At 38.2% G+C, this 131,439-nt stretch overlaps 2 protein-coding genes, 1 long non-coding RNA gene and 4 pseudogenes across 8 annotated transcripts; 4 read left to right on the top strand and 3 right to left on the bottom strand.

Moving 5' to 3' along the window:
* The first annotated feature begins 9,961 nt into the window (after positions 1-9,961).
* Positions 9,962-10,079, top strand: LOC120584167 (uncharacterized; annotated as a pseudogene).
* Positions 10,080-25,718: 15,639 nt separating this feature from the next.
* Positions 25,719-52,074, bottom strand: MTPAP (mitochondrial poly(A) polymerase). Of its 2 annotated transcripts, XM_039839708.1 has the most exons (9): positions 51,874-52,074; positions 46,458-46,627; positions 45,576-45,809; positions 44,315-44,539; positions 34,539-34,750; positions 32,461-32,687; positions 28,237-28,329; positions 28,077-28,150; positions 25,719-26,444 (listed from the first exon to the last, which is right to left on the bottom strand). In XM_039839708.1, exons 1-9 carry the CDS (start codon positions 52,025-52,027, stop codon positions 26,091-26,093), a joined length of 1,743 nt encoding a protein of 580 aa, XP_039695642.1. In that variant the 5' UTR covers positions 52,028-52,074; the 3' UTR covers positions 25,719-26,090. The 2 variants fall into 2 exon arrangements, with proteins under 2 accessions (XP_039695642.1, XP_039695643.1); XM_039839709.1 differs by lacking the exon at positions 45,576-45,809 and having other exon boundaries at positions 51,874-52,072.
* LOC120584161 (uncharacterized) lies at positions 45,974-46,092 on the top strand (annotated as a pseudogene).
* A 13-nt stretch (positions 52,075-52,087) lies between the features above and the next one.
* On the top strand, positions 52,088-62,280 carry LOC120584102 (uncharacterized). The gene is made up of 3 exons (XR_005647961.1): positions 52,088-52,124; positions 52,220-52,341; positions 59,205-62,280. It is a non-coding gene; the product is annotated as an uncharacterized LOC120584102 (long non-coding RNA).
* LOC120584169 (uncharacterized) lies at positions 53,973-54,090 on the bottom strand (annotated as a pseudogene).
* A 7,478-nt stretch (positions 62,281-69,758) lies between the features above and the next one.
* On the top strand, positions 69,759-91,783 carry MAP3K8 (mitogen-activated protein kinase kinase kinase 8). 5 transcript variants are annotated; one of them, XM_039839704.1, is made up of 9 exons: positions 69,760-70,291; positions 72,558-72,782; positions 74,212-74,570; positions 80,815-80,982; positions 83,183-83,444; positions 84,882-84,988; positions 88,578-88,730; positions 89,443-89,689; positions 90,639-91,783. In XM_039839704.1, exons 3-9 carry the CDS (start codon positions 74,235-74,237, stop codon positions 90,767-90,769), a joined length of 1,404 nt encoding a protein of 467 aa, XP_039695638.1. In that variant the 5' UTR covers positions 69,760-70,291; positions 72,558-72,782; positions 74,212-74,234; the 3' UTR covers positions 90,770-91,783. The 5 variants fall into 5 exon arrangements, with proteins under 5 accessions (XP_039695641.1, XP_039695638.1, XP_039695637.1 ...); XM_039839706.1 differs by lacking the exon at positions 69,760-70,291 and adding an exon at positions 70,583-70,676; XM_039839707.1 differs by lacking the exon at positions 72,558-72,782 and having other exon boundaries at positions 69,759-70,291.
* A 17,672-nt stretch (positions 91,784-109,455) lies between these two features.
* Positions 109,456-110,405, bottom strand: LOC120584084 (tubulin beta chain-like; annotated as a pseudogene).
* Positions 110,406-131,439: the final 21,034 nt, after the last annotated feature.

Genomic DNA, 131,439 nt, shown 5'->3' with positions numbered 1-131,439 from the left:
AAAATAGGATTACTAATTAAAAAACCAAAATCAGAGCTGCAAGCCATTACTTCCAGCCCCAACAGACATAGTTCTCCCTCAAGTACTCAAGCTTTTTCATGGGGCGGGGGGGGAAGAAAACTGGTAAAGCAAGATACAGAATTACATGGTATTTTCCTTTCTTTTACCTATAAATTTAAGTCAGCTCCTTGATAGTCTGCATCATTCTCACCAGTAAAATGGGAGTGGGTTAGATCACATCTTGAGATTCCTTTAAGTTCTAACTAAAAAAGAAATAAATATGTAATAGTAATATTATATTTTGTTATCAAAGCATATATTAAAGAGTGGATGGCTTCTATCTATAAGCTAAAGCAGGGAGTATAATAAAATAAAACCTGGGGTTAAGTTTCACATCTGCCACTTGTCAGAAGGAGTGTCACTTCTCTTAGGGTCACTTTACTCATTGGTAAAAATGGGAATACGAAAAAGTCAGAAGATGTCATGAAAGAAAAGTCCTCATTTTCCTAACAGCAATAAAAAGGGTAAACTATCTGGGAACACACTTAACAAAAAAATGGGCATCACTTAATGAAGAAAATGTTAAACACACTACTGAGGAAAGAGAATCTAAATAAACAAAAGGATATACCATGTTCTTAGATACGCTGACTTAAGATTACATAGTTAATGCTTCCTCAATTAACCTAATAATTAATACAATCTCAGTTTAAAAAAAAACCAAAACAGATTTTGTTGGAATTTGCCAAGCTGATTCCAAAGTTCATATAAAAAAGTAAGTAAACTAATTTAGCTAGAAAGGTTCTGAAAAATAAGTAATGAGAGAAAAATAAGCCCTTTCAGATATTAAAACAAATTATAAAGCTATAATGTTAAAGCAGAGTAGTATCAGCATGTGAATAGACAAAACAATAGAATAATACAGCAAGTCAGAAATATACCATAATTAAAATTGGAATTTATTGTATAATAAAGGTGAGATATAAAATCTATAAGTGAAAGATTTATTACTTAATAAATGGTGTTGAGAAAACTGGGTAGCTATCTAGAAAAAAACAATACATATTTCATATATCATACCAGGGTAAATACTACATACATTAAAAATTTAAATAAAAGCAACAAAAATTTAAAAGTATTAAAAGAAATAAGACAGTGTTTAAAATAATTCTGAAATGGAGAAGGCTTTCTTAAGTCTAAACAAAAAATTGCTATACTTTATCACATAAAAATAATGTATCTCTACATGGTGAAACCAACAATAGCAAAGTCAAAAGATGAATGGCCGACGAGAGAAGAACACAACCACTTCATGGTCAAAGAGCTAATCTCCCTATAAATTAGAGTTTTTATAAAATAATAAAAAAGGCAATCAACTTTTTTATAATGGAAATAGTTTACAGAATAAGAAATTCACATGAGTTCAAAATGTTAAAAGACACTCAATCTAACTCATAATAAAATAAATGCAAAGTAGAACAATGATACCATTTTTGACAGATATTAGCAAAGATAAACAAATTGATACACTCTTGCTGAAGGTATAAAGTAATAGGCATTTCTGTACACTGTTAGGACAGCTGTTTGGAAGTACTCTCTAAATTACAAATGTACAAACCCTTTGACACAGGAAATCTACTTCTAAGAATTTATCCTACAGATACATTAATACATAAGACAAATGACAATAATACAAAGATATTATTTGCATTATTGTTTGTAATTGCAAAAGACAGGAAATGTATATCTAACAGTAGAAGGCTGGTAAATTATAACATCTATTCAACGGAAATTTATGCAGCTATAAATAAAAATAGATGAGGAAACACAATATCTGATATGCAATAATTACTAAGAGATAATGGCAAACAAAAGTGGGGAAGGCAAAAAAGCAGAAAAAAAAATACAAATGTTTTTGCCTAAGCATAAAAGATGTCAAGGAAGATACATAAGAAATGTATAAAATTGAGTGCCAGAGGCAAGAAATCCTGAGTTACATGGGACAGGGTAAGAGGCAAGCTTTTTACTGTTTTCACAGTATAGTTAAGTCCTCACTTAAACTTGTCAATAGGTTCTGCAACTTTAAGACAAATGATGTATAATGAAACCAATTTTGCCATAGGCTAATTGTTATAAACAAGAGTTAAGTTCTACATCCTCTCATCAATGTATAACAACATGATCTTGAATAAAACGTTATTCGAGGACCTGCTATATATCTTTCTGTAGATACTGAATTTTGAACTACGTGAAAGTTTACCAAAAAAGAAATTATATTAAAAGGGGTATATCTTCAAGCTCATTTCATGGGAAGGATTAAGGGTGATAATCTACGTAAAGTACATAGCACGTAGTAGGAACTCAACAAGCGGTTGTTGAAGAATAGTAAGCACTGCCATCTGGGATGGGGGCTCTGTCTTTTGTCACAGCAGCTGGTCCCAATGCCACTGCTGTATTCTCTTTCTAGAAAAGTTCCTTTAAGCACTTAATGAGGCCTCTGACTGGCCTTCCTCACTATTCTTTCGGTATGTTTGAATCCTTCGTTAAACATAACTTTGGCTCAAACTCTTATCTATTTAAAGACAGAAAATAGAAACTCTCATGGAGTTCATGACAAAAATATTGAGAGGGGTAACTGCCTTTAAGAGACTTTCTCTAAGGCTTAAAAACAAAAACTAGAATAACCCAGACTCTGAGAGATGCTGGAGACCATGCAAACAGAATTTGTGGTGTGCACACCCCGATTTGTTGGCTGGTATATTTTCACCTAGTGAATGACTGTCAAGTTCCACTAGGCCTGTGGTGTCCAGCATGGCAGCCACTAACCAGATGTGGCTGTTGAGCACTTAAAACGCAGCTAGTCTAAATTGGGACGTGCTATAAGGGTAAAGTACGCACTGAATTTCAAATCTTACTACAAAAAATTACATAAATCTCAAACTAATAATAATTAAATGTTGAAATGATAATATTTTAGGTAAAACAAAATACATCATTAAAATTACTTTGATGTTTCTTTTTACTTTTTTAATGTGAGTACTAGAAAATTTAAAATACATATGTGGCTTTCATTTGTGATTCATGTCATATTTCTATCGGACGGTGCTGAGTGTTGCTCTAGAGTTTTCTCTTCCTGCTACCTTTGAATCAGTTTTGTGGCGTCCAATCTCACCACAACATGTTCAGTGCAAACATCAACTCTTCAGTGAAGTCTTTCGTGAACCATGAAGGAGCTCCCAACACATCCTCCCTTTCAACTGTGCTCCTATAGTGCTGAGTTCAGGCTCTCATTTATATGTGTATTTATGTATACACGTACATATAAATAAATAAATAAAAATTATATATATATCATATTAGAAAGTGAGCTCCTCAAGAGTACATTCATGGTCACTGTAACCCTAACACTTAGCCTTGTCATAGGTGCTCAATAAATGTTGAGTAAATAGATAAGTAAATAATGTTAGCCTCAGCTAGCGAGATAGCTCCTTACTTCTCTTTATATTGGACTTGGAGACTTGAGAGTCAAATGATAATTTTCATTTCTAGGCAAGAGAAATGGATTTAAAATCTCCATGCGGATGCCATTACTTAACAGGTCAATTAAAAATGTATCATTCATTCAACATTAGAGTACTCTTCTAGACATTGGGAAAAGAGTGATAAATAAGTCAGAAATCATCTCTTCGTTTAAGGCACTAATATTCCATAGGAGAGTGAGATAAAGAAAATAAAACAAATAAACAAATGAATAAATGATGAAAAAGAAATTAAATATTAAGTAATGTGCAGAGAATGTAAATGAGGTGCATCGTAAAAATGAAAACAATGAGTGGATACCTTAGATTTGGTGATTATGGAGGGCCTCTCTGTGGAGGTGATATTTAAGCTGAAAAATGACCAAAAAAAAAAAGTCTTCAAAAATGTAAAGGAATATATTAGGCAGAGGAAACAGTGAGTGCAGGAGTCTTCAATAGAAACAGTTCTGTTTGTTAAAGAAAATGGCAGCAATTAAGTTGAAAGAGGAACTCAAAGAGTTATTTTGTTTTTTTGTTTGTTTTTGCAATAAGACAGGATGGAGAATCTGAGAGTCCCTCTCAAATGAAACAACAAAAGTCTCAATAAAATATTTTGAGAACCAATTTAAATGAATTGCTAAACTGGCATGGATGAAAGTAAACTCCAGAAGTCAAAATTATCATGAAACAGGCTTTTATTCTGAATGTTTCTGCTGCGACTTAGAGACCCGAACTTCTGCTTCAATGACCACATAAGCTTAGGCCACAAGAGGTATGAAGGTTAATTTTATGTGTCAGCTTGGCTCAGCCACATTGCTATTTGGTCTAACATTGTTCTGGATGTTTCTGTTAGGGTGTTTTGGGGGGTGAAATTTACATCAGTGAGTTTTGAGTAAAACAGATTGCCCTCCGCCACGTGGCTGGGCTTCATCTAACCAGATGAAGATCCTAAATAGAAAAGGCTGACCTCCTCTGAGCAAGAGGGAATTCTGCCAGCAGATGGCCTTCCATCTTCATCTACAGTATCAGCTCTTCCTGGTTCTCCAGCAGATTGGCCTTTAGACTTGAACTGCGACTCTTTCCTGAGTCTTCAGTCTGCTGGCTTCCCCATCAGATTTTGGATTTGCCAAGCTTCCAAAATCTTATGAGCCATTTCCTTAAAATTAACCATGTGTACATACAAATTTCACATATGATTTCTAGTAGAACTTCATATATGCTTTCTTCTAGAAGTTTTATACTTTTATATTTTACATTTAGGTTGATGATCTGAGTTAATTTTTGCATGAGGTATAAATTATGGTCTAAAGCTCATTTCTTTTTTTGATATGGACATCCAATTTTTCAAGCTCTATTTGTTGAAAAGACTATCCTTTCTCAATTTAATTGCCTTTGCATATCATCTAAGTGGAATCATACAATATTTGAATTTTTCTGTCTGGTTTACATCACTTAACATAATGCTTTCAAGGTTTACGTCATAGCATGAGTCAGAACTTCCTTTTTAAGGTTGAATTTCATTATATGTATATACCATGTTTCATTTGTCCATTCAACTGTTTATGGACAACTGGTTGTTTCCACTTTGGGGCTATTGTGAATACCATTGAGTCTTTGCTTTCAATTCTTTTGAGTATATGCCAAGAAATAAACTTGCTTATGATATGGTAAGATATTCTATGTTTACTTTTTGAGGAACCACTAAACTGTTTTCCACAGTCCTGCTCCATTTTATATTCCCACCAGCATTGTACCAGGGTTCCAATGTCTCCACATCCTTGCCAATCTGTGTTATTTTCCATTTTAGAAATTATGATAGCCACCCCAATGGGTTCAAAGTAGTATCTCATTGTGGTTTGATTTGCATTTCCCTAATGACTAGTGATGTTGAGCATCTTTTCATGTGCCTATTGGCTGTTTATATCTTCTATGCATAAATGTCTACTCAAACCCTTTTCCCATTTTTTAACTGGGTTGTGCTTTTGTTGTTGTTGAGTTGTAGGAGTTCTTTATATATTCTGTTTATTAATTCTTTATCGGATATATGGTTTTCAATTTTTTTCCCATTCTGTGGGTTGCCTTTTCATTCTATTGATACTGTTCTAAGATACATAAAAGATTTTTTTTAATTTTGATGAAGTCCAATTTAACTATCTTTTCCCTTTTTACCTATGATTTTATTGTCATTTCTAAGAAATCATTCTCAAATCCAATGTCATGAAGCTTTTGTCCTATGTTTTCTTCTCAGTTTTATAATTTTAGTCTTACATTTAGGTCTTTTATTCATTTTGAGTTAATGTTTGTACATGGTGTAAAGTAAGGGTGCAACTTCGTTTTTTTTGGATGTGGATATACAGTTTTCCCAACATTTGTTAAAAAGGCTCTCCTTTCCCCCATGGCATTCTTGTCAAAAATAAATTGGCCATATATGTAAGGGTTTATTTTCAGACTCTCTTCTATTCCATTACTGTCAATGTCTGTGTTTATGCCACTGTTTTGATTACTGTAGCTTTGTAATAACTTTTGAAATCAGGACACGCGAGTCCTCCAATTTTGTTCTTTTTCGAGATATTTTAGATATTCAGGGTCACTTGAGATTCCCTATGAAGTTTGCGATAAATCTTTCATTTTCTGCAAAAAAAAACACTATTGGAATTTTGCTAGGGACTGAATTAAAGCTGTAGATTGCTTTGGGTGGTATTAACATCTTAACAATATTAAGTATTCCAACACATGAACACAGAATGTTTTTCTATCTATTTGTATTTTTATTTCAGCAACATTTTATAGTTTTCAGTATACAAGTCTTTCACCTTGTTTAGTGTTTTTCCAAAGTATTTTATTCTTTTTGATGCTATTACGAATAGAATTCTTTTCTTAATTTCCTTTTCATATTGTTCATTTTTACTGTATAGAAATGCAACTGATTATTGAGACATCTATCTGTTATATTCCTACTTCTGCTTTAAGTCTCCAACTATGATGCTGTGTAACTTGGCAAATCAGGGTGTTGTTGATAAAAATTCTTCTCAAATTTGGGCAGCTTATCATGACTCTACTTCTTTAACTAGTTTTCCCTCGTGATTTTCAAACTTCTATTTTCTTGCTTAATTACACTGGATAAGCATTTCAGGGTAATGGTGTATGAGAGTGTTAATAGTATACATTCTTGCTGTACTCTATATTTTGGAAGAAAACATTCAATATTTCACTATTAAGTATGATGTTAGCTGTAATTTGTTATGTCTATTGACATGATCATACATTTTTTTCGTCCTTACTCTGATTTTAAATTGTAAAACCAACTTTGTATTTCTGTTATAAATATAACTTAGTCATAATATATTTTACTTTTTATTATTGAATTCAATTTGCCTATATTTGTTTATGTTTTTATATGGGAAATTTTTATGCACAGAAATGGCTTACTTTATGTCTACCTGAACTCCACTGGCCAGAACTCAGTCCAAAACTAACAGCAAGGAAAACTGGGGAATGTGAACTAATGGCTAGTTCTGCCACAGAAATTAAGAGATATGGAAGATAAAAAAGATAATATCTATTGTATATCTAATCAATTTCAAAGTAAGGAGGGACATACAAGGATATCAAGAAGCGAGATTTTGGCTATTAGTTGTTGAAACTTTCTTAGAATTGATAAAAATACATGAATCAACAGATTCAAGAAACACAATACGTTCTAAGACGGGTAAGTTTAAGAAAAATACATGCATAAATCTGTTCTAACGGACTACAAAATTCTAAAATAAATGAAAAGAGAGAGGAGCTAGAGGGAAAAACATCACTCAGAAGGACTGGCAATATGACTAACAATAAATTGTTCAATACCAACATCAGATACTAGAATTCAATGCAAGATTTTTAAAATGCTGAGAATACAACCATAGCCTTCCAGGAGTAAACAAAATGATCCTTCTAGAATTAAAGTAAAAGAGAGATACTTTCATATGGTCAAAAACTGATAGAATTCTAGCAAGAGATCTACACTCTGAAAGATGGAAAATTATAGCATTTCTGAAATGCAAGAAGGAATACAGAACAAATAAAATAGTAAACGTGTTTAATATATAAATACCATCTATATAGAATAAGGTTTAATTTGTAGAATTAAACAAGAATCAGAATTAAAATATTGGGTAATGAGAATATACAAGCTGCAGGAGAATAAACAAAGTTAAAGTGTTTTATGTGGTTTGGGATAGTTTACTTTGATAAATTAAATATATGTGGCAAAACTATAAGGTTAACCACTAAAAGAATAGAAATACTGTATAAATATGAGTGGATAAAAGTAAATTAAATTTAAAAAATAAAGAACAAATATTTGATTTTAAAAAAAGAAATACAAAACAAAGAATAGAAACAAGTTCAAACATAATCACAATCAACATCCACAGACTAAACTCATAAGTTAATAAACAGAAATGAGATTACAAAAACTACAGCTGTTTATAGATAACATACTTAAAACACAGAGACACAGCAATATTGAAAATATTGAATACTGAAATTTTTTAAATGGAAAAGGAGATACCAGTAAAACACTACACAAATGAAATCTGAGGTTAACATCAGACAAAATACAGTAGAACAAGAAGTATTATTAAGGATAAAAGAAAATCACTAGATAAAGATAAATTTTGTATAATAATTCTAAGTTTAAGCAAATTTAAAAAAAAAATAGCATCAAATTACATAAACAGCTTCTATTTTCTAGTCTGGCATATTAGAAGCTTGGAAGTCATCTCTCAGATCCAATTACAAGTAAAAAGCTGAACAAACTGAAAATCAACTGTTCTTACATTTGTCAGAGAATTGAGGTCACATACAAACTGCTCCCCGCAGCCCGACTCCCCAAATTGGAGAGAAAGACAGGTAAATACAGAGAATTACAACTTACTGGAGCAGAAACATCCATGGTACTGACCAGAACAGAAAAATTCTAAACTGTAATTGATGAAATGCTAGAGGTCCAGTATGGACAAGTCTGAGAGTTACAAATTCTATGAGGAGGACTTTTGTGATTTTAACCTCCAAAAGAGAAAAATCCCCTGCTGTTTCTGGAGGGAGAGGGGAAAAGTCAACATTTTGAGGGAGAGGGGAAAAGTCAACATTTTGAAATATGCCAAAGCATTCTGTCCTTCCTAACAAGGCCTGCCCTCAAGAGAAACTAGTTTACCAAAGCTTAACCTATTGGGAGTTTTACCTAAGCCTGACTAAGCTGGGGGAAGGGAAATAACCAACTCTATCCAGCTCCAGCCATGCATGGAAGAAAAGGGAAATATCCAGAGCTAGCCCCCTCCAGCCTTCCATGTAGGGAAAGGGGAAAACACGACTCCAGCTATCTCTAGCCATCCTGTCCCACCTGAGTGGGGCAGAGTTTGTTGAGGAGGGGTATATGAGGATCATTATGAAGTTCAAAGCTTACTAAATAAGACAGAGATCTAATCATAGGACTATAGGACACTCTCCATTCTCCCATTTTTTACCACTATACCATTAAAACCCTATTTACCAGAGTTCCTTTTATCCAGCACATCAAGTCTGGCTTTCAACAAAAAGCACAAGGCATATTAACATGCAAAAAGAGTTTTGGTAACTTCATATCTATTATTAATAAAAATTCTTAGCAAAGTAGGAAAACAATAGAACTTCCTTAAACTGATGGGGCATTCATAAAACACTTAAAGCAAATGCAATAGTGAAATACATTCATGTTAAGATCACAAACAAGACCAGGATGCCCTCTAGCACCACATCTATTCAATGGAGTACTGACTGACGGGTTTGGCCAGTGCAGTAAGACCAGAAACAGAAACTGATAGTATTAACACTGGGTAGAGAGAAACAAAAACTGTCCTTATTTGCAGATGCTATTAATCTTTATACAGGAAAGACAAATGAATCTACACATAAGATGAGAAAATTTAACAAGGTCACTGAATATCAAATCAATATGTTAAAGTTAAGATTCAATTAGAAATGGAATTTCTAATAACAATTTTATAAAGGTGACCAGAAATGTAACATAGCTATTACTAAACTTTACAAAAAGATTGGAGAAAATTATTTTTATTGAAAGATTTAAAAAATGTAAATAGATAGATACACACTGTTCTTGGAAACAACTCAATAGTCAGAAAGACCCTATATCCTAAAGATGTCAGAGATTCTCCTAACCCACAGTCAATGCAATTCTGATATAAACCCTTACAGGGATTTTTATAAAACTTGATATGCTGATCCTCAAATTAAATGGAAGAGCAACAGGCTAAAGAGTCAAGACCGTGTGAAGAACATGTCTGAGTGTATTAAGAAGTCTGACTCCATTTTTGACATTTTTGATTGCAGAGAACATCTAAGCCTCACTCCTCCCTCTTTACCTGGTGCTCACATCTGGACAAGCTGATAAGAAAAGCTGGATCTACGGCCATGCCACTCTAATATGCCCGATCTCGTCTAATCTTGGAAGCTAAGCAGGGTTGGGCCTGGTTAGTACTTGGATGGGAGACCACCTAGGAGTACTAGCTGCTGTAGGCGAAGAAAAAAAAAAGGATTAATAAAATTAAAAAAAAAAAAAAAGAAAGAAAAGAAAAGCTGAGTACTCCCTCCTTTGATGCTGGTAGGAGAGTCAAACCAGGCAAGGTCCTGTCATAGCCGCTCCAGCCCCACTCAACCACCAGACTCAGGCCAGTCCCCTTTCCTTGCTCTCTCAAGCCATTTAAGGCCTGCTTGGGAGGCCTCCTTTGCTCTCCTCGAAGACCACAAATAAGTGAGTAATACACCTTGTCATACCCTCTTGGAGTGTTTGAGTGACATCATCAGTCTGGACATTCGAACCAAATATTGGGTGAGGAGGGTCCGTCAGCCTCTGCAGATGAGCAAACATAGAACTTTCCTGACAGTGTATCAAGACTTATTGAAAGTGGTACAGATGAAGGTCTGCTTATAAATGATTCTTTTAGATGGAAACCATGACTCCTGGAGTCGTGCGACATGGCCCTGAGAACGATGGGTACTCCTGATTACATACAGCTTTGTAAGTCAAGCTAAAGAATTTGGATTTCATGTTCAGGGTGATGGAAAGCAATTGGGGAGTTTGAAACAAGGAAATAAACATGATCTGATTTTAACTTTTTAAAGATCCATCTAATTGTTATGGACTGAATTGTATCCCCCTCAAATTCATATATTGAAACCCTAACCCTCAAGGTGACTGTCTTTGGAGATAGAGCCTTTCGGAAGGTAATGAAGGTTAAATGAGGTTAATAGGATGGGGCCCTAATCTAATAGGAATGCTGTCCTTATAAGAGGAGGAGGAAACAACAGAGATGTCTCTCTCTCCCCAGTGTGAGGACACAGTGAGAGGACAGCCATTTACAAGCCAGAAAGAGAGCTCTCACCAGAAACCAACCCCGATGGCATCTTGCTCCTGGACTTTAGAACTGTATGAAAATATATTTCTGTTGTCTAAGCTGCCTGGTCTATGGTTCTTTATTATCGCAGCCCTGGCAGACCAACATACTAACTATTCTGTGTAAATGTAAAGAGAGAAATTAGTATTGGAAATGAAGAGAACAGTAAGGAGATGATGGAAGCAGACACATTTGGGCTATGTTCTGGAGAGCAGTCCACACAACATGCAGATGGATTGGAGGTGGAAAATGAGGGAAATAAAGGAATCGAATTCTAGATGTATAGGTAAGGAAATAAATCGGGCCAACTTTCCATTTTTAGTTTAGACTTTAAGAAAAATCACTTGGCTAAAACACAGAAATAAGCTTGAAGAGGAATCAGAAGATATTTCAGACAGAAAGAACAAAGAAGTTGTATAAGTACTAATTATCATTTGATAGCATTTTGTATTTTTTACAATGTAGCAGGATCCTAAAATCTCAGAGTAAATTGAAGTAACAGCATCTGAAAGAGACATAAGCCACTTCCCCTCATCTCGCAAAATAAGGCCTCATCTATGTTTCATCCACACAGTAAATACTACTATTAAATTAGCAAATATTACTATTAAATTAATTTCTAAATTTTCTTATCCAAGATTAATTGCATAAATTGTTTTCTTAATTACAACTATGAACTCTTTATAAATGAATATTTATGCCAGGAAATACACATCAAAATGAATATTATGTCAAAAATGTATTACGGTTTATTGATGCATTTCAAAACCAAGTATTATTACTTTATGTTTGAAGCATTTTTTTTCTGGTGTCACTTTTATCCTAACTGCAACCTATACTGGCAAAATTAAAACAATATCCACCATTAAATAAGCAGAGTGTTCTCCACTATATATGAACCTTGAAGACATTATGCTAAGTGAGATGTCAGACAAAGACAAATATTGTATATTTTTTTATACATGGAATACAAAAAAATTGAACTCAAAATCAGAGAGTGTAATGGTGTTTACCAGGGGCTGGGGAAGGGGTATGGGAGAGATGTTGGTTAAGGGTACAAACTTACAACTAATAAATAAATAAGTCTTGGAGATCTAATATACACTACAGTGACTATAAACAACAAAAGTATATTATAATAAACTTGCTAAGAGACTAGATATTAATTATTCCCACCATAGAAGAAACAATTATACAACATGAGAGAAGTTAGCTAATGCTACAATGGCAATCATATTATAATATAAATGTACCAAATCAATATACCTAAACTTATACAATATTGTCAATTATACCTCAAAAAAAAGTAAAGAACCTGACAGATTTGTGGAACCCGATCAAGCTTGCTGATGTATACAGAATGAAAATCTAAGGAGAGAAGAAAGAAAAAGGGAGAAGAATGTTTGAAGAACTAACGGCTAAAAATTCCCCGAATTTGGTAAAAGATATGAATCTATACATCCAAGAAGCTCAACAAACTCCAGATAGGAAAACTCAAAGATTCACACCAAGACATGTTGTAATTAAGCCATCAAAGCCAAAGAGAAAGTCTCAGAAGCTCCAAGAAAAAGTAATTTATTGTGTATAAGGGATCCTCAATAGGATTAACAGATAATTTATCAGGAACCATGAAAGCCAAAAGTAGCTGATATATTTGAAGTGCTGAAAGAAAAAAAAAAACCTATAAAACCAGAATACTGTATCTGGCAAAACTATCCTTCAAAGAAAGAAACAATAGGAGAGGAAAAAAAACAATGGCGTAGATGATAGAGGTTCTGTTCATCCCTCAGGCGACCAAATCAAAGTTGTGATGGAAACAAGGAGCAGCAGCAAGGAAAGGAAAAATCACCTGGGATCTAGAGGAAAAAGCCATTCAACTAGGGAGAAGTCCAAGAAAACACCCTGCAATGGCAGAAGATAGGACGGGGCAAGGATGCGGGGCTGCCTGTCCTGAGCGGCTGAGTGAGGCGGAGGTGGCGGCAGCAGCAGATGCCTCTTAAAAGGGCTGCATCCACGAGCAGATTTTCGCGGCGATGGACCTGCTCACTCTGAGCACCAGTGCCAATTCAGCTGCGTGCAGGGGGCACCAGGGACTTACAGGGAGACATTGTCCGAGTGAGGACCGAGGAGAGACTCGCTCTGTACAGAAGCTTCGGCAGTATCCATAGTTCCCTGTTGAGCCCTCCGCCAGTACCAGTGCGCAGGACACGGCAGTGCCATAGTCATGAGGTCATCAAACTGGATAACAGAAGTCATTCTGCCCAGAGGATTCCCTGAAACCCCGCCTTCCCTAACTCGCGGCCCCGCCCAAGCCACATTCAGGTGTATCCTCAGCGAGTCAGGTGCTCCTTGCTGAGCAGTGCCTAGACTCACACTGGAGGCAGCCGGCCTCAGTTTCTGGTATGGCCTTTGGAGGCAACTATAAGCACAGCATCTGTGGATTCCTTGCTGAATCTTAACAGGTGGCCTTGGAGGGGTAGAAGCTTGGGCTAAATTTGGCCTGCAGCTGAACCCCTTTCAGGACTGTGCCACTAGACACCTACTTCACAAATCCACACTAATAAGACCGGGAGACTTAGGAGCTTTGCTTAGTACATAGAAACAGACATGGAAAGGCAGTTAAAATGGGAAAGGCAGTTAAAAGCAGCAGAAACTATATGACAGAACAGAACAGAGATCCAGATATAATGGAGTCAAGCAATCTAACAGATGCAGAGTTCAAAACACTGGTTATAAAGATGCTCAATGAACTTTTGGGAAGTGTAGAGAACTTCAACAAAGAGAAAAAAAAACATAAAAATGGAACTGGAAATTCTAAAAGGGAACCAGTCTGAAATGAAGAATACATTATCTGAGATGAGATGTCTATTAAATGGAATAAACAAAGAAATAAACAAAGTGAATAAAGAGGATCAAAGGCCTTATCTAGAGGATGGGAAAGCCAATCAGGACACTCAATCGGAATGGCAAGAAAAAGATGCCAAGACTATAAAAATAATTTAAGGAGGATATAGGACACTAATAAGGCTCCAAATATTTGTCTGATCAGCGTAACTGAAGAAAATCAAGATGTTGAACAGCTGTTTGAAGAAATAATGATGGAGAACTTCCCTAACCTGGTGAAGGAAATGGACATAAAATCCCAGGAAGCTCAGAGAATTCCAAAAATCAGGGATCCAGAGACCCACACCAAGACACATCATGATTAAAATGCCAAAGGTTAAATACAAAGAAAGAATATCAAAAGCAGCAAGAGAAAAACAGATAGTTACATACAAAGGAAAACCCATAAGAATGGCAGCTGATTTCTCAAAAGAAACAAGTCAGAAGGGTTTGGCAAAAAATATTCGACAGGATGAAGACCCAGGATATACAACTAAGAAGAATTTATCCAGCAAAGCTATCATTTAGAGTTGAAGGACAGATAAAGAGCTTCCCAGACAAAAATAAGCTAAAGGAATTTATCACCACTAAGCCAGTATTACAGGAAATGTTGGAGGGACTTCTTTAAGAAGAAAAAACATGTATCAAAAACAAGAATAAAGAATGGTAACAACTACATTCCTATCAATAATAAATACCTTATATGGAAAAGAATTAAGTGCTCCAACCAAAAGACAGAGTGGCTGAAAGGATAAGAAAACAACACCTCTACTTCATATGAAAAGGATGAGAATGAAAAAAGATATTGCTTTGATGGACCTAGAAGGTATTTAAGTCAGACAAAGATAAACACTATATGATTTCACTTATATGCAGAATCTAAGGAATAAAACAAACAAACTAATCAAAAACAGACTCACAAATATAGTGAACAATTTTGAGTCGAACAGAGGGTAGGAGACTGGGGGGCTGGGAAATGGGGTGAAGGGCTAAAGAAGTACAAATTAGTAGCTGATGGATGGTCACAGGGGTGGGGAGCATGGCATAGAGAATGCAGTTAGCATTAATACGCTGGCTAGGTGGAGGGTCAGGGGAAGGAGGGAGCAATTGGGGGGATTGTTCTATGAACTACATAGATGTCTAACCAATGTACTGTATGCCTGAAACTAAATTAAAAAAATAAAAAAAAAAAAAAAAGAGCAATAGTACTTTCCTAGGTAAACGAAAGTTTGTATAGTTAGTCACCTGTAGACCTACTTACCCTACAAGAAATGCTAAAGGGAACCTTTGGGCTTAAATGAAAGGACACTAGACATAACTCAAAACCACATGAAGAAATAAAGAATATCAATAAAGATAACTACATGGGTAAGCAAAAAAGCCCGTATTATTATATTTTGTAATTCTTATTTTATTTTATATGATTTATGAGATAAATGCATAAAGTAGTAATGGGCACACAATATATAAAGATGTAATTTGTGACAATTTTAACATAAAAGGGGGATTTTGTACACTATTGAAGCTCAATAGGTATTTCAAACTAGATTGTTATAAATTTAAGATGGAAATTTCAGTCCCCAGGATAACCACTAAGAATATAAGTTTAAAACATATAGAAAAATATATGAGAATCAGACTAGTATCCTAGAACAAAGAAACACTAAAGAAGGCAGTGATGGAGGAAGTGAGGAACAAAAAGTTAAGACATATTAAAAAAAAATAGCAAATGGCAGAAGTACTTTATCAGTAATTTTTAAAAATGAAAATAGATTAAGCTCTCCAATTAAAAGACAAAGATGGCAGAATTAATTAGAAATAAAATCCAACTATATGCTATCTGTATACTTCCCTCTTATCAAGTTTTCTGCATTGCAAATCACAGAGCCTTGGTCTCCATCTTCTTGATTCAGGAAGTCCTCTTGTTTCTTCCCAGAGCTGCAACTAGAAAGCTCTCAAGGCAGTAAGCTGGGAAAAACAGGGCTTGCTTCATTTCCTTCCTATCTCTCAAAGCTCACTTCTTTTTTCCTTCATGTCTAACATCATGAAAGCATGAAAAAAAAATTTTTTTTCAGTTTGTCTGATATTTTAGTTAAGTGGGAGAGTAAGTCCAATCCTTATTACTCTATCTAGACTGGAAGCAGAGTCATTTTTTATTAAAATGTTCTCATCTATAAGTCATATAAAGGCTTAGCATTATAATTTTTTAACCTATTCAATTTGGATTTTATTAGAAAAATTTGCTTTTTGCCAATTATTATTCTATAAACTAAACTATGAATAACTTTATAATTGTCCAAGAAAAAAGTATTTATTTGGCCTTTAAAAAAACCATTTTAATGATGACAAATGTTAACTGAAAAGGCATTCTAGTTTTTCTAGCATACTGTAAAAGAGCTTTTATACTGATCTTAATGAAAAAAGTCATCTTTCACCTTTTCTCTCCCTATAAGAGAAAAAAATTACTTTTGAATGTGATGACAAGTATCCACTGCCAGTAAGCTATTTTTCATGTGTCGAGAAAACACCTACTGTGTGCACTACGTCTTTGTAGATTTAATTACAGCAGTTATGGTAGTAAGGAAAAAAAACATAGGCATTCTAATTAACTGATCTAGAAACAGAACAACTGGAAATGTGGTTCTAAGTTTTCTTTAAAAAAATAAAACCTTTTGATCTAAAAACATTAGATAGCAGAAAAATGAATGTGGACATGTATATTTTTTAGGTTTAATGAAAATAATTGTGTGTGTCTATGTCTATGCTTGGTCTCTTCCTCTGAAAGCTGCTTTGGATTAGAACACCAAACAGGGAAACCACAGCTGAGAATGCAAAAATATTGTAATTGATTGCAGTTGGTTGAATCTACAGGCAAAACCCACAGATACAAAGGGCCAAATATCTTTTGAAAAAAATCCACATATAAGTGTATCTGTGCAGTTCAAACCCATGTTCTTCAAGGGTCAGCTGTATTATCTCACAGTTTTCTTTTGGCTGGAATTGACGTCCCTGATTTCCTGCTGGCTGCTGTCAACGGTTGCTCTCATCTCTTAGAAGTCACCCTCAGGCCCTAGCCACGTGGTCCTCCAAAACATGGCAGCTTATTGCTTCAAAGCCAACAGGAATTTCTCTCTCCAGTCTGCTAAGGGGTCTTAGCTTGTTAACATAATCAGAGGAATGATTCAACCACCATCTTTGCCGTTTAATACAACCCAATCAAGGGGAGTGACAATTCCATGACATTCACAGATCTGATCACGTTCAAGGGCAGAGGATTATACACGATGTGTTCTCAAGAGGGCAGGACTGTTGGGGGCCATCGCAGAAATCTACCTATAACATTATACATTAATTTTCATCTTTCTTTTTAGGAAAAAAAAAAAAGATTTAAATGAAAGTTGAGCTCTTAAAGTTTCTTGGGACTATTTTTATTTCTCAATACCTTTAAAATCATGTGCTAAAAATGTGGGAGAAGGGAAGGGGTAAGGAAAAGAAAGTAATGTTTATCAATTATCAAATATGTGCCAGGCACTGTGTTAGGTTCTTTATAGTTTTTTCCATATCAGAGAAAAGAACTGCATTTGAACCAAGGAGGTACTATAAGAAACATGTAGCCAAATCAAATATTAGAGTGCGCTTCAGGCTTTTAAGTATTGATAAGAAAATTAGATGAAAACTGTCATTAAACTGAAAGGCTAAACTGGTATTTCAAAATTCTCCTTAATGTGTAATTGGGCATGCTTTTGGAAAACAGGCACTCTACATTTCCCAGTGTGATGAATTTTTTTTTAAGGTAAAATAGATTTTAATTGCACAGAATTTAAAAGACTGTAACTTATATAACTAAATTTAATGCCCTAAAATATTTTTTCCTAAATCATGCTGCATATACTTTATTAATCTATGAATAAAATTTATTCCAGGATGGTACTGTACATACTGATATGTACATGATCATAGTGAAATTTTTCTTCATCTAGATCAAATATAGCTAATAATTGCTTAGAAAATGGGAACTACACAGGGCTTTAGAATAAAGAAACTTAAAGAATTTGAACCCTATTTAGATTCAAATATTACTTAACACAACTTTCATCCTGAAATATCAGACGTTTGAAGTATTTTGTTCAGAGTAATTAAGATAAAAACATCAAATAATTTTGGTTTTCAGAAATGATTTTATTAAATATTTAAAGATGAATTAAAGTCTCTTTTGCAATATACTAATGCTAGAATATATGTAGCAAATTATAAATACAAGTTGAAAACTGAAAATAATGACAGCTATTCTCTCTTACCTAAAATATAGGCTGATAACATAGTAGAAAAACAAATATGAAATAGTGAAACATTAGAGAAATAACTGACTCATAAGAGGGAAACACCTAAATTATTTCACTGATGTAAAAATGCACTAAAATTTTGTTCATGAATGTATCCTGATAACATAGGCTTAAAGTTCAAAAGAGAATTTCTACATCCTTTCCTTTTTTATTTTTTTTTAACCCCTACAGCACCTGGTCTTCCTAGGTGGTCTCCTATCCAAGTACTAACCAGGCCCGACTCTGCTTAGCTTCCAAGATCACACGGAAGCATGTTCAGGGTGGCATGGCCGTAGACCTACACCCTTTCTTATAAATCATAAAATATTCGAGAAGCATTTTGGCCCAAAATGCTTCTTTCTTGGTCTCAGCCCAGATAAATATTTTGGAAAATTGCATTTCATAGTTATTTGAGGTGTCTCAGTATGGTTAAAAAAAGAAAATATTTTCTCTATTCTTATTTGGGAATCTTGCACTCATTCACACATGGCATAAATACAAACTTTGAATTGGCATGTACAAAATCGTCTATGAGAAAATCACAGAACAGAAATAAAAGCTGGTAATTCTGATATCTGAAGCAGAGTACAAAACAACATTTGCAGTACCCCGTTTCCTTAGTGTTGAACTAGGCATTCGTTCCAGCCACGTATTTGCACTGTTACCCAAAGCCCAAGTCAACACATATTTGGCAAGTGAGACAGCATTTGAAAGTTCTCTACAAGAAAGCAAACTAAATGAACGGTATACATCATTCCTATCACACACACACACACACACACGATCAGAAGCAGAATCACAAAGATCTCAGTGATTTCCTGTAATGGCAGACTAGGTAATATAATCAACTCTCTCACTGAAAACAACTAGAAAAGCTGGGCAAAACAAAAAGCCAAATGTTAACAAGGCAGCAGTAAAAACTTACAGGACTGTGGACAAGTAAACTTACACAGGTGAGCCTAGCATTTGGGGCTGTCTTTCCCACAGTCCATTTGCTGATGAGGCAATTCAGAAATTCAGAGCTGAGCAGAGCTTTCAAGACTCACAGGGAAAGGAGACCAAAAACTGGAGTTTAGGGCCTATCAAGAAGGGGTCCTGGTAAACACTCCTGGCTTTGGACTGGGCTGCACTCTGAGTAAAGATGAACTAGAATCTGGAATTGAATCCAACTTTAAAATCTCAAGCCCACTCTCAATTAGGGTGATCCAGGGTCATAAGCACCCCTACTGCCTTTCCGAAGCAAAATTAATCGACTGAAGGAAGATTAATATCACCTTCCCTGAAATAATCTCTATTTCTCGCATACTATGTCAACATACAAAACAACAACAACTAGGTATAGGTAGGAGAGAAATCATGAAAAATAGAAAGGGTAGAAAATACATAAAAGAATATGGTCAGAAGTTTTCTAAAACTGATAAAAAATATTTTTAAGTCATTAAGTAATGCCAAACAATCCTAAGGCACATAATCGTATGTGCTGACATAATCAACACAATCCATGATATGTGAAATTCCTTAAGACAATTGTGGAACTTTTAAGAATTGATACCAGAATTTTCCTTAAGATAATTCCATTATCTTCAATAAATTGCAAGGGAAAAGACTAATGAAGCAGAAATCTCAAGATTTAAGAGACTTCAGAAACATCAAAAAATCACAATATAGATAGGAACTGGATCCTGATTCCAACAACTGTACTTGGGGAAAAAATAATTGTGATATCAATAAGACACCTGGAAACTTGAACACTAACTAAATATTATATTAAAGAATTATTGTTGTTTGTTCCATTTAGTTTTGATAATGATTTGTGATTATGTTAGAAAAAAGTCTATCTTTGGAGATAGTGACATATTTACAGATGAAATAGTATGACTGGAATTTGCTTAAAATACTATAGAAGGGGTAAGGAAATAGGGTTATAATTAAAGACAATTTGTCAGTAGTTGTTGAAAGAAAATTATACAAATTCATTGTAATTTTCGGCTAACTTGTTCCTATGTTTAAAATTTTCCACAATAAAGTTTATATATTATTAGTAAGCTTGGCGATCTTTACTGTTTTCTTGTCCATTTTAATTGCTTCAATGATCTATCTTTGCCTTTGTTTTTGCCTATTATAGATTTGTAGAGCTCATTATTTATTTGAAAAATTAGCTCTTTTTCATCAGTATGAGAAAAAAAAATTTTTTGTGGCATACCTTTTCATTTCAAAGTGGTCAAATTTATCAATATGCAGTTGACCCTTGAACAACACTGGGGTAGGGGCTCCGACCCACATTGTCAAAACTCCATGTCTGCCCTTCACATTCACATATTCCCAACTCCCAATGGCACTGACCTTTGAACAATACTGTTTGAACTGCACCAGTCAATTGAAAAATAAATCCACGTATAAGTAGATCCATGAAGTTCAAAACCATGTTGTTCAAGGGCCAACTGTATTCTTTTATAAGTGCATGTAATACTTTAAAGTACGTGCTTCCCTGCTCCAAGTTTATAATACTTATCTATGATTTCATTTACGATTTCACTTTTTCCCCTCCACATTTAAATACCGACCTACTTGGAATTTATTTAGGTGTAAGAATGACAATGAGATCAAACTACATTTTTCCAATAGCTACCAGTTGTTCAAACACAACTTACTGAATAATCCATCTTCCTATTGATTTAAAATGCTGCCCTTTAGCATATTACCAAATTTCCACATATATCCTGAGCATATTTCTGGACATTTCATTGACTGGTCTACCTTACACCAAGCCTAAAATTCTGTTTTAATTACTTTTGTCTTACGCAGAACTGTTACCCTTACACCTTTCTATTTAAGAATAAAAATCAGTTTTCCAGCAATTCGAACCTTTCCTATCTCTTAGTAAGTCGTGTGTCTTGATTAATGTGTCTGGTGCATATAGTAAGCATGGGTATAAGTTTACTGAATGAATGACTCCACTGCAACAATATTTTTGGATTAAATATCATATTAGAGAAGTTTAAAAATGTTAAGAAGTCAGTAGAGTTATAAACAGAATACCTTTTGGAAGTTACAAAAAAAATCCTGTGCTTTTCAACTAATTAAAACCTTTAATCGGTATCTATTTTGTATGCCTGCACAAAAATGTTTTGATATTTAGAATGACCTTAAGGCTCTTGACAGTTCCAAGGTATCTTAAGAATTACAATAAACAAACAATTTAATATTAAAACCTACTTTTAATATTTAAAATCTACTTTCTTGAGTCTTATTCCTTAGAAAATTGTTGGTTTAAATGGGTACATAGAGGAGAGAAACCATGAGGCTGGGAAACGAGCTAATATATTAGTATTGTGTTTAATAAGGAAAGAAATAATAGACATGAACTAAGCTAATGGCGATGGAAACAGAAAAAGATTTATTAAATGAAGGGGAAAAGGGAGTCTAAAAGGACCCCAGAATTTGAGCAGAAAACAATGCAATATGCAAATTATGAGGTTGGCCAATTTTAGGAAAGAAAATAAATTTAACATGGTTGAATTGGGGATAAAGAATGCTAGTTAAATCACAAAGTCCAGTGCACAATAAGGATGCAGTTCTAGAGGATGAGACTAAGATAATGATTTATAGTCGTGTGCCCAAAGGTGATGACAAAACTATGGAGTCAATGTTATCTGAAAAATGTGTTTATTTGAATTCATCTTACCACTCTACAACATATAAATGAAGTGCAACTGCCATTACTTTTAGTTACTTCTTTAAAAAAAAAAAAAAAGGTAAATCAAATATAAAAATATGCAAAAGGTGTTATGGTTCTTTTTTAAAAAACTCAATTATATAAAGCTGAAAGAAACCACTCAATACTAACTGAAATGTATAACCAGTAATGCCAAAAAATCAAGCACAGAGACTCCAAACATGCTTACTGTAGGTTCAATTAGAGAATGGTGGGTTCTAAATCACCAAATGGTCCTAAATACCAAAATTAATTGCCAAAGAAGAAAAAGAAAGTGAAGTTTGTACTAGTTTTCTATTGATGTGTATATTTATAGAATTACAAAACGCATTTTAGATGGAGTAAAAAAAAAAAGCTTTGATTTCAAATTCCAGTGCAAGACATCAGCCAGCTTCATAATCCACCTTTTACTATTTTTGAGACAGTTTTTAAGGAGAGAACATGCCAATATGCTATTCTACACCACTGTCCAAGCCCATGTGTTAACTTAGCAAATATTAATTAAAAACCTAATTATTAAGCTGCATTAATTTAAGCCAAGTACCAGTAACTGTTAATAGAAAAATCTTCAAAAATGTAACACTTACTGTACCTAACAAGTTTAACATGTTAAAGAATTTTGATAATGCAGAATGCAATAGACATAATCTATAATCTTTTCATTAATTTGCTGTTTTGACAACATCCATTATAGTAAGTTTTCAATGTGCCATATTTTGCAATAAACCCAGAAAAAAAATAATGTTCTATAATTTATATTTTTCACTTAGATTTATCCTGTTCCAAATTAGGTATTACTAATTACTAATAGTATTACAAGTTAGGTAATACTATGTATTCTTCATAGTGTAACATTTATTTCCTCAAGTTCTCTTTCTAATGCTCTCTTTAAAACATCTCAGCACCACATTCTAAGAGGTTAGAAACTGTGCCCTGAAAAAAATGTTTAAAAGTATTCATCTAAGAATAGACAGAAAAAGTGAATAGTGCCTTTCATCTAGCTTTTTACTCCACTGAGTTCTAAAGGTGGGTGGATATACGTACACACAGATAACAGAGAAATCACATTTAAAATACGAATAGTATATTTTTTAATAACTTGCAATTTTATATGTTCAGTATTATAGATACTTCAGATTAAAGATTCTATCTAAAATAGACATTTTCTGGGAGTTGCTCCATGGAAACTCCAGAAGAACGCAGTAATGTTTGTATTTTTTGGAATATGTATCCACAAGTAATTGAACTCAGCATGGAAACCAAAATAAGCCTTTCATGTATAAATTTCCCAACATTATCCCAAGGTGAAAAGTGATTTCTGGTTATGTTTTCATTCCTCTTCAAATATGTATTACACAGAATTTCTCATTAATAACATTTTACATAAAATTATGTCAAATTTCCTGATGATAGCTTTAAACTACTTAAACTTTACTTCCTTATTAAATATTAAGATTCTTCTGGGGTATATGAGAGTCAGCTTCTGGACCTTTATGGAAAATTTAACAGCCAAATTTTATCTAATTTGATGAGCCCTATGTACTCAATTCTGGGGAAAAAAAAGAGCAGTGGTCTATCACTGCTTGGTATCAGTAGGTTAATCATCTGAAAGCACTGTTTGTCACTATTCTCTTACACAAACACCTTCAACAGTTCACCACTGAAAATATTCTCAACCTCACTAACTTGCCACTGGCAGTTCTTCACCATCTTGTCCCAGTCCTTCACAACCCTGCCTCGAGCATCACAGTAAAAATTGTGTCCTGGCCTGTCTAAACTGCCAGTTCTCTAGACTCATAGAAAAACTGTCCTCTTTTCCCAGACGATAATCCCTGTGCCTCGCCCTCTGTCCACCTACCATCCCTTCCAAGACCTACTCTACTCTATTCAATGAAGCCTTTTCTGATCATCTCAGGGAGAAATGCTTTCTTCATTTCTACAGTATTTTGAATGTGCCACACCTACAATATTTCCTGAAGGAACTGAATAGAAACACAATGACAGGTATTCACCAACTGAATTCCGAACTCTGGAAAGTGGAGAGTTGCTACCTTGACCAGCTGCCATGGCTTGATTGCTCTTTCTGCTGGGTTTGCTGTAGATGTTCACTGGGTTGGCTTAAATTATACATGCAAATGTAGCTATTCCCTATTATGGAACCAGTAGGCTGTAAGAAACTAAGTAAAACTAATTTTAAAGCCAAGGAATTTCTAAGAACACGAAATCATTGAATTCTGTTCTCATCTATAGTCCCAGAGCAAAAGGAAAAGGCAAGTAGGAAATGGCAGCAGGAAGAAAGTCTTATTTCAACTGTCTTTATTCTCTCTTCCCCTCTATGATCATTAAAGGTTTGTGAATGAGACGGATTATACACTGGCCAATTCCTAAAGATAGGTAATAACTCCAGGAATTATAACTGTGGGTATAAAATCTAGAATGATATGTAACTGAAATCAACCTAACCTAGGTAGGTTCATATCAAAATTACTTTAACACACTGAATAAAACTCATTGTAGGTGAAAGCTAATGGAAATCTATTAATAGCTAGAAAAGAAAAACTTTGAAAATTTTTCCTTATCTTACTGTTGCTATTAGTTTAAGAAATGGCAATGACAAGAAATTAGTGATTATCCCTAAGATGTAATAAAAACTATCTTTTAAAATTTTGGAATATGATAAAATAAACTTATGAGAAAACATTAGTTTGTAGTCCATATTCAGTTAACTAAAATTAAAACTTTGTATTAAAAGACCGTTGTAGATTAAAATTTATCACAATTAAATCTCATTCTGAAAAGTGAAACAGACCTATGGTGTCAAAGTTGCCTTGTAAATTACAAAAAAGAAAAAATGCTAACACATATACTACTTTATGTACTTATATGACCATTTTAGACTTAATACCTCTAAAAGAGAAAATGTCCAAATAATAAACAGAAAAAAATCATCCCATTTAGAAACTCTTAAATATTTATACTTTTTAAAACTTTTTCTTTAAACAGGTATCTAGCCCAACAGAATCCAAATTAAACAACAAATGAGAAATGGCCGTTAAATTAAAACACTGTATAAAAGAATACTGCTACCTTTTCTGCTGGTTTCAGATGTTGGTTGTGCACAGAACTTACTTGCTTTACAATTCTATTGGTGAGCTTCCCAAAATATCTGAAGCAGAGCTCATTCCAGTTTCTGCCCTAAAATTTATATGGGAAACTATTTTGAAAACCATTACATACTCTAAATCAGAATTTTGAGCAACAAGAATAATAATCATATACCATATACACAAAAAAGTTAATAGCTAAAGAGAAGTAACATGCATCATGTGTCAGGCTCTTGATGTAGCACTCACCTGTTTATCTCAATTTTCACAACAACCTGTGAAACAGGCATTACAGGTGAAACAACTGGGGCCCAGAGAGACTGAGTAATTTGCCATGAAGCCAGTCTGGCTCAAGTCTGTGTTTTCAAACACTAAGCTTTTTGCCTCTTTAACTGGAAGTTACCCCACAGGGAATTTAATGAAATTATATTTCAATACGTATCTATTTCCTACAGGGAGAAAGGAGTTCTTGAAAGAGGAGTGAAGGACTACTGTAAATAACACATATTAACAGAAATAGGGTTTTATTTTTTTAAAATAGTAAAGTTAACTAAATAATATTTAAAATAATATTTAAAATGTACCGTATGGTTTAGAATACCTAGAATGTAGTGACTGAAGTATCTGCATTCACATCTTTTAAAAACACAAAGATTCATTGAAATCATTACCAACCTGTTTTAATTTATATGTAAATACGAGCACTTTGCTTAAAGAATACAAAAATACACACTAAAGAGTACTACCAAAATTTGAAGCTTTATTGTATTCATTGACATATCCAGGAACTAACATGGATATCGACAATGGTGTGATTTTAAAACTGATTTTTACCATTCACTTTGTAGAGTTTATCTATTTAAAGTATAGTCCAATCTTCTTTCACCTGTTCCTTGTGGCTGCTGTTTTAACAAGATGTCACTGGGTAGCAGACTGATCAGCCTGAAGACGTCCCAGAACTTCAAACCAGGTAAAGGGCCCAGTGAGAAGACCGAAGATCGTGAAAAGAGACATCAGATCAAAGCTGAGATGTGTGAAAGTCCCACATCAGTTCTTCCAGGTCGTCCAAAGATCATTTTATAGGATAAAATCAGTTCTTAAAGCAAAGTACATTACGCCTGAGTACTAACTGTTCTTTTCCCAACGGTGTTTTTGGAATTTTCTGTACTGCTACTTCTTATGGATTCCAACAAGTTTTTAATTCTTTCACTTGCAGGCTTCTTTTTCTTCTTGGTATGAGACATACTCTTTGCTACAGAAGGTAGCAGCAGGGTTGCCAGTCCCCACAGCTGATTACTTGAAGGGTGATCTTTATCTTCCTGTTCTAAAATCCAGGCACTTTCTCTGGCCAGATCTACAAATTTTTGCAGTTGGCTCTGACTTACATTTTTGCTGATGTTGAGTGAAGTTTCAAAAGGATTCTGAATGTGCAGTGGAGAAGATTCAGGTTTGTTTTGTTCCTTTCCCTACAGATCATCACATGGAAGAAAAAAATACATACATATATGAAGGGCTCAGATATAAAAAGTCTGGTTTAATAGAATGTAAAAAACACATAAAATAGTAGCATTAACTTTACAGAGTAAAGAATTTCTTTCCTAAGGGGATTAGGTATGTATGCATATTATGTATTTGTGTGTGTACTTCTGATTTTTTTCCTACTGTAAAGAGTATTCTTTAGAGAAAAATATGTTGGGTTTATGAGCAATGGATGATGATGATGAGAGCTATTTGGAATAAGTGAAACAATAAAAGTATTTTTAAAATAATAACTTTTACCTAACAGGATAGAGCTAGGAAGGAAAAAAAATGAAAAAGAAAAATGGCAGAAAATAAGATAAAGATACACTTATTTTTGAGACTTGCTAAAAACATATCTGTTACAACGGGAACAGAAGCACACAAAATTAGAATCCTTAAATAGAGCAAGTAATGCTGCCCACGTATAAAGTCAGAAAGGCAGAGAAGGAACAAAGAATTATTCATTATTCATTTCAAAACAGTAAACGTTTCCTATTTCAATATTCCTAAAGATCCAACTTAAATAAGGCTTTGCCAGCTAAGACATCTCGTGGAAACAAAAAGAAAAGCTAAAGCCATGACTCATGAATTGCAGTGATCCCTCAGCCTATATAATCTTTTCCTCTTTCAAACAATATCACATATATTACTTAAAAATTACAAAAACAAACGCTCAAGATTCTCCAGTGTGAGCAAGCACCTGTTATTTCCTAACTTCTCTCAAGCCACGGCCCAGCAGGGCTCCTGCCTGCCCATCATCTCTGAGCCCTAGGGGTAAGAGTACTAAAAGAATAAAGAATTTCATATGTTTGGTGACCTTTTTCTAGTCTGGAATCTAATTACAAATCAGATTGCATTCCAGAGCTTTGTGTCTCTGCCCTCTCTCTTCTTCCTACTTTTTTTTTTTTTAAACAAAATTTCTATTAGCAAGGATAAGAGTTAGGGAAGAATGAACAAATGAGAACTGAAGAAACAACACACAAAGAAACGAGGCATGTGTTTCATAAAGCCAATCTTATAAGGGTTATAACCAAGTGTCCAAATGATAAATCCAAACAGCTATCTCAAGTATTCCCCACTTACAACAAATTTTGCCTAAGGTTCTGTTCTGTTTTCTTTTTCGGAAAAATATCTATCATTCCAGCTACTCAGATGAACCAAAATCATAAATTCATTTACTTAAATAAATTAAATCTTAGAGGCTCAAATTGAGGGAATCACTAGAATCAATCTTTGGGACCAAGATTCCAATTTCTTCCATAGGAACATAAATCCAGTTTAAAAAGAACTGTACATAAAATTATGCTTTCCAGACAACTTTTCAGAGTATATTCAACATTTTGAAGGATATAGTATTAGATGTTGAAAGAGCTGGATTTTGCTCTTCCATATAACTAGGTGACTGATCTTGGTCAAGTTATACCGTTCCTCTAGGCATCGATTTCCTTATCAGTATCTATTACTATAGAGATGAAATGCAATAACATCTGTTAGAGTGCTTTGAAAACTAAACTAATTAAATATTAGCACAGTAGGAGACCAGATACCTAATTACCAAATATTAAAATATTATTTACCTGTCGAATATTTATGGAATTTTTATTGAAAGAGAAATTTCCAAAAAATTCAAAAAATTCTTTCAGTAGTAATTCTGCAAGAAAAGGAAACAAGAAAAGTAAGAGAAAAGTTTGTTTCAATTCAAAAGGGAACAACAACAACAAAAAAGAAAACACCTACCTAGTGTTTCTGCATTTTCTGAAGGTTTAATTCTATTCAAGTCGCAAATAAATGTACAGTTGTGGCCTTCTATTATACATTTATCTTCCGCATCTTATATAAACAGAAATGAAAATTATTTCACATTATATTTCAAAGATATTCCCTACTTCAGAAAAGAAATCTGTAATTAAATAAATCGGTTATAGATTAATGTTTCCTATTATTAGTCAGTGTTATATGTATTTATTGTTAATAGGGTTTAAAACTCCATTTAAAAAGATTTAGACTAATTATACCACAGTGAAATTAACATTACATTTACTTTAGCCTACTAGAATTATCCATCAACAACCAACTGATTCTTAATCTATTTTTTGAGGTAATCAGTTTTTAATTATAAATGAAAATGTAGACAGTTCTTATCTTTCAGTAACTCAGATCTTGGCACTACCTTTGATCAATAATATTTCACTGAGAACGCCATTTCCATTCTTATCACCTTTTTATGCATTTATTTTCAACGATTCATCTATGAAACAAACAAATGCTCTAAGAATTTTCAAAAACTTCAGGTAGTTTCTAAAATGCGGTACTCTAGAGAGAATGGAATTTGGTACAAGTTTAACAGCACACTAGAGTTAAGCATTCCCCTTTTCTAATAGTATCTATATCTTGTGAGGTAATCATTTCCCTAATTATTGATAAATATACAACCACCATAAAATCCCTCACCTATTCTAAGCTACCTTCCACTGTACAATATTGCAGGCAAACTCCCATTCCTCAAAAACCAAATCAACAGCCGCATCATCTGAAAGGATGTCCTAAGTCCAAGTTGGTGTTCTATCATTTTTGTCCCGTTAGCACTTATCTGACTGCATTTTGATTGTATGAATGCTGCCTGGGACCACAAAGGCCACTGCCCTATTTGTTATTGCCTCTCCCTCCTAGTATAGTTCACAATAAGTGTCTAGCATATAGCAGGCACATAATCAATTATCTCAATAATCATTAATGTTTGATTTTGAATGCTTATCTATAATTGGCAGAAAGAAATTAGAAAGGGATTATATAATAAACTGACAAGGTAAAGACCTACCTGCTCCTCCCACCATGCCATATGCTCCAACTAACACAGCCTCTCTGGGAGGCAGTGTACAGACTGGTTAAGAGGTTAAGAGCACAGGCTAAAGATGGTGGAATGAACACAAGCATCTGTCTTCACCCCCTCCTAAAACATCACAGAAATGACAGTAAAATAATATAAAAATGTAAAGATGGAAAACATTAGAGATAAGTGTAATCAAAAATGTTTAAGTTGTAGGACAGGTAGACAAACAGCAATGATTTAGGAGAACTGAAAACACAGAATCCTAAAACAGCAGCAAAGAAAGCCAAGAAGAAACCAGATACACAAGACGGAGCTCCTGACAGCTCGTGGATTGGAAGCACCAGGTCTGAATGAGAGAATGGACGCTTGATGGTAACTCTCCCAGGTCTCTTCTTCCCTGACAGAAAACTTTAGCTTTACTTTGAAGATGGTAAAAGAAAGGATCTCTGGGCTGGGAGATACAAGACAAACTGAGGGTGGGAACAATGTTCTAAAGAGACATACAGGGCAAAGTAGTGGAGATTTAAGAAAACACAAAGAAACAGACATTGAAAAGTAATCAAAATATGAAAGTTGCCATCATGTTCAGTACAAACAGCCTTCAGCTTTAAAATGTTCATCCATTCATCTGACACCTATTTGCTGAACTTCTGCTATGGACCCAATACTATGACGGGAACAGTAGATGCAAAGAAGAGACAAAGACAGCCTGCACTAGAAAAGCCTGCAGACAGAGGAACTATAACAACCTAACAGTTGTTACAACACAGGTGTGTACCAGGTGCTTGGAAGCCAATAGAGCACTATCTCCTGGGATAGTGAAAAGACCTAACAAATGAGATGTTGGGCTGGGTTTGTCCTCTCTCTCTCCTGAATTAATCTTAAAGAGGGTCTCTGTGTAAAAAGAGGTAGGGAGAACACCATTTCATGCAAAGGCACACAGACGTGAAAAAGGACAAACATCTGAGGATCAGCGAGGAGTCGGGAGTGCTGAAACTCCTGATTTGCACACAGGAATGGATGTAAGAGAAGAGGGAAAGGAAGATCACAAGGAGCCCTACATAGAACACTATAAAGTTTGGACTTCAACTTACTCTAGGTTCCAATAGTCCTAGAAATGCTGGAAGGTGTTCCAGAAATTCATGCTGCCTTCTATTAAAAAGAAAGCAAGCAAAATATATTTTTTCTTTTTTAAAAAATAGGCAAAATTCTTTTATAGCAAATGTAAGACATCTCTAAAACTTCAAAAACCAAAGATACAAAATCCAAAAGCAATAATTATATCAAATCATCTTTGCATTTATTAGCAATTCGCACCTACACTGTGCTATGTCCAGAGAAGAAATTGCAAAAAACAGTCTGAAATTTTCTTACCATGTTTAAAAACATGAAAAATACCAATTTGGTATTTTGAAGTAGAAAATTAAAGAATCCCAAAATGGTTTCATCTGTATTGATGTCATAAAACATGAATAAATTTAAATTTATTTTAAAATTGATTTGGAATAAAAATTTATGTCACTTTAAATTTGTCCACAAATCCCATTCTTTCTCTAAAATAATTACCAGAACTTTAAAAAAAAAGATACTAGGAAGTTACTGAAGGATTTTGAGGGAGAGAATTATACGATTAGATATCAATTTTTGAAAATCACTCTGTTAGTTAAGAACAGATTGGTAAGATGCAAATAAAGGTAAGGGAAAAAAGGCAGTATAAACTTTTCTAGGCAGGGGATGCCAAGGACTTGACTCTGGCAGAAAATACTTGTAAGAATGGGAGACAGCAATGAAGATTTTAGTAGTAGCCTGTCCTTAACATAAATCTGCCTCAATCCATCCTTTTTACTGCTTCTACTCTTAGCTTCGGAACGCCAAGAGTTCCATGATTTCTCCCCAAAATGGTCTCTATGAGAGTAACACTAAGCATCAGTGCACACAGCAGGGGTTGAACAGGAAGTACTATTTACAGGTTGCTTACTGGTGAAGATCTACCCATATTTTCTGTTTAGGTACATCTTACCTTTGAACTAGATTATGAGTCACCTGAGAACATCGTCCATATTCCCAAAAATTACACCTGACGCATAGTAAGTAACCAATAAAAATTTAGTAAATGAATGACACCAAATGATGAGATGAGCATACACATGGATGTTGTCCTTTATTTCAACCTCAAAAGTGAGAAAGATACATGATCACCACTCTATCCCTGAAAATTTCCTACTTTCTATTAACCTATCACACACTGAGCTTTTTTAGAGCTCAATTTCAAGCTGTACCAACACTTACCATGTTCACAGGAAATAAATGCTTACTTATAATTTGGATAATACGGAAAGTGGCATAGAAGAGAGAATTTACAGAACCAGGCAGAAAAACAAATAGTGTGAACAAAGGAGCTAAGATAAAATGTTATGAGAATAATCAGTTATCGGCAGGAATATGGAACACATGAAGAGGAATGGGGGGTAAGAGTCTGGAAAACTGGGTTGTGGCTACATAGGCAAAGATAATAATAGATAAATAATCCCTGAATTATCTTCCTTTTAGAATTTAAAATTGTAATACTTTAGTACCTCCAGCAGTCTTATCAAAATTTCAAATTTTTTATAATATAAACAGTATACTAATTTTAAAATAATTTGTTTAAGGTTGCTTATAGACTTTAGACTAAAAAAAAATTAGGATCTTAAAACATTATCAAATAATTTTAGCATCTCTAATAGAAATCTGGAAAAAGTTCAAATTTAGAAAGCCGTCTCTGAAGCTGTATCCAATCAAAAGCTGTATCTGGGATGTTTTGCTTCTCCCCCCCGCCCCAAGATTATTCCAAGTTTGGTCAACCAAAGAAGAGGCACCAATTGTCTCATGATAGTTGTAAAGAACCTTGCCAACTAACACAAATAAGACAGAACTCTCAAAAAATTCCAAAGACCTCAGCTTTGCAAATCGTCTGTTCTCATGGTGGGCATTAAAAAAATAAAACATTTAAATTTTAGATTCACAAGGCTTTAAAAATCCAGAAGACAAATTATATGACTAAAAAACAAACACATGTGACTTTGATAACACAGATAATGATATTTATTCAAAACGTCAGAAAGAGGAAATAGACTGCTTCTAAGTCTTACCTGCTAGGGTTTTTAGATAATCTAGTGTTGGAAGAATAGGGGGTGATCTCCTCTGGAGAAAAAAGATGACCATCATTGTAAGGGAGAAATTTGTAATCCAAGCACCAGGAATACTACTCGTTAACGAATGTGCTCGAGCCCAACACCGGATAGTGAATACCAGAGCTCTCACTCGCGGGTCCACGGCACCATATATGTAAAGGAGTTCAGAACTTTTCAAGGCAATTCTTCAAATGAGAAAAATAAAAAAAGAAAAATAATAAAAAAAAAAAAAGAAAAAGAATTTTCAACACCCCAAATTATGATCCCAGAGTAGGACAAAACACACACCTAGGACATATCCTAATATCTTCCTATATCTGAATGTATTCAGAACACCACAATCAGATAATCAAAAGTATTATATATTTGTAATATAAAATTTAATGTTAATGGCTGAACATCAAATACACTCATTACCATTAAAATATTCTTAAATGTTGACAATCATGATGTAGTCCTAAAATTTAAAATTTTTAAATCAAAGTTCCTAATTATGATTTAAATAAGTGAAACACAATATAAGTGCTCTTTAATAACTAGCAATAAAGACAGATGCATTTGTAAATGAGAGGCTTTGCACCTGTTCCACACCTTCGTTAATCTAGTTCTTTAGTAGACAAGTTAGCCTGAAAGTGGAAGAAAACATTTTATTTATTTTATCAAGAAAGCATAAATGTCCAAAAAATAAGCCAAAATTAGTTAAGTCTAATACTTACAAAAACCAAAGCCCAGAAAGATAGTCTTTTAAGAAATCAAACTTCAGAACCTATTTTCAATAAGTTTCTTAGTCATAATGTTATAATGCAAAGAATTATTAATCAGAAATATTTTAAATTAAGCTCCTGCAGATCAAACTATGTCTTGTAATTTCTCAAAGAATCAACAAAGGGTACAAAATCACTTAAGGGTATCAACTTCGAACTGTCTACAAAAGTACCACCAGGGTATTTACTTCCTGAGTTTAAAAGTGAATAGAATAAATGGCAAATTAGAAATTCAGTGATTAAATGTTTTACCTATGTAAATGAAGCTAAACCAAGCTGAAAAATAAATATCAAATAGTGTGAGGTATCTGATTTAAAGAAAATGCAAGAGGATAAAAACCTGAAGCATATCAAAACAAATTTTTAAAAACTTGTCCTAAGAATACAATGAAAATAATGCTATTACAAAGATAAATGTTATTTTGTTCTCTTTTACATACTATAAAGAAAATATAATAACGATAGAAAGCATAGTATATGTTTTTACTTATTTTTACTCCATGGACTGAGAGAAACTCAGAAGTACTCAGCAACGTCTTACTAGTGAACACCTGAGTTTAATCAAACTGTTCTAGAGTAGCTTTTCTCAATCCATTTTTAGTTAAAATTATTTATGTAGTGAAATCAAATGCATGCAATGAGAATATCTGAGTTAAAAGATAAACTCAATTAAGACATTTCCCTTATTGAGAACCAAAAAAAAAAAGTAATCAGAGTTATGACAGAACTTGTCATTCTTGCTCCATTTCTTTTTAAGCAAATAGATTGTTAGGATAATAAAATGAAAATGAAAATATGCTAAAGAAAAACTCAGCAGTCTTAAGGTGCTCAGGCAACTTTCTGATTAAGCAAACATTTGTTTAGGATACAAAGGTGGACTACATCTAGAAGTAATTCAGAGGTCAAACTCAGTTGCTACTTTATTTTCTAAGTATATTTAACAACTACAGAGAAATAAGTATATTAAACAACTATCAGTACTTTCATGTTGTCATTAGGCTATATAAGAAGAATGAAATACAGTTCTTCCAGATGATGTTAGGTAGGACAACATTTAAACACAATATCCTAACATTTTATTTAAAAATGCCACAAAACTAATACATATAAGAGAAAGTATTTCCTACTTTTCAATCTAAGTGTTCAAATCTTTAAAAAATTATTATTAAAGCATGTGTAAGAGTCCAAAGCCACTGACTGTTCTATACAAGAAAAACTATGCTAATACCCTACAATATTCACATTTAAGATGACAAACTTAAGAGACCATACCTATTGTTAGTAGTCAAATCACACTGAAATCCAGATGCCTGGTGTGAGAACCTCACAAGTGGACACCGAGCATTTAATATTTTTTGTACACCCACACAACCAGGGCCAAAGTGGTCAAGGCATTCTCCTATCACAGACAGTATCTTCTGAGTTGCAATTCTTTCTGAAGCAACATTTTTCACTTGAAATTCCATCAGAAAATTTCCTGAGGTCTGAATAATAAAAACATTTGTAAGTATGAACTTTTATAAACAAAAATTTCTTACAAAAACTTTCCCAAAAGAAAACTCTAAATCATTTCTGCCTCCCCACCCCCCAAAAAAACTGAAAAAATTAAACACACCCACGCACAAACACAAATTATTCCTGCAATCAGTCAAAATCAATTTTAAAAAAATCTTTCACTTGTCTTTTGTTTCTCTAGAGTATAAAGTGCTAACCTGAAAAATCATTGACCTTTTATAGTTAACTTATGTACCATAATATATTACATAGAGTAATATACGTAGAACCACTGACTCTATAAATCCAGTGAGCATACATCTGCCATTTCCAAATTGGCTAACTACATTTTAATAGATGCTGTAAATCCACAGTAGTTATAAGAGAATACGTGCACAAGAACACCAGATCAACAGAAGAAAATAGACAGTATAAAGACTTAACTATACATAGTAACTTAATATTTAATAAGTGCTACAAATTGCTGGGGGAAAATTACTATTCAACAAATGAGTCAACTGACCATTAAAAACAAAAACAAAAAACAAAAACACTAGATCCCTCCTTTGATCCAAAAACCAAAGTATATTCAACATGAATCAAAGACTTAACTGTAAAAAGTTTTATCACTGAAGTATAGAAGTCAATGGGTGAATATTTTTACAATCTTAGAATAGTGAAAGATTCTCTAAGCATGACACAAAATTCCAGAACACACAAAAGAAATATGATTGCATAAAAATTAAAATCATTTTAACACAAAGCATAGATTCACTACTAGATAAAAGATAAAGTATGTCACATACAGGGCTAATTTCCATAATTTATGAAGGGTTTACACAAATGTAAGGGAAGAAAACCCATCAATTCTAAAAATGGGCAAAAAAGACTTGAATAAGAAATTAAAATGGCTAAGAAACATAGTAAAGATGTACTTGAGATTTTTCATTTGTCTGTCAAATACAAAAAAGATGACAGCGGTGGTGGGTGTAGGGAAACATGTATATCATCAATGGGAGTGTAAACTGGGACATACTTTTTGGACGACTTCAATAGCTATTGAAACCTTAAATGTATAAAATTTGACTAGCTATTAGAACTCTAGGAAATTATCCCAAATGAATACTCACATAAATGAACTAATTTACAAAGAGGTCACTCACCTCAGAATTATTTGCGTGGGAGGCACCTTTTAGGAGTTCTATGCAGCTTAATAAGACTCCCTACTCTCAACCATCCCCTCTTCTAGAACTCATTCCTACTAAAAGGATGCAGGCTCCAACAATGTTTATCATGGAAATCTACCCCCTTACTCCCAACTGAGTGGACCAGGCATGGACAGCTGATCTTAGCACTGCAAGGGTGTACCATTCATTCATCCAGGGATCTCTACCAGGAATTAGAACTGAGGTTCAGAGACTACCATGTGGCTGAAATGTGTAGCGCAGATGCATTCTATACCACGAGGATGAAAATGTAAACTGGGGGGAGTAAAAGAGGGGAGTGAAGGAAAGAAAGATAGATAAAGCAAATTTGTGGGGAGAGAGCGAGAACACTTCATAGGTTCTGATAGTTTATACTTCCCATTTCCAGTCATTTCCTAAGACTCTTAACCCTGGGTTCTATGATGCTTCCTCTACTTCCTTTTTTCCTTTGTTTAAGCTAGTTTGAGTTAATTTGTTATATGCTACCAAAAAATATGACCTAATATAGTTGGCAATAAAGGTGAGAAAAAAGATACCACCCTAATTGTCTAACAAATAAAGCGCTGTCAAAAAGGAGAGTAGTATCAGAAAAGGGTAGAGGAGTAAAGCTGAATTTCGATGCGCAGGAAGGAGTAGACACACTCAGAATAGAGGAGAGATAATGAGATTTTTAAAAAGTTAACTATAAACGAGAGAATAAAATCACTGAAATTAACACAAATGAAAATGACACCAGAGAAAAATAGATCTGACTAATGGAATTAAGAGCCAGAAAATTGGAGAAACTGAACTATGAGTGGGAATGTGACCGTTATTAAAGCTATTCACCAAATACTCTGTATACCTTTCTAACTTTTAGGATACCACACATTCCTACCCCCCTAAGGTTAAGCACAGTCACATGACTTGTTTTTGCCAATGAAATATGAGCAAAGGCTTCTTGCCTCACTTCCAACTAGAAGCTTTTAAAGAACCAGGGCTCATCCTCTACTTTGCCTTGCCATTGCTCAGTGACGGTATAAACACAGGCGATGAAACCTTGGTCAACCTAGGTGCTTAAAAGATACAATATCTAAAGTGGCCCTGCTGACCTACTTTGGCCACACAGCCCAAGCAAGAGAGAACCAGAGATGTGTTAAGCCACTGAGACTTGGCAGTTGTTTATTGCCACAGCATGACCTAGTCTAATCTGAATGACGTAAGGAGCAAGAGATGGAGAATCACATGAGTTAATGAGATAAATAGATTCTGAATAGAAATAAAACACTGCAGTTATGAAGTATAGATAATAAAACACATCTATTACAAGCAAAAGCAAGATCTCAAAAATTACTCTCCTCTATCACCTAAATAAAAATTGGAAAAATTCTTCATAGGCAGCTAAGTCAATAAATATTTATTAATTTTGCTATTCCTGATAGCACTACTTAGTTTCAGATGAAATTTAAAATATTATTACATGTTCTTCCTAAGCATTCTAATATTATGCCAATATCTAATAAAGACAAAACAGACGTTTAAACACCCTGACCACAGCAATAATTTAGAGCAGTGGTCCCCAACCTGTTTGGCACCAGGGACTGGTGCTCCTATGAGAATATAATGCCTGATGATCTGAGGTGGAGCTGAGGTGGTGATGCTAGCGCTGGGGAGCAGCTGCAAATACAGATGAAGCTTTGCTTGCTCACCTGCCACTCACCTTCTGCTGTGCGGCCTGGTTCCTAACAGGCCATGACTGATACTGGTCCACGGCCCAGGGGTTGGAGACCCTTAATTTGTATGACAGAAAATAGGGTTTAGCCGCCAGTGTTTATCTCTGTTACTTATATTAAGATATAATATCAGAAAAAGAAAAACTGAAGGAGAGAGCAAAGGCAGATTTTAGCTTAGGAATTTGTGCTTAAATGATCTTTGTGACAAGTGATACACTTCACACGTAAGCATCTTTCGCAGATTAAAAAAATTATGAAAATTTATAATTTTAGTTGGTAAATAACTTTCATCTATTCGATTACATCTATTCAATTAGCAAAGCATCTGTTTAGTACCTGTCCTGCACAAGATGTTCTACAAAGTGCTATAAGACAAACAAGAGTCTAACACATTCTTCCTAACTGCCCTCAACGTGGGCTAAAGAATAAAACAAGCACACACAGGTTTATAAACAAAAATGGAGCGCCAGAAGAAACCCACAAAGTATCAAGAAGGATAAGGAGAGTTCACAACTACAATAAGTAGCCAAAGAAGCTGCTTTATGAATCTGATGCTTCCCTTTTTCATTATATTTCATTTTTAATGTTTTATTACCAAAGCTATTATAATACTAAGCAAATATTTCAAAGTACATAACAACACTGCATAATTAAACCTACAGACAAAATAATGTCAAATTATATCATTGCTTGAGACTAGAACACTATCTTTTAAAATATATTTTTCTAAATACTACCTCTGTATTTCAGAAATCTAAGACCCAACTAAAAGCTTCCAACTCCTTCTCTCTGTTAAAAAAATTTTGTGGTTCCTATTTGCATAATAAAATAATATTGCTGCTGATTGTGGTCAACATTTGAACACTTATTAAGTGCTAAGCACTGTCCTAAGTGTTTCACACATATTAGTACAATCAATCCTGACAAGCACTCTATGAGATAGGTGCCATAGCACTATTCCAATTTTACAGCTAAGACATTTAAGGCACAGAGAAGGTAAATAACTTACCAAGATCACACAGATAGTACTATTACTATTCTGCAGTTTGACTCTAGAACATAGGCTTTTAGTCATTACAACACATTACTATGCTACTTATTTATCCAGTGAAGACATTTATTTCAGGAGTCCCCAACTACCAGGCCGCACAGCAGGAGGTAAGTAGTGAGCCAGCAAGCGAAGCTCCCTCTGTATTTGCAGCCACTCCCCAGCGCTAGCATCACCGCCTCTGCTCCACCTCAGAACATCAGGCATTAGATTCTCATAGGAGCACCTGTCCCTGATGCCAAAAAGGTTGGGGACTGCTGATTTATTTAACATAGCCTAATACAGTTTAAGTGTCTTTGTAAGAAATTTTTAATATAATTTCAAGTATATGTCGGTATAAGACTGAGCCATTTCATTTTGATGAAATGGTTGTTTTGCGTTCCTTGGCCAGTTTCAATTCAGTAAGTATATACAGAGTACATTAAGTATTCCAGGCACTACTTAGGATAAGAAAATGAACAGACATGGTTCCTGTCCTGCCCAAGCTTATGATATAATGAGAGACACATATCAACCACTAACTAAAATAACATAGGGTTTGCAAACAGATAGAAATATGAGCAAGAAACTACAAAAAAAAAATGATTTTTACTGCACTGGAGAAGAAAATCAAGGATGGTTTCAGTAGAGTCAGGGGCTTCCAATCAAGATGGCAGAGTAGGAAAACAATGTGCTTGCCTCCTCACAATCTCATCAAAATTACAACTAAACTACAGAACAGTTATCTTTGGGAGTTCCTTGAATTCTAGCTGAACAGAAGTCCTACAACTGGGAACACACAGAAGAGGGCACCTCGAGACTGGTAGGAAAAGCCTTGAAGACTCGGAGTGGGCTGGTTCCACACCCATATGTGGAGGTTAAGAAAAGGGAGAGATATCTCGGCTGAGGACATTCCCTCTGGAGTAGCAAGGGGCCCCAGCCCCACACTGGGCTCCCCAGCCCAGGATTTAAGTGCCAGGAAGAGAAGTCCCCACAACTTCTGGCTGTGAAAATCAGCGAAGATTATGGCTGAGATAGAGGGTGGCTTGAGTCACAGACATTCCTCTTAAGAGGCCCACACAGACTTACTCACTGATGGACTCACTGGCTCTGAGCTCTAGCACTGGAGCAGCCACACAAAAGGTACAGGAGATAAAAAGGGAGGAAATGGCTTCAAGGTGAGGGCTAGAGTGGCGGCTTTCTCCCAGACATAAGTACTAGCAGAAACCATTATTCTTTTGTTGTCCCCCCCCACCCCAACCCGGCATGCAGACACAGGTGGCCATCGTACCTGAGTCTCTACCAACGTGGTCTTGGTGATTCCCAAGACCCAGCCTCACCCAACTTGCAGGCCCACTCAAGCCATTTCCAATGGCTTTTCCATACAAATAGCCTGTCTTGGCTCATGCCGTGGACTTTCCCCAAAACTCAAATGTTGCAAAACCCAAACAAGCATCATCTAGCCTCCACATGCCCTGTACCTCTTGTTAGGCAGCCCTAAGCCCAGCACTAGTGGCAGCAATCTTGGTTCGCAGCCTGGCCTCTTAAAGCACCTTCAAGCGCAGTGAGGGCAGCAGCCATCTGCAGATTGCTTGGTGATGTTTGCCAGGTGACCCTGGGGAAGGGCACGGGCTAAGGCTAAACTTGGTCTGCAGCAGGACCCGCTGCAGGAAACGCCAGGGCTAGCCCACCTAGTGGCTGGCTTTGCAATGACCTGGAGAACCATTCAAGGCTGCATCTAAAAATGATACACCCAAAGGGCAGACTGGGCAGGAACCAGAGCCCTGCTAAAGCGAATCCTACTTGGAGGAATCAACCCCTCACTGGCCAGCCCTCACAACCTTACAGCCTGAGGGTCAGTCCCTCCCACTGAAGTACAAACAGCAACCAAGACTCAACTACAACAGGAGCGCATGCACAACTCATACAATGGTCACACGTGGAGCACGCAGTTCAGGTGACTAGAAAAGACCGTGCCAGTGGTCCCCACAGGACATCTACTACATAAGGCCACTCTACTGAGACCATGAGACATAAGAGCCCTATCTAATACACAGAAACAAACACAGAGAGGCGGCCAAAACAGGAAGACAAATAAACATGTCCCAAATGAAAGGACAGGACAAAGCTCCATAAAAAGAACAAAACAAAATGAAGACAAGGAATCTACCAGATGCAGAGTTCAAAACACTGGTTATAAGGATGCTCAATGAACTCAGGGGAAGAGTAGCTGAACTCAGTGAAAACTTTAACAAGGAGACAGAAAACATAAAAACAGAAACTTAGAAAACATAAAAAAATAACTAGTCAGAAATAAAGAATACAACAACTAAAATAAAGACTACATTAGAGGGAATCAACCGCAGATTAGATGAAGCAGAGGATCAAATCAGTGATTTAGAAGATTAGGTAGCAGAAAACAATCAGAATAGCAACAAGAAAAAATACAAAAATATGAAGATAGTTTAAGAGGCCTCTGGGACAACATCAAGCGTACCAACATTCACGTCATGGGGGCACCAGAAAGAGAAGAGAGACAGAAAGGGACTGAAAACCTATTTGAAGAAATATGACAGCAAACTTCCCTACCTGAAGGAAATAGATATATAAGCCCACTAAGCACAGAGAACCCCAAACAAGATGAATCTAAAGAGGCCCACACCAAGACACATCATAATTAAAATGCCAAAGATTAAAGATAAAGAAAGAATCTTAAAAGCAGTTAGTTACCTAAAAGGAAGCTCCCATAAAACTGATTTCTCAATAGAAACTTTGTAGGCCAAAAAGGGATTGGCACGAAATATGCAAAGTAAATGACAAGCAAAGACCTACAAACAAGATCACTCTACCCAGCAAAGCTATCATTTAAACTCAAAGGACAGATAAAGAGCTTTCCAGGGAAGAAAAAAACTAAAGGAGTGCCTCGACACCACACCAGTATTATAAGAAATGTCAGAGGGACTTCTTTAAGAATAAAAAAGATGAAAAAGATGAATAATAAAATAGTAATAACTGCATATCTAAGAATGATTGCTTTACATGTAAATAGACTAAATGCTCCAATCAAAAGATAGGGTAGTTGAATGGATAAGAAAACAAGATCTTCATATATGCTGCCTATAAGAGACTCACTTAAGATTGAAAGACACACACAGGCTGAAAGGGATGGAAAAGGATATTTTATGAAAATGGAAAAAAAAAATGTTATAGTAGCAGTACTTATCCCAGACAAAACGGACTTTAAAACAAAGGCTATAACAAGTGACAAAGAAGGACCCAGTTATCCCACTTCTGAGCATTTATCCAAACAAACGCAAAACACTACTTTGAAGGGATAGTGCATCTGTATGATCATTGAAGCATTATTTACAATAGCCAAGACATAGAGGCACCATGGGTGTCTATCAATAGATGAATGGATAAAGAGGTGGTCTATATATACAATGGAGTATCACGTAGCCATTAAAAAAAAAAAAAAAAATGAAATCTTGCCATCTTCAACAACTTGGATGGTCCTAGAGGGTATTGTGCTAGTGGAATAAGTCAGGCAGAGAAAGACAAATAGTGTATGATTTCACTTACATGTGAAATCTAAAGAACACAATAAACAAGAAACAAACTCATAGATACAGAGAACATTTTGATGGTGGTCAGACAAGAGGGTGGGTGAAAAGGGGGAAGAGATTAAGAAGTACAAATTGGTAGTTACAAAACAGTCCTGGGGATGTAAAGCACAGCATAAGGAATATAGTCAGTGATATTGTAATAAGTATGTAATGATGTCAGATGGGTACTAGATTTATCAGGGTGCTCACTTTGTAAGTTATATAAACATCTAATCATCATGCCGTACACTGAAACTAATACTGTATGCTAACTGTCATTGAAAAATAAAATATATTAAAAAAAGGAAGGTACTCTCAAAAATGGTCCTTGAAAGCTACAAGAAATGACTGTCAAGGAATAGAGGAAACAAGCATTCCTCACTAGAGGGACAGAAGAGTGTTTGGTTATTAGTCACATTCTGCAAGTCCAGAAATGATAATTAAATGATATAACTGGAAACTAGGTGTGTGCAAACATGTAATGACAAATAATTACTAAAATTAATTGTCAGGTCATTTCAATATTATGCAGAAGAGACAAACCATTCTAAGTTTGTGCAAAGATCCAACCTGTGTTTTAAGATAACTCTAGCACAGAACAAAGGCTGGATTAGCAAAGTATGACACAAGAAATCAGAGGTAGACAGCAAAAATGTTGGTATAATAACCTAAGTGAGGGTTTATAAGGGACTCTGTGATATAGCTTTGAGGACATAAATGAAGGGGTAGACACAAAAGGTAAATTAGAAACAGAATTAAAGGAGATAGCAAATGTCAGAAAAGCTAAAATACCACTAATATAAAAACGTATAAAGAGTATTTGTAAGGAGATAAAAATAAGATTTGTTTTCAAAATGCTAAGTTTGAAGTGTCAACTGGACATCCACACAGAGAGATGATTACTAGTTTGAAATGCATAAAGACAGTCAAAAAAAACCTAATATTTTATAAAAACACAGACACTGTTTCAAATTTGTAATTAAATTAAAACATCCCTTAGATTGTTTGGGAGGATGGCAGAGATACTGTTTAACCTTACTTTGTTACACGTTAATAAAACACAAATGGAACATACAAATTCTAAACTGTAAGAGGAAAAGGGGGGCAGGAATAAAAGAAGCACTAATCCAATAGGAGGAGGAAAGGAAAGTAATGAAAAAGCACAGGAAATGAAAATTAGAAGTCAATCCAAATAATATAAGAATATACATAAAGGCTACAAATAAAGATATGGAAGAAGATACGTGAGGCAAATAGCAAGTGGCCATGTAAACAAGCAAAAAGGATTTAAGAAAAAAGCATTTATAAAGGACGTAATACAATGATAAATGAACCCAATAAGGAGATATGATAATCATATACCTATATACCTGTATGTACTTAACATTAGCCTTTAAATAAAACAAAAATCAAAAGAGTTTGAAGGAGAAAGTAAAGCTCATGAGATTTAAAAATACTTTAATAACTAGATGACATAGATAAAAAATTAGTTAAGATATAGATAATTTGAATAGCACAATAACCAAAAAATTGGCCTAACCGAAAAATTTCTGAACTCCTATAAAGAATAGCTCTTTTATTTCATATGTAGAATATGTAGAATACTCACCAAAAAATGATCACATATTAGACAAACACAAAGAAAGACTTTACAATTCCAAAGAATCAATATCGAACAGACCACAATGTTTACTAAGGTTAGAAATCAAGTTATAATTTTATTTAAAGATTTTCTTTACTTTTCTAATACCTTAATTTTAGTGATCTAAAGAAATATAATTACCTTGTGAGCCACGATGTTTACTAAGGTTAGAAATCAAGTTATAATTTTATTCAAAGATTTTCTTTACTTTTCTAATACCTTAATTTTAGTGATCTAAAGAAATATAATTGCCTTGTGAGCCACAATGTTTACTAAGGTTAGAAATCAAGTTATAATTTTATTCAAAGATTTTCTTTACTTTTCTAATACCTTAATTTTAGTGATCTAAAGAAATATAATTACCTTGTGAGCATCAGATTTTCCAATTTCATCCAGATCCAAAAACATGTCTAAATCACACCCTAATTTCCCAAAACCGTTCACCGAAGAACCAAAGGGTCTGACTGCACAGTCCGGAAAATAGGCAGCTGCTACGTCTTCAATAAGAGAACAGGTGAGATATCGGAGCCTGGTGTTCTCTTCTGTTAGCTGGAATTCCTTCAACAGAATGTTCAGCTGATCATCTATCTAGCTGGCCAAAGCAAAAACAACAAAATATAGAAAATGTACAGGTCATATAAAATAACTGTCATTTTACTTCCAGAGATTTAATGGTTGTGGAGACCTACCTTAAAAATATGCAATCTTTTTTTCTTCAGCCTTAAAAGTAGATTTTTTAAAAATACCTTTTAAAAAGCACTGAGGGATGATGACAATAGCAAAATAAAAGTTGGCCGGAAATAAAACTACGAATTTTCTTAGGCAATGAGTATCAAGTATTGTTGTAGGAAAATGAATATAGTAAAATTCTCAAGAAAAGGAGGGCAAAATAATCATTTTTAAAGAAGTTGGGGGACATTAAAGACTAATGTTAAAGAAACACTAGAAATAAGCAATGCTTCAAGTAATGAAGGCCCAAGATCTGTTCCTTAGAATAACAATCCAAATATTATATATACTTAGAAGACTGATGCTCAAATGATCACGTTTTGAAGATGTACACTTGAGTTAAATATTTAAAATATAAATCATAGCCTTAAATGCCCAGGTTTGAAAATAATACTGAAAATAACTGAACTAAGCATTCAACCCAAGAAAAAGAAAAAGAAAATAAAAAGTGAGAAGTAAAATTTAAAAATTAGAAAATCAAACCAAAAAATAGTATTTTGATAAATAAAATCATGAATTGATTCTTTGAAAGGACAACTAAACTAGCTAAACCTTTGACAAGTCTAAGTAAGAAAAACACAAAATATAAACATTAGAGTAGGAAAAAAAGAGATAAAACCAGAAATAAGGTATTTTAAAATTTGAGAACAATGCCATATACAAATTATGTCATTATGTTGACAAAAGCAAGCCTGACTAGTTTAAAAGCCCAAAACTTTGGAAAAATGTGGTTACTTCTGAGGAGTCCGAATGGAGTGTGAGGGCAGGGAGTGGGGAAGGATTACTTTCACATTTCAATATATTCTGTAGTCTGAATATTTAGTAAGAACATATAAAAATTCTGTCAAACACATACATATTTTTAAAAGTTGGGGTAGTATACCTATAAACTTACACTTTCTGCATCACAAAGTAATTTAAAAAGCTTCTTGTTTGGAGGTGGCGAGTGATTACTAAATGGTATATGTGATTGTTCAGAAATCTGGTTTGATGGATTCTTCAACTTTAAACTGAAGAAACGTGATCTGAATGGAATTGCAGCCTCTGTTCCCATGCTCGGAGTACGAGTTACATTCTGCAGTGAAGCTACACTTTCCTTCTGACAAAATTCTACAACGGCATAAAGACCCTACACCAAAAACAAAAAAACACATTTCAAAATGATATATTTAACATTGTTCATATTTCAAAGCAATTATCATAACATGAAACTATTAATTTTTAAAATGTACAAATGATATGCTTCTTACACAAGCATTGGTTTTAATCATTATAAGCAAATTAAGAAAAAGAATCTATGGCCATGCTACCCTGAACATGCCCGATCCCATCTGATCTAAGAAGCTAAGCAGAGTCGGGCCTGGTTAGTACTTGGATGAGACACCACCTAGGAAGATCAGGTGCTGTAGGCGTAAAAAAAAAAAAAAAAAAAAAGAAAAAGAACATTATAAAGGGATAATAGTTAAGAGAAGCTGAAAAGAATGTTGAAACAGAATATAAAAGGGCAAAACAAAGATCCCGTCCCTCTGGCCTTTATCTTTAAGATAATGGGACTATCTGAAGTGTTCAAATTATGGAATCCTTCAGTTACAAATAACTTATAATTCTGTAATAGTCCTGTAAAGATTTTTAGTCTCATATCCAAAAAACAAACCTCATTAAAGAAATTTCTATAAAGAAAGATGTAGGATAGCAAAAGAGAATCTAATATTACCATTTGTAGAGGCAAGAAATGACAATAAAAAAGAATAAATTATACTATTTTTCAAATACTTACAATGCTTTCATAGAAGAAATGATTACTAATAGGTCCATGTTGGGATAAATATTTGAGAAACTTTTTTTCACTGATTTTATTTGGGCAATGTATTAAAACAGTCCGCTGTGCCTGTTCTCGTCTTTCTTTTTGCACCTCAGAGAATCTCTTGAGAGTCCTGTCTTCAGAGCCTATGAATGAGACAAAATCATTTCAAGCTTGCGTGCACGCACACACACGCATAAAATTTAAAGCATATTTTGATAAGGTATATAAGAATTTTATATCTAACTAAAACAAACTTTATCCTAATCTCCTCTTCTTTTATAAGGGTGAAGCTATACTACTTCCAATTTTCATTTTACCATTCCTTTGCAACTATCATTAAAACTGTCCACTTTCTCTTTGATTTGGTACATTCAATGCATAGTGCTAAAAAGAGAGAGTCCCACAAAATTTTAAAACCAAAACCAGACAGGCCACTAATTTGACATTTCCACAGATACACAAATACAAACTGAGTAAGTTGTAATATTCCAAAGCCTAAAAGAAATTATTGTAAGCCTGAATATAATGAGACAATGAGTTTAGAAGTTTAATTTAGTAGAATAAGTTGTTATAGTTTTTCTTTGTCCAGGATCTTGATCAGGCTCAAATAATTAACAATGATTTATCAACAATCATGTGCTCTGTATCACAAGGAAATTAAAGAATTTAAAACCTAGTTGTTGCTTACAAAGAACTCATGATAATTTTACTAATGAAGTAAAGGGTAATTTTGATCTTTCCACAAAGGAAAAATAAACAAGTGAACCAAGTATATGGACAAAAGAAAATCATTCAAGTTCTAAGAGCATATTAAAGCCAAACACTAAGTCTTAGGAACTCATTTTTTTCCCCCAAGATATTAAACTTCTAGTTGGGTAGCTTAAAAGTGCTTCTCCTAAAAGTCTGGAATAGTAGATTCTAGAGATTATACACCATCACATCTGGTATCAAAACTGTCAACAAAATTCCAAAGAGATTAAATAGAAAATTAACTAATGCATGGAAATCAACAGAAGTTTTTACCCCCATTTTTTTTAAAAGGTTATAAAACTGATAGATAAATGAAACAGCACAAACACACAATACCTTGATTTCAGCAAACTCCAAGACATCCTTATACACAAGACAGAGGGTTAATGACATATGAGCTGGTTGAACCCTAACCTCTGCTCACTAGCATCAACCTAGGGACAAGTCTCTAATGGCATACCAAAGACTTTGGGCACTGACTTACTAACAACTAATCAAACACATAGTATTGAGTATCTTTCCTACACTCACTGTACTAGATGCTAAAAATGCATCTCTTAAATGTGTCCTCATCTCCATTCTGGATGCCAATTCTTTAACATCAACCTCTCATTTCAGGCATCCCTCTAATAATACCCAACCATTAAGTTTGGAACTTATCTTTCCAGGCATTTTCCAGGCATTTATAAACATATACATTTGTATCTCTCCATATAAACATTTTTTTACACAATTGAAATGAGTAAAATTATACTCTACATTCTATTATGTAATATACTTTGAAAAATTTAATACATTGAAGTTATCTTTCCACATCAGTAGATATTTAACTTTTTAAAATAACTGTAAGTATTCTTGTATATTTAAGATAGTTTACCAATCCTCTACTAAAAAATATTTAAGTGCTTTACCTTTTTTCTCTCTTATAAACAATACTGCAATGTCGTCTGTATATAATGTCTTTGCACTTTTATGTGAGTATATCTCTACAGCTGGATTACTAGGAAGAGCAAGGACTGAATATGAGACTGAGATAGAGAAGTTTGATAAAAGATGGAGCAATGTGCTGGAGAAAATGGGATAGGCAGAATCAAAAGCATTAATGGCTCTGGCCTTGAACATTAAGAAAGAATGATGCAGACGTGACAAAGTTGTGAAGGAGGGGTCAAAATGTTCACGTAGTTTATCATCTCACATAAGGCTTATTAAATTTAGAAATGATAAAGTTGCGAGGAAAAACTAATAGGTGCTAATATATTATGACAGATTGAAATTTGCAAGTCTTGATAATATAATCTGGTAAGCACAAAATAACACACAAAAAATAAGACTAAATAATATTTTGCATTTAGAATTAAAAACAACATAAAAAACACAAGCACATAATGGGGAAAAAATTTAACCTAAAAGTAGTTGTATAAAAGAAGCCCAAAAGTCTGATTGATAAAGCTCAAAAGTCAAAGGAATGTCTTAACTTCTGAGGTGAAGATAGGGAGAATAAATATAAATATATATTATATATATATATACATAAAATTTCAACTTTATTAAAACAAATGTTTTTAAAAAGCCAAATTCAAGGGGTAACAGCACTTCTTTACTATTTAGTAGTCGGGCTACATATGGAGTATATGTTCTGCTCTAGCCATAATGGATGTGAAGGATATTAATGAACCACAGAGCATCCAGATTGAAGTACTAAAATGTCTAGAAACTCTGATAGAGAATTACTGTACATAAACTGGGGATTTACAGCCTGGGAAAAAACTAATGAGAACCTGAACGCTGTCCTCAAATAAAGTAGAGACTCTTCTACTTGTGCAGCACCTAACAGGTTTCCATGCACCTTCACATATACACTGTCTTCTGAATCTCCAATAATCCTTTGAGATAGACAGAGCAAGTGTCACTACCAGTGGAAAAAAACTGCACATCTCATAAGCTAGGTGGCCTCTTGCAGAATTTAGCTGTTGTTTAGCTGCCTAGCACCCGTCCTCCCTTGTTCCGTAACAGCACATCTCTGCTTATAGAAAACCATGTGTACTTGTGGTGTGAATAACACATTAATACAGTTATCCCACCCAGTGCATGTACCCTTACCTCATCAGAGAGGCCAGGATTATCACACATTTTGGAAAGCTCTTCATAGCCCAAAGGGTGTATGTGTGATCAGTCAAGAGCTATTTCTTAGAATTTTTCAAATTCAGGTAAAATGTATTTTTATACTTTCATTTGGAGAAAGCTACAAGCACGTGAACATGGAGCTGCTGGTGGCCATGCCCCCACCATCAACAACCCCATATAGAAGAATCTGAGAGAATGAGGCCATCAAGTAACAGCTGAGGAAAACAATACTGACCACATCCATCTAGTCAACCTTAAAGCAGCTATGTCTCTTTCTGAAGTTTGGTTACATGGATTGTTACATGGATTGTAAGCCTCCCTTTCCTATTATGCTAATTTGAGTTAGTTTCTGTCACCTGTACCCAGAAGGGTCCTGAATAATACACTATGTATTCTTATTCTTAAATCAGGGTTCTTTCCACTACTCCCATGAAAGCTATGTCAAAACTAAGATTAACAGGGAAATGAGAAATCGGTAGATTTTAGCTCATCATAATCATTTTTCTACCATTATCAGAGCTCCCCACCCCCCACCCCCAGCTTGGTGGTTTCTAGAGGCCATCTTCCCCATTAACACTCCTGCTACAAAGGTCTGGAAAAGATCCTCAAACATTAGGAAGTACAGGTCCTGAACGGTGTGTTTGAGCCTGAAGAAGGAAGAGGGCAAGGAAGGGGGCCACCTCTTTCTTTGTAGAATGGGCCCCCCCCCACTGAAGGGGCAGTAGCTTCACAGACCACAGACACTTTCATCACTGTACGCAATGTATAGAAAGAAGTCTTCTTCATGGTGTTCCTGGTAGAGCTGATCCATCGTGGCACTGGTGGGTGGAATGACATTGTTGACAAAGAAAAACAGGGCATCTTCAGATCGAAGATGAATTCGCTTCTGGATCAAGAAGAAGAACTGACCAACTGTGAGATCAGTTTCATAAATTGGGCTGATTTATGAAAGTGTGTTCCTTGTTACTAGAAAATGTTACTAGGAATGTTTTGGCAATGAGTTCTCACACTGAGTGAAAAACTAAATTGAGTATTTCTCAAGTTTCTTTCAATTATAAAATTATATGCTTCTAAATGAGTATAAGATGTTGTTACCCTTTTTAAAAATGGAAAAGCAATGCAAACGAGGATTTTGTCATTTGTTATGACCCACAAGAGTCCCTGAATACTTAGCCATTATATTACCCTAATGATACAAATTGAAGCACATTTCCTAAGAAAAACAACAAAGCTGTAATAAGTGAAAAGTATAGCCTTGGAATCAGAAGGTTTTATTCCTATTTTAGCTATTGACTAGCTAGGTAAGTTTGAACTTAGCCATTTGGACTACCTGTTTCCTAATGTATAAAATGCAAAAGCAATAATTCCTTCCAAACCAAATTTACAGAGTTTTATTTCTCAGAGCATAAAAAAATACTCTCAAATTTAAACAACTATACAGATGTTAAATTACAATAGCTTCTTTGGCAGAATCCTTATTCAATTTTCAGTTAACTATTTTTAACAGAAGAAGCTTTTACTAAATATAATGCAATCAGTATTTCAATGAAATGTCTTATTAAGTAACACTTCTCACTGTCAATATGTCTTTCACACAGTCTGATGAAGAGAGCAATCCTGTTGTTTAAGGGAAAATATTTAACATGTTTAGCCTACTTTAGAACTGTTCCCAGAAATAATTTCACGTCTTAAAATTATAGCTCCAAAAATTGTAGAAATCAACACATTTTAACAGGTCCACTCGACTAATTTCAGTTATGAGACCTTGCACAAGTCATTTAGCTCTTTGAGCCTCTTTTGACATCTGTGAAATGGAGACAGTGACACATTTCTTGCTAGATTGTTTTAAGAATTTTAAGTTAGGTATGCACAGCTCTTGGGTCAGTCACAAAAGGGGTTCGATAATAGTGAGCTTCTCAATACACAAGCAATAGAAAGTCTGTAGGACAACGGCCTGTTCCAGTGGATGTTATCTGTTACCAGGTTGATTTTGCTCAAGACGGTTAAAAGAATAAAATCGACAGCAGTAAATTTCCTAGGTAGAGCCCTACATTTGGGAGACAGGAATCCTGGTTATTCATCAAGACTTTATTATACCTGCCTTCCATCAGAAACTTGTAAGTATCAAAATCAGATACATTTGTGAATGATGAAGTAACTGACTGATGTGTGGCATCATTGTTATTACTGGGAACATTATTTCACCAAGTTGTAAAATACTAGCAAACTGTGTTCTTGACCTGAACTTGAGAGAGGTTTAAACAATTTCATTACTGTGGACAGGAGTGCGCGAAGACAGTAACGTCGCACACCCCAGCAACACTTGAGCAACTGGGCGGCCTTACGTTCCCCTAGTGAGACCTGAGGAGCATGGGACACAGGCTCACCCTATTGCCAAAGGTTCCACGGCCGTTTCCACCTGCCACGCGTGTGCCCACGATCTCAGTCTCTTCCCCTTTCCCTCGCCTGCGGTGGATCGGAGCTATAAAGCAAACCCAGGACACGGCACCATCACCTGTCTCCGCGCTTCCGAAGGACTGCTCTTCTCTCCTGACATCTGTGGCCACAGTTCCTGGGCAAGTGAGAAGCCTGTGGATAGGATGCAGGACGCGACTTCTCTGAGCACATAGGGGTAAACGGGTCAGCAGCCCCACACCGCGAGTCGCCATTGTCAGAGTAGCAGAAGCACTTAGACGAAAGGGCACGCGGCTTCTGCGCATGCGCGCTGAGGGCGAAGAGAATGGCATCCCAAGAGGGTCAAAATAGGTAAAAGACGTTCGCTTATAAAAGAAGAAATTGAGTTAAGCGTGTAATAAAGACTCATGAGCTTTTAAAAATGCTTTATTTACACTCTTCCACAGTACTGTAAGAGAATACGCCCAATAGATTGAGCACGCGCCCTACTCTTTCAAATAGTTTTGTGAAAAGGGAAACAGAAAGCAAGGTCAAGAAGAAGCAGTACTGACTTGGGAATCTATAGAGTGTAAGTGACAATATTTTCTCTTTACCAGATGTTGTTCTAAGTGCTTGAAGTATATTGACTCTTAATCCTTATAACAACTCCATTTATCTAATGGGTAGACTAAGGCATACACAAATTAAATAACATTCCAAAAGTTACACCACCAGTGGAGAGCATGGAGTTAAACTTAGGTTGTCGGGTACAGGGTTTATTTTTCCTTTTTCTTATAACAAGTTTATTGAGATTTCATTCATATACTAAACATTTCACCCCTTTAGATGTACCATTCAATGGTTTTTAGTATAGTCGCAGCAATCACCGCAATCATTTCGAGAACATTTCATCACCTCCAAAAGAAACTTTGTGCGCATTAGTTATAGCCCCCCATCGCTAACTTCCCCCAGCCCTTAATAATTACTTATCTACTTTCTGCCTCTATGGAATTGCCTCTTCTAGACATTTCATATAAATGGAGTCTTGCAATAATATGTTGGGGTTTTTTTGTGACTAGCTTCTTTTACTTGGTATACTAATTTCAAGATTCACCCGTGTGGTAGCATCCTTCAGTACTTCATTCCTTTCTGTGGCCAAATAATATTCTATTGTATGGCTTTGAAAGATAAACTGAAGCATATTAAAATTTGTAAGAGTTTATTTGAGCAAAAATTAATTGGAATCAGAAAGCATCAGTCTAGGAGACAGAAAGGAGCTGGTAGGAGCTGTACAAAATGAAAGACTTCTGCAAGCAAAAGGGAGCAGGAACAAGGAAGTTATATTAGGCAAAAAAGTGGGTTGGTTATTGCAAAGAAGATGGCAGGTGTCTATCATGAAGATTACCTAACTAGTGTTGATCAGGCATTGACTGGTTCGATTCCATTTCTGGGGGAGCCAAAACTATAATTAAGTCGAGGTTTGGTGAAGTGAGGCTCAGCATAAGAGACTCCATTTTGGGCTTGTTGCCTTGTTTTTAACAATGAATATGCCATATATCATTATCCATTTGTAACTGACAGATATTTGTCATCCATTTAACTTGTTTACATCTTCGCTATTATAAATAATGCTGCTATGAACATTCATGTATAAGTTTTCGTATGGACATATGTTTTCACTTCTGCTGGGTATATACCTAGTTGTGGAAGTGCTGGGTTATATGAGAACTCTGTGTTTAATCTTTTGAGGAACTGCAAGGCTATTTTCCAAAGGAGCTGCACCATTTTCATTCCCGCTGGTAGTGTACGAGAGTTTCAATTTCTGCACATTCTTACTAATACTTTTTATTTTGTTTTGTTTTTGATTTTGTTTTTTCAACAGTAATCACCCTAATGGATATGAAATGGTATCTCACTTTTGATTTGCATTTCTCTAGTGAATGTTGAGCTCTCTTCATGTGATTATTGGCTAGTTGTGTATTTTCTTCAGAAATATGTTTATTCAGATCAGATATTTTTAAACTGGATTATTTGTCTTTTCATTATTGTTTTAAGAGTGCTTTATATATTCTTGACATAAGTCTCTTATATCCATTCTGGACATGTCTCTTATATCCATTCTGGATATAAGTCCCTTACAGATATATGATCTGTAAATACTTTATCCCATTCTGTGGGTTAAATTTCACTTTCTTTCTTTTCTTTTTCTTTTTTTTTTTATGCCTACAGCACCTGGTCTTCCTAGGTAGTCTCCCATCCAAGTACTAACCAGGCCGACCCTGCTTAGCTTCTGAGATCAGATGAGATGGCACACGTTCAGGGTGGCATGGCTGTAGTGAATTTCACTTTCTTGATGGTGTCCTTTGAAACATAAAAGTTAATTTTGATGAAATCCAACTTCTCTATTTTTTATTTTATTGATTGTCCTTTTACTGTCATATTTAGGAAACATCGCCTAACTCAAGATTGTGAAGATTTACCCTTCAAAGATTTTTGTATTTTTAGCTCTTACATTTAGGTCTTTGATCCATTTTGAGTTAATTTTGGTATATGTTTTGAGGTAAAGGTCCAACTTCATTTTTTTTTTTTTTGATGTGGCTTTCCAATTGTCCCAGTACTATTTGTCAGAAAGACTCTTCTTTCTCCCATTAAATGGTACTGGTATTTATTAAATGGTACTTATTGATGTCAGTTGATCATACACTGGATTTATACTGAATTTTCCATTCTATTTCACTGACTTGTATGTCTTGATTATTGTAGCTTTGTAGTAAATTTTAAAATTGAGATGTGAGTCCTCCAACTTTGTTCTCCTTTTTCAAGACTCTTTTGGCTATTAAGGGTCTCTGCATTGTCACATGACTTTTAAGATGAGCTTGTTAATTACTGCCTGAAAGGGATTTTGATAGGGATTGTGTTGAATCTGTGGATCAATTTCAGGAGTATTGTCATCTTGACAACATCAAATCTTCTAAAACATGAACATGAGAGAACATTCCATTTATTTAGGTCATCTTTAGTTTCTTTAGTCATACTTAGTTTCAACAATGTTTTCCAGTTTTCAGTGTATAAGCCTTACTTACACTTTTATTAAATTTTATTAAGTTTATTTAAGTACTTCATTCTTTCTAATGCTATTATAAACAATTGTTTTTATATTGTTCATTGCAAGTGTGTAGAACTACAATTGACATTTATATACTGACATTATATCCTATAACCTTGCTGACTCATTTATTAGTTCTAACAGTTCTTTTGGGGTTGTAGCTGCCTTAGATTTTTGCTATATACAAACTCATGTCATCTGCAATGAGAGACAGTTTTATTTTTTCTTTTACAATCTGAAAGCTCTTTTTCTTTCTTTTTTTGTTTTTCGTTTTTTGTTTTGTTTTGTTTTTTTTGCCTCATTACCCTAGCTAGAACCTCCAATACAATGTTGAAGTGGTGAAGATGAACATCCTTATATTGTTCCTGTTCTTAGCGGAAAAGCATGCATTTTCACCATAATGTATGACGTTAGCTGTGGGTCTTTTGCAGATGCCCTTTAACAGGTTGGAGAAGTTCCCCTTGCCTTTTCTTTGTTAAGCATTTTTATCATGAAAGGGTACTAAATTTTGTCAAAACATTTCCCCCCCCTATCTATCAAGATGGGGTTTTTTTATTCCTTTAATATAGTATATTATATTAATTGACCTTTAGGTGTTAAATCAACCTTGCGTTCCTGCAACAGTCTCATTGGGTCACGGTATATTACCCTTTACACATGTTGCTGCATTCATTCTCAGCCCACTGGCTAGAATGTTGTGATCATGCCATTCTTTTTTTCAAAACTTTCCAGGGTCTTCCTTCCCACTCCATTAATTATTAAACCAGGATTTGTAATAAAATTAAAATGTAAAACATGTCTGAGTTTCTTTGAATTACTTGAAGAACAACCTTTTAAAAATGTCTTTCAGATAGTTTAGCAATACTTGTCAGAATTACAAATGCATATAGGCTTTAATCAAACAATTCCATTTCTCTAAATTTATTGTATGAATATACTTGCTCAAATTTACAGCTGATTTCTTATAGCATGGGATAAGAAATAACCTAAGTGAATGAATTATCTTCAGGATACATTGTTAAAATTGCTGAGTAAAACAAGCAAGGAGTAGGGCACTGTACACACACACACACACACACACACACACACACACACTTACTTGTGTGTGTACAGACAATCTCTGGTAGCCTTGGTTGATTTTGGAAATGAAACTGAAAGGCTGGAAGACAGTATGCAAAGAGGATTATTTATACCTTTGATTTTTTTTAAGATTTTCAATATGTTATAATTATAAATTTTATTTTAAAGATTTAAAATACTTCATTAAAAATGTAAAATGACTTCAGATCTGCAGTTTGCTTCAGAGGAGATGAATTGAATATCTAATGATGAATGGAGGCAGGGAGACTCACTTTTCACTGTCAACCTTCTTTGTACCCTTTTAATTTTATACCATGTACATACAGGGGGGGAAAGGAAGTACCTTCAAACATTTTAGGTCTCATATAATTTTGTTAATGAAATTATTATATAAATTCTTAAATATGGTCAAATTACCTTAAAATCATATAAAGCTTTATAATTATGTATCTAAATTTATTATAATTCAGCTGACCATTCACATCCATATCTTTGGGTTTATATGGTTTTACTCCCAATGGAAATTTTCTTGCAGCTCTATAGTTCTAAGCATCCATAGACTTAAGAAAGTAAAAGATTATTTAAAAATTATACTTCTTTTATTTAATCCCTATGAGTAGATTGTAGAAATCATGGAATTAAGATTGACATGAAGTTTTCTGAAAAAAAATTTATGAAATATGTAAATTCGTCATCTGACATGCCAGTTGTTTAATATATTCGAAGTACTCATTATATAAACACTTCTGGTTGTATTTATAAACACTAGGCCTCCCAACGCCTCCAGAACTTCAGGCCAGGAGGCCTTTCATGGATTACAGCTTGGGTAACAGCATGCCAATCCCACCCATTCACTAAAATTCAGTCTTAGAGCTTGCTGGGATTTATAAGGTACAAATAAAATTTCCAAAGTGGTTTCTCATGGTTATATTATACGGAGAGATAAACTGTTCCTATGCTGCTTCTGTAAAAATGATAGTGAACTCTTTAACCAGTTCATATATATGTATGAGATTTGCATAGATCATCTTTCAATATTTACAGCAATCACTCAGACTCTCATATTCAGATTGACAGCATTCATTATCCCTTTCTTGAGTCTTTCTGTCTCAGATGGTTCAAGAATCTGAGGCACAGGCTTCTGTGGTCCAAATGGACAGTCCTGTCAACAAACAAATATCAGAGGAAAGAATTGATGAATCTGATCATTTCTGACAGCACATGCCTATTTTCTGCTGCTGCTGTTTCTGTTATGACCACATGGGGTCACTGCTGAAAACTGGCGGTTTAACAATGCGAAATACATTCTCATCCAAAGCCAGCATGGAGCCATGCAATGCCGGTAGTGTCTCAGTGTCCTCATAAAATAGTTTACGTTGATTTTGAACAGTACGTTGATTTTGAACTTACTGTTCAAAATCATATTTGAATCGTATTTGTCTGGCCAGTATCGTATTTGTCTAATACTGGCCAGTATAGTATTTGTCTAATTGTATCAAAAATTGAGATGTAGACAGGTTAAGTACAATGACCAAGATCACAGGGTAAGTAGTGATTCTAACCCAGGTTTGACGTTTTAGTTACTGTGATTATAAATCCATCTCTTCAATATGGCCATGCTTTTTGTCTTAGTAATTCCACTTTTTGGGAATTTATCCTAATTAGAAATGCACATCAAGATTTACATACAAGGATAGTCAATGTAGTATATAACGGTAGAATATTGGAGATAATCTAAAAATCCAACAAGGAGGGACTAGTTAATTTATAATCCATCCATAAATAAGAATACTAATAGATTATATTTATTAAGTGATTAATATTGAACAGTCACAGGTCTAAGCATTTTGTCTCTTAGTTAACCCTGTAGGATCCAGGTATTATTATCACATTTCATCTAGTCTAAAACATCATCATAAGACATTCCATTATTTTATGCACCACTGAAAAAATGCTACCAATTAATCTAGGACACAATGTTATTTCATTGTCAATGGCGAGGTGTAGTCTGATTTCATTGATATTAAAATATGGGGACAATGTTCATCTTAGAATTGAAAAATAAGCGATTATCGTCCTTAATTTTATGAATGAAGAAACTGAGGCACAGAGAGATTAAATAACTTGCCCAATGTACAAAAAAACAAAACAAGGCTGTAAGTAAAGGTAGAATAGTAATTAAGCAGTTCCAGCTTTCTCTTTCTCTCTTTCTCTCTCTCTCTCAAAATATTTTAACAATATTTTTTCAAAAACAAAACTACAAAACACCATTACAGAAAGAGTAATTCAGTCACCTCAGAACACAGAGGGCTTTTGGATAGGCCTTAAATCGTAGGACTCATTCATATTAGGATCACAAGAATCTCTTCTATTCAATGGATTAAACTAAGCTCTGAGCTACAGAGTTGCCTTTATTAAAGGAGTTTTGTATCTTCTTCACTACCCTCTCAGATGCTCTAAGTAAATGAGTAGCACTGACAACTTTTCTATTTCCCTGATTTTTTTTCTAAGCAAATGCTGCTATTTTAGGAACATAAGGTGACAGATGTAAAGGCATATACACATGCTTATAAGCCAATGTTTTAAAGTATGAACATTGGCTTTAGGAATTATGACACCATGTTCTTGCAGTTTGACTTTGTATATTTCACACTAAGTTCTCTTTCTTTTGGGGGAGGGGAGGCTAGGGTTTCCAAAATTGGTCCAGGGCCCTATTCTTGCATTAGAAGCATTTAGAGAACTGACTAAAATATGCAAAGTTCTGGGTCGTACCCCCAGACTTATTTAATGAGACTGTCGAGGGATGGGATTCAGGAATCTGCATTTTTTACGAGCTGTTCGGTATGCTAACCTTTGAGAACCACTGCTGGAGACCATCATATGTGTGTGTAATCCCATGGAATTCCACATTTTTCTGAAGAGCTTGTCCTACCACAGTAAGAATACCTCACCTAACCTAGTTAGTGTAAGAGTCAAGCCCCTTTCTCCATAGGGAACAAGTTAATGCTTTTTTTGCTGTATTTGTTATAATAATATTTGCTTTGTTTGCTAAAATTGTTTATACTAAATTTTACTTAGATTATAAAAGTTTTATTTATTCACTTACACGTGATTTTTAATTGTTCTATGCTGCTTTAATGAGTTCTGTGAGCTGAGACCCCAACAAGCCTATGAACTCAGACACACAGCCACCAGCACAGAAATACTCATTTCTATGCTTGCTACATTCAATACTAACTCATATCATCTTCTTTTCTTTTAAAAAGGAAGAAAAAAAAAGGAGGAAGAAAAGATCCTTTGAAAAGGCAAGAGGGAAGCGAGATTGCTTTACCATGTTTCTTTCCTGTGCAGGTTGTTGTCCCATCTCAGAGCCATCTGTCACTGTCTCCCTTGCCCGCCCCTCTGGAAATACTGCTGCAGCCAAGCTACAGTGCGACTGTCCTCTTGTGGGCAGAAATGCCTGCCAGGGGTTGCAAGAGGAAACCAGCCTCTAGTTGGATGGGAACCAGAAGGCTCTGGGAACGGTATGATCTCATTCCTTGGGATGGAGCCCACATTTTCTCACCGGGGTCAAGCCACTTCTGCTTGGTCTGTGGCAACCCAGCTGGATTAGAAAAAGAAAAGCTTGCCTGAGGAACCTCATAGCTAAAGGCCCAAAGACATTAAAAATTAGGCCTATTCCTGTCTGTTCCAGCGTTCTAAAAAATGAGCACTCCATGCAGGTCCCTGAGACATGAAAATAGGCCTTTAAATTGACCTTTCTAGAGAGACGGTTTGGATCTCCCTAAAACTTCAGCAAACTCTGCAGAACATTCAACACTTTCTTAGTCGGGTATTTCCTTTAAAATGTCCTGTTTCTTATCAATTTCAGATATTTTTCCAAGAACCCCAGGGAGATTTGCAGTGGAATAATTTAGTTCACATGGTAAAAATGAAACCACCACTGCACAGCTTATGATGCAATAAATAAAGTAAGTGTAATAAAAGAGTCACTAAAGAAAACCCGAAAGTTTGGTATCTTAAAAAGAAAAACCACAGCAATGTGGCTTTGACCCGCTTAACTGGGTACCTGAGTTTCTCCACGCAGAGACCCAGGGTTTCTGTTACTAACTAGAGTTCTAGTCAGTTGCATAAAAAAACCCAACCAACAACCGACTCTAGTTCCCCTGCATTGAAGACATTAAATTTTATCACTCTACATATGCCATTTTTTTTTTCCTATAAATTCTCACTATTTTCTCCATTTAAACATTGGAATAATAATCATCTTTACTAAGCATTCTGGTTTCATAAATAAGGAAACTAAAGCTCAGAAGGCTGAAGTAGTTTTTCCAGATCACACAGCTAGTAAAAGACAGAAAATTTTTTAAAAAAATTATAAGATAAAAAGGCATCTGGATGTTAAGTCGCACTTTAAACCCCATGTTTTTTCTTTCACCCCAGACTTTATGTCGGGAAAAAAAGATACAAATACTATGTAATTGATTATATTGGATTACAGTTTATTTATGGGAACTATACTGAGCAACATTTCTAATATTAACCTTCTCTAAAAGGAACTGCATGTTACAGGAATGACAGATGAGATTTGTAGGTCAAAAAGCTAGCCTCTGGCCATTGTTCTGTTATTTGATAGCAAGGTGACTCTGGCTAAGTTTTCCCCTTGACCACATTTTCATCATTTATAAAGTGAAAGTGTTGAATTAAATCACTTCTAAGATCTTTGCTTACTTCAAGAATCTACCCATGTTAACTAAATAACAAAATTGAAACATGGATTTGAGTGACAAACAGCTACTGCTACATAGTGACTTTGACCTATACCAGGTTGCTACAGTCCACATCATCTTTATGTCATGAGCACGTTCCCAGAAAGGTCCTCTCTGACCTAAGGAAGGTCCAGCCCATAGCATCTCTCACATTCCTTTACCTTTTCCACCTTGTTCATTTCCTTCATGACATGTGTCACAAGTTGTATTCTCATATGTATTTGCTTGTCCATTTTCTCTCTCCCCATGCTGCAGGCTTCCTTAAAGTCATTGAGCTTGTCCCTTCCAGTTTTCCAGCACTTAGAACTGTGACTGGCATATAATACATACTCAAATATATGTTGAATGAACAAATGAGTGAGAAAATTGCCTTTAAACTGCTATCATGGATATTCTTTGTTTCTCACTTATAAAGTTAATTTTAGAAGCAGTTACTAGAGATAAAGGCAACAAAATCTTAATTTCCATGCATTACAAAGAAAATCGGAATGATATTCACTAAAATGTTGGCAGTAGTTTTCTCTGATCTGAGTGTTAAGACAGGGGGTAAATTTCATTATCTATTTTCCAGAATGTCTTTATCGAACATGAATTGTTTTGCAATCAGACTTCCATTTTTAAAAAGTACAGAGTCTTGACGTGCTCTCCAACTTGTTCTTCTGGGGTTAAAGCTATAACCTGTGCATTCAAGATGGGGGAATTATGGGAACCTTGTAGTACATCTGGAGTTCCCCATCTTTAATTAAATGGAGATAAGATACACCTCTTTAATCCAGCCTCCCGCCTTGGAGTTCTGGGCCCCAGACCATGCTCGTGAATCTAGGATCTGATAGGTGCAGCCTGGGGAGCTGGCTAGGCTGCAGTTCACTTAGGTAGAACCACCCGTAGCAGCAGGTTTTGAGCAAGCAAGGAGGTGTAGACTCTGAGAGCAGGGCTGCAAGTGGAAGTGGCGGGAGAGGAGGCTGGTCAGTGGCTTCACAGACAGTAAATAGCAGCAGATGGACAATTTGGCTTGAGTCTCTGGAGCCTATTGACCCCCGCATCAGTGTCTCTTGAATGAGTGACTTAGCACATGATAAGTCCAAGAATATAATCTAATGGCTACATCATTTTGAAAGCAACACATGTGGGTTAGGATTTGGGCTCTATATATTATCTAAGTGATGTAAGACAAGTTACTTGTCTCTAAATTTAAGATTCTTCAAAAGTAAAATAGAGCTCATTTCAGCAAATTTCAGGGTTATTGTGTTAGGTATAATAACTAACAAGAAAATGGAAGTATTGTTTTTCAAAAGTATTTTATTATTGTGTAAACACATGTAATAATTGATTTCCCTTTTCTCCTAATGCCAAAGGTTAACAGCTTTTGATATTACGAAAAGCAAAATAAAAATGAAGTAGCTTTAATTTTTCCCCTTCTATAAGTAAAAAACCCAAGGCTCTATGAATTTAAGTGATTTGTCCAAGGTCACATGAACAGAAAGTATCAAAGCAGAGGTTTGAATCCCAAAAGTGCTGTTAATTTCTACAGTATTTCCCAGGAACATTCCCCTCAAGCTTTCTGAAATTCAGGTCTCAGGGGCCCCAGGCCCATCAATGGAATGAGAATTCCCCAGGTGATTCCTATGGGGCAAACAGGAAACACTAATCTTATGCCCAGCTAGCATCAGCTTGGGAGTTCAGATACTTGGTGACAGTGTCCCCCTTACCCCCAGCCTGTCTCTCAGAAGGGACTGGCGACAACCTCCCCTCTCCATGGCTCTGCTGTTAGAATAGGGCTGAAGCTAGAAGAAGGCCTCGACTCACAGAGGTGCAGGACCATGGTCACCCTTCATTCTCAGAGATTTTCCTACTTGGATAGAAATAAGAGATACAGAGATGTATTATTGAAAATTTAAAAAGGTAGGGTAGAGAGCAAACAGAAAATAAATAACCTAAAATGTGTCACAAATACCTGAAAACATAAATTTTACCTGTATGCAGTAGTGTGCTGATAAATATTTAGCAACCAGCTCTCTGAAAATTCTGCTCTGACTTGTGGCATTTGCTGATTTCTGTGGTGTAAATAGTCCCATCATGGCCCACATTGAGCTACCAGTGTGAGGGCCCCAAATGCAGAGTTGGGAAGCCATGCACAGGAGCATGTTATAGTGTAGTATTTCCATCATGCAGATATAAGAAATGCAAGTAACCCCAAGACCTTGAGAAACAATAAAATGTGATAAAATAATCAGAAAGTGGTAAGTAGTTAGCATTTATGACCTTTATCTTTAGTATGTATTTTATTTACTTATAATTTTATATCATTTCATTTTTAACAATGTGAATGTTTAACAAACAGCTCTCACAGATCCTGGATGTTGAACACTGGCTCCGTGAGCACGTAACAATGCCACAGCCTATGGGTGTCTGGGCAGACGAATCCTGTTGTAGGGAGAGCATTGGCCTGGACTGCCCATCTGTGCTACACAAGTTGGGGAAAATGCCCACCCACCCTTGGCATTCTTAAGAACATCTTCGGAACAGGCCTTAAGCCCCAGCAGTGCCTCCACACACCCATCGTCCCACCCAGTGTCAGGGCGAGAGGAAGCAGGTGGTTGCTCTGGGTGTCTGCAGACCCCAAGAAGAATTAAAGCTTGTTTACCTTAAGGATAAGCAAAATTAGTGGTCCATTTCTGAGGTTTCCTAGGCTCAACCCTCCCTCTATTTCTACCCCTGGGAGATAGCTAAAATTCCTTCAGAGCCTCTCTTCTCTGAGTTAGAAATAAAATATTAAAACTATAAAGACCATAATACACTCTAAGACCATTAATGTCATTGCAAATGGTAAGATTTCATTTTTTATGGCTGAGTAATATTCCTTTGTATATATGTACCACAGCTTCTTTATCCACTTGTCTATTGATGGGTATTTAAGTTGCTTTCATGTCTTGGCTATTATAAATAGCACTGCAGTGAATATAGGGGTGCATATATCTTTTCAAATTAGTGTTTCAGTTTTCTCCAGGTAAATACCTGGGACCTAGAGTGTGTTATGCTAAGTGAAATAAGTCAGACAGAGAAAGAGAAATACCAGAACAAAATAAATAAAGAAAACAGAAACAGACTCATGGAGACAGAGAACAAACTGGTGATTGCCAGATAGGAGAGGAATTGGGGAGCTGGGTGAAAAAGGTGATAAGATTAAGAAGTAAAAATTGGTAGTTACACAATAGTCGCGGGGATGTGAAGTACGGCATAGGGAATATAGTCAAAAACGTAATAACTATGTATGGTGCCAGGTGGGTACTAGACTAATTTGGGGGATCACTTCGTAAATTATATCCATGTCTAACCACTATGCTGTCCACCTGAAACTAATATAAAATAATATTGAATGTCAACTCTACCTGAAAAATAAAAAATTTAAAATGTATGTACAAAGACTAGGTTGAGGAATATCTGAAATTTATTCATGTTCTGAAGAAGCGGGGCAGAGGCTAGAGCTTGAAAAGGAAAGTCAGCCTCCTCTCCAGGGTGGGCTGGGATGGGAAACTTATCCAAGGCATTTCACAAGTAGCCTATGGGTCAGTCCTGTTTTCCTCCAACTGTGCACGGAGGTGCACAGGAAGTTGTTAATTTGGGTTTGGGTTCAGACAGACCTGGATTAGAATCCAGTGTCCTTGGACACATTATAGTAGTTCCCCGCTGTGGGAGAAACATTCCAAGATCCCCAGTGGATGCCTGAAACCGTGGATAGTACTGAACTCTAGACATATGATATGTTTTCCTATACTTACATACCTGTGATAAAGTGTAATTTAGAAATTTGGCATAATAAGAGATTAACAACAATAACTAATAATAAAATAGTTATAACAATGTACTGCAACAAAAGTGATGTGGACGTGGTCTCTCTCTCTCAAAATATCATATTGTATGGTACCACATGATGATGATGTGAGATGATACAACACCTACATGATGAGATGGAGTGAGGCGAAGATGTAGGCATTGTGAAATACTATTAGACTACTGCAAAGGTTACTTGATCACAAGCACAGCAATACCACAACAGTTGATCTGATAGCAGAGAGGCTACTAAGTGACTAACAGGTGGGGATGCTGGACAAAAGGAGGATTCGGGTCCTGGCAAAGATGGAGCGGAACGGAGGGGAGATTTTACATAGCTACTGAGAACGGTGTGCAATTTAAAACATGAATTTTTTATTTCTAGAATTTTCCATTTAATATTTTTGGACCACAGTTGACTGTGGGTAACTGAAACCGTGGGTAACGGAAACCTCAGAAAGCAAAACCCGTGGATGGGGGCAGGAGCGGGGCTTACTCTCTTTAAACTCGAGCAAATCCCACATGCAAATGTAGAGGTGAGTGCCCACCTCAGGACTGTTGCAAGATGATCTAGCTAAAGGGTTTAGCAGAGTGCCTGGGACGGTCGTAGTAAGTGCTCACTACAATAGCTATTACTGTTATTTTTAGTACGGTCAATGTGTGTATTGATGATGCGTTATTATGAAATCCATCAACTGAAGCATCTTGATACTAAGAAAAGAAGTTCCGATGAACATGAATCCATGGCTTTAATAAAGAGAGGAAAGAGGTCTCATCCATCCACACAAAAAAGAGTGACTCTGTTGGCAATTGTGTTTTGTTCTGTAATGTAACTGCAAGGGCAGAAAACAAAACGCTTAAAACAAATCACATGAAGATAAGCATGCCATACCTTTTTTAGGCCGTTGAAAAAAAATCTGGCCAATTTCTTAATGTGTTGCATGTGAAGAATACTATTTCAAAGGAGGTTAGTAAATCATTGCTTTTGGAAGGTAGGCTATTCTAGCATTTTTTTCTCTATGCATTTACATTTGTAGTTACCAAGTGGGGATGAGACATTTACTTTTTAAAACCAATCCCCGCTCCCACTCAAACGATATGTTGCCAACACTTCCCTCAGATCATGGGCAGGGCCTTGCCTATGCAGCATTTATAAGTGGTGCCGAGTGTTGGGGCGGGGAGGTGGGGGGTGGTACTGAGGTTTATAAGGAGTGACGGGAGATACCTAAGGTTGCACATGGATCCCCTCATCCACCTGGGACTGCTCCAGGACCAGGACCATTGGGCCCTAGGCAGTTTAAGGGACTGCCACTGCTCACTCTCTCCCCTATCCCCACACACACATTTTCAAATGTGAAAAATGAAAGCTCTTGCATAGGCCCGAGCACAGAGTCTTGCACAGTTCCTGAGCCATGTGGTCATTTTGGAAGCCCAAAATTAAGAAATGCTGTACCAGGAGTTTCCATTTGAGAGGTGGAAGAAAGAAGCACAGAGCAGTGGTTTCTGTTTTTAAAGTGTGGTTCAAGGATCTCAAATTTGGGGAAGTCATAACACAAAGCAATTAATAAAAACATACTACGTATCATACAGAATAGTGCAGCTGAGACACTTTGAGAGACCTAAGTTGCAGCTTTCTGCACATGAAAACAAAAGTTTTCTGATTCACAGATGGGCCCAATTTACACACAGCCTTCAGAGATAAACAAAGGCCACAGCTGAAAGTATCAAGGAACTTCCCTTCCCCTCCCACAGCTACTGGGGGATTTCTTTTCCCTTCACGATGTGAGAACTACATCTCTGCCCCGGCCTCATTTCCCTCATTCAGTTGCTGTTCCCACTTTGCCCAGTGATGGCAAAAGTTGTTGAGTACAGTAATGTCCTTGTCTGCACTCCTGCCCAAAGGGGCGAAGGCTGAGGCAGCTGAGAGCACTGCCTTGCACACTGATGTGCCACTAGTGCATCATAGATGCTCATTCTTTTATTCCTTAAGGTAGCCAGGTGGGGCTGGAGGCTACAGGGCTTGTTGCCTCTGCAATCTCATCTGGGACGCCAAGGGTGCTGCTGGGGCAGAGCAGAATTTAATGAACCATGTGGTCTCCACAGGTCTAAGAGCCATCCACCTCGAGATGCTGAGTGGGGTGAGCAGGTGCATCAGCCAGCTAGCAGCTGAAGGGGACCCAGGCCCTTCTGGAGGAAGGGCTTTGTGTTTCAGGTGCCAGAGGAGCATGGCCAAAGCCCAAGGAACAGTCAGCGGTGGTGGGGCATGAGGTGAGGCTGGTATTTCCCCAGGCTGGAAGAGGCAGCCCTGAATCTCCTCTTCTCCTGGGCATTTTATCTTTGGGCTGACTTACTGTCTTTATAGAGGTGTCCAAGCTAACTGCTCAAAGCAGACTAAATCTCTGTCATTTTGAAAGATTTAATATGAAAAAGGTCAATTATAATTATAATCTAATATATCATAAAAAAGCCAAAGAAAAAGAAGAGCTACTGGATTTTTAAAATACAATTTCAACTGTTTAAAAAATTTAAAGATCATAATAATGATTTTAAATTTATTATCCACCTGTCTATACAGTTTTTCATCTGAAAGTTATTGGAAGTTCAAAGAGATTGTTATTCAGATATCTGAATTGGCAAATATGTGTAGTTGGGACAATAAAACCATATGGAAAAAAGTTATGTTTATGAAATCAGTCTTAAGTTCCTCTTTAAAAATATCTTATTTGAAGCTTTATTGAAATTCAGTATTTCATTACCTTCGTCGAATATTTTACATTTTACTGTTATAGTTTAATAAAACATATTTTTCACCAAGCCACATATTGCTATCCCCCAATTTATTCCAGTTCATCCCAGTATCCTCTAAAAATATCGTACTTTACAAACATATTTGACTAGAAAGCATGTCCTATGTTACATTAGTATAGAGCCCCATTTGGTGTCCCATTGGCCAATGCACTACCCATCCTTAATCATTTTCTTTCCCATGGGTAAATGAGTTCTGATTTCCAATCTATAGATTACAAACCCATTCATTATTTTCCCAGCCTGTGACTGGAGAAAGCTTCTTTAAACTGTATCTGGTTGCAACTCATTTTTAAAGTGCATTTTGTTGGCTGCAAACAGCTTCAAAAGAGAGCTGTTTTGTGATGTACTTTATAATGACTTCTTGAATAACTCCACTACACCTGTGCACACTCTAGCTCAGGTGACTTCTCATTGGCCAATTTAACACTCACTTTGTTAGCAACTCCTAAAAGAGCAGGGGTGCTTTTGTAAGCAAGCCCATGTAACACAGTCCTGACCAAGAAAAATGCAAAGAGTCTGCAAACTTTTTCTTCTTAGTTGTTCTCTCGCTTCAGTTTCTTCCAGGTCAAACCAGATCCAGTCTTTGTTAGAGTTTAAAAATATTTTGAGTAACATCTCCTCTTAATTCACCCTGCCAGTTGAAATCTGCTAATGCATAAGTCTTTAACGGCCAGCGAGAACCCTTCTGGAGCAACCATTTCAGCAGCCCACTAATATGCAGCTACGTTTGGGAGACCTCTATATAGGAAGTTAGGGTAATATTTCGTTCCCAGAAGATTAGGTGTGGTTTTAATGAGCTCATTCAAAGGGGTGGGGGCGAGAGTAGTTCCGTGTTTCTATTTTTAAAATGTTTACAGAGATCACCCTTTGTTGCTCAGACACCAGATGATGGAGAGATGGCTCTCACGGTACTGTTAGAGGTAACAACCTGGCCAAACTGGTTTCCAGAGAAAAAGCTAAAGGAGTTTAAACTCCATATTCAGCCAAGACTGGGCTAATCTGCTCTTGCACCAGGGCCAAATTCCACAGAGCCAGTCAGTGTCCAGGCCTGCTGGGCATCTCCTCCCGCCCTGGGGCATGCTGCCCCTGCCCAGAGCCGAGGGTTGGTCCAAGAAGCACTGCCTTCCTCCGAAACTAGAAAGACCCATTCCCCAAGAAGGGCTTCTCCAGGCACCTGGAACCCGCCCACCACCTGAGACCACCTGAGACCACCTGGAGAATGCAAGGGGATGGTACACATCGTGTCATTCATGTCACAGTACTCTGGTATGTAAAATAATTGAGTGTGTGTGTGGGGGGGGAGTGATTTAGTACCCGATCATTCATTCAGTTCTTGTCATTTTATTAGCTAACTGGGCTCACTTTTACTGAAGAGCTTAGGTGACTGTCAATCACTTTGCCATCATCCTCATCCGTGCCTAAAGGAAGCATAAGGAATCCATGGGAGTTAAAGACCTACAAGAAGAGCCTTGCTTCTCACCTCTGCTAGCTAGCTCGGGTCAGAATAACACTTCACTTTCCACAGGAGAAACGTGGAGAGCTCTAGAGCCGTTCCGATGCAGTTTTGAAGAGCTTGGGTTCTGGAAAGGGCAGGGTGTGGGATCAGAGTGGTGGGGCGTTCGAATCTGGGCTCTGCCTGGCACACCCAGTATCCGAGTGGGAAAGACAGAGAGAACGTCTGTCTAACATTATTCCTCCTTCCCTGGGCAGTCTTGCAAAATGTCTGATTCACAGTAGGTGCTTGATACTAAGGCAGTACTGAGGGGCATAGAGGTTGAGGGGCAGGGGAGCCTGCATCTCAGTAGGTACTGGGAAAGTCCCGCCAAGTGGATTTCGGGGAAGAGAGGTGCTATTTCCGGCTTCACCTGGAGTAGAGTCTTTCCACTCAAGAAGGAAGAACATTATAAACGAACTTTGATCTTTCCAAGCAGGACAGAGAAACTCCGCAGCTGGGGTTAGGAGATCAGTTGACACACCTCGTAATGGGGCAGTGTCACAAAATAACCAGGTTAAACAAAGAACAAAACCAGGTTTTGCTGGCGGAGTATACCACCCCCCCGCCCCGCCCCTTTAAGGTGATCGTCCCCCAGGTTCCCGCCCAGCCTGTGGCAGCCTCTCCCAAACCTTTAAACCTGTGTGCGTGCTTGCAGACCACGAGTAGTGGCACTCGGTGTGTGTCGACCTAAATCGGAATCTGGACCCGATTCCAGGAGGCCAGACCCTCATTGCGCGTCCTGCAGGGCGCGACCTGGGCGGCTCAGCCGGGCCTGGGACACGGGAGCAGCACCTAGGGCAAGAGCTCAATAGGAAATACGATCTTCCTCTGGTACAGGGAAAGAGGTGCGTTGACTCTGACGACCTTTCCGACTTTTCCGCCATTGGGGCGCCCTCTACCACCAGGTCTTCCAGTCCCCAGGTCCAAAGGAAAACTCATGGGTGTCCCGAGACCTCAACTACTGTCCCAGGCCCGCAGGTGGCGTGGCAATCCCGATTTCGGAGCTGGGTCCGCGCCCCTCCCGGAGCGGCGCTCGCTCCTCCCTCATCTGGCCTTCGGCTCCGCCCGAGCGCCCCGAGGGCAAACGGGGGGAGGACGGAATTTCCCAGTGCGGGGGCTCCGGCTTCCCCGCAATTCTTTCTGTTTACGGAGAGAAAGGGGAAATGGAAAAGGCGGGGAGGCGGCGGCTGGCGTCCGCTGCGCCGCCCCTGGGCCGGCTCAGACGCCGTGAGTCAGGGGCCGACGAAGGTGGCCTGGGCTCGCTCGTCCGCTCCAGTCCGGAAGAAGCGCCACGCTCTGGGGCCGGTCGCCCTGGCTCCAACCTCTACCACCTCCGGACCTCGAGGCCCAGGCGCGCCCGCCTCGGGAGAGCCCGCCACTCGTTGCGCACCGGGCCGTCGGGGCACTGAAGCTGGAGCGCTTGGCCTGCGGGGGCGCGCGGAGGGCGCAGGTAACGCACAGTTCGGTGGCTCAGAGGTGTCTTTCTGGTCTCAGCCCTCCTGGGTGCTCCGACATTTCCACCCTAAAAGAGAGGGTGCCCCGGGCAGGGAGTAGATTCCAAGGCCCGGGAAAGTCCGGGCGTGCGGGGGGTCCGCGCAGCTGCGATTCAGTCTTTCGCGTGGGTACCGGCTGCAGCCGGCGCTGCTGGAAAGCACCTTGCGCAAGGCACTCACGCGGTGTGGACTGGCGACTCCGCCCCCTTCCTCCTCCTTCCCGGATCCCTAGCGTACGCGCAGTGCGGGGCTGGGCAGTGCGCGGGGAAGCCGGGTCCAGTGTCACCGCGCCGTCCGTCGCGTACGCCGCCGAGACGGCTGCGCTCCCTCTGCCGAGACCCGGTGAGTGCGCCTCGTGGGCTGGGGGCTCCCGCTGCCGCCCGCCCAAATGATGGGCGCTTTTGTAATTTACAAACCCTTTAAAAACTCCCTTGACCGTGAGGAACAGGAGAGAAGGAATGGGGTGGGAGGTGAGGGGTGGCGGAGCGGAGAGCCTTTTTAATAGCTGAAGCTTAATTTCATGTTTATAACCCGGACGCTGTTCTGTGACTTAAGGGTGGTTACAGCAGAACACGAATTGCTGAGTTTTTGGCCTAAGAATGTTAGCGGGGAAAAAAAGTTATTTCACAGATGTTTCCCGGTGGTCATGCGATATCAAGACTCTGAAATTCTTCTAATTCTAGGCAGAGAATAACGCTTAGAAGGCAGCACTGCGTGCACAAAGCTTATCCCAAAAGTATTCAGGGAAGGCCACGAGCTGTCTTTAAGTGAAACGTCGCAATGTCTATTTCACTTTTGGAAAGACATATTTTGGTTCAGAGTAAATGATTATTCCTGATAAGAACAGGGAAAGAAACACTAATACAGCTGCATTAAACATCTCAGTCTCATGTATTTGCCAAGTAGAATATAATCTGATTCCAGCAGACACCCCCAACTCTCACTGAGTTTGTGTGCGGTACTTCCGGCAGATGGTCCTATAAGGAAAATTGGATGGTCTTAGCATCTAGAGGTTTTGGAGCAGCGTGCTTCTCTACCGCTGGACTGCATCATTCTGGGGCTTTTTGAAAACAATATAATAAGAGCTGTTCCTTGAGGGGCAACGTACTATTCTGGCAGAAAAGTCGTTTAAATGGGAAGTAACACAGGAATGATCATCCTTTGACAGAAACTGATTCCTGTAATCTTGGCCATTTTCATTCACACTTACTAGGAAACTCTCAAATTTCATTTATGTAGATGGATCTAGCTGAGAGTATGGCATTAATGTTTAGGGATAGGATTTCCTTTTGGTTTTATTCTGGTTTCTGAAATAATTTGAAGCAAGTAATTTTGACCGTTTTTGCCCATCTCTCCATTTCTAAAATGGGCATAGTCATCTACTTTGTTAAGTAGGAATTTTATGATGATTTTTACTGTAGCCGTGTGAGGGAAGGTCTTTTTTGCTGAAGTAGAATACCTTCACGATCCACACTTTTTCTACGTGGGTACCGATGGTGAATAACTCGGAAATCATTAGCATATTGTCTGCTTAATTTAGGCTTGAAAGCGCTGAGGCTCTTTGCAGGAGTATTTCGTGAGCGGACTGGTCATCAGGGTTGCTTGGGGATCACTGCCTTGTGTGAGGGGAGCCCTATGTTGCCTGCTCTTAGTCTCAGTCATAAGCATCTCTACCTCCCCTCCTTCCTGACCTTCCTTTTCCCCTCCTGCCCCGCCCCACCTCAGAGCTGAGGGGGTATTTAACCTCTTTCTTAGGTTTTAGATATAAACACCTGAGACCTTCTGCAGGATTTTAAAAACTAACCTGTCTTTCCTCTCTAGATCAGCTGACTAGTAAACTGTGTGGGCTTTTCCCTCTCTTGAGTCACATTACTACTGGGAACTATTTTCTCTGAAGTCAGCTATTCGATAAGTAAATCCAACAACCTTGGAACTTTCCAGTCAGTGGAGTCTTAAATCAGGCTATTTTTGTTTTAACTTCTGTTTTTCAGTAAATTCTTTAAGTAGAAACTGCAACGAAATGGCTCAATGAAACCCATCAGTGTACCTCCTTTACCCCCGAGGAATCCCTTTTAAAACTCAGTAAATTCCAAGAGCCTGAATCTCAGTCTCTCTTAAAAGTGCCCAAGATCTCTCAGAGAGACCTGCCTTCGCTAACTGGTGATAACAGCCAGCAAAGCATTTCATAGGTTTCTGCCTTTTTTTCTTTGTCTCTTGTTTTAGATACAGTCTTTAAAACCCTACTGTGAAGAAGCCGAGGGAATAGGTAGCCACATCCCTTTTGCAGATAAGGAGGCCTAATTCAATATCTGCAAAGCCAGGCATCTGACTCAGTCTTTGTCTCTTATGCACGTACTACAAATGACACAGCTTATTTACCATGCACCAGACATTGCATTGAGCACCTTCATATATGACCTCCTTTAATCCTCACAACCATCCTATGAGGTAGGTGCTGTTATGATTCCTTTTAACAATGGGGGAAGTTGAGGTGCAGAGAGGCTAAGGTATTTATCCAAGGTCGTGTAGACAGTAAAAGGGGTCAAGATTTGATCCCAAGCAGTGTGAGTCTAGATATAATATCAGACTGCAGGTTGCCAGATGGCTTTTCTGCGACACAATTTATACATCAGTAAACGAATGTCAAGTAAGTTAATGATGACATTAAATCACGTAGTTCTTTTCTCAAATGAAATTCACTCAGAAGCCAGTGGCTGCATGATGAATTGCTGGCGGTCCCAGGTGGAACATTTTCTGGAGCCTCCTACTGGATCTCCAGGTTGATCAAAGCCTATGGCTTTTAGCACAGAGTGTTGAATAGGTTAAAGGTTTGTGCTTTTAAGGACCTGAAATATCTTTCAAAGAGAATCTGTGCTTTCAGGAGCACAATAGTTTAAATAGACATGCATGCCTCCAAATGCTCTTATGTCTCTTATGTGTTTTTTTCTCTTTAATTCTTTGCAATAGAGTTGTTCTAAAACCCTAAGCATCATATTTTACCATTGGTTCGCTTTCTTTTTCTCATTTACAAGTCTTCAGGCATAGCACCTGATTTGTATACAAGAACCGGCTAATATAGCAAGTTGATCTTGTTTATGATAAATTTGGCTTTCTTGGCCTCTTTGAAAGACCACAGCTTCTAGAGGGTTTTTGACCTAGATGTTAAATTAACCTTCTGGGAACCTTGAGATGTATGCTTTGTATTATTAAAAAAAAAAAAAAAAAAATTCTGATCTTAAGAGAGGACAGCTGATTCACAGGTTAAATGAATCTTCCCCGTTCTCATACTCATCGCTGCCAAAAGGAGGATTTGCGACTTCTCCCCTGTCTAAATGAGCTATTTAACTCATTTACATCAGAATTATTCCTGAAACTTAATCAGTTTGCTTAAATTCAAATCTAGTTTACATGCTTCTGGCTTCAGAGCCTGAATTTTAGTTGCCAGGTTAGCTTATGAATTTGGTAAAGCAGTTCTTTTGTTTTAAAGTCACCCACGCCACAGAGACTCATGCAAAGACGATTGACCCTTGAGGTAGCAGCAAAATTGGAAGCTGTAAAGAGCCAAAAGCTGCTCTTATTCACGTTTACGTTTAGTGAAAGTTTGTTTTCGACGGCTATGGCTGATGCCACCAACTCAGGGAGTAAAGAGTAAGCTGTCTGGATCTCAGGTTTCCCCTCTGCAAAGTGACCGGGATGGACTAAAGGTTATCTAAGGTTTCTGTCTTCATTGTCTGTCAACTCGAATTCACACACCCTATAGACACATAGCTCTTATGTTGTAAACAGAGGCATTTAGAAGCTCAGTCGTTTTATGTCAGTTTTCCATTCCTTTCAATTACAAAGATAGTAAACATAGTATTTGTGTTTTCTTTTGCAGACTCTCTAGAAAGCACATCAGTAATGGAGTACATGAGCACTGGAAGTGACAATAAAGAAGAAATCGATTTATTAATTAAACATTTGAACGTGTCTGATGTAATAGACATTATGGAAAATCTTTACGCAAGTGAAGAGCCAGTGGTTTACGAACCCAGTCTAATGACCGTGTGTCAGGACAGTAATCAAAACGAGGAGCGTTCGGACTCTCTGCTGCTCAGTGGCCAAGAAGATCCTCGGTTGTCAACGGTCAGATACGGGACCGTGGAGGATTTGCTCGCTTTTGCAAACCATATATCCAATACCGCAAAGCATTTTTATGGACACCGACGACAAGAATCTGGAATTTTATTAAATATGGTATGTTTTTTTCCTGATCAGTTGAGTGCTCTGTGTTCGACTTTACCCCTGCAGCTTCATTTAATGCAGAGTGACATTTGAACTTGGTTTAGACTGGCTGCCAGGTATGATTTTTTTTAATGTAGTATTTGTAAGAATCACCTCCATGTTAAAGATGTAAATAGAGTCTTCATTAAAAGTTACCTTCAAAGAATTTTTGTAGTACTACAAATAGGGAATGGCTAAGAATATTTTAATTTAATGATTCATTAAAAAACTAATTCATCAATTAGGCAGAAAAGTAAGGCTTAATGAGAATCCTTCATCTGAGAAAGGAAGACTTTGTCTTTAATATTTTTGAAGGCTGAATTCTTTGTTCCTTTCTTGTCACGTCTGGAAATGTCACAATATCAATACTGGCTAACTTCAGTTTTCTCAGAAATGTAGTCTGTAGACAGTAAATAACAATCTACAAATTCACTCTCTTTAATTGGCAAAGTATGAATGACAAATGACATATTTGCTTAGTCATCCCAAGTATGCAAATAATCCACAATATTGTGACAACACTTTGTTGCAACAATAGTAGATCAGGTGATGTGTGTAGGTGTGCTTGGGATTCTCAGTCTCTTATTATGTCAAAGGTGAATGTAAGTGCTGGCTAAAGATGACCTAATTTTTTTTGAAAAAGAACAATTTACAAAGGAGTAGGTGGTAAGTTGCAAAACATGCTTAGCGATGAAAGTGACTCCCTCTGTGCATCTAAATGGCAAAATGGCTCATGTAGGGAGAAGATCAGTGCTGAACAGCAAGAAGTCTAGACATAGTACTTAATTATTTTGTTTTTTCGCATACCACATTCATTCAGTTAAAAACAACACAGTAATTTAGGTCAGCTATGTAGTGAATTGTTTTGTTAGAAGCCAGTTGTGTTCAGCTATAGCTCAGTTTGGAGCTGGATTACATTTTGCATGGTTGCACAACTCGCTTTGGTCTTAATATACAAATCTGTATTTAATAGTTGACAAAATACTTTACCTTAAGACTATTCTGCTTATACATGGGAAGTAATCATTTGAACTAAAAACGATACCTGATTTTCTTAGCTAAAATACAGCCGAAGGACTCTGGTTCAAAACAATATATGTGTCTATAATGACAAACATAATTGTTAATTTCTCTTTTTTTTTTACGTATTTGTTAAAATGGGCATTTTAAAGGAAAGCATGCAGAATAAACAAATTACTCTTGCTTACAAATATGTAGACTTATGTATTTTTCCCCTGGTCCATCAGACAGATGAGAGATGGGAATGTACAGAAGGGAATTCAGGGAAATTATAAGGAGTACAAAGAAAAGGCTTTTTGAAGATTTTGGAGTTAAAAAAAAAAAAGCTAACGCAGAGAAGGAGAGAAACTAAGACGTTAAAGGGAAGTGCAAATTTTATATCAGCAAAGACTAAAAGTAAAATGTCATCAGTTCCTGCCATGGAGCCCGTGCTTTATAAATGAGCAAATGCACAGTTAAGAGAAAATTGAAGACTAGGACATATCATAAGGTAGGGATTTTGAAAACTTTAAAAAAAATCTTTATTTTAAAAATGATCAAGAATATAAAACATAAGGTAAGACTTAAAAACAGCACAGGATAAAAGGAGAACCTTAAACCCACAGGAATGTAGAGAGTGCCGCGGAAGCGATTGATGGCTCTGGGGGCCATGGCTGATTTTCCTGTCACTGACCTTAAGGATCAGATACATCCCTGTGACTGCTAGTAACCTATCACAGCTCTGTGTTTTGTAAATAATGGCATAAAAATCATGACTTTATATCCCTGATCACAGCTAGTCTGAGACAGTATGATACAGGAGGCAAGGTTTGCTTTTAGCTCCCTTTCATCCTCACATCATGGTCTCCTTGGAACCATCCTACAGGTCCACATGGTCCACATCCTAGTGCCCTATCGAAATTTTTTTCTCCTGGGCTTTATTTGCTGCTCTCTATCTCTCTGCTTTACAAAACAACATCTAATTATCTACCAAATCGATTGGTTCCATGATAAAATCTCTCTGTAAAATACATATCTGCGTATGGACCAAACGCTTTCATTCAAGTATTCATCTGTTCATTTGCTATACATAGCTCGAACATCCACAGTGTATCAGGTGATTTTCCAGGTGCTGGAGAATTTTTCTGCCTGGTGAATGCAGGAGGCAAGTAAACAGGCAATTAAAATGCAGTGTGGTAATTCTCAATACAACGAAGCTATGGTCTCTGTGGTAACAGTCACGTAGGGTAGCTTACACAGCCATGAGGGTGGTAGAGGGTCAGGAAATGATCAGAAAGGCTTCCAAGGGGAGTTGATGCCTAAGTGATTGAGAGAGTCAGCCAGATGAAGCGGGTGGGGAGCAGACGGTGTTTCGAATGAAGCGAGGAGCATATGCAAAGGCCTGGAGGCATAGAGACATGGCGTGTTCTAGGCAACCAACCACCATGCACCTATAGAGTTAATTAATTAATCAATTACAAAATATGTACTTAATTACAAAATGTAATTAATTACAAAAATGTATTTAACAAGCGTGGGCTTGTTAAATAGTGGTTTGCATGTGCGTGCAAGCATGTGCTATTTTCCTAAAAGTAATGTTTCATGAAGATTCCACCAACGTGTGGCAGGACCGGGGAAGAAACTTTAGGAGACTAAGGTGGTAGGAGTTACTTTGTGTAAGAGTACCAGCAGTTGTTTATAATCTAAACCAGTTCATAACCTGATCTGGGGATGGATAACCTAAAATGGGTTCAAAACACTCAACTTTTTGGTGATTACATGGGGAGCTGAAGGGCTAGAGGGCTCCATCACAGATATGGGCATGAGATGCTGAATGTTGTTCCTCAGGGATTATTCATGGAGTCCCAGCTTCTCAGGGTTGAAAAATCCTTAAAGATACTGAGCTAAGCCCTCTGTTTGGTGCTTGAATCACACTATTCATCATCTCCAATAATCGGTGGAGCATTTTGATCTGTGCTTGAAAATCTCCTATGATGAAGAGCTCATCACATGGTAGGGCATTCAATTTTATATTTGGCCACTTCTGATTGTAAGACAGTCCTCCTTTATATAAAACTAAAACCCGTTTCCAACTCCTCTTAGTCCTATTTCTACTCTTTAGCCATCAAAAGGTATATACAGTGAGTCATGGTAAAGGCTGCAGGCCCATGACTTAAAATGCCTAGGTCTGTATCTCAGCTCTGAAATGGATTAGCTGTGTGACCTTGGGCTAGTTATCACACCCCTCCATGCCTCAGTATACTCATCTGGAAAATGGATAACATGATAGCACTCCATAGGGTTGTTGTTTAGAGCAAATAATGAAAGCATGTGACCTGTTTACACATAGTGAGTGTCGAAAGAATCAAGCCATTTCAGTAGTTGTTGTTTTGTATTAATTGTTACTCTCCTTCCTTATGACAGTCCTGCCAACGTTTTTAAAGTTGCATGTTCCCCACATCTTCTCTTTCCCAAACACTGTTGTGTCTGCTACTTCTCGTGTATTGTAGTGTTGATTTTTGTCCTCTCTGGGTGGCGCCATCTGAACTCAAGCCTGTCTTATAGCCAGACTGTGAACGTGGTGGTCTATTTGTTGTGTGGCTCGCAGAGTAAGTCAGGGCCAGCTTTGCCTCTCTTCTAGGTAATAGTCTCTTTTAATGTAGCCCAAGGTCACACATCCGTTTTGTAGCAGCCACATCACACAGGTCCCTTATGGAATTTATTTTTACTAAAATACGTAAGGATTTTTCTGAAGTGCTTTTCTGAGGCCCAGTATTGTTCAGTATCTATGACGGTGATGTGGATGAGGAAATCGAAAGCATGCTTATAGTGTCTACACTTGAAGATGGCCTTGATAAGTGGAAGAACCGGCAGAGATAAGCAGCACGGAGATCCACGAGATTATTTGGTAGGACCCCTAGGAAGAAGAAGCAGCAAGGCAGAAAAACATCTCAAACCCAATCAGGGATAGTCTAGGGCGAGGGGGAGGACGAGGGACCGTGTGAACTGCAGCCTGGTCAGTGGTTGCATATCACACTGTACGCTCAGGGCCTGTCATCGAAGGTAGCCATGGAGAACTTGTGGGCCTTCCAAGGGGGGTCCCCTGAATGTGGGAAATTGGAAAAGGGGAATGAAGGCACTTGCAGGATTTGATCCAAAGAGGAGAAGGCTAAGGTATGCTCGGTGACATGTAAATGTAGTCTTTTAATAACTGGGTTTTGACCATGGCTCATCTTTAATTATGGTCTTCTGGATGTTAAAAGGCTCTTATCCAGAGAATAGGAGTGGTGACTTTGGGGTTAGACACCCCGGAGTTTGAATCCTGACTCTGTCACAAACTAGTGAGTTGCTTAACTTCTCGAAGCCAGTTTCTGCATCTGTAAAATGGAGATAAAAATAGCACTTACCGCGTGGGATTGTCATGAGACTTTGATGAAATAATGTGTTAAAAAGTACTGAGCACAGTGCCTGGCCCATAATTAGCATTCAGTATATGGCTGCTATTTTCATTTTTGGTCCCTTTGGATAAAATAAGAGGACACTGGGTCAAACTGTATTGTAACAAATTTTGGTTAAACAAAAGTAAAACTTCCACGAAGGTGAGCTAAACATGGAAGTGGATAACTGAGAGGCTGTGGTGAAATTGGGTCTGTAAAAACTTAATAACAAGAAAGAGGCACTATTCAGGAATAGTTGAATCCAGTGAGCATGGTTCTGTCTCCATGTGGAAAGGGACTAAGTTCATCACATTCTTAGCATGCTGTAAAAAGAGGCATCCAGTAACTTGAGGTGACATACTTCTTGAAAGGAGGTCGTATTTCAAACTAGGCAAGCCTGTGGTCTGGACTTACTCATTTTCCCTCTAGGGCTTTGTCTGCCCAGGATCCCACTCAGAGAGAGCGCTCAGTAAATATTTAATTTTTAAATGTAGTGACTTCACATTTCTAAGTATTAGAGTTGTTCTCTATTTCATTCCCTGACTAATAGCACATCTGTTTGCGGGATGTGTAGCTAAGATTAGCAGTAATAGGGACTGAATGAATAACGCTTACGGTTACCAAAACCTTTCCCGTAGCAGCCGCCTGCGAGGGGCCCCCTTTTTCTGCAGATGAATCAGGTGTCCATTCTTTTCCCATGTGGTCCAAGGTCCCCTTCTGCTTGGTCTGTGCTTGAAATAACTTGATGTCTCTTCGATAGTTTCATAATTCCCGAATTCATAATCTGAAGTCATATTATTACTAATTACATTTAGAAAAAACTTGCATTTTTGACTCTTTATCCCTTGAAATAGCACTTTAAACATTTGGGGGAGGGGGCATATGCTCCAAGTCGTATCTCCTGTGGATTGCCATATTAATTTGTTTAAATTTTAATTGTTTTCTCTTTTTAATTTATTATTCTTTAAAAATGGAAGTAGATCTTACATGCAGTAAAATACACAGATCTTAAATGTGCAGTTTGCTAAGTTTTGCAAATGCACACACCCTTGTAACCCACACTACTATCAAGATACATCTCTTAAGTTTTGAGTCCACTGGTTTTGAAATCTCTTGATCTGAGTGCTTGCTCAAAAACTCTTGGAGGTCAGGGGTCATTTACCTCTTGTTCATAAATGCCTGCCCAGGACCAGACACAGTGCCCGGCACATATGCACTCAATAAATATTAAATGAGTAAGTAGATGAGAAATAATTCTGCCCTTACTTTATTTAGGTAGCACTGTCAACTCATAGCTCTGGCATAACACATTGTTTTCCAGAATCCTTCATGATCATCAGTTTATTTCCACACTCTCCCTGTATGTATCATGCGTGAGTAATAGCTATGCGGACTAACAGGTTAGCACATTTCAATTGGAAACAAGTCAACTTGCAGGCACAGTTTATGCTTATGCAATCTTTATTTTCAGCCTCTTGGTCACAGTAGTCATGCTCCCTTAGATAAATCATTTTTAAAGTTCTATTTGGCAATTAATGACTCCGGAGTAGATGGAAATCTGATCAGGTCTGACCAGGGATGGACATGTTTCTGTTACATGCTTTCCCTGCCTTGCTGAAACTCTAAATATAGTCTCTACACACTGTTAGGATTACACATAGTGCCACTAATTTCAAACATTGCATGTAGGAATGCAGTCTAAAGTAACCAGTTTTTAAAGGGTGAGTCTTAGAAAAGGATTTTGCTGGAATTCTAACACTCCCAAATTTTTATTGTTTTAGGTAATCACTCCCCAGAACGGACGCTATCAAATAGACTCCGATGTTCTCCTCATCCCGTGGAAGCTGACTTACAGGAATATTGGCTCTGATTTCATTCCTCGGGGGGCCTTTGGAAAAGTGTACTTAGCACAAGATATAAAGACTAAGAAAAGAATGGCATGTAAACTGGTATGTACTTTGTAACCAGACAACATTCACTGCGTGTTTGTCATCATGGCATGCGTTTGTTTATTTACATTACTCGAAACGTATTAGCCTTCCACTGGATCTTGTCTAAAGGTGCTCTGTCCAAAAGTGTCTGTGTTTTATGGATTTCCTTGCTACCTGGGGCCCTTCAGCTCCTAAATCTCCTTAAGTGCATAGTTTATTTTAATCTAGTTTGTACTGATAAAAAAGAAGGAAGAAGTTTTCGGCTTGGATGTCATCCCTCTTGCGGGGTGGGGAGGGGTTCTGCACCTTTAATCCCACCCACCGGGAAGGAGGCCAGGCAGGGAAACAGAAGCTGGGAAAGCTGCAAGTCTTCCCAGGACTGCAGATTAAAGGACCAGATTTAAATAGATCCATGATTGAGAAGACCCCATCTCTTCTTATTAAAGTCATTGTCAAGGTGCCCCCACTTTGGGAAACTGTTTGGTATTATCTACCTAAGCTGAACACGTGACCCAGCAATTCCACTCCTATAGGTGCATACCCAGCAGGTGTGTGCACGCGGTCGCCGAAAGCTGCATACTAGAATGTTCATAGCAGCAGTCTTTGTAATAGTCCCAAACTGGAAAGTTTCCAGATGCTAAAATGTGATATATTGACACATGGAATACTGAACAGCCAAGAAAATAAATGGTTTACAATGATAGTAGTTCGGATGAATCGCATAATCATTAAGTTGAGCCAAAACAGCCAGATACAAAATAAAATCGACAGTATGAGATTCTACTTATATAAATGCCCCAAACAGGTTTAACCCACAATCCATGCTGTTGGAAGTCACTGTGACTGGAAGGTGGTTCTAGGAGGTTTCTAGGTTCTGGTGGAGTTCTGTTTCTTAATCTAGATGGTGATTATGTGGGTGTGTGCAGCTGATAATTCATTGAGTTTGACACTTAACCAGTTTTATACTTTTATGTCTGTCCTACTTTAAAGATTTTTTTAAGTGCAGTAAAATAAACTCACTTTTGATTTAACAAAAATAAAAAATAATTGCTGAATATTACCTCAATCTCTGTTATCATAATTAAAAGATCAACAACGTATTGGCTTAATTTGTTCTTTCATGAAGATTTGCCAGAGTATCTGGTATTAAAAGGAAAAAAAAGTGTCGTAATCAGCCATTTGAAGCTTGCATTTAGAGGCGACATATTCAAGTTCTTTTTAAAAATTCCGTTAACATTTTATAAAGATCTTAGAACCAAAGTGTCCTGTGTTTCTGTTTCTTCTAAAAAGGCATGGGAAGAAAGCTTTGTGGGTTTGTTTTTCTTGTCGTATTTAATTTTCAAGCTATATTTTTTTCTTTAAAATAAATGATTAACAACCCCAAACAGATTCAAAAGAGTGTAGGCTGAAGAATGAGATCCCTTTACTTGAATGAACTACTGTTAATAGGTTCCTTTATATCTCTCCAGAAAATCTCTATGGACATGTGTATGTATAGTTTAAAATTCTTTTCCAAGTGGGAACATAATATATGTACTTCTGCATCTGCTCTTTTTAATTGAACACTGTATTTTAGAGACATTCCATATCCATCTGCACCAAAAGATTTACTTTCTTTATTAATTACTTGATTTTTCTATAGAATGGATGGCTGGTGCTTATTTTAAATGCATTGTTAGAGCATGGGCTGTAAGTCCAAAGATGTTATATTATTTCATGACAAGAAATATTGAAAATGTAACCTAGATGCCATAGAAATTACATGTATAATAGATAAGAAATTATCTCTCTTCATCCAATCATGAATAATTCTTCGATTGAATTTCTACACTCTAAATGAAAATAATAATTTCCACATTACTGTGTTTCTTTTGTTTTCTTGTATTGAATTGTTTACTGAAGCTGACATAATATTAAGGCAGATCTGATGTCGACATTATTTTAACTCGGCAGTACAATTTCATACAGACCAGAGTATCCCTGAGAGCATTTATTTGCCTTATGGTTTGTGAGTTGACCTAAATTACAGTTGTCTCTTGGTATTTGACTGGAATTGGTTCTAGGAACCCCTGAAGATACCCAGATCCTCAGATGCTCAAGTCCTTCAGTTGGCTCCCATATCTGGATGCAGAACCTGTAGATATGGAGGGCTGACTGTAAATATTTTCTTTATTATCCTGGGATTGTTTTTAATCTTACTGGCATTTTTGTGTTCTAGATCCCAGTAGACCAGTTTAAGCCATCTGATGTGGAAATCCAGGCTTGCTTCCGGCATGAGAACATCGCCGAGTTATATGGTGCGGTCCTGTGGGGTGAAACTGTCCATCTCTTTATGGAAGCAGGCGAGGGAGGGTCTGTTCTGGAGAAACTGGAGAGCTGTGGACCAATGAGAGAATTTGAAATTATTTGGGTGACAAAGCATGTTCTCAAGGGACTTGATTTTCTACACTCAAAGAAAGTGATTCACCATGATATTAAACGTGAGTTATCTTTGGATATGTACCTTTTTGGCTTAAAGATCCTGTTTAGGCAAGAGGCAGATGGGCTCTTTCCCTCAGTCTGAAGGTCTTCAGTGGCATGGAGCTTAGCTCCCTCGGAGCACTTTATACCTTCCTCCGCCATGCTCCTCATACACCTTTTAAAATCAAGTGGGATCACTAGAGCTCTCAAACTCATAAGGAAGGGTGATTGTCCACTTGTGGAGAAGATTAGAGCTACGCATCTATTAAGTACTGCCTATGCCCTTTTTAATAAGGCTTTAAAAATGCTAATTAAACACACGTACATACAGCCACATATTTCTGAGAAGTATAGCTTTTAAATTGTGAATATCAATTTGGCACTAGTTCATTCAACAAGCCTTCACTGACTGCTTTCTAGGAGTAAGAGACAATGAGGAAATATGCAAGAGAGATCCACTATGAACCCTTAATATCTAACGATAAATTGGACTAGCAGATACTTAATGATAAAGTGGACTAGCAAAAGCTTACAAAAAAAATGGGGATTTTACTTTTTTGTTTTAGAAAGTGGCTTGATAATACTATGCTTAGATCTTAGAATTTGAAACTCAAGCTTTTGAGCATTATTATATTTTTTCTAGCTTTATTGAGTTATAATTAACATATAGCATCATATAAGTGGAAGGTGTACAATGTAATGCTTTGATATATGTATATATTGCAAAATGATTACAATAAGGTTAGTTAACACATCTATCACTCCTCACATAGTTATGATATTTTTAGTGGTATGAACTTTTAAAATTTACTGTTTTAGCAACTTTTTAATATATGATATAACTGTTAACTATAGTCGCCATGCTGTGTGTTACAGTCTCAGTACTTATTCACCTCATAGCTGAAGTTTTTACTCTTTGACCACTTCTCCCCCACCCCCACTGGCTCTGGGGACCTGCCAATCTGTTCTTCATTTCTGTGAGTTTGTTTTTTCAGATTTCACATGTAAGTGAGATCATGCCATATTTGTCTTTCTCTGTAAGACTTATTTCATTTAGTGCAATGCCCTCGAGATCCATCTGAGTTGGCAGAATTTTCTTTTTTATGCTGAATAATATTCCATCGTACACACATACATTCACATACACGTATATCACATTTTCTTTATCCATCAACGAGTTCTTAGGTCGTTTCCATATCTTGGCTATTTTATCTTGAGCATCATTAGTGGCTATAATCATTTATATCCACATTGGTTGAGTTCCTAACACATCTTAAGTGATTTTCACCTAAATCCTCACCCAGATTCATCTTCCTCTTTCGAATATATTTTACCTATCTCAGTAGGGAAAGCATTCTAATCTATTCTGATTTGGGATTTGTTGTTTTAGACAACGTTTTCATTTTATTTATAGGTATATAGATAATTTTATACTGAAAATTTTCCTCTTTTTGTAGCTAGCAACATTGTTTTCATGTCCACAAAAGCCGTTTTGGTGGATTTTGGCCTAAGTGTTCAAATGACTGAAGATATCTATTTTCCTAAGGACCTCCGTGGAACAGAGGTAATCCTATTCCTACATGAATAGTCAATATCTTATTAACGGTAAAAATAGGAAATGTTCTAGCATTGCTGCAAAAAGGGCAAAGAAGGGAAGAAAAGCCATCGCGTTAAGTTATCACTGGAACATATGCGACAAGCACTGGCTCTGTGCCAAGTGCTCATTTTAGTGCTTTAAATGAATTATTTTATTTAATCCTTACAACAACCCTATTATTGGTAAAGACTGTTATTATAGGCAAATACTATTATGATTCCCATTTTACAATAAGGAAATAAGATCAAAAAGGTTAAAATAACGTGCCCAAAGCTAGTTATAATTTGGGACTTGAATCCAGTTTTTCTGTGTAATATATAGTTATATATAAACATGTATTTATTTATGTATAAATACATGTTTATATATAAATTATTAGTATAACTAAATATTAATGTTTACTAATATTAATGTTTACTAATATAAATTATTAGCATAACTAAATATTAATGTTTTGGTTCAATTACAGACATAATTTTCATGGTCAATAATATTTATTCAGAACTGACAACATTTTAGGCCTATCTTTAATCCTAGAGATCTTATAATAAACTTCAAGTTTATTATAACATATATAAACCTTGCTGAAGATATAAACTATAATATTTGTAAAATTTAACTCATTTGTGAAGCAGAAAAACAAAACCAAAACAAAACTTTTGTGAAACTAAATGAAATTCAAAGACATATAATCATGGGCTTTCAAATAATATATTTAAGTTAATAGTCATGTTAGTAGGCTAACTAGTTTATTCATGTCGCGAGTATCTATTGAGCATCTGCTATGTGGCAAGCTGTTGTGGGTACCAGGGACGGAAGACCAGACAAGACCAACAAGGATCATGCCCTCAGTGGTAGTTCAGCAGTCCTCATTCTTTGGGAAAAGACCTGTGTTAAATTTACCTGAATTATTAAAACACCAACGGTGTAGTTCACCGTTGGTTATGATGGGCAATGGGGTTGGATGCAACTGGGAAAATAAATGGGTGTAGAAGCTACCTCCCATGGTGGGTGCTTAACTATCAGCCTCCCAGCCCTATGCCCATGTCTCTACTGGAAGGGCCCTTAGAAAATGGAGAGAGGACAGTTGGCCACAAGATTTCTACATCAGTCTTGGTGTTCAACCAAATAACAGCCCTTACGCTCACTAGTAGATGTGTTGCACTGAACTCAATTGAGGTGCCAAAAACAAATATCTTTATTTTAAACCAAGATTCTGTAAGCCTTCTCTTAACTCTCTCAAAGCAAAGACTCTCCTGGGCAGCAGAATAAATCCTGGTTTTTGCTGATATTATTGAAGTTATTCTGGGAAATACTTGAGAGGGGATTCTTGATAGTCATCTTTGAGCAGAATAATATTCAGAAGAGAAAACTGTAGACTTTTTTTTTAAAGAATGCTTTAGTCCTTGGATCTTAAGAATACTTTACCAAAGCATAAAATCTAATAAGACTTAATGCTTATGACATGTGTTGTTTGGAAAATGTTCAGCATATTTTGGCCTTAGAAGTACAAATATGTGACACTCAACCCTTTTTCCTGGAGCCAGTTTGAGAAACAGACTATTTATGGTATAAAAGATGGAAAATACCTTTTTCTTCCTGGCAGTGTGATAAAATTGAACATTTTGTAATGTCTAGAGAAAGACATGCCTTTTCTGGGATTCTCAGAAAAAGAATGTATGCTTGAGTAATGGATAGTAACCAAGAGTTTATTCCTGAATGGTATTTTGATTGAGTTATTTTACCAAATGTAAATTGCTACACTGGCTTTAGCATTTATAGTTATAAACTCTCTTTTAATAGATATATAGGGTTAATCTGGCATATATTTGATCTATTGTTTTTGAATTATATGGTGCAGAGAAATAAATAACGAATGTAAATAGCTAATCAGAATCACTTACAGTGTGGTCCTTTTTTAAAAATTTTTATTTTCTTAGTCTGTTTGGTCTTTGTGCAAGTTAACCTGTAATCATCACGTGCGCGCACGCCCAGAGACAGACACACACACACACACACACACACACACACACACACACACACACACACACACACACAGTCTCTTTCCCGTTCTAATAAATGTGTTGAGAGGTGAGAATCTTGACCCCTGACATGACACCTGGATTCCCTTGCTCCAGGGCCATGCCCGAGGGTGTGCACCTCTCAGAGAGCCTGCTGAGATCCCACCAGGCCTGTTTCATGCCTGCTGTCAGCCAGCCTGCAGACTTCTTGAACACCACACCCTGCTGCCCTGGCTCTCATAGAGCTTGAGGAAGCAGGAGCTCTGAGCCATGCGTCTCTGGGCGATCTGCCTGCAGGGCAGCAGCCAGGTCATCCAGGACAGGATGCTGTTGTCCCCAAGTGTGCAGTCAAATAGAGCCTGCAGAGCAGTAAATACTTTGCTTAATCCTTGTACTGGGGAAGGAGGTGGGCATCCTCTACTGACAGTTAATCCCTCCCGTTGCATTTATTATGTAACTTTGAGATGCTATTTAGTAAGAAAGTCCTTCAGGATCTGTCTTGGCTTCAAGGGAAGTTTGAGAACAAGGAGCGTGGTTTAGCCTGTTTGCAGAGAGACAGAGACAGAGACAGACAGCCCGGAAATGTGTTGTAGGAAGAAGTTGAGTGGCATGTGGATGGGGAAACTGGGTAATTTCCCCAGTTTTTGTAAGCCAGTTCTTGTTTACTCTGAAATGTATTCTGGGAACACTTACCCCCTTCTCCATATTCAAATAACAGACAGTGTTAAAAACTTAAAGTGAAACATTGCTAGTTAGGATATTAACTACCATATGTGTGGACTGGCTAAAAATACAGATTACTGGGCACCAGCATTTGCTTTTTTGCTCTTTCATTTTTGAAGTTTAGAAACAAACTTCTTAGAGAAACTTTCTAAAACTGGCCCTACTTGTCCAGTGTTGACTCATGAAACCAAATAGAACTTACACAGTGTTAACATGGCCTTGAATATTTTGTCACTGGGCTACATGGAGGTAGAAATAAGAAGCAGTTCATAGAAATGGTTAATTAGGATCACTTTTACACCATTGCACTTTTTAATCTTCTCATCCAAGTAATGGGTATTAACACCTATTTCTGCCACCTTTTGTTACTGCAGATAATTAGAGGTTTGGCAGTTTAATAACAAATGAGGTGACGAAGTATATTTGTAGTGTCCATTTAAATATGGAAGGAACTGGTATATCAGAAGAAACATTAAATACCGATTAGTGCTTTGCAGAACTTTGGGTGAGAGTCCCGCTGGGGTCTTGGCTGCAGGCCCTTTGCTGCCAGGCCTACTACGTGTTCATTCAGTAGAAAAAGCATTCTTTGTCAGGCTACAGGGACACCTGGGGCCAGAGCTGCCAGGCTCCCCAAGGCCATCTGTGTTACTCTCCTTTGCTTAAGGAGACACAGCAATTACATGCTCTTCTGATAGGAAGAAGTCTGCAATAAGTATGGGACTGGCGGATGAGCCAGCTTTCAGAACGGGATTAGGGAAATGGAAACAGACAATTGAGGGGTGTCAGACTGATGTTTCCTATTTCTTTTTCAGATCTACATGAGCCCAGAGGTCATCCTGTGCAGAGGCCATTCAACCAAAGCAGATATCTACAGTCTGGGGGCCACGCTCATCCATATGCAGACAGGCACCCCTCCCTGGGTGAAGCGCTACCCTCGCTCAGCCTACCCTTCCTACCTGTACATAGTAAGTGGGGGTCAGCCAGGCCTGCGGGGAGAGGGGACCCCTACCTACTCAAGAAAGCCACTCTCCTTCCGATACCACTCACACCTGAGTGGGACGATGGTGAACTAGTGACCCATGAGAGGCAGCTGAAAGTTCTTCCCACATGGAGAAAGCCCCATTCTCGCAAAGAAGGCATTGCTTTTTCAGAGGGAACTTACTAAAATATGCATTGGGCATAAATTATATGCTATTCCGTTAGACGCCTAATAATAAAATACCACTTAGTAGCATCAGAGTAGCATAACTCCTTGAGCCAAGGAAGTTGTATATTTCTTTGAATACTTTAAAGAAAAAGATGTTGGATTATAGATCCCCATACCAGCCTGGTGTATAGTGAAAAATGCCACTCCCGTTTTACTGTTGAGCGATTTAGAAGCAGATACTTCCCCATTATGGCACAGTGACCCATGGGCCACTGTTCACATATAAAGCTGTCACCATTTATTCAAACCTAGCATGCGTCTTTGGCTGCACTGAACCAAAATATTGGTTTAACTCAGTGTCCTTAGGAAACTAAAGGGAAGCTTGATTCAGGGTCTGATTGTATGAACTGTATTTGCTGCAGGCACAGGGTGGGAAACAAGTGACTTTGCAGGTCTCCTTACTAGAATACTTTTCCTGTCGAGGAGATATTTTTATCTCATTGATGCTAAGAGAGCTGGTTTGTCAATAGATCCACAAGCAGGCACCTCCATTGGAAGATATCGCGGACGATTGCAGTCCCGGCATGAGAGAGGTGATAGAGGCTGCTTTGGAGAGGAACCCCAATCACCGCCCCAGGGCAGCAGACCTACTAAAGCACGAGGCCCTGAACCCCCCCAGAGAGGACCAGCCACGCTGTCAGAGTCTGGACTCTGCCCTCTTTGAGCGGAAGAGGCTGCTGAGTAGGAAAGAGTTGGAACTTCCTGAGAACATTGCAGGTATGGACACCTGCTGTGTGCACTGCGGCTGGCTGCTGGCTTCTCTTCTTTTTCTGTCTTCATCACACCTCTGATGGCGTTCACGAAAGCACTCGAGGAAAAAACACGAAGTGACTTCTTGAGTGCCATAAGCTGTTTGAGAAATTTCAGCAGGAGTTAGCAAAAGAATTACAAAAGAAAAAGAAAATCGTATCTACCAGCAAATCATAACAGGTTTTCAGTGCAAATGTAGATAAAATGGTCATCGAACGTTGCCTCGGACTTGCTTTTTTTGCAACGGAGAATATCATTTGCCTTTAAAAACAAATCAAGCATGACAGTTTTGCTGTTGGTGATGAGTGAGGTTCTGTTTAATTCAGTTATGGTAAGCCACACCAATCTTTGGTCAAAAACCCCACGGCACTACTCTGCCCAGATAAAATATTGAGTTCGAAGTCAATTTGCATTTCCGTTTTTCTCTTCTTAAAATCTCTCTGCCAGCTGTGAATCTTTCCCATTTCGGAGAGTCAGTACATGTTCCAGGAGTATGCATGGAGAGGGGTTTCTATTTTTATAAATAAAATCTGTGGCGTTCTTAATCCACTTAGGTCCAAATCCAGATGTCAAGCCTGGAACGCTTATTTGCATTTCTCCGCTTCTTGTCTGACTTTTCCGCATTTAAATCAAACCATCTGGAATGTTGGAAAATAGGCCAGTATTTCAAGCTAACTTCTTGCTGTCACTGATTCTCTCTTGAACTCCATCGTGCATGTCATATGACATAAACTAGCCCACAGTCTCAACTCTATAACTCTTTAATAAAACCAGAGCTTGAATGCTGTTTCATTAGGCCCAATGTATTATTATTACATATATATATATATTTTTTTTTTTGCAGGAAAAATAGGTGTTTGTTATTGAACCCGTTCTCTGGTCATTTATTTTATTTTTTCAATGTTTCCCTCTTCAGATTCTTCATGCACAGGAAGTACTGAGGAATCTGAGATGCTAAAGAGACAGCGTTCTCTCTACATAGACCTTGGCGCCCTGGCCGGCTATTTCAACCTTGTTCGGGGTCCACCAACACTAGAATATGGCTGATTGATGATATCGTTGGCTCTAAATTAAGACTCAGCATTTATATCCTGGAAGCTGATTCTGCTGACTCCACACAGGGGCTCCGTCTAGTGAATTGTGCCATTTTTTAGCTGGCAGTGTGGTCTCCCGTGACTCACGAATGTAACTTCACATAGCTCCTTTGTGTTTGATTTGTGGAGTTGCCCGGGTACCCACCAAGTCTAAAGGTTCTCATTTCTCAGGTGTTGTGACTCAAAGGAAGGAATTTGAATGTTCTTTGAAGAATCATTTCCGGTGACTTATTTCATTCACTGTGCACTTTGCTCAAAAGTTTAAAAATATCAATCACAGGGATAATATATTAGCCTAAAATTACTATTCTTGGTTCTAATTTAAGTATGGGAACTTCATATAACTCAGAATAGTTGTTTTGTGTATATTGGTGTATATTTTATGATAACTCTTTGAGCCTTTGTCAATAGATTCTAGTATAAATTAAAAGTCGTTATATTTCGGGTGAATAGAACAACTTGAATATTGTGGCAATAAGCTGGAACTAGTGTCTTAAAAATGGCTAACTGATTAGTTAGGAGCCATGTGACAGCAGGCCACTAGTGACGGGTTCTGTTGTGTTCCTATGGAAACATGTTGTACCGTACATGCTATGCTTAAAACATTTAAAACGTGATGTTTTGAATGTAGATAAAACTGTGTAAACCACATAATTTCTGTACATCCCAAAGGATGAGAATGTGACCTTTATGAAAAATGGAAACTTTTGTCAATTCTTAATGATGCTACTTTTGTAATTCCTATCACTCTATTTTCTTTTAAGCATTTGTATAATAAAATAGCATACTATGTATGTTTTATATCAAATACCTTCATGAATCTTTCTTCTATACATATTTTTAAGATTGTAAGGTATGTGAATATTCCTACTTAAAGTATGTTTTTACATCATAAACGAAACCAACACTTTTATCCAATGCGACTGGTCAAATCAACTAAATAAATAAATTTAGTACTTTGCCTTAATTATTGTGAAGAGTACGGTTCTCAACTAGGACTGGGGATGGGCTCTAGGGCTTGGGATATAGATCGGAGGGGAACATGTATTGTGAGAGGCAAAAAATGCCTGAGAGCTTTGCAGATTGAATGTGCACTCCTAGCACTGCTGTATCAAGCCACTGTTGTCATCCGGATTGGGTCGCGTCCCTTTGGTAGAAAAATCATTGTGAGCCACTGGTTCAGGCTAAATGTAGAAAAATCATTGTGAGCCACTGGTTCAGGCTAAATGTGGTTCTATTTTTTTATCTTGTTTTTCTACATTTATATGGCCTTGGAATATATGCTTGCATGCTCTGTGCCTATCAGTATTTGTCAAGTTAATAACTAATTTGCTTTTGTATAAGGTAGATTTCAATGACACCAAATGCTAAAGAAAACTGTCGGATGGGAGTCTGATCTGTCATTCACTGAACGAATAGTATTACACACATTGACGTGTGTTACGTAAAACACTGTAATCCTCACAACACACGTGGGAAAGACGCAGTTACCTCTGTTTTATTTTCAGAGAAGACAATTGAAGCATGGTAACTTTATGCTCAAGATCACAAAGCAAGAGACAGCAGATATTTGAAACCAGGTGGTTCTGACACCATTGCTCATGTTCTTTCTCATACTCTGCTGACGTAAGTGATAGACCATCGTAAATGATAGATCATCTCTGCACAGCGCTCCCCCTGGGATTCAGGTCTCTAGATAAGGGCAGAGGTAGATTTATCATGAAGCTAATGAAGCTTCTTCCTCAGGGCTCCCCATTTGCATGGGCCCCTCTGAGGCCCAGTACCCACTTCCAGACTTCCAGCCAGACCCAACAAAACCGGGACCTGGATCAAGATATCCAACTTTTGATGATTTTCATGAAAAGCGTAAACAGTCAATATGAATTGAGCTCTAGTTAACAAATTCCACTTGGAGATAAAACATTCCTTTTAAATAAATTGGAGCTCTTGTGGAGAGAATCGGGGTTTTATTTTCCAAGCAGTGATCTATGGTGGTGGGGGCTGAGGAAGTGGCCATGACAGCTGCGAGGACCTGTGCACTGAGCACTTGCAGAGCTGTTGACCTGGGAAGTCAAGAGTTGCAGGCTGGAAGGGGTCACTAGATAGAGAACCAGCTAGAGAGAAGCAATGCGGCCCTGAGTGGGTTCTGAGGAAATCCATCACCTTCTTCTCAGAAGGTAAGCAGTGGGGCTATCAGGCTTCAGTGTATCTAGGACAGAATAATCGCATTCTGAACCTTCTGCTCTCCTTGATAATTCCTGCTTTAGGCAACAAGGCTTCTGATCGTTTGGTGGCATTGGGCTACATTACGGAAGATGGATGGGACCTTTCCAAATTGGGCCTCAGAGATCATCTTGTCTCAGCCTCTTGTCAGATAGATGGCTATGGAGAAATGCTTGTTGGAAGTCACAAGGCCAATGCTAGAGTGTCTTCTTATCACCAAACCCCCTTGCGTTTGCCTGGAGATGTGCAAAACACATGATGAAGACCACCTACCAGAAATTTGCTAGACCCAGTGGGAATTTGTCCAGCCTTGGAGAGATGGTTCCCATCTGGGCATCGGCCGGTGCATCTACACCCCTAGCACTAAGTTTACACCGGCTGCCTGCCATGTCACTAAGCACTGCAGCGGGTCCTGAAATGAGTGGGCCTGATTTCTGTCGGCCCCCTGTGTTCCTCTCTAGCGCATACCCATTGTCTGAAGCCAACTGATCTATTGATAGCATATTTCTGTGATGCAACTCGGTTTGAAAGCCAGTGTTTTCTAGAGTAACTGGGGAATTTTTGTGTGTGTGTGTGTGGTTTGCAATGTGATTGGGAGTAAGGCTTGGCAAGCCCTGTGGGCAGTGAGGAGGGAAACCACCCAGTGGGAGAGCAAGCTATTTAGCGAAAGGTTGAAACATTTTGGGGACCTACTATGGGCAAAGAACTGTGCTGGCCCCTGTAGGGGACACTAGTAAGAGTGAGTCCTAGCTCCTCTTTCTTATCCATTTTCTGCTGAAAGGAAGCACATTCCATTTTGAAATTATTAGAAGGTTTTTTGTCCCTGTTTGTTTCCAAAAAGACATTTTCGGCCAACCATTTATTTGCAGTTTTACCTTTTGTCTGTGAGCTAGATTTTTAAATGTCAATTTAATATCAAATGCATGAGAAAATGATTACAATAACATGGTTTGGGCATCCACATCCAGTTTCAAAAGTTTACTTTGAGCCAGAGAGAGGAGAGATACAAAGTAGCTGTATACAAAGCACTTTTGTACTAATCTGTGTGCACCATAGCAGGATTTCTGCTCGGCTCTCCCTGGGGGAGGGTGTGAGTGCGCACTCAAGCTCCTGGCTCAGCTCAGCCCCAGGAGCTACCGTTACCCCTCAACAGCTGCAGCTCGACTCGTCCCTCCCTAGGAGCTATAATTTCTTCCCATGTCATCTATATTTAATCCAGATATGAGAACTCTCTTCTGTCCCACTTCAAAATCAGAGTGAGCTACACAACTCAGAACTATCACACGTGAGAACAAAGCATGTGCTTTATTTATTTTTAGTACTGGGATAAGTTCTGGGTATTTAACCAATTAAGAGACATCTGATTCATCAGAAATTACAGAGATAAAGGTGATAAAAAAAATAAAAAATACTGGCTATCTGGCTGCCCAGAGCTGATTTAATGAGATCCTGCTAATTCTGGTGACCATACAAGGGAAGCCAACTGGAAATACGAACACTAGAATGAGCTAGAGAGCAAGTCATTCTCTCGTTCAGCTCTAAATCTGTGGAAGTACCTTGAGTTGGCCTAGTAATTGCGTCATCATACAAATAACACTAGAGATTAGAAAAGATATGGAATCGCTCTACAAATATTGGCTATTATTATTTTCTTTAATTCACGCTAAATTTTTATCTCTATGAAACTTAACGACTTCAGCTCAAACTTACACGAATGCAGAATTTCAGAAGTTAGAGATCGATCGTCTTATGTTTCACTGGTCTATTACAGTGATTCATTTATAAATTCTAACAGATTTGATTCTTCTGAGCCTAATTAACATTCTTCCAAGGCATCAAGGAGATGAAAAGAAAGAAAAATGTGTTCAGGAAAAAGAGAGTTAATGGCACTACTGAAGGTTTGGAGCTAGGAGTGGAATTGACTTCTGGTTTATCTTAAAAGCACCTGTATGGTGACTTTGAGCCCCCAGGCACTGATGCTAATGCAGGCTACAGGATGACAAGACTTGGTGCTGACAAGGTCTTCTGCCAACTTTTGGGCTTATATTAAAAGAAAATGGCATAATCCCACAGGTACACACCTCCCCCCACACCCCTTTTTACCTAGGTATTTCCCCTGCTTAGGAATTCAGGCCTTGCCGAAGATTTGCTCCCAAATAGGACAGAGGGCTGGGTCGTGACTCAGGCTTAGGAGAGACTTCCTGCACCTCTCACAACTTCCCCGTGTGGACTTATTTGAGAGTCCTTGCTGGGCCAGCAAGCAAGAAAGCCCCAATTGTTTCTATCTTAATTAAGTTACATAGGAAAGTAAGAGAAAGAATGAGGTAATTAATTCAGATTTTCTCACCCAAACTCAAAGTTCCTGTTTTCATCTGGCCATAAGGTAAGAGCAAGCAGAAAGATTTAGCAAGCGCCTTCCTCATTCTCCTCTCCAGCCTCTCATTCCTGAGCACACCCCAAACCCCCAAATTTCCCAGTTCTGCTCTCCAGAAGCAGTTGCAGCTAGCAAAGGTATCCCATGTATATGCAAGCATATGTGATAATACCCTTCTTTGTAAAACAACAACAAAATGCACACATGGTAGCATAATCTATACAGTTTTACATCTTGTTACTTTGACAAAATATTTTCCAGTGATTAAGAACATGTTTTAATAAGAGCAATCTTATTTAACCTGAGTTTTGCGTCAGTCTTAGACAAAGCCCTTCCCGGCCACCATTTCTGCCTGGGTGGAGGACTCTCCTGCTTCTCTTCCCTCCTCTGGAAGTTGGGGCGGGGGAGGGAGATGGAACCAGATGAGCTCTCAATTTGCTTCCAGCCACTGAAATTTTTAAGATTCACTTGATAGAAAAGGAAATTGAATGACTGTGGTCCAAATTGAATTGTGTGCAGAGCAGGGATGGGAACCAAAGCCCTTGGCTTGTAACATCAGGATCTTACCCCCAGACCACACCGCCCTTTGCTGCTTAGTGTTTTCTTTTTGGCTATCCAGGGACTGAGAAATTCCAGAGTAGAAGCAAGATGGCCTCTTAGACTCATGTTAGCTTTGGGGTGTGGGGATTTGATAGGAACTACCCAGCTAGACTGATCAAGTTTCTCTCCCGTTGATACTGAGAGGCTGGAGCCTGTCTCCTGTTGATGTCATGAGATACGATCTTTGTGGATGAGAATAGGCACTGGGGGAAAGGCTGGAGGGAGAAGAGATTCTCTACATGGAGGCAAGATCAAGGTAGTATTACAAGAGAAGAATTGATGGTGTCTAGCACATTAACAACGTACCGTTAACAACGACAGAGACTGTTGCTAGGTGCCAACCATGGGCTTAAGAGCCGTGGAGAGCAGCTGTGGATAGATAGTCATATTCCTATTCCTATGAGCTAACTCTGTGGGCGTCAAACTCCTTTTCACTTAAACTGCATTGTAGTTTTGGCATTATTATTTCTGTTTAGGATGAACAGAATTATAGTCAAATGTGAACTCAGCAAAGTGATGCCAAATGTTCTAGAAGTAAATCTCTTCCCAATTAACCTCAACCTTACAGTTGGCAGGTGTGTTGGGGGTGGAGGGTGCCAATTTTCATTGTTAACTTTGATGGCTGAGGCTCAGAAAGCAAAGGCCAGGATGGATCAGACCTGTCTTCTGCAGCCAGAGCCTGGACCTGGGCAGGGAAGGGCTATACTCGGGATTTACAAAGGCTGTTCACTTAGAAATGGCCAAAGTGTCACTGAACCATTGTCACATCAGGTGTCATATTGTCAAGCAATGGAATAACCTCAGAAGAAACAGAGACTAACATTTATTGAGTGACGATATTGTGACTGATATAGTGGTCACAAAAACTAGGGAACTGAGACTCGGAGGTTCAGTAAGTTATGTGAAGGCACATAACTAGTACATGACAGACTGCAGATTTGACCCAGGTCCATCTAACTCTGAAGCTCATGCTCTTCTCACTAAATTCTACTGCTTCCCTATGTCACTAAAGGGAAGAGAAAAAACTTCCTAACAGAGCTCGTTACTTTAAAAATTCAAATCCTATGACTCCTACCTATGATTTCTACCTTTAAAAATGAAGTTACTTGAATTATTAAAATGTTTGTAATGGGGACATATCCTCTTCTTCAATACAAACAGAACTGAATAGAATGTGGTCTTAGTTCATAAAGAGTTTACAGTCCGGTTGTACAATAAGATCAGAACCCATAAAAATAGCGCCCAGATCGTGTAACCGAGGACATAATTGTGTGGCATAGAGTGCTACACGAGCTCACAGAGGGTAAAAAACTGAAGGACCAGAGCTGGAGTGAAAGCTGGTGGTGGATCCGCATGGGTTAGGATCTTTCTTAGACTGGACTTCCTAGGGCACAGAGCAGGAGGCAAAGCTAGAGCGCTAATGTTTTATGGGAGGGATACCCTAGGGCAGCGAAAGCGAACTTAGAGGGAAGAAGGACGTGACACAGGAAAGAATGGGAAACAAACAAAAGGTGATGTGTTACTGACGTGGCCACAGCCTCAGGAAAAGACTAGCTGCTGAGAGACATCTTCTGAGAGGCCATACAGAACACAGTGTCCCAGAACAGTCCGCTGAAGGGAGGGAGGGAGAAAGATTTGTTTTCTTTCTCCTTCCCGTCTCCTGCCATATTGGTCAAGGGTTTCCCTGAGTGTTGGCTTGCCTGCACTTCTGGGCTGTGTCTCCAGACACCTTCGGGCGGTTGCGGAGGAAGCATTTTGTCCAATTCCCCAAGTGAGGAGCGGGACCAGAGCCCCTGGGGGCCTCTGGGGCCTGGGCATCACAGTTGCTGTGGCTCCAGGGTGGGGGTGATGGAGGCCATGTGGGAGCTTGCACGCTCCTTGGTGGGGACTTGGAGGTGGTCAGTGCTGGCGGATGCGGTGGTGGCAGCTGTGGCAATGAGCAGTGATTAGGGGTGGTCTCCATGAGTATGCCATCAAGGGCACAGGAGACAAGTGGGAGCAAATGAATCTGGGGAGGTGTGTAAATTGGATCTGATATTGAGTTCCAAGAGAAAAGAGATGGGGCATTCAAGAGATAGGGTATTCTAGAGTATCCGATTCCAGAGATAGGTAATCTAAGAAAACTGTATTCACAATGACATTCTTTCCAGAGATAGCAGTAAAGAGGAGCCATGAGGGATAATTCGATAGGTCTGAGCTAGTAGCTGCAGAGCCATTACCAACTCCAGGCTGGAGGGATTTAGCAGACAGAGCAATAACTGAGCCGGGAAGGACCTCTTCATGTGGCAGAGGTCACCTGAAAAGGAGCAATGACCTTAAAGAACCAGAGGGTAAGAGCCCCAATCTGAAGGCAGAGAGTGAGAGTCTACTGAGGTAGTTCCTGCAGGTAACTGAGAGCTTCGCGGAGAGGTGAGAAGGGCAGATCTCGAAGGGCATTTGGAAGATCTCTGGCCCCGGGGTCTGAGAGAACTCCTGGCTTCGGTCTTTGTCTTGCCAGTTTTTAAAATTATATGGAGCACTGAGGAGGTTGCCCTGACCCAACAGAAGTTGAAGGATTGTGAGAAATTCTGGTAAACGGGTGGGATCTTACTTTGAAGGGCCTTGAAAGCAAACAGGTCAGTTTCCCCTTGGTGTGGCCGGAAGGAGACTGCGATTGAAGGTTTTGAGATGAAAGCAGTACTAAGATCAGCCTCGGCAGAACAATAAATGCCTTTGAGAAAAAAGGGAGATTGGATTTAGGGAGTCTAGATGGGAAACTGCTAAATAAATACAGAAAGGAATGATGTGAGCCTAGATTTGAGTATGGTAGAGGGTGTAGTCATAGGATGTGCGTCAAAGAGAAAATTGGTAGAAGTTGCATATCGAGGGTTGTGGGAGTGAAAGGGAGGAACAAGTTGACGAGAAATATCCGTTTTTAAGTCTGGCGGTTGAGGGAATGGTGGTGAGTTTGACAGAGAGGGGAAGGCAAGATGGGTGGTCATCTAGGGCAAGGGTGGGGACCGAAGGGATGACAGGCTTCAGCTAGCACATGCTGAGATTAGAAAAACCCGCTACTTAATCGTTGCTTCTAATCTTGTCATGTGAGACCAAGGTTATTACCTATCTATGAAGGGGCAGTGGTGGCGAACCAAGGGCGGAGCAGCGGGAGCTGCCTTCGAGAGTGTGGCGGGGGGTGGGGGAGGAGAAGGGGGTGCTTCGGCTATAGAGAACTCACAAACAATGATAAAATCAACCCAAAGTGAATGTGCTTTTGATTATTACTATGCCCTGGTCAGTGAAAAAAAATTTCCTGCTTTCTGATAAAAATCTTTCATTGGTCTAAATTCTAAGAAACTGCTGTGGTTACTGTTGACCTTTCATAACATATATAAGCTTAAAGGTAGAACATTTTAATTATCTTTTTTTAATATACAGATTTTTTAAATTATGATAAAGTATACCACATAAAATATAAAATCTACCATTTCGGCCATTTTTAAGTGTACAGAGCAGTGGCATTAAGTCCTTTTACATTGTTCTGCCACCATCTCCACAGTTCATCCACAGAACATCCTTCATCCAGCAAAAATTGAAACCCTGTACCCATAAACATTAACTTTCCATTTCTCCTCTCCCCAGCCTCTGGTGACTATCATCCTACTTTCTGTCCCTATGAATTCAATTACTCTAAGTACCTCACGAAAGTGGAATCATTACTTATTCTTTAGTAAGCACTGTATGGTAGCTGATTTGAGGAACTAATTATAAAGATATCCACACAGAGAACTCAGACACGTGTATTTGTTTCAAGAGTTTTTTGAAGTTAAATTTGTTAAGGTAACATTGATTAATAACATTGTATAAATTTCAGATGTACAACATTATCATTTGACATCTGCATACTCTGCTGTGTGCTCCCCACCCCGTCTAGTCTCCTATTACCATGTATTCGACCCCCTTTACTCATTTCTTCCTCTCCCCACCCTCTTTAACCTCTGGTATGCACCACTCTGTTATCTATAGTTATGAGTTTGTTTTTGCTGGTTTTGTTAGTTTGTTTGTTACTTTTTGTTTTCTATTCCACTCATGGGTGAAATCATGCCCTTTTTTTTTTTTTGGTCCCTTTTCATCTGACTTATTTCACTTAGCATATTTACAGTAGCCAAGACATGGAAACAGCATAAGTATTTATTGATAGATGATCGGATAATGTAGTGTGTGTGTGTGTGTGTGTGTGTGTGTGTGTACACACACATAATGGAATACTACTCAGCCATAAAAAAGATGAATTGTTGCAACAACATGGATGGATCTTGAGAGTATTATGCAAAGGGTATATTTTTAATGGCACGCTGGTGTCTATAGCTCCTATGGTTTTACACACCCCTTATCTTCAAACAGGAGATTCAAAACAAACCACGATCGATAACCCAGTGGTATGAGCCTCTCAAAAAAAGCATGGTCCTTTCTCTACTGTTCAACAGAAAGAAAAGAACGAAACAGGAAGTTGACACTCAACAATGTTGGTTTTATAAATGTCTACCAAGTCCCAAAAATGCTTGTTTTGTTTTTGTTGGAGACTGCTTGCAGATGAGATTTTAAAAAATGGAACATCCAGCTTCATATCTAGCTAATTGAATCACATCTCTCTGGCTTTAGATAAACAGAAAATTCTGCCAATGAAAGGGAAACTCCTAAAATCCATCAAGTAAAACTAGATTAAGAAAGAAAAAATAGTGAGAAATTTTATATCATCATTTGGACCTAATTATGTTTTTAGCCAAACAAAATCTTTCTGCGGTTAAAGAACAGATATATCTTCAGGAATCAAACAAAATTTGTTGGCATTTGTAGAACACAATTGCAACTTAGTTTTGAAGGAATATTTTTGTAAAAGTTAAACATACTATTCTTTTAGAAGACAGTTTTATTTCACACATATTTCCCCAAAATTCAAAATTACACTTGATCTTAGCCAAAAGGCCAAGAAGCAATGCACCAAATTCAAAATTAATTCATTCATCTTCTGGGATATGATGTCAAATTGAAAATAGTGGTAGACATTTTAAAAAGCTAAATACATTTGCATTCTTTTTATAGTATTCCTGACATTGCTCACGCTTATTAAATATTTGAAGTATCAGATGTATTTATATTTGAAAATCAGATGTATTTTATTGAAGATGGTCAAGTTAAGATAATTAGTTTGGGCCTTGTTTTCTATTTCTGGGCAGATCGCTGCCGAATGCATCAAAGAAATTTTAGAACAATTAGATATGGATGAACCGAACATAAACGTCTGCCCTAGTCAAAGAAATGGCAACACCGCACCTCTGACCACTGTTCATGGCGGTGCTAGCAAAGGTCTAAGAAGTTGATCAAGTCTTTCTTTGTGCTTTATGCAAATTTTTCTCTGCACCTTTGCAGAATTTACCCTTTTGGATGTTTTTCTTCATGAGCGTCATTTTTGGAGTTATGGACAAATTTTATTCATTCTTAATAATATCATCTCATCAATGAAAAATGCTGCAGACTGTAGGTAACCAACCCAAATCCTTTCCCAGAGAAAATGGAGTGCTTAGTATGAAGCTATGCATACCACAAAGACCAATTTTAAAAAATTAATACCAACTTTGAAATTGGGAGGCTCAGCTTAGATTTTTATGAAGAAGGCCTTTAACTCTGCAACAATAAAATTTGAACAAATGATGTTGACATAGAAAATAAAATTAAATGTTGGAGAAGAATACAGAGAAATGACAAAAGATGCTGGCTTTACATCACCAGGAAAAAACCCAAAGGGCAATGTTTGAATGTCTCAATTATTTCTGCAAGAGATAGACTTCCGTGCTAAAAGAATAGATCAAAAAATGTCACTGTTTACTTGCTGATTTTTGTGGGAAAAAAAATGTTAGAAGTCTTTAGCAAACATAGAAGAAATTTATGGTGAATTTTCTGGTGAAGATGTATGGAAGATAATGCAAATTTTTGGAATATGAAAACCTTGAAAGCCACTAAAATCAATCCCCAAGAAACAAAAGCATCGATAGTATTGTAATTCCTGAAATTTATTGTGAAATGGGATTTTATGTGAATCTCTGCTAAACTATATTCTTTTCTTAACCATTGTATATCTGTTCTCTTATGTGTAAGAAGCTTTTGAAAATAAAATTAATAAAAATTGTTCTTCAGTCAACTGTGGATGAATATAAAGTGTATTGCACATGAATATGCAAAGATCAATCTGTTATTGACAGATGTGCAGGAGTTACAACAGCTAAACAGAAACTAATTTATATTCTTTACTACAACAGAAAAAACATATAATTTTTTTCTTTCAAAGAATACATTAATGCTATTAAAATATTAATCCTTTTATTTTTCTTTTTTGAATTGTAATATTTATTTTAATTTTTTTACTGGCATGATTCTACAGGTAAAAGAGCATTTTCATTGTCTGGGCTTTTTTCCTGGTTGTAACTATAATTTATTTCATTTCACGACTATAACTGATAATAACTGTGTCATATAGAGGAAGAGAGTGTTAAAAAATGGTCTGCTCTGGGGGTTATGTTTGGTGTGCCACCATGATAGAGGCATCTGAGTAAGCTCTACAAAGAGGTCTTTTTTGGTTAAGGTATTCAGAATATTAAATAACTTCTTAAGTCTTGATCGAAATTTCAGACTAGGGCTGGAACTCAGGTCTTACTTCATGTTAGCAAGATTCTAGTAGATTAGAGTGTGAATCGGTGCTCGCTTCGACAGCACATATGCTAAAATTAGGGTGTGTATCATAAAGCTCGTGAGGGGGCTTTAGTAAACATTTCTGGAACAAATGAGCAAATGAGTAAGTGAATGAAGGACTCTTCTCACAATCTCCCTTTTGCGCAAAGGAACGTGTGGAATCTTAATAAGACTTAGAAAGGATTTCAAATACACTAAAAAGGTACCAAGGATGAGATAGTTTATTATTCTAAGGGTTCCAGAAGATGTATAAACTTTGGTGTGGCTTTTAGTATCTTAGTTGTACACAGAAATTATGAGAAATTATGAATCGCGAAAAAAGGGTGTTTCCTTAATGAATAAAATTTAATTTGAGAGGAAACTAAGTGGTCTAGGTGACAAAATAACAAAGGGAGATGCGGTAAGTAGAAAAACGACACAGTGAAAAAGGGATACCACCTTACCTAAATAGAGATAGCCAACACATTCTGGCTCTTTGACACCCAAACTGGAGAAATGAGGTTTAGTAATTTATGACACTGGTATGAAGCTTGATAAAACTTTTAATTCAAACTTCAATTGTGGGTCCATCATATCTGACCTAAAATAGCCCAACTACCCAAGAAGAGTGTTATCTGCTTCCTTCCTCTATCTACACTCACTGATGGTTACTAAGAACTAAGCTGGGATAACTAAAAAAAAAAAAGTTCTGAAAAAAAGAGGAAGTGTGTGAAAATGGTTAGTTTAAGTTTTCATTTTCAGTCAGTGTGCAAACTGTCAATTTTTCACTATTTTCTCCCCACTAAGACTTTTAACTTTTTTCAGAAACACATGCCATTCAGTTCATAGGGCTTTCTTTTTGACGTGAAATGTGCTTTCTGAGTGTGTCTGCTGTGATACTGAGTGCCACAGTGGAAGTTTGGTAGTGGATGTGGGTAGGTAGACATAGCCATGCCCAAGTGGGACCTTGTGTATAGCTGCCCTTCCTAACAGCAGACCAGTTTGGGGCTTGGAGTGGAAGCATAAAATATAAACTAGAATTGGAATAAAGAAGAGATAGGGTTAATTACATAGAAGAGGCTATTTGATTAGCATCTAAAAAGCCTTTTAATTTGTGTAGAGGAGAACTAAAGAGGAATATGTTTACTGAAACATTATTTGATTGTGATATATCAGTAATAGCAATAAAAATATATATTATGAAGAGTAAAGGAAGTTGATCTATACTCCATTACTGTACCTAGAGATGTCTGATCTGTGAATCTGATTATGCTCAAAAGGAAGTTTCTGTTGCTCTTACGATAAAATACAAACTCAGTAACCTAGCTTACATGATCCGTTATCTCTAGAATCGACCTTCAAAACTTCGCCTGTCCCCTCCCCCTCTACGCTCTACACATGCTTTCCTTTTTGCCTAGCACAGTCCTCCCCTTTTGCCCAGGTGACTCCTCCTAAGTCTTCAGATCTTGTCTTGGACCTCGCTTCACTAGGAGAGGCCTTCCCTGACCACCTCCTCCCAGACCAGATGGAGGGGCATGGACCGTTGTGCTTTCTGTGTGGTATCGTAACTGGTCCATTACTTCATGCACTACACCATGAGCTCAGTGAGTGTGGGGAACATCGTATCTCCAGGACCTGATAAAATCTTTCACATATAAAAACGCTCAGTGAATATCTGATGAGAGAGTTTTAATAGTAAGTGAAAGTGGAAGGATTGACAACAATATATGCAATCGGATTCCAAACATATATTATTTATTTATTTTTGTTTTATATATATTTATATATGTAAAATGTACCTTTTAAACAACAGAAAGAATACCATACAAGGAAAGGTCAATGTTTTAGTTGCCAAATTTCTACTGCAACCATGTATGGCTTTTACAATAACAAGAATCGCTTTGTTACTTTAAAGATGCAACAAAAAAGAGGAAACTCTGAATTCGATGCGCAGCTGAGAACAGTACTCAAGCATAGTGCCTATAGCTGTGATTTGAGTTAAAGAAAAAGAAAGTCTGGGGTAACCTTTGGGTGGAGGGAAGTTACATTTATAAAAACTACCCATATACAAGCCACAACAGAGATGGGCTCAGAATGAGAAGGAAATGAAACACAGGGCTGGGAGCACCTGCCCAGAGAGCCGACAGGGGACCACCTCATGGATGAAAGAGGGAAAGCCTGTAAGAGGTTTTAGGCAAGGATGGGGGTGGGGGAGAGAAGGTGGATCAGTGGTTGCTGAAGAAATGAGAAGGGATGCTGAGGAAGTAGTTGGAGACACTGCGGGGAGCAGGCAAGGACAGCCAGGAGCACGTAGTTCCCGCTGGGATAAAGATGAGCTGGCTTGGTTTGCATCCACAAAGCGAAAGAAGGAGAGGGGCAGAGGGGATGCTGAGGACATCAGGTGGTGGCGATGGTGGTGCTGTGTGTATAAATGCGTATGGGGGGTGTGGGCCAAAGGGTGCATAGGTAACGAGGTCCTTGAAAAAGACCCCAAGAGAAATTCAAAGAAGGGTACATGCAGCCTGACAAAAGGGTGCCTCAAGTGTTATCTGAAAATAGAGTTTAAGGTGCCAGAAAGAAAGGTGTCAAAGGTGAAGGAAACTTGGGAGTTCAACTAAGACGGACAAATCAGCCCACATGGTGAAACTCCACTGAAAGTTGACATGCATATGACTAATCCACCAAGCGAGGGACACAGCCTGGCGGAGGGAGGAACCGGGGAAACAGCGAGGGGGAGGAAATGAGTTGTTTGTTGTGTAGAAGAAACTGGGTGGAGGTGAGTGTCAGGGATGGTTTCTAACTTGTTTGCTGGTAGGCTGGGGCAATTATGTAATAACAGCTTCTAAGGACCTTCCTAAAATAACATAACTTCATCAGCATCTGATAATAACAAATAAAATAAAATAGAACAACAAGAAAGGAAGCTCCGGTGAGTTGTGCTGATAGAGCGTTGCTTGCTCGGCAGGAGATAGTGCATCCCCCACCATGGGGCAGGCGGATGAAAAGAGGGTGTTGCTGGATGGGCTCCCTAACTCTGGTGAGCAGTTCTGAGGGTCCAGGCAATCAGTGTCGAGGAACCTCTGAAATTCTCTCAGCACAGCAAATCCATCCTTCTGGAAACTACCCCTGCCCTTTTCGCTCCAGCTCTAGCTGATTCTCTTAGATATGGGGGTTCAGATCCAAGCTAATGTCTTCCAAGATTTTGGAGCTGGAGATCCAATGTCACGAAGTTACTTATCTCTGTGTCAAAAGCACAAAGGTATGCTTGACATCCACCAAGCACAGCAGTTAAACAAAATAAGAAGTTCTTCCTTACTTGGTCAGTCATCAACAAAACCTGGCAGAGAATCTGAGCTGAGAATGCAACAGAAACCACCAGTGTACGCAGACCACCCGGAAATCTGTATCCTGCAGAGGACTCAATAACTGCGAAGTTAGGAGATCTCTCTCCCCGTATCCATCAATACTCCAGACAGAGAATAATACGATTAGACCTGCTGAGCCTTCTCAGCCTGCTGTGACCTCAGGGGTTTCCTGGTTGTCGTGTCCCCAGTTCACACGTATGAATTGATGGAAATATACCTGTGGTGGCACACACACACACACACACACACACAGGTGCAAAACTTGGGAGCTCAGAAACCTCATTTCCTCACATACAGTAATGCTAGTCATCAAGGAGAGAGACTCAAGCTGATGCCCCCAAATAGGACAAGAGATACAGAATCTGGGTGGCACTCATATCTCTGGCCCCAGTCTTTCCTCTGCAGCCCTGTCCCCACCACTGTCGAAAATTTTTCTAGGTCCTCCAATCAGTGAATCCCTTTTTTGGCTAAACTAGCTTGAGGTGAGTTTCTTACCAGCTGAACAATACGCTGAGCCTAGTGAAATCATCGTGGGCTCTTGCCCCAGAGGATCTAGCTGCTGAGTGAGAGGAGCGCAAACCTCACAACAGAAGCAGCTTGCATAGGTCTGGGGCTTTACCACCCAGGCTCTGGCTCCTGGCTTTGGAGATGTCCTGGTGAACGCTGCCGTGGGTGCCAGTGGGAGTATCAAAGGACAGACAATCAGATTAAGCTGGAAAGTTGGGGCGGGTGGATAAGGGAGGTAAGAAAGAAACCTGGGGAAGGGAAAGATGGAAAGGCAAGGATGCGACTGGTGTTGTTATCTGACCCGCAACTTCGGTGGCAATGATCATGAACTTGACAGCAGGCTTAACCACCCATTTAGGGAACTTATTTTTTGGAGGAGGAATTTGGCTGATTTAGGACACAGTCAGAGATGTGCAATACATGTGACTCAAGAAACCATGCAGCCAGAAACAGTGCTTCAAATAAAGACATAAACACATCTCATAACAGAAAATGATATGAAATTTCAGCAGTATAGCAGGTCAGATGTTTGCAAACAACGTGGCGACCATAAAACTCTGTTTGGGACGGTCTTCGTTTTTACCTATTGTTTCGGCATACTTGTTAATCGCACCCTCTTTAACACTCAGAAGTGTCTCAGTTTGAATGATAAATTCTGTAGCGGCCCGAGTAAGCAGCCAACTTGCTACTATGTCTTCACTGAAAGGAGGGATGGGTTTCAAAGCCCCAACACAGAAGGGGAATGGCAACTTCTGCTCAAAGGAATATGAGGAAGCCACAGGAAGCAGTGAAGGAAAGGGAAGGAAGTGGCAGCTTTGGGAAGAAAGAGACAAAATCAAACTGCTGTCTAGTGTAGGAAAAATGAAGAAGATATGAGACATAAAAAAAAGATACGAAAAAAACATCAGCAGCCAGAAGAAAACTGCTGAGGACAGAACGGGTGGAGCTGCTGGTGAGGTCTGTGAGCTCAGAACCACAAGGACATGTGATCCTGGGCACGGCAGGATGACCTTGGAGAATATTGAAGTGTCACGGTTGGAGAGGACTGATTCACGGGGAGGTAGAACCAGACTGGGCAGAATCCGGGCTGAGTAATTTGCTGCAGGCCGTCAGGTAAGCAAGCCTGTGTCACTGCCAGGGACCAGAGCTGCGCAGAGCTGATGACAAACAAGTTCAGGACTAAGGTCAGAGTCAGGAGGGGCTGATAACTCCAGGGAGCACTCCGAGGAAGCTGTTGCTCTGAGGTTCTCTGAAGGATTCAGGTTTTTCACCCTGAAAAAATTCAAAGTCAGTGGCCAACCCTGACTCTGGGACAGATATTGAATTCTAAAAATATGAACATTTAGGATCAACTCCTTAACGCGGGCAAATAAGGAAAATGAGAGCCAAGGGAGTTAAGTGACTTGCAGTGTCCACACAACCAGGCAGCAGCAAAATTGAATTCTAGAGCCAGAACTGCAGTAGGCCGGTTATCAGGGCAGCACGCGGGTGTATTGTAAACAACACACTGGTCTATGAGATGCTACCAAGAAGCCCCTTCTTTTGGAAATTAACCACATACACTAGGACGGGAAAGGGCTTGAGAAAACTTGAAGCCAGAAATCAGTTGAACCCAGGATTTTCTAAACTTATTTGACTCTGGTGCCCATTTTTTTCATGTAACACGGAATTTCTTTTTGAGAAACACATTTAAGAACGTACTGTGGACATGCATCCCATCTGGTCCTTGGCTGCTTGGATCAGACGCAGTTTCCCTGGGGTTGAGGATGTTTTCTTGTCTACCAGGAGCCTTTGCCACACAGTCTGAACATATAGCCACGCCCTCTTGGTTGTTAACAGTCTCAACTAGAAAATTCCATGGTTTTTTGTGGGTTTTATTAAGTCCTATGGTCCACGAGATATGTATTCTTCGTTCACCGCTCTACCTTCCCCATCTGCTCTCTTCCAAGAGGGCTGATGTGTACGAACCACGTTAATAGGCTCTGGCTTTCCTGTCACCCCCTCCCTGGCTTCTAGCTGTACTCGGGCAAAGGTGACGAATAGGAGATGAGGGAGAGAAGCATGCTGTCAGGCACTTCATTCCTTGGTTCTCTCCCCAAGCCAAGATCTCAGGTGCTCCCACATGGCCCCTTTTTCCTAGCTTGCTCTCTCTCGGGGTTGTAACGGAGCACCCTCTGTTTCCAGCCTGAGGTATTGCACTGTGCCTTGTGGTTTCTCTACACTCTTCCACACCTTGGTAAGCAGCCCCTTTATTAAACTCCTCTTGATTGAAGTTTGCCATGGTTTCCTGCTGGGGCCTTCCTTATACAGCCCTATTTTGTGGAAAAGACTGTGGATGCATTATTCATTCATTTATTCATAAAATGCTGATCGAGTGCCTGCTGTGGGCTCAGGGATACGATGATGAACAGGACAGACCAGATCCCTGCTACCATGAAGCTTAGCGAGGGAGAGAGAAAATGAAGAACTAAGTAAGCGACTAAACCACAGATTGCCCTAAGTATTAGGAAGAAAAGAAACACAATGCCATTACTGAGAATAACGGATCTACCTATCTAGGCAGGGAGGTCAGCGAAGGCCTCTCTGAAGAGGTCTAAAGGATGAGAAGGTGGAAAATGGAAGGAGAATTTTCCGGGCAGAGGACATATCAAGTCCCAGTTCCTCTGGTGGGATAGAGCTTGGCGTTATTAGCATGTTATTTTGCTCTGTTTTGTGGTTTTCACCTTGGAAATGCTTTCATGGGGTCTATACAGCATGTGATGTCAAGACAGGAAGAAGGGCAAGTGTGCACATGGTGTGACACGTGGCTGTCAAGAGAGTAGGTTGTGAGTGAAGAAAGAGTCCGCGTGCTTTACTGAGAACACAGCTCTAGCCCGCTACTTCCTCCCTGCCTCCTCCTCCAGTCGCCTGCTCCTGGGCTGTGGCGTCCTGGTACTGCTGGTCTTCAGACACTAGGTCGTTCACATTGCTCTCAGCCTCGGCGAGCTCTATTCCGTCCACGCCACGTCTGCATACCAGTGCAGGAAGGCCTTGCCGAACATGGCCGTGAACTGCTCAGATGTGAGCTGAAACAGTTCCTGGATGCCTCTGGTTACCGATGAAGGGGGTGGTCATTTTTAGCCCCTGGGGTGGGATGTCACAGATAGCTGTCTTCGCGTTGTTGGCCATCCATTCGACAAAATAACGGCTGTTCTTGTTGTGGACATTAAGCATCTGCTTGTCCACCTCCTACATGCAGCCCCTGAACACGGAGGAGACCATGGTCAGGGAGCTGCTGTGATGAAGGTCACAAGCCACCATCCTGCTCCTGGCATTGAATGTCTGCTAAGTGATCTTGGACATCATCAATGCCCAGTGCTGCTGGCTGCCCTGGCTGGCAAGGAACGACAGGGGCCACTGTGGTGGTCCTGTCAGGAGCAGGTAGGGGTGGGTAGGAGCCAGGTCACACAGGGCTGCCAGCTCCAGGGAGAAGAGCCCTCGGCTCACTTCATCTGCACCCACCTGCCATCACTCATCTTGGAGACCCCTGAATTGGTCCCTCCTGACTTCCATTCACCCCGACCTGGATGCACCACATGTGAGTCAGGGGCAGATTAAAAGGAAAATTTTCTTCTTTTTTTCTCGCAAGCCTGCTCTTCCTCCTATATCATAGGGAAACTCATCACTATGTATCCCATTGCCGAAATTCTGCGAACCATTCCCAGCTCGCTCTTCTTCTGCGCCTTGCACTTGCCCACCAAGTCCTGGGTATTCTGTGTCTGAAAAGCGTCACCCCACTCACACGTTGCAGCCTTTCTAACTTGCGTCAGTGTCCCCATGACTCTCCTGCCTCCTTCTCCCACTTGGTAATTCTATTTTTCCAAAAATATATATATTTTTAAATTTCAATTATAGTTGACGAATAATATTATACTGGTTTCAGGAGTACAACACAGTGATTTGACATTTGTATAACGTACGAAGTGATCACTCTGATAAATCCAGTACCCATCTGACTCCATATGTAGTTATTACAATATTACTGACTGTATTCCTTATGCTATACTTTACATCTCCAGGACTATTTTGTAACTACCAATTTGTACTTCTTAATCCCTCCCTCTTTCCATCCACTCCTAAGACTCCTCTCATCTGGTAAGAATCAAAATGTTCTCTATATCTATGAGTTTGTTTCTGTTTTGTTTGTTAATTTTGTTCTTTAGATTCCATATGTAAGTGAAATCATATGACATTTGTCTTTCTGTCTGACTTACTCCACTCAGCACAATACCCTCTAGGTCTATCCATGTTATTACAGATGGCAAGATTTCATTTTTTTTTTTTATTGCTGAGTAATACTTTTTTATTCCTGGCACTGGAACCCTGGGCTGGGGAGCCTGATGTGGAGCCAAGGCCCCTTGTTCCTTTGGGGGAACCTCTACAGCTAAGATGTTCCTCTCAATTTTTAACTGCCACACATAGGTGTGGGACCAGCTCGCTCTGCATCTCTGCCCCTCCTACCAGTTTCAAGGAGGCCTCTTTAGTATGTCCTTAGTTGTACGACTTCTGTTCAGCCAGACTTCAGGCAATTCTCAATGATGGTTGTTCTATAGCTTAGTTGTAATGTTGACGTGGTTGTGAGAGGAGGCGAGCATAACGTTCACCTACCCCACCGTCTTGACCGGAAGTCCTGGTGATTCCTGGCATGCCTGGCCAGCTTGGTCTTTCTCAGAGTGTCACTCTACTAAAGCATGATTGCTCTACATCCTTTTAACATGAAATTAATCTTCCTTAACCCTGAACACAGTACACAGTGATCTTGGCACTTTTTCAGGCCTATTTTCTAATGCCCTCCCCTTGCTCGCTATTCAATTCCAGCAATACTTGGGGCATCCAGCCCGTCACATGCTTTCTCTTGCCTCCCACCTTGACAAAGACGATTTTCTCCCCTTAGAATATTTTCCCCACTTTCAAGCCCTCTTCTCTGCCTGATTAACCACCGTGAATTTGGGTCCTTTAGGAATTAGCTCAAGTGTCAGCTTCCCTAGAAAGCATGCCAGCTTTCTATCTCTTCTCTATGGCATGTGTTCTATTGCTGTGTGACAAAGATTAGTCACCTTATCTGTCACCCTAAACTGTTTATACCTTAAGAAAAGGCGGTGACTCTTATTTCTGGCTCTCCTGCACTTATTACTGTGTCAAGTACACAGTATGTCTTCAACGAATTCATAAAGAAATGAATATCTCAAAGTTAGGGAGAAAATCAACAGTAAGAAGTAGAAATACAGAGACTAGCACTGAAGCAGAAAGATGAAGTGAAAACCTAAGAACAAAACAAAGCAAAACAAAACAGAAGCCCCCAGTGAAGTGGTAAAAGAAGAAGGAAACTGAAAGCTGGAGGCGCAGGCTGCAGGGATGGAGAACCTGGGGCACAGTGTGGGCGAAGAATGAAAGCTGTAGTTCCTTGAGCAGTGAGAATTTGAGTGAATCAGTTGCTGAGAACGTTTTTGTTTCACGGGATTGCTGAAGATGGTATTTTCATTTCGCATGTATAAAAAAAATAAGAAAAGTCTATTTTTGAAAAAGGTACCATGTACCATGTATAATCAAGGAGCTCTTACCATATTGTATAATGTAATCAGCTTTGTACGGTTAGAGCACTTATAAATAAAATGACCCAGAAATATTTGCAATAGTAAATAATATATAGGGAAGTGAGCTCTATTCTAGTGCATGCTTTATAATGTGGGTACAGCTGAATAACGTGGCTTTGAATGACAGAGGTCCATTTATATACTGAGTTTTTTCAATAAACACCCATATTGTTTTCTATCTGCGGTTGGGAATCTACAGACTCAGAGGGACAATTTATGCATTCATCTTCTAGATAAGAGCCTGGAGCATCCACACATTTGGGTATGGGGTAGGGATTTCCTGAGACCGATATCCCATGGATACTTAGAGAGAACTGGTGTCGTTAAGTTTTGGGGAGTCAAAAATTATTTGAGGATTTTTGACTTGCGGGAGGCAGAGGACAAGTTGGTGCCTCTACCTCGCCGTGTTGTTGAATGGTCAACTGTATTTTTTAACCACTTTATTTCCTGGCTTTCCTAACTTCCACCTCCAAATAAACTATCAGCTGAAATCAGCCAAGGCTATGTAGAAAAGGTGCGGGATCTCATTAATATCTATGGCAATGGTTCCTTCTCAAAGATCAATTTCCTATGAACTTTGTTTGAAATTCTGGTCATTTCAGATGTGAAGAATTACTCCAGTAGAGACACTGCAGCACTAGGAAAGGGAATATTTGTGTGTGTGTGTGCTCTTTTATAGCTTTTTTCTTTTATTTACTTACTTACTTACTTACTTACTTACTTATTTACTTACTTACTTACTTACTTATTTACTTACTTACTTACTTACTTATCAGAAGGGGAATATTTATGTATTGAACACCTATAAAGTGACTGGTGCCATGGGAGATGCCCTACACTGTTTTTTTCATTTGGTGTCTTTCCTTTGCCATGCTGTTTTCAAATCTAGGCCATCTTGGGAAGATGCTTTAATGATTCAAGAAAACACGCAGTGATCTCAGATTTTTCCATGTGGTGGGAGTAAAGTGCATGTCATAGGGATGGGACCAGTCCCAGGCAAATCTGCGATGTGTGAGAAGGTTTTCCCCCAACTGAGACTCCATCTCCCCCTCCTCTCTGATCTCCATCTTCACTGGCTTGTCTTGCTTCTTGGCACCACTTAATAGACTTATTTATAGCAAAGTACCAGGGAGTGAGTGAGCTACATTTCCCAGGAGTACTTATAATTTGAATAAAAACTCAAGAGCAATGCTTAAATGAAGAGAGCAGATGATAGATGGCTAACTTTCAGGCCATTGTAGGGAAGGTTGTTCTGTAAGAAGAATGGGGGAATGGTTATCCTTCCCAAATCCCTCAAAGCACACTGCGTAGGCAACAAGATCTCCACTCATATATAAGGTTGGTGCAGGGTGAAGGAGGTGTTGCTGTGCTCTTTTTGCATCTCAGAACTTCACCAGGCCCAATACATGTCAGTTAAAAGCAGCTTCCATAGGGCATCCAGACACTGATACTCTCCTATTGGCATCTGGTACTTGTCTGGCTTGGTACCACTGTCCAGAGTACCACGAATTTCCTTTCTCTTCATCTTCCTCTGTGGTCTAGGTCCTCAAATTTTCCTAAAGTATAAAATATTGAACTTGGGTACACTTGGGAATAGTTTTGCTTGCTTAGCTAAAGTACAAGAAAGGGTTTCTAAAACAGTTGAGCTCTGAGCGGTCCTGCTATGCCAAGAAACGCAAGCATGTCCATGCACTTGTTGCTCTGACAATCTGGTTCGTCTGCATTTTCTAAAAGTTGAAAGTTTATACGTAGATGAGCTTTGGGATTTGCACAAAAGTTTGTTCAAAGTCTTACTGCTTGAAAAACTGAAACGCTACTTTGAAAGGAAAGGAGAAGAGAGAGAGTGAGAGCAGCCAAACCAGTTGGTCGGTCAGGGCCCACCACCGGGTCCGGCAGAGAGCACCTCGGGGCACTTCCAGAACAGTTTTCTGGGAAATCACTCTAGCATGCGGTCATGTTGGCAGGGCCAGAGAGAAAAATTTCCCCAGGCCTGCACTGACCACTGCTCACTTCTTCGAGTGTGCTCCAGGAGCCTTGCCCTCACCTCTTTCTTCCTACGCCTTCCTTTGCTTTCCCTGCCCATCTAGAAACATTACAGTATTAACCTCCAAGTTTTGGAGAAATGACTTATTTTATTCTAAAAGGCAGCATTAATTCTAAATGGCTGCATTTAGAATGAGCTATTGAGAACTAAGAGCTGTTTACAACTAAATATAACGAACAGTTCAGCACCACTTTTTAAAGTCTCGTGACTACAAAACCCTGAACAATGCATTGAGAATATAGTATAAGGTGAAAGCATCACTTGAATTTCAAAGCGGAAAGAGACCTTAGAAAAGATTTAATAGAATTCCGTTAACTCGGAGTTGTAGGGACAATATTCCAAGAAGGTATGCGGATAGTCTCAAAGACTCAAAGTTATCAAGGGTCACAACCATCAAGAGCCTAAATTTTTCTGACTGCAAACCCCATCCTATTTCTACAACAATATGGCTCAAAAGACACTGAATGAAATCCTATAATATAGGTTGGAATGGGAGAATGAAGATAAATGGATTCAAAGTTCAGATATTTTTGAAAGTAAGATACACGAAGTTTAATGTGGTAGGTAATAGGGAAACTATGAAGCTTTCAACTTGGTGAATTTTTCTTTAAAATTTGACAGAAAGTTTCAGTGGAAGCCCATTTGGGCAGAAAATATAAATTCTTATGAGACAAACACTGTTTGCAGGGAGTTTGCATGCGATACACACCATTGGAACTTGGACTTGCGGGTGCTTTAAGAGCAGTAGGCCACAGTAGGCCCCTTTGCCTAGAACATCTCAATGTCCAAATACAGAAATTTTGAAAGAGTGTGCTCCGGTTATATTTAAATAAAATTATGCAATTGGAAGGCAATGTTGTAGAGAACAAAGAATCACAAACTTTGAAGATGAACAAAACTTATACCAGTGTGAGCTTAAACTGTCTGAACCTCTAAGACCTCACCTGAAAAGTAAGATTCAGAGGATTTACCCCATGGGTATGAGGATAAGATGGAATGATACATACAAACTAATTGAACGTAGTAAAAAGAACAGGGTATAGGTGTGATAACACAGTTTTTAAGGTCATTTTCCTTAATTTATTCTCCTTGATAGAGACTAGTCTCGGCTATGTCCTAATCTAGACTACATTAGATTAGAGGTCATATAGTGGGTGAAGATAGGCTTGTCTTCACAATAAAAAAAAATTAGCCTTTCTATTTCTTTACTTGTAAAAGCTATAGTTTTGTTCATAATGTGAAGAGAATAAGGCTTAACAGAGCGGTTAAAGTCAGATATTCAATGTTGATCCTTATGCACTTGAAGTCCATTTTGGGTTCATAGAAATACTTTCAACGGATATTGAAGCTTGAGGAAATGTTGGGATCTGAAATAATTCATTTATTAAAGGAAATAAAGAAGGAAGAGTGAGCTAAATAAAGGAGGAAGAGAAAAAGCAAGCTGCAAGGAAGGAAGGAAAGAAGGAAGACAATCTGTTTAATTCCCCATGTAGAGTTAAGGAAGAGGTCAAATGGTAAACAAATGGGAGCCAAAGCCCCAACGGGAGAGATGGGACGGAAGTTCTGAATAGGTAGCCTTTCCTCTGGAATAGCTGCAGCCTGGAACGCTCAGGGAAGCTCTGAAGCTAGACATGGACTTCTAAAGGGGTCTACATATTTCTGTGTAGTGTTTTTCAGATTATGGAGTTGAAACCAATTAGTGGGTTGTCTTGGTCTGCCAGCACGGTCATAACAAAATGGACTCGATGGCTTAAACAGTAGAAATTTATTTTCTCACAGTTGAGGAGGCTGAAAGTTTGAGACCAGGGACCTAACATGGTTAGGTTTTGATGAGAGCTCTCTCTCAGGCTCACAGAGGGCTGACTTCTCACTTTCTAGTTGCCTGGTGACATTCTTTTATGCAGGTGTGTGCACCTGAGGTGAGCAATTGGCGTAGGGAGGAGGAGCTCTCCTCTTTATAAAGCTGCCAGTCCTATTGGATTAGAGTTCCGCCTTTATGACCTCATTTAACCTAAATCACCTCCTAAACACCCTATCTCTAAATACAGTCATTGAGGGTTAAGGCTTTGACATCTGAATTTTGGTTGTGGTGGGACACAATTCAGTCCATTACATGGATCATGAAGTCAAATTAGTAGTTTGCAAAGAATATTTACCAAAAAATAAATAGAATAAAATAGAACAAAGTGCATCACACACAAGGCTGCTAAATATGGTTGTACACTGGCCTCTCTAGAAATGTCACTTGCATTGTAGTCTATGTGGATGTCACCTTTAGTGTTTTTCATGTACCACCCATAGCACAGATTAGTGGATCTGATTAGTAATGATAAATATTATTATCATGTGAAATTTTCATTCATATGCATATTCATGAGTGTATATGTATGTGTTGGTGTGTGCTGTAAAATGTGTTTCTTATTAGGAATCAGAGTCAAAAAAGTTTGAAACTTTTGGTGTCATGGTGGTCATATGTTATTTTTGGTTGCTCAACGTTGGAATACACTTTCTGGTGTTGGGGAACACTCAATTGTATGAATCTTGTTGGGAGTGGGGTCCTGTCTTCCTCTACAGAACCCAAAGTGAGAAAAATATTGTCTTTCTTCTCCCTGGAGTCGAGTATGAGCTCATTAGCAAGGCTGGGCCAATCGTATGTTCTCACCTAAAACTCCAGACCTTGAGAGACTCCATTAGAGATTAGTCATGGTGGCAGGATGGGGTCAAGTGGCAGAAGGATGACCAAAAGTAGACAGTGATCGGTATTTGGTAGCGAAAGGCAGTGGCAGCATTCTAACCAGCATGACCTTATGATGTGGTCATCTGCCTGGCTTCTTCGCTACCTGATTTCTGATAATGCAAGCCATTCTGTCTGTTTCCAATAAATTTCTTAATTGCTTAACTGGTTGGAGTCCATTTTTTGCCACTCACAATTCTGACCAAAATACACAGATTTTTCTAGAGAGCTGAACTGTAGATGTGATTTGTACATCCCCTGAGCCTAAATTTTCAAGCAACCAAAATATATGGATGCAAATGAAAAAGTAAATAAATAGATGAAAAGAGAAAAATACATATTCCTTTAAGTTATTTTTTTTTTCTGAAGCACTGCTTCACAAGAATTGTTTTGGGACAGAAAAAAATAAGAGAAGTGAGCATTTCCTTTTATTGCAGCAGGTGACCATATTAACTGTGGCATATGTGGTCAAAACCACTGTTTTGTGATTTTTCTGATGCCCTATTTTGAGTTGGCATTTGTTAGCATTAAACAGTCTTCTTCCAAGGCATTTACTTATTCATTTATTTAGTATCCACAGAAATCAAGGCAATATGAGATATCCACGGGCCCTTCCAAAGACCGGAAGAAACTTAGGCACACTTACCTTCAATGATTATGTTTTTAGCTAAACTAAAAAATTATAATGCCTTACCATTAAGTTTTCTGATGTTGCTTTTTAAAAAGACAGTGTGTAGAGTAAAATATCAATCGATAAGACTATTTCAACAAAGGGGTGATTATTTTCAGACTTTTCAAGTGGGCATTCCAATTTGGCATAATTTTATTCTGTTACCCTTTTAAGAGGACTCATGTTTATATCTTGCATTTTACCTGAATAGAAAAACAACTCATTTCTCATACTTAGGAAGTGGTTTCAACAGTTGGAAAGACCTCAGTCACAGAGTGTGATAAGCAGACATGGCAGAACCGGAGGTTCTAACAATACGTGCCCCAGGCCACCTACTGTTATGATAGGAGGCACCATCCAGAAATGACACATGTCAGTAGCTAAGGTTAAGCCATGTGAGAATTTGCATTGGTCTGCTCAAATGAATGATGAAAAGCCAGGGAAATCACACATTCTAGTCTTTTAAATGTGTTGACTGCAACAGTTTTTCACCTATTAAGGCAGGCCTCCAAAATCCCAGAAGATTAGCTAATTTCTTGTCACGATGGCATTTTTTTGCTGTTGTTCTGCATCATTTGAGCCTCCTTTTGTGTCACAGCCTTTATAACTAACATCATGCTTTTTGGATAACATGCCTCGTGGGAGACTCTCTTTTTCTTCTGCTTCTACCTTTAGTAGTCCTGGTGCTCAGCAGGGAGCCCTCTGGTCATTTTGTTTGTTTGTTTTATTTGTCTAGTCTTGAGGCTCTTCTCTCTATGTGGTTAAACTCCAGTCATGAGAGAATTCCCTTTGAATATCTTAATTATGAATCAAGGTACAGCCCAGCATATCTTCAGGTGCCTTCCAGCGCGCACTCTGCTGGTTCGCTTCCCACTTCTCTCTCTGTTCCTTCTCTGTCTAAAGGAGACAAAGAGGCATCTCCTCCAATCCCCAGCCTTTAAACTGTGGAGTTCTCTAACTCGGCTCAAGGTTGTTTTCAGTCTCAGCTCTCCTCCTAAAACATCTCACCTACTCCCAGGGATTTTAATTACCATCAGTCTACATGTTAAAGACTCTTAGATTTGCATGTCCAGGCAGAACTTTCTGTTAAGTCCATGACCTGTGATTTTAATTGCTTACTTGACATCTTGAACTAGATGACTTTCAGACATCAGAAATCCGTCTTAAACTAAAACCATACTCATGTCTTTTGTTCCTAAACCTGCTGCTTCTCAGTATATACTTCGTCAGTAATCCACAGCCCTCCCTGTAGGGCCTATCATCTGAACACCCTCTTCCGTATCCTGCAGCTCTCCTATTCTCTTCCAACATATTCTCAGCACCCTAGACAGTGATTTTAAACACTAATCTGAGAAATCCTCCCACTGAACACCCTTCAGGTTTTCCCATGGCTCCTAAGTTAGGTTTTCCCATGGCTCTTAAGTTAAAAATTCAATTATTTGTATCAATATTTTTATCTTTAGGTCTTCCCTTATGGAGTAGAATTTGGATTTTTTGGTTTCCTGTCTGGATAATATAATAACTTAGGAGCCATGGGAAAACCTGAAGGGTGTTCTCAAGGTAATGTGGCCAACAAGGCCCTACCTGTCCCCACCTGTCTGCCCAGGCTCTTTCTTGTGCCTTTCTCCTCACTGATCACCACACTGCAGCCACACTTACATTTCATCATTTGTATTTCATACACGACACATGTATTTCATACACGACACATGCTGTTTGTTCTAGCTAACGGGTCTCTCCCCTCCCCCCACCCACCTTGTCACTCACCTGTCTTCTTTCTCTTTCACTGTTTACTTCAGGCTTTCCTGTTTCTCCATACTTAGCTCCTCTGTAATATATTCTTTCATTTTGCAGGATATTTTTTTTATGATAGTTATAGTTGTGCATAGTTATTGGAATACTAGGTCTCCTAAGTTGGAGACTCATTTTCAGATCTGGAAAATGTATATGCATAATATCTTTAATGGTATTCTCCTAGTCATTTTCTCACTTAGCTTTTTCTGACTCTTAATTGAATCCTATAATTTTCTTTTTTTTCCCCTCCACTTTTTCCTTTTTAATTTCTAAATTATTTCTTCAATCTTAACTTCACAAACTTCTAACTTTCAGAGATTGAAAAAAGTCTCATTATATTTTAATTTTAAAGTACATTGTTCTAAGAAAGGCCTTTTTTAAAATGTTCTTATATCATGGATAGGATATTTTCTTTTTTTTTTCCTGAAGAAATTAATGATAGTTTTTTTTAGTTTTCTTTTCTTTTTCCTTTACAGTTTTATTCTTTGTTAGTTTGCTTTGGCCTCTGTTTTTCCTATTAAAAATCTTCTATTGTCTAGGATCCTTGGCTGTTCATTCGCGGTTAGCAGTTGGTTGATCAAAGCTGATTGGCCGTGCTGGGCATGTGGGCGTGGTTTTTAATGGTGGGATGCACTTTATCATGATCTGGATGCACTGTTTCATTGGAAAAAAAATTCAATTATTTGTATCAATATTTTTATCTTTAGGTCTTCCCTTATGGAGTGGAATTTGGATTTATTGGTTTACTGTCTGGATAATATAATAAGCCTGGCTATCAGCCTTCTGGGAGCCGAGCGTGGAAGATGGTTCATGTCTCAAAATTCAATACATCTACACTTAATCTTTCTTTTCTTGGAACCGAAGCATCACCCTTCAATATGCTTGATTTCCTCCAGTCCAGAGGCCATCTGTTCTACTATTTCCAGAGAGTAAACCTCCAGTTTTGCCCCAAGATAGAGAGGAACAGCCCTAGGAACAAAAGAGTAAATATGGAGGTCTACTTAAACAGTCTTTTAATCAAGTCTGAAGTTTTCGGTTCTCTCAGAAGTATCAGATGATACCATTTCTGTTGGAGGTCTGCAGTTTATTTCAGGTTCTTTTCTGATTTTCCACAATACTGGCTTGGTGTTTTCTTGATTCTGCTAAGTCAATTACCATATATATCTCTGCTTTCCAATTCCCCCTCCCTTTTTTTTGGTCTTTAAGGTTTATGCCTTTAAAAATTCTTTGCTGTCATATTAGTGGTCCTTCAGGAAAGTGTGGAGGCTAAAATATATGCTCAGCTCACCAAGCTTAAACGGAAGTCAGCTGTAATTACTCTTGTAGCAAAATGAATTTCTCCTTTGTAATAATAACATAACTATAATTTCTCTGAAATCTAAAAGAAATCTTCACATATTCAAATTTTTTGTTATATATATATAGGTTTTATTTTTAATTAATTTCATTTCATGATAGTAAAGGAGGCATTTGGTATAAGGTTGAAAACCACTGAGCTATAGTGTATAGAATATACTGTATTTATTATTTATGCATTGCCATTAAATGATTGTTCCTTATGCTAAGCATTGCTGGACACATTGATGATTCAGCAAATAGTTATTCATAATAATTTAATCTTCAGCCTGGAATCCTTAATGGTTATGAAAAAGTAAAAGTTCCACATTCCTAAGCTTCCTCATATGTCGTTTGTTCTTGTTTTTAAATTACCAATTCCAACAAGGCAGATAAAACACAGTTTCCCCTGTGTGAAGGGTCTAAGTTAAGGTATGTATCTTCCATTCCAGTGGCTCAGGAAGAAAGGCATTGTGGGAGAGTCTAAAAATTGTAATGAACTTTGCTTATGGGTGACATGTCACTACAAGAATTTATGTGCATGGTGTTAGGTTACCTGAACGCATAAAGTACGAAAACCTAGTATGTAGCGATGCACGCTTTAGTTAAGAGCCAGGTTTGATAATAGGATACATGTGGCTTCAAAATTGACTTAGCTCTCTAAGTGAACTTGGATCATCAGAATCTCACATGCAAAATGAGGATAATGATGATGCTAATTCATAAGGCTGCTGAGATAATGCATGTCAAGTGCTCGGCGTGCTGCCTGCACAGAGAAAGCACCGAATAATGCTAGCTCTCACAGAAGATCAGTTAACATGGACTCTGGGAAGGATAGCTTGGCTTTCAATCCTGGCTATACTACTCATAGCTCTGTGACTTGGGAAGTTACATAGCCTCTCTACACCTTGGTTTTACTCAAATGTAAACTGGTGATTATAGTATTGCTGCCTCAGAGTTGTGAGGATTAAATGAGAATATACATGTAAAATGTTGAGAATATGGCCTGACCGCACTCGAAGTTAGCTATCTGTATTACACTGGATGTACCCTCTCTAGATTATTCATTTATCTCCTTGTTTACAGGTTTAAGGAGATGTTGAAAAATTATTCTTGGTTCCCTCAGAGCTCTGCTCTTCAAAACAAACAAAATCTAGACTGTTGCTTAAGGGTGTATTTTAAAAATAAATTCGTGGTCAGCATCATTTAAACTTCAGGATAGAATCTAAACTCCCAATCCTCATTTAAATGCTTATTGGCCCTTAATATATCCACCAGACAAGAGGTCCCCAGCTGGTCCCCAGCTCAGAAAACCAGAACACAGCAGTGAATAAGTGTTCATTAAGCTAAGGGGAGAAGAAATGTCTGGTTACATCTTTTGGAACAACATAACTGAATTTAGGCTAACAGTTTTCTGAGGGGAAAGAGAGCGAGGTTAGAATAGCTTTGACATTCCATTTTAAGAAAATCAGCAGGAAATGACCCTCTAAGGACTGGAAGCAAAGATCAGTGATGCAAACGAGGTCATGTCACCCATAAATGAGGTTCATTATAATTCTTAGACTTTCTCACAATGCCTTCCTTCCTGCTTAGATCCTCCTCTGTCCAACCCAGTCTCTTTCTGAGCCACTGGAATGGAAGATACACAGACCTTCACACAGGAGAAACCATGTCTTATCTGCCTTGTTGGAACTGGTCATTTTACTGTTGCTTAAAAAGCATATCCGAGTAAGCAGATTTTTAAAGATTATATCCATGAAAAAGCTAAGCCAAAAAAAAAATATTAGAAATCATGACTTGGCAAAGATACTGAGAAAGCTGACGATATTTAGCTCAATTTTCAAAAGTAACCATGATTTTTTTAAAGGACATTTTTTTGGTTAAATCTACACTATAGGAAACCAGTCATTCATTAGAATGTACTAAACCCTAAATCGTCTTTAAATGTTCTTGTCCTTGATGTTTAATTGTTTACAAATATATTTTAAATACCTCATTCAAAAGTAATTCAAGGAAACATGTCTTAATTAGCATAAATAAACTTTTTTTTTCCTTTTGCTACCCTGAAAAAATTAATGCATACATTCTTTTTCAGAATTTTTTATTTTTTACATGCAGAAAGAGTAGTTTATTGAAAGAACGACAGATATTTTAGTTGAAAGGCCTCAGAACAGAAGACTCAGAGGGTGGTTTTGTAAGAGTCTCGGGAAGGAGTGAAGATGGCGGGAAACACCTTGAGCTGTCTCTCATTCCCCGCATGCAGGCAAAATTGCAGCGACTCAGGGAATGAGGACAGTGAAGATTTTCCTTGAGACTACAGGAAATATAATTTCAGAGGCCACATTCTTTTCTGTGGCCTCTTGAAATTTCTTTATCGCTTGCATTTTTTTTCTTCCCTCTTTAGGCTGCTCCTCAGATGGTCTTTCTCTGTGTGGCTTTGTGTAGTGTCTAACATTCAAACAAACCCTTTCCTCGCGGGGAATCGGATGAGCCACTCGGCATGGGGTGAGTAAGGCGAAGCTGGAGATGAATGGTTTTAGAGTAATCCAGAATTTCCTACAGGAGCTTTCATGTTCTCTGGAGCACATTTTATCTTCTCAGACTTCAGTTTATTGCCACAGCATAAATGGCTGGTATGGTCATCGCAGGATGATTCCTTTAGATACCCACAAATAATTGTAGTGAGTTCAGGAGTTGATACTCTATTTACTCTCATTCAGGAAAAATTGCTCACTGTTGTTTGTAGAGAGAGAGAGACACATCACTTACATCTGTCAATGCTTTTGACTTCTTCAGGCGCTTTTGCTGACAGCATCACATAGCCTAGACTGGAAGGAGAGTTGTTGCTGAAATCGGAGTTTGAGAGCTCTTACCAGCAAATGTCTGAGAGATTTAGTCGGCTGTTCAGAACTTCAGTTTATTCCTTCATAAAGCATATGCAATAACTCTTAGAGGCCTATCAGGAAGTTTAGAGGGCTTTGTACATGACAAAAACACTATGTTTAAGTGGTTATGCTGAACATAGCAGGTACTTGAAAAAACGTATCATGCAAGCGAGCAGCTACCTTCCACTTTCAGCATTTCTTATTAGAGAGTCACTTGCAATATGATAAGGGCTCCAACTTTAAATGATTTATCTTTCGGCTTGAGCTAGAATGCCTCAGTGTACACCCTGGGTCTGTCACTTACTACTCACATGACCTGGGACAAGTTGCCATCTGTAAGAGGGAAATGGGAACAGATGGGTTACTGATATTGGCAGCCAACTTGCTCAGCCATAGCTTATTTAACTTGTGAAACACAAGTTCAAAACCCCCATTGAATTTACTGATGAAATGATATGATATGTGGGATTTACTACAAAATAACCCAGGGGAGAGGTGGAGGAAGAAGGTAGGGGTGGAGCTAAAATATGATTGTCCATGAATTCTTAACTGCTGAAGCTGAGTGATCAGTCCATGGCAGTTCATTCTATTATTCTCTCTGTAACCTTTTGAAATGTCTCATAATGAAAAGTTCAAATCAACAGACAAAAGATTCTATCAAATGAATTCAAGATATAACAATTTGGAAATTAACTTCTGAAATCCCATTTGGTGTGTTGGTGCTTTTCATTTTTCTTTTTCTTTTCTTTTCTTTTTTTTTTTAACAAAAGAAAAAGCCCCTCAGTTACTTGAAATAAGTGGGGGAAATATCAGCGCGATGATTCTCAAGAGGAGCTGTTGTTTGACTCACCCCGCCACCCTTGCCACAGTGAGGTTTTTTTCTAGTGGACAGGGTATTCCCCTGTCCCATGCCGGCCTACGGTGACTCATATACCAAATCAAAGTTTCACATCTAACTGTTATGGGCATCGATTATCAAAGTTGGAACCCAAAGGCCAGGTTGAAATGAGGAGAGGCTATTTAACCCCATTTTTTAAAGGTCAAAACTTTCCTCCAGAAAAGATTCTTTTCCATCTGGAAGCCTCTGGATGATGTGACCTTAGATATGAAATTAAAAGGGGACATTTCCTAAAAGTACACTCAGCTCTTTTGTGACATGCATTTTAGGGATGCAGTCAACAACCTAAGCCATAAACTGACCTGTTTACTTAGGGTAAAGAAGTGCCAGATGAGCAGGGAGTTTATCATAACCTTGATTATTTAGCCTGGACAGTTGGCCAGCTCTTTCACTTTGCCTCTGCCTTCACAGGGGTTTCGAAGAGGACAAAAATTGTTGCCTTTACTCATTAATCAGACATAAACTGATCAGACCGTCTTTCCTACAGAGGCTAAAAGCAGATTCAGAAATCTTCCTTGCTAGGTTGTGCTGGGCAGCCACTGTTCGTTGATGGCAAGTAAGCTGAAATCTACTTACCTACCCGACTCAGTCTTCTTTCTGCTTTTAATATGAACCAACTAAGGCTCAGGGAGGTCAAACAACTTTCCTCACGTCACATACATCCTGGCTGGGTTGGCTTTGAGGCTGGCCACCTTCCCTCTGAGCTTAAGGAAGCAATATCTGCTCTACATAGAATTTAAAGATAAAAATCAAGACAAAGATAAAAATCGAGCCGTTGACAGAAATATGTCCTGAGACTAAGGGAGCTAACATTTGCACACATTTTTCATACCTTGAAACAACTCTGTGATAGCCACGGCATCTCTGTTTTACACAGGAAGATGAGATACAAAGATCATAGAGTCAGTGAATGGTGGAGCCGCAATTCAAACCACCTATCCTTTCCCTGCGCTCTAAAGCTGGATTCTTTCTCTTTCACTGGAGACTGTGAGTAGATCCTGGACACGACAGAGGTTTTTCTACAGGAGTGGGGACGGTGGGAACACCTAAGACATGGAATCGTGTACCATCTCCCTCTTTTTCCCAGCATCCTCTGCAGATTCTTCTAATACGCTGTCACCCAAGATAGTATTTTTTTTTTCTCTCTCTCTACTCCTTAAAAATCTACTGAAGGCTCATCTCAAATGTCACTGACCTCCCCCGATCTTCCCAGTTATAATTAATTGCTTTTTCTCTGAGGCAATTTTCATACACTTTTTGTTAGAGCTTGTTTTTATATGTCGGACTTCCCTCACTAGAATGTGAGAAGCTCAAGAAAAAGAATTGTGTCTAATATGTTTTTTTTTATATAAAAATTACGAACTATTAGATTTGTAGAAAAGAACTGGACGCACATGTCGTTAACGAGGTCGATATTATTAAACATGCTGTGTTCTCTTTCCTGACCCCCTGTCCTTCTTTCCACCCAGAGCTAACTGCCATTCTGAATTCTACAGTAATCATTTTCTTGCTTTCTGTCTAGCTTTTGCCACATTCGCATGACGACCTAAACATTTTTTTTGCTAGATTTTAAACCTCATAAAAACAATGTCATATCGTACATATTTTTCAGCAACGTGCTCTTAAATTTTTAAGGATTCATTCATGTGGATGTATGCAGCTATAGTTTATGCATTTTCATTATTAGTCTGGTAATATATAGTATTCTATTATAAGAAAATACATGATTTATTTTTATATTCTCCCATCGAGGGACAATGTGGCCTTTTGCTTTTTTGACAGTGCTGCTGTGAACCTTCTTTTCACTTCCCTTGATGTACACGCGCAAGAGATTCTCTGGTCTCCAGTGGTGCACACGTGTGCATGTGTGTATATGTGTATCTGGTTTAAGGAGTCCTTTCTTACTCTGAGATCATCAGAATATTTTTAAAAAACGTATTGTTTTGCCTTTGACATTTAGCTTTATAATCTACCTGTAATTGATTTCGCGTGTTAGGTATAATGTAGGAATTCATTTTCTCCTTTTTTCCCCCATAATGCATCATTATCAGCCTTTTTAATGAATAATCCATTGCTTCCACATTCATCTGCAGTGTCACTGGTGAAAGGTGTAGTATTGCTGGTCCCTGCTGTGTAGTATCAGTGTGATTGCAAAGACTTCTACCTGTATCACACTGGGCTGAAATGTAGGTGGAAATAGATGCATGGCTTATACAATATATCTCACGTGTTTGAAAGGTATATCATAGTAATGAAAGAACTGTGGAACCGAGAAGCTTGGATTGATGCTTTAGAGGAAGAAAATGTCAGGCTCAGGGCTGTCAGTTATCAATTCAAAGAAAAGTTTGGAAGCCAGAGGGTTTTCTTGGCAACAAGAGAGAATTGGAATTTCTCTTAAAGTTAGAGAGCAGACCAAGCTGAGGTATGGGCTCAGAAACTGATTGGTTAAAGCAACAGAACTTTCCAGAAGATTTAAAGGTTGAATTCTCGGCCCTGACAATGATCTCTTGCCAAAGACAGGGCTCTGGTAGGGAAGGAGTAGAACCTTGAAGCTTGGGATGGAACTATCTGAGTATTCGTGTTTATAAACCAGGAATATGCAAATTCCCCTGGACCTTCTGCACCTGGGGAAGTGGCCCACTTCCTTTCATGGAGACAGAGCTCCCTCTCCTCCTGAGGACTATGCAGAAGTTTTAAGTGAGGCCAGCAATGTTCGGGATAATGCTTGTCCTCCTTAGCATCTGTCCTTTTCTCCCCTCCAGACCACTAGACTAGTCCCAAGGTAAAGTCCCAGCCTGACCTCACAGGGAGAGTGCCACACATGCTAAGGGAGCAGAAGGACATGCATGAAAATAGCTGTGGGCTCTGGCTACTAAGTATGGGCAGGAGCAGGAAGTCTGTTTCTGGGAGTGGACCTTGAGAGTGCAGGATCAATGTGGATCTGTGTAAATCTGGATAAGGAAGTGTTTGTTAATATGGAGATACTCTCCTGTTATATAGGTATAAATACCCTGGCAAGGGCCCAAGGGCAAGGACCAGGCTGGATAGACTTTGCTTAGAAAATGTGATGGGTCATGCTCTCTGAAGCAGAGATGCTGAGACTGCCATGGCAGACTGGGAAGGAAGGAATCAGAAGGCCCAGAGAGGTGAGCCTGCGGAAATGGATTTGCTATTTAAGACTAGGAAACCACCAGCTGATATTGTTCTTTGGGAGGCCCTGGAGGAGACTCTGTTTACTAAGATAATCAGGAAGGTGCTGGTTAGGGGAGCATTGGCATTGCTGAGAAGTCTAGTGAAGGTTGTCTTTTGTAGGCCAGCGCTGATGGAAGGAGTTATTGTTTCAGACTTGGTATTGCTAGTAGCCAAGGTGTTGCCAAGCAGCAGCATTTAACCCACAGAAGCCAGGTGAGTGTAATGACCAGAAGGGGACCCAGAGTTGGAATAGCTGTCATTTATCTGCAGAGGTCTACAGAGGTGGTTAATAGAATATGTTGGCCCTAGGACAGGAGAGATGGGAAGTCTTCAAGGGGATTATTCAATATATAAACTCAAGAGACCTCAAAAACAGGTGAGCAGAAGGCTGAGATCTAGATCTATTACCGCAGTGGAAAGTCAGGGGCCCTTGCTCTGTTTCTATACCTGAAATAGCTCTTAGATCTAAGAAGAAAGGATATACTTGGACTACCAAGTGATGATGAATGGCTTCGCTGATTGCTTGGGGCCTTTGAAAAAGTATGTTTGAAAGATTGGAGATAAGCAGGTCTGGAGAGGAGAGATGTAGATGGATGTGTGGTAGGGGCACCAAGTGTGAGATTCTTTATGTCACCTGTTATTGCTCACAAAAGAGCATCTACCACAGAAGAGGCACTAAGAAACCAAGCTGACAGGATGACCTGACCAGTAGATGCCAGCCAGTTCCTGTCCTCAACCCACCTAGTGCTGTGCAGCAGGCTTTCAGAGCAGAGAAGGTGGAGAGATGCAGGCTATGTCTGGTCCAACAGCATGGGCTCCCTCTCGCCAAGGCCGATCCAGCCACCACCGCTGTCGGATTTTTGACCTGACAGCCACAGAGACCAGTGCCTAGCTGTGGATATACCACCATCCTTTGATGAGACCCGCAAGTCACCTGGTGGCAAGTTGATTACTCCTACCCCTTTAATTCTAGAAAGGACAGTAATTCACCCTGACTGGGACTGACGTTTGGTTTGGGGATGTAGTTGTCTTTCTCGCCATTTTACAGAATGTCTGATCTATGAATGTGGGATTCTGCTTAAGATTGCCTTGTCCTAAGGGACACGTTTTATAGCAAAGTAGGTGTGATGGTGGGCACGTGACCATAGGAACTATATTCTGTGCCATTCAGAGGCTACCAGCCTGAAAGGATGGTGGAATGGCCTCTTGAAGCTGCAGTACGGTGCCAGCTTAAAGTGGGGGCTCTATAGGATGGTTCACTATGCCTCAAGATGCATTATATGTGATGCTGTCCTCAACAGGTAGGATTACTTTTGGCCTAAGAAAAGCTGCTTTGCCAGAGATGTCATTAGCTCTCAACTCCCTCTCCCCCAACCAGGATAGCCATAGCCAATGACTGAGTAAAACAGGAGCATAGAAGCTGGCACCCTAGGCTGTCTGAAGGTGGGACCAATGCTCCTGCGGAACCTCCTCTGGGGTCAGGCCGAAAGCTAAACTCCAGGTAGATCGTAATCTCACTAGTTTCTTTCTCTGCCCCTGCTTCCTGCTTTCCCACCCCCTTTCTCCTGAGAACACTCAGTAAAATAAACACAGGTACCTGGAATTCCTGCCTCAGGCTTTGCTTTTAAGGGAACTTGACCTAAGATACTACTATCTCAGTTGATTATTCAACATTATGACCTTGCTATTGCAAATCATCAAACTGTTCTCAAATTATCCCATTTGAATGTGCTGTGATACTCAGAAACTCGCTCAGAAGTTTGTTTTTGTTTTTTTTTTTTAATGACTTGCTGATGAGTTTTATCAAATGCTTTTACTAAGATCAAATGCTTTTCATAAAATAAACATAATTTTTTTCCTTTAGTCTATTTTGTGGTGAAATATATTAAAAGATTCTGAAGTTAAGCCATTCTTGCATTCCTGAAATGAATTCAGTGGCCATGGTGTTTTAAAAAATGTGTTCTTGGCTTCATTTTGTACATATTTTGCATAAAGCTTTTGCATCTGTGTTTATGAGTGGTATTTTCTTCCTCGTACTCTCCTTGTGTGGTTTGATGAATCTTGGGGACATTATGCTAAGTGAAACGAGCCAGCCACAAAAAGACAAATACTGTATAATTCCACTTACACGAGGTACATGGAGTAGTTATATTCATAGAGGCAGAAAGCAGAATGGTGGCCTCCAGCGGCTGGAGGGATAGAGGAATGAGAAATTATTGATTAATGGGTCAAGTTTCAGTTTTTCAAGACTCAAAGAGTCCTGGAGATGGACGTGGAGACAGTTGCACAACAGTGCAGGTGTACTCAATAACGCTGAACTCCACACTGAAAACGGTTAAGACAGCACATTTTGTTATGTATTTTACCACGATTAAAAAAGAAACAAATGTGTTCTTAAGAAACTAATTTTTAAGATCTGACCTCAAGTTCTCACTTCTCTCTTTATTCATAACTTTGCCCTATGACTTTATAGTTCCTCTCAAGCAACAGAGCACACATTTCTCTGTCCCTTGTCAAACCCAGCCGAGATTAGCTGAGCCCCAGAGGACCTACAGATACATGAGAGGTTATAAATGATTCTTTTTTAAAGCCACTGCATTTTGGTGTGGCGTGTTTTTCAACAATAGCAAGCTAATTTAAATGTCCATGCACTTCAAATATTAGAACTATCTCTATAATGCCTATGTAATTTTAAATAATAGTAACACACTAAAACTCATAAAGGAGCATACATGTATAACCTCAGGTTAAGAAATAAACATTACCAAATATCTTTCACATTCATTTCCCAGAATCAATTATATCCTGAGTTTGCTAATGACTTCTTTGTCTTTCTTTATAGTTTTACCAACTTTTTATGTATCCCTAAACACTTAGTTTTGCTTATTTTTTTAACTTTATATAAATTAACTTTTATAGTGTGAACTTAGTTTAGCATAAAATTATGTTTTTAAGATTTAACCATGTGGGTTAAGGCATTGTTTTCATCTACGTATTTTTCCTCCTGCATCGGTAAGTCATCTGTTCTTTCGTTGGCTGACCTTGATAATTTAACAGGAATCATTTATAATATCCAAAGTTAATTAACAAACTTTATTTTCTTTTAAAATAACAATAATAAAAAAAACCCCTTAGAATGCTTTAGCACCGATCTCTGCTCTCAGTTCACATGTTATATCGTTCAGTCATTTTTACATCACATACTAAATATTACGTTGGTTCACAGAGTCTGTTTCTTTAGATGCCTCCACATGATTCCCCTACACTTTATTCACTCACCAAACCTTCTTATATCTCAGACCTCTGTACGATCATATTCTTTTCTTAAAGTCTATTTCTTATTTTATTTTTTTAACATTTTATTTTTTTATTTTTCCCTCTTCCCTCATCTCTCCCTTCTGATTCTTAAAGTTTATTTTTTAAAAGTTTCTTTTTGGAGATCTGTTAATGGTAATCATTCTCAGTATTTTTTTCTTCTGAAAATGTCTCCATTCTACTCTTTTTTTTTTTTTTTGAAAAGTAGTTTCACTGGGCAGGCAATGCTAGGTTGGTATTCACTTTCTCACGGTGCTGATATTGAAGATATAAATCTGTAATTTCTGGCATCCACTTTTGCCATTGAGAAATAGCTATTTATTTTATTTTCATTCCTTTGAAGATAATCTGT

Source organism: Pteropus medius, unplaced genomic scaffold (genome assembly GCF_902729225.1).
Source record: "Pteropus medius unplaced genomic scaffold, Ma_sr-lr_union100, whole genome shotgun sequence".
Lineage (NCBI taxonomy): Eukaryota > Metazoa > Chordata > Mammalia > Chiroptera > Pteropodidae > Pteropus > Pteropus medius.
Note: the sequence above shows the minus strand (reverse complement) of the source record. Positions and strands in the feature narration are given on the sequence as shown.

What these genes read in the sequence shown, in the direction of transcription:
- MAP3K8 (XM_039839707.1), top strand. Translation starts at nt 74,235, where the DNA reads ATGGAGTACATGAGCACTGGAAGTGACAATAAAGAAGAAATCGATTTA. An exon ending in CTGGAATTTTATTAAATATG is followed by an intron (nt 74,571 to 80,814) that starts GTATGTTTTTTT and finishes TTATTGTTTTAG; the next exon opens with GTAATCACTCCCCAGAACGG. An exon ending in ACTTCCTGAGAACATTGCAG is followed by an intron (nt 89,690 to 90,638) that starts GTATGGACACCT and finishes TTCCCTCTTCAG; the next exon opens with ATTCTTCATGCACAGGAAGT.
- MTPAP (XM_039839708.1), bottom strand. Translation starts at nt 52,027, where the DNA reads ATGGCGACTCGCGGTGTGGGGCTGCTGACCCGTTTACCCCTATGTGCT. An exon ending in GATTTGACTACTAACAATAG is followed by an intron (nt 32,688 to 34,538) that starts GTATGGTCTCTT and finishes TCTCATTTGAAG; the next exon opens with AATTGCCTTGAAAAGTTCTG. An exon ending in TTATCTAAAAACCCTAGCAG is followed by an intron (nt 28,330 to 32,460) that starts GTAAGACTTAGA and finishes TGTTTATATAAG; the next exon opens with ATGCGGAAGATAAATGTATA.